The sequence below is a fragment of the Pongo pygmaeus genome, chromosome 19, assembly GCF_028885625.2.
Source record: "Pongo pygmaeus isolate AG05252 chromosome 19, NHGRI_mPonPyg2-v2.0_pri, whole genome shotgun sequence".
In the NCBI taxonomy this organism is placed as follows: Eukaryota; Metazoa; Chordata; class Mammalia; order Primates; family Hominidae; genus Pongo; species Pongo pygmaeus.
This window is the reverse complement of record NC_072392.2, coordinates 73,757,500-73,901,678: the sequence shown is the minus strand read 5'-3', so window position 1 is coordinate 73,901,678 and position 144,179 is coordinate 73,757,500. Positions and strand designations below refer to the sequence as shown.

Sequence of the window (144,179 nt, the reverse complement as noted above, 5' to 3'; positions counted from 1 at the left end):
AAATTTTGAAATAATTATAGACTCATTGGAAATTGCAAAAATAGTAGAGTCCAGTGTACTCTTGACTCACCTTCCCCACATAGAGACATCTTATATAGGCTAGGGTATAATATCTAAAATTTAAAAATTGGCATTGGTACATCACTGTCTAACTACAGAGCTTACTCAGTTTTTGTTTCTCCTAACCTGCATGTGTATTCACAAAATACAAATCTTATAAAGGACTGGCATATAGAATATAAGTATAAAAAACTATAACTTAATAACAAGAAAAAAACTACAAACCAAAAAAAAAATTGTGTGTCTATGCAATTGTACCCCATGTATAGGTACAATTTTTGTACCACCACCCAAATCAAGATACAGAACTATTCCATAACCACAAAAGAACTCCTTCATGCTACCTTTTTGTATTCACATGTGTACCTCAACACTCCCTTCCCAGTTCCTGGCCCCCGGCAACTACTAATCTCCATCTCTGTAGTTTTACCATTTAAAGAATGCTATATAAGTGTAATCACACAGTATGTAGCCTTTTGAGACTGAACATCTGTGTACACGTTTTGGTGTGAACATACATTTTCATTTCTCTGGGATATATGTCCGAGCACATAATTGCTAGGTCATATGGTAGGTGCATGTTCAGTTTTGTAAGAAACCACCAAACTGTTGTCCAGAGAAGCTGTACCATTTTGTATTGCCACCAGCAATAAATGAGAGAGCCAATTTTTCTGCATCCTCATCAGTATTTGGCATTATCAGTATTTTTCTAATAGGTATGTACTTATAGCTCACTGAAGTTTTAATTTGTATTTCCCTAATGGAAAATGATGCTGAATAGCTTTTCTTTTTATTTTCTTTTTTTTTCTCTCTCTCTTTTTTCTTGTTTTGAGACAAAGTCTTTCTCTGTCGCCCAGGCTGGAGTGCAGTGGAGCGATCTCGGCTCACCGCAACCTCTGCCTCCCAAGTTCAAGTGATTTTCCTACCTCACCCTCCTGAGTAGCTGGGATTACAGGCATGCGCCACCATGCCCAGCTAATTTTTGTATTTTTAGTAGAGATGGGGTCTCACCATGTCAGCCAGGCTGGTCTCAAACTCCTGACCTCGGGTGATCCACCCACTTCAGCCTCCCAAAGTGTTGGGATTACAGGCGTGAGCCACTGTGTCTGCCTTGAACAGCTTTTCATGTGGCTATTTGCCATCCGTATCTCCTCTTTGGTGAAACATCTGCTCATGTATTTTGACCATTATATAGCCCATTTGTATTTCGCTGTGTTCTTTTCACTTGGGATTACTTTGGCTATTCATGATCTTCATTGGTCCCATATGAATGTTAGAATAGTTTCTTCTACTTCTGTGAAAAATTACATTGGTGATTTGATAGGAATAGCATTGAACCTGTAGTTTGCTTTGGGCAGTATGGTCATTTTAACAATATTGACCCAATATCATTATTCACCCAATCCATGAGCATAGGATGTTTTTTCCATTTGTTTGTGTCATCTATTGAAAGTCACCATCAAAATAATTTTAAAAAGCCAAAGACTGGGAGAAAATAGTCACAAAATACAAATCTTATAAAGGACTGGCATATAGAATATAAATATAAAAAACTACAACTCAATAACAAGAAAAAAACCACAAACCAATTAAAAAATGGACAAAAGATTTGCACTGATACTTTATCAAAGAAGAGATACAAATGGCAAATAAGCACACAAAGAAGATGCTCAACATCATTAGACATTAGGGAAATACAAATTCTAAACATACCACTATACAACTATTAGAATGACTCAAAAAAATTTTTTTGATGGGCAATACCAAGTGCAAGTAGGGATTCTGAGCAACTGGAACCCTCATATATTGCTAGTGGGAATGCAAAATTATAGTTTGGCAGTTTCTCATCATGTTAAACATAGACTTAACATACAATCTAGCAATCTCACTCATAGACATTTATCCAACTGAAATAAAAATATCTACATAAAGACCTATGAGGAAAATTTAGAGCAGCTTTATTCGTAATCATGAAATCTGAAAATAGCCCAAATGCTCGTAAACTAGTGAATGGAAAAAAATATGGTACATCCATATATGAAATGCTACAAAAGAAACAGACCACATTACATCTTGAAATTCAAAAGCATTATGATAACTGAAAGACGCTAGACTCAGAAGGCTATATATTATAGCTCATTGATATGACATTCAAGGAAAAGTCAAACTGGAGGGCTAAAAACAGATCAGAGATTGTCAGAGGGTAAAGGGAGTGTGTTTACCACAAAGAGGCACAAGAGGATTTTTTGGAATGATGGAAGTATTCTCGTATTTATTGCAGCACTATTCACATATTCTCTATTTTGTTTATGGTGGCCATTGTACAACTGAATTTGTTTGTCAAAATTAATAGAACTATACACCAAAAAAGGGTAAATTTTACTTTATGCACATTAAACCTCAATAAACCTGACTTTAAAAAAATGAAAATTAAAAACAGCAATTCAACATTTAGCTTTTTACTTTTCTAGTGTGGTCAGTTTCTGCTGTATTTTCAGCTCCAAAAAAAATAAAGCTTGTACTCTGAGGACTAAAGAGCATGAAAATTTCTTTATAGTGAAAAAAAAAAAAAGCACAGGTAAATAGTTTCCTTATAATGGATTTTTTAATGAACAAACTTTGTGAATCATATTCTTAATCTATAGAACCAACAGGTTAATTAAAATTAAACCATAGCCTGCCTGTAATCACACATATTTATATTTGTGCAGCCTGTTATTAGAAAGAAAAGATGGAGGTGTCATAACGCACAACCTTTAAAACTCCTGCTTCTCCTGGAATGTTGTTTTGGTAGTTGGTTTGGGAATGTGAATGAGTAATGTTTGGACAACTGGGTTGCTTATGGTGGGAAGAGATAAAAGGAGTTGGTATGTAATCGCTACTTGATGCCAAGCCAAAAGAAATATAGAAACTCACAGCAATGTCTGCTCTCACTTAGGTGTATCCTCACCCTTCTATGCTCCGTGGTGGTATTCCTGTTGAGATTTTTCTCCAATCAAAAGTCCATCTTCCACTTTCTCTTTGGAAAAAGAATGCATAACAGTCTCACTAATGCCCATCACCTATTCCCTTTCACTGACATCTCCCCAAACCCAGCTATCATTTTCTGCCTTTAAAAAATAACTGGAATTGATATAAATCAATCCAATGCCTATCATAGACCTTGGTTCACAGTATGCATTAAAATATGTATTGGTTGATCATCCGTTCTGCAGTGTCAAGCACTGTGCCAGGCAACGGGGATTAGAAATAATGAATGAAACACAATCCTTGCCTTCAAAGAACTCAGAAGTAGAAATAGATGTACAACTACATAAACATGGTAGAAAGCACTACACAGAAGTAAGCCCAGGTTGCCATGGGAGCTTGACAATGCAGTAGTCCTCCCTGTACAATTGAGATGATCTCTAGCAACCTATGCCTTCCAAAATGTCTACAGGTAATCTACATACACGTTCAAATTAAACTTTCTATTATTTCACTGTTTTTTCATCTGCCCTGTCAGTAGAGCTGATTACCTTCTGCAAAAATGGGGACAAAGACTAAGATATCACATCTCGGCAGGAACACCATGCTTTACAGTATTTATTTGTGGAAACTGTGTTAAGAGGAGAAAAATGAAATAAGCACAATGGAATTTCCACTCTGTTCTAATTATGGAAAGCCATTTAAACAGTAATAAGACTCTATTGTTCATAAACACTATTTAGAATTATAATTATCTCCATATGCGGGATACTGTTTTATGTGGTAAGGACATACCAAAGTATGTCAAGAAGTAATATAGAAGAACAGTGTAACACTGTGTGTGTGCACAGATCTTTGCAATTCTCAATATACTTACACCTCTATGTAGAAATCATCTTCAGAACAACCCTGGGACATATGCAGGGTTCAGAAATATGTAATGATTTCCCCAAGGTCTCATGGATAGCAGGTGGCAGACCTAGGTCTTATATCTGGGATTTCTGATTTCAAGCCTAGAGCTCCTTCCTCTATAGCAGTGATTACTAGACATTTCTTATTACAGTAAAAACATTTGAATATGCACCCCCAAGATGTCCATATTTATTTTAAAATTATATAAAATATATGTCTGTGTATATATACTATCAGATAGCTCAATGCACAACATGTATTTAGCATAAAGACTGTAGACCCAAATCCTTATTTTAAATAATCTTTTTGAGAACTACAAATTTTATCAGCCGATTTCTGATGGAATATAATACCACCATTATGATGATTATTGTATTATATTTTACCCAATAATGTGGCTGGCAAAGAACTCTTAAAAGAAGTGGAAGTATCAGCTCTCCAATTTTTTTGTTCTTCAATCATGCTTTCATGATTCTGTTATCTTCCAGTTGCTGTTTCTTTGCTGTTTCTGGTGGGGAGGGGGGATTCGCTCCATTGAAAGCAGCAAATACAATCCTGAAATACAATGGACATAAACTGTAATGTCACAGTGCATTGCAAGCAAATGAAGATGTCACTGTCCACTTCTCTACATTGTGGGGTGAACATTTTTTTCTCAGAATATCTTTTGAGCTGATTGAGAAGAGAGATTGACATAAAGATGAAATCCAAATGCCAATGTCATTCTTATATTAAATATGAGTTTAGTTTAATTCTTACTTTCTGATACAAAAACTTAAATAGAAGTTCTTCCTATATTTTGCTAGTAGTTCTGACTTACATTCCTTTTTTATAGCAAATATTTTGATTCACCCCCTTTACTATTGAGAAATGAAATTCATAGGTAATATATCCTTCCAACACACAGTTTATCCTAGTATACGGAGGAGTAGCAGGGGTGGGTACTATAAATATCACATGTACAAAACATATACTTATCACTTCTGTGTTTCACATATATATTTTTATATAACATATAGAAACTGGCTGGGCATGGTGGCTCATGCTTGTAATCCCAGCACTTTGGGAGGCTGAGGCGGGCGGACCATGAGGTCAGGAGTTTGAGACCAGCCTGGCAAACATGGTGAAACCCCATCTCCACTAAAAATATAAAAATTAGCCAGGTGTGGTGGCACGTGCCTGTAATCCCAGCTACTCAGGAGGCTGAGGCAGGAGAATTGCTTGAACCCGGGAGGCGGAGGTTTCACTGAGCCAAGAGCACACCATTGCACTCCAGTCTGGGCAACAAGAGCAAGACTCCGTCTCAAAAAAAAAAAAAAAAAGAAAAGAAAAGAAAAAGAAAAGATAAAGAAACTATGCATGGGAAGGTTATATTATCTATGATTATAATCTATAGTGTGTAGAAAGGTTAATGATAGATGTAAAAGAAAAACGGAAGGAAAGTTACTTGTAATAAAATTATTTGCATTTCAATATGGAAATGTTCGAGTATGATTGTACCAGAAGATGTAATGAAGTAGTCAAATGATTGCATCTATATGCAAAATCAGCGTGAATGCAAAAAGGTACAAATGAAGAGAGACTGATAAAACGTGGGCACATCACTGACTTAAATACAATGAGTAGCAATGTTGTTGGTGATGGGATATTTTAAACAACGCTTGATCAAATTCCGGGCAAAATAAGCTTAAGTACAATCTTCCTTGATTTATACAGCAATTACATTCCTAAAAAATTCAGTTACAACTTTGTAAAAAAAAAAAAAATTTTGTGTTTTTACGTAACTTAGAATTCGTTTCCAGATTCAGGTAATTATAAACAGGTTTTTCACTTTCATGAATAGCTCATGGTTCAAAAGTCATGTGGAACACAGGACAATTCCTTGATGTCCAGGACTGTATCATGCATTTCATTATGTCTGGCATCCCTCCCCGACCCCCAATGCCAGCAACAACCCCTATCATTATGATGACCACGTGTGTACACATTCACACATAGACACACACACACACACACACACTTCCAAAATATGCCCTCAGCAGCAGTATCCCTTGCACAGAGATTGAGGACTAGGCTTTCATTCCTGGTGTATCAAGAGTCTCTACAGAGGCCAGATGCAGTGGCTCACGCCTATAATCCCAGCACTTTAGAAGGCCAAGGTGGGCAGATCACATGAGGCCAGGAGTTCAAGACCAGCCTGGGCAACATGGTGAAACCCCGTCTCTACTAAAAAATACAAAAATTAGCCAAGCGTGGTGGCATGTGCCTGTAACTCCAACTACTCAGGAGGATGAGGCATGAGAATCCCTTGAACCTGGGAGTGGAGGTTGCAGTGAGCTGAGATTGTGCCACTGTATTCTAGCCTGGACGACAGAGCGTAGGAAAAAATCTTGTCAGCATGTCCCTGGTAACAACTTGGGTAGTCCTTTTGTAAACTAGATTTTAATCTCAGCAAGGTTATGTCTGTCTGCCTTACTCATAGGTAGCTGTAAACCCACACCTAGCACAATTCTCAACACACAAGTTGAGGCTCAATAAATATTGGTTAAGCCAGTGACAAAATCAGTGAGTCACCTACAAGTGAGTACATGGACTACAAGACCTCCCAAGGCAAATCCAGGGATGCTGGGGTTTAAAAAAATGGAAAAAATAATTCATGCCATCCAGGCTCTCCCAAGTGCTAGGAACTTTTCTAGCTCTCCATCTTCACGACTTTCTTCATGGTAAACACCTAAACTCTGTTCAAGACTGCCCCCAATAATAGCAACTTCCCCCACAGCAGGTAATTTAGGGGCTTGAGACACTGGATCATAACCAGTGAGGACACTTCTAGGTGCAAATCTGGGTAGTGTCACTCAAATGCTTTCCAATTCACTCACTGGTGCTATTTGTTCCCCTCTTTCTCAGGAACCAAGAGAAGGACTGAAATAAACAGTTACTTATGGGAGCTTCATAAAAGCTGCAAATGCTGGTGCAAAAAAAAAAAAACCCTCCTCACGATGAACAGAGCAGAGGAATGGTGTAGCAGAAACAGCTGTGTCCGACAATGGATGAAGCTACTGAACTACGTCAAGGGCTTGGTGCACCAGCCCTTTTCAGAACAATCATCCCCAGGACCTTGCCGGGGGAGGGTAGGGATTTGGAGTCCCTGAGACTTTAATTCATTGGGTGGGATACATTCATTCAACAAACACCATTGAGGCAGACAATGTGCTAGGCCATGGAGATAATAAGTTAAGACATAGCCATTCCCTGTGATACATGCCATAGTAAATGTACATGTCGGGGGCTAAGGACCATGGACAAGGCACCATGGCATCCAAATCAGAATGGAATGTCAAGGAAGGTTTGCTAGAAGATGTGGCTCTTGAACTGAGCCTTGGTGGATAGTAGAAATTAAATATTTCAAAAAGTTGGGAAGAGCATTATAGAACAACAGGGGGCATAGTTACAAATGCTACACTGAGGTACCCAACTTCAAAACTGTGATCCATATGACATCTCTACAGAATCTTTATTTCTTTGTTGTTGTTGTTGTTGTTGTTGTTGTTTTTGAGATAAAGTCTCACTCTGTTGCCACAGCTCACTGCAGCCTCTACCTGCTGGGCTCGAGAAATCCTCCTATCTCATCTCACGAATAGCTGACACCACAGATGCATACCACCATGCCTTGCTAATTTTTTTTTTTTTTTTAAGATGATAGTCTCACTCTATCACCCAGCCTGGAGTGCAGTGGCATGATCTTGGCACACTACAACCTCCAAATCCCGGGTCCTAGTGATTTTCATACCTCAGCCTCTCTAGTAGCTACACGTGGCCACCCCCAGCTAATTTTTGTATTTTTGGTAAAGACAGGGTTTTGCCGTGTTGGCCAGGCTGGTCTCAAACTCCTGACCTCAAGTGATCCCCTCACCTCAGTCTCCCAAAGTGCTGGGATTACAGGCATGAGCCACAGCACCCAGCCCAGAATCTTTATTTCTGATCAACATCGGTAGTAGGGTATTGATGGTTGGTGACATACTCCCAGAAGACAGACAGCACAACACAGTGGAAACAACCACAGCTGCAAATGCTAGCACCATCACTCACCATTTGGAAACAATCAATTTCTTTGCCTTTTCTAGCTTCTAGAAGCCACATGCATGTCTTGGCTCATGGCCCCATCCTTCATCTTCAAAGACAGCAGCATAGCATCTTCCAATCTCCGTCTCTGCTTCCACTATCCCATTGCCTTTTCTGACTCTGGCACTCCTTCCTCCTTCTAAGGACCCTTATGATTATATTGGGTCCACCCAGATAATCCAGGATAATCTCCCCATCTTAATATCTTTAATTTAATCCATCCGTAACGTTTCTTTTGCCATGGAAGTTAATGTATTCACAGGTTCTGGGGGTTAGGACGTGGACATCTTTGGTAGAGCCATTATTTTGCCTATCTCAAGAATCACCTTTAATTCTTCTCTATTCCTGTCCTCCCCATCCTTACCACAGCTATGTATTACCAGGTGCAATAAAGACATTCTCCAAAATTATCCCAGTTCCATCCACTTCTATCTTAACTACCCTGGCTCATCTGAATTACTGCAACTGGTTTTGTAATGGTTTCCCCCGACACACTCTCACTCCCCTCCCATCCATTCTCCATCACTCATCTACTTAAACTTCTCAATGGCTTCCCTTTATGCTTGGGTTCAAATTCAAAATCCCTAACCTGGTCCAATAAATCTCTTCATGGGCAGCCCTTTGCAGTCCTCTCTCCCTGCACACTCACCACCAGCAATACTGGTTTTCTTCCAGTTCCTTGAAGGCACCATACCCTTCCCTTCTCAAGCTAAAAGAAAAAACTTTATTTTATTTATATTTTCTTCCCCTCCCAGAATGCCTCTTCGCCCACCCCCTTGCCTAGCAATCTCTTTCTCATCTTTCCGGTATCTGCTTAATGTCATTCTCCAAAAGGATTGCCTTAATCTAAATTAGGTCTCCCCAATAGCTCCATGTTTCTTCCTTCCCTAATTTTTACAGCAATTTGTAATTTTATGCTTATTTGCTTAAGGCCCAACTCCTCAATAAACAATAAGTTCCATGAGAGTTGAGAAGGCCTCTATTTTCTTCCCCTTGGTACCACCTGCCACTAACGCAATGCCTGGCACATAATAGGTGTTCATTAGATCAAAAAAAAAAAAAGTACTGGGCACTAGGCTTAGTACTTGGATGACAAAATAATCTGCACAGCAAACCCCCATGATACGAGTTTACCTGTATAACAAACCTGCACATGTATCCCTGAACCTAAAATAAACGTTTTAAAAAATAGGTGATCACTAAATATTTCTTGACTGAATAAATGAGTGAATGAATGAATGACACCTGATAGCAGAACTGTAGCCAAAAATTTTATTTTGCTATTAATTCGAAATTCTGCAAAGAATTTGTAAGAAACAAATTAAAGACATTAAAGACAGATTTTTGCATTGTTTGGTTTTCATTTCTCTACCTGACCTTAAGATAATTATGTACTGAAAGGACCACCTCACTGAGACACAAGGCGCGTTCTGGGCCTTGTCCATCCAGTTTCACACTGTGTATCCTAGAACGGTTCCTCTGTTTCCTTATCTTTAAAACAGGGAAAGGAAACCTCTCTCTTCCTAATTCCCACCTTCATTGTAAGGTTCAAATGAGATCATATACAAGAAATCCCTTTGGAAGCTGTAAAGCAGCATATCAATGTAAGGCCATCATGTCTTTGTACTTATCACACTCTGTAACTTCACAAAATTAAATGCTGAAGCTGCTTGTTTGCAGAGGTTTAATCATTTCCACCTGAGGACAGCAGGGACCCAGGCTGGAGAGGAGGTTCCGCCCCTGGCATCTGCGCGGCGAGATCCATATGTAAACGAGCCCTGCCCCCTGGTGGAAGGAGAGGGGTGAGTGTGGCCGGCAACTAGGATGGTCAGGGTCCTAATGACAGACGCTGGCTGAAAAGGAGAATCTGCTTATTTAAGCATGTACTTTTTAAAGAAATACTTTGTCATTTTTTCTTTTTGTTGTTTTCATTTGTTTTTTAAATTAACAAATTATAATTGTACATATTTATGTTGTACAACATGATGTTTTAAAATATATGTACTTTTTAAAGAAAACAAAAAAAACCCAGGGTGATGTTTTAAAATATGTATACATTTTTAAAGAAAAAAACCCCAGTTTTCTTTTGATTAAGAAAAGTTAAAAAAAAAAAAGACAAAAAGAAAATATGTGTACATTGTGGAATGGCTCAGTCAAAGTAATTAACACACACATTACCCCATATCTGTATCACTTTTTGTGGTGAAAACACTTAAATTCTACTCTCTTAGCAATTTTCAAGTATGCAATGCATTGTTATTTCATTTCTTGTTGTAAAATGGCCTTTTGGAAACATTTTACTTACTTATAAAGGATGCAGACACGTTACACCAATGACTTGTCTAATTATTATTTGGAGTTTAGTAATAAATGAGAGATTTGCAATTCTTTATACATTTCCATATTCTAATTCCTTATAGTTAAATCTCAGCAATTCAATTAGAATCATTTTACAACTTACGCATGTTAAGACTATGGATGGTGTACACTAGAAAATTTCAGCTTCTATATTTCCCTATGTGTTACATGCATTTTATTTAACTTTGTTATACTGTGTATATTGTGTATATACTGGACAAATGAGTCCTAATTTTATAATATCTAGTCTCTAGATAGTAAAGAGGTTGCCAATGTTTAAAAAAAAGACTACAAATGGCAACATATGAAGTAAGTATTTGTATGAGCATGCATCATAGAGTAATTATTTATGTCTAAATATGTTCACGGTGCCAGAATACCAAGGTCAACTTAAACATATGCCACATTTTCACCTGGCCTATCCTTCACAGCTCTGAGCAAATTGTTCAACATTTCTGGGTCTCAGTTGCCCTGAACTGCCAAATAAGGGGCTAAATTAGGTGATGTCTAAGGCTCTTTGCAACTCTAAAAATATCCTACAACTTTGTCCAGAAAATGCATCTTAGAGGCCACACGCGAGCCACCCTCAGCACCAGCTAATTAGGCTCCAGACTGCTTAGGCCAAGGCAATTCCAGGAGACTACCCCTGACTATTCTGGTGGAAAAACAATTTTATACTTGTCATCACTCCCTGAACCCAGTCAAATCCAACCAAGTGGACTCAAAACCAGTCACGTCCAACCAAGTGCCTCCTGTCCCTTGTCCCTCCTTTTTCCTGCCCTGCCAACCCTCTTCATCCCCACCCTCCACAGCCATGGCCTCAAGAAGAAGGCTTCTCCTTGCTCACTTCTCCTTCTCTTCCAGCCTGATGTCCCAGCCCTCTACACTCACACACCCAGTTAGGAACAACAACAATAGTAATAATAATGGTTGCCATTCATTGACAGTTTTCCATTTGCCAGGGACTGCGCTAAGCATGATCTCATTTAGTTTTTCAACAAGCTTATGAGGTGGAAACTCTTTTTATCCACGTTTTGACAATTACATGAACCTTTTCTGCAGACCTCTCTGCAAAACAGTTCAATTGAAATGATTCTTTAATAGCATTAACCACTTTCTGCTGAATTGTCCTAACAACTTTTTCTAACAGAAACATCCTTCATCCTCGATCTCCATTCCCATCTCTCTCCCCTTTCCTCTCATTTTCTCCCACATCTTTTCCTCTCATCTCCTCTCCATCCTCCTTCTTCACCTCCATCTCCTCCTCTGCTCCCACTTCCACATACCTAACATAAGGACTTCAAGGCAGAGTCTGTGTTCTCTAGATCCCCAATGCCACATCTAGCTTTGTGCCACTTAATTCTTATGCTAAGACCCTTCTTTTGAGGCAAATGCCATCCAGTGGCCGCTCACCACACACACTCCCCTCTGCCTCATCGTCCAAAAACCTTGACAATGGCTCACAGCCCACTTCCCTCCCATCTCCTGCCATCACGAGAAACTTCACGCCTTTATAGATGGTACATTTAATGTCACAGACAGATGGTTCCTGACCTCCTACTCTCTTGCCTTTCAGGTCCAATCCACTTCTGACTTCTTGTTCCAGTGACTGTTGGTCCACTCCCCTGACTACTCTCTGGACTTTGGTGACAACTGGAGTTGTGCCTACTTTAAAATTCTAAATTCTGGTTTCCACTATCCAACTTTAGCCTGTCATCCTTCACCTTTATCAATCTCCTCCTCACACTCTGCCTGCTCCATGACCTCATAAGGATACCCAATGACTCACCCTCTGCCCTTTTCTTCAGTCCATCTGTCCCTCTGGTTTTACTTTCTTCTTGCTATATGATCATACAGTCAATCGCCTCAACCATTTTCTCAAGAACACCAGAAACTTCTTTGCCACTGTTTCCTTCTTCTGGACCTGTCTTCGAATCCCAAAACCCACATCAGTCTGATCATCATCCTTTCTATTCCTGCACCAGGATTACTTCCAAATGTGCAGTTGAACGTCATTACAAATGAGAGCTGGACCCTCCAATTTTCTTTTACTCATTGCTAGTCAAGTATTTTTCCAGTTCAGTATACATATTCTAAACAGTCATTCTTGCTATCAGCCACCTTCATCTGGAATACTCTGGCAACCCCTCAAATCCAGTTGGTCCAAACCTAAATTCCGTGTCTTCCTCCTCCTCTATTCCCCATCTCAGTGAATATTATGAGTTCCCAGAATCTAAAATTAATTACCTAAGAGTTATCCCCAATTCTGCCTTATTCCCTACTCTCCAAATTCAATCATATTACCATATTCTCTCAAAGCCATCTTCTCTGCATCCCCACTGCCTTCATCCTTCTCACCTGGACCATTGTTCCAACCTTGTAATTGACCACTTTGTTTCATTTCAACCTGATCATGTAGCCCTCTGCTTTTTACTTAGGACTCATTACAAACTCTTTAGACCAGCACAGAAGGCTAACCATGATCCAGCCCGTCTGGACCTGACAATAGATTTCTTAAAGATTGTAATCATGCATTTTTCACTTCTGCATTTAGTTAGCACTATGTCTTTCATTTTAGCACTTAGCATAGAGCACCAGACATCATAACCATGCTATTTTAAACAAAATAATAGATCAACATTTGTGGCATTGTCCAAGATAGTAAATAGATGTTATAATCATGGTAAGAATAGAGATGTCACTAGCCTCTGTTTTCTAAATAACACATTTTTTTTCTGGTGGGATAAAATATCTGTTTCTGTAGTTAGCAGTCCTTTGTACCCCTCAGTGGTAATTGAGACCCTACTGTACCTCACAAAACTCTATCATAATCTTACTTAACTTTATAAAAAATTTGATAATACCTGGCGCCAGATAATGAGAGTATATGCCTAGGGTCTAGATGAAAGGAAAGGATTACTCACTCAAAATTAGAAGTTAAATTAATAAACTTAATATAGAACAAACCCTTATATTTAAGATAAGAAATAGCCCAAAGCAACACCTAGGGATGTTAGACATTAATTATTTTTTAAATCACCCAATTATACATAATTTTATGCTAATCTAAGTGATGCCATTTTTCTTTTGGCATATGTAACTCAAATAGGAACGCCCCAATAAAGGTATATAAAAGCCCAAAGAAATCATCAGTGCATGATATTCTGTTCTCCTGGGACGTTACAGTTTTGCATAGACAAGGTGAACATTCCTCAAAACACCATGTCTCTCCGATTTTCTAATGGATCCAGGCATGTTTGCTTAAGGTCTGGAGCTGGATCTGTCAGACCCCCCAATGGAGGTGCAGGCTTTGCAGGCAGCAGTGCATATGGCGGCTCTGTTGCTGGAAGTGAATTTTCCTGTGCCTTGGGAGGGGGCTTGGGCAGTGTTCCTGGTGGGAGCCATGCTGGTGGTGCCCTTGGAAATGCTGCTTGTATTGGCTTTGCTGGAAGCGAAGGGGGACTTCTTTCTGGAAATGAGAAGGTGACCCTGCAAAATCTTAATGACCGCTTGGCAACCTACCTGGATAACGTGCGAGCTCTGGAGGAGGTAAATGCTGAATTAGAGAGAAAAATCAAAGGTTGGTATGAAAAGTACGGACCCGGATCTTGCCGTGGACTTGATCATGACTATAGCAGATATCACCTAACAATTGAGGATCTTAAGAATAAGGTGAGAAATCACAGATTTGGAACTAACGCAAGTATTTAAAACTAAGAAATACCTAGCAAAAGACATACAATAAGAAATGCTTCTTGACTGTTATCTGTAACTTGTATTTATTTACTTAGATAAACAATTCTTCCTACTATTCAAAAATGGGCCCTTTGATTCATGAATTTTAATGTAGTTAAAATGTTATTAGTTCCATTGTTTATGTTGAAGTACATTCATAGGCATATGAATAAAAAAGTATTATAGTTCTAAAGTTAGGTGAATATATGAGAATAAGTAAAACCATGTCTTTAATTTTTAAAAGTTAAACTTGAAACATTTTGATTATTACATAAGGAGGTGAGATTTTTATGCAAAAACTTGAGTAACCTTTTTCATTTCCTGAAATAATGAATCACATAAAAGCATACTTACTTGTTGTGTTCTCTGTTTTGGTTTATTCTAGATTATCTCCTCCACTACTACTAATGCTAATGTCATTCTGCAGATTGATAATGCCAGACTGGCTGCTGATGATTTCAGGCTAAAGTAAGTGACAGAAAAAAATCCTGCTCTAGAAAAAAGTTTCTATTTATTTAATTTGTTAAATAAAATTTCAATTTCATCCCAAGTAGAATGAACTATCACCTAAAAGATAAAAGGATTTGTATTATAATGTTACAATCAACTTACACACAGTTATTATATTCCTGGGACAAAATATCAATATATTTCTCTGCCTGCCTTAGAATACTGCCAAGCACAAAGTAGATGCTCAGTAAATCATTAGTCAACCAAGGAAAAACATTAACTAAAATAAAATTCCAAAATTGTGTATTTTTATTTAACTAGATTATGCTATTGGAATTTGTGTGATGAAATAACTGCCAATTATCCTGTACAGAATTGAGTGGGGGTAATGGAGGAGGGCTTTCTTCGTATATTTTTATACTATTTAGAGTCCTAATTCAATTTCTAATTTTCAGTTTAAAGCAATTGGGATTGAATATCTCTGTTTCTTGAGGTAGTCTTACTGGCACTGAAATTCACTTAAATGCCCCCCAAGGTATGAAAATGAGCTCACCCTTCACCAAAACGTAGAGGCCGACATCAATGGATTACGGCGAGTCCTGGATGAGCTGACGCTCTGCAGGACCGACCAGGAGCTGCAATATGAGTCTCTGAGTGAGGAGATGACATATCTCAAGAAGAACCACGAAGAGGTAGGAGAAGCTTTACCTGTAGTCCAATCACAATTCTGTACATTTTAAATACTGGGCAGGGGTTGGGGGTTAAAATCACAATAGTAATTCAGGTTCATTGTTATAATTTGCCAACGGATATAGACAGATTAGTCTAATACTACTACCTACTACGAGGGGATGTTAAAAGGCTTCAGTGAATTAATATATATCACACGCTCAGAACAGTGCCTGGCATATAATAATCACTCAATAAATGACAGCAGTCATCCCTAGGATGAATGCCTATGAGGGCCAGGATTTCAGGGTTTTTTCTACTGTTCTATTCTCATCAACCTGACATTTATTCAGTAACTATATGTTGAGTAACTCTCTGGTCTTTAAATCCCTTTCTCATTTAAAAGGATAAATTACTTCTCTTGGGGTGCTATGACTGTTTTTGGTGGTGGTGGTGATTTTAATTAACAGGTCCTTAATTTTTTTGTTTGTTTGTTTTCTTTTGTTTTGAGACAGAGTTTCGCTCTGTCGCCAGGCTGGAGTGCAGTGGCGCAATCTCAGCTCACTGCAACCTCCACCTCCCAGGTTCAAGCAATTCTCCTGCCTCAGCCTCTGGAGTAGCTGGGACTACAGGCGCACACCACCACGCCTGGCCAATTTTTGTATTTTTAGTAGAGATGGGTTTTCGCCATGTTGGCCAGGCTGATCTGGAACTCTTGGCTTCAAGTGATCCGCCCGCCTCAGCCTCCCAAAGTGCTGGGATTACAGGAGTGAGTCACCGCGCCCGGCCACCAGATCACTAATTAAATAGATGATGGGCATGCATATGGACCGAATATGTCGATTAAAAAATTGTGTGCCATAAATTACACACCTGACCACAAACTTTGAGACATAAAGTAACACGTTTGAGTACTTCTCAGACTGAGTGTGAACTTGCAATGCCCCTAAAGCCACACTCTTGCTTCCCTCCAGGAGATGAAGGCTTTGCAGTGCGCGGCTGGGGGCAACGTGAACGTGGAGATGAATGCGGCCCCCGGGGTAGACCTCGCGGTTTTGTTGAACAACATGCGAGCGGAGTACGAAGCCCTTGCAGAGCAGAACCGCAAGGACGCCGAGGCCTGGTTCAATGAGAAGGTGAGGTGGGCCCCATTCCTCTGCTCACACTTCCCCGGCGTGTGGGGACTCCGTGTGACCCTTTTTCCTGGCCCTGCAGAGCGCCTCGCTGCAGCAGCAGATCTCCCACGACTCAGGCGCAGCCACTTCCGCCCGGAGCCAGCTCACCGAGATGAGGCGCACCCTGCAGACCCTGGAGATCCAGCTGCAGTCCCTGTTGGCCACGGTAGGTGACAGCGAAGGTCAGCCCGGATCCTGTGATTCTAGAAAGCCTCCGAGAAGCACTTCCCTCTGCCCTTCCATCTTTTTTCCTATTATACCTTTGCCTGCAAATACTTAGCAGAGAGAGTGGAGGAGAGCAGGAAAAAACAGATCCATAGACACTTAAAAGAGAGCTTTTTCTTTCTCCTTAACATCACTGGGAGTTCCCTTCCTGGCTGATGCTTAGTGCTCATTTCATGAAAATAGACATTTCACATAGATCCTTTCTCAGGGTAATTCAGCTCAGGTCCGCAAAACAAACAGCAGCAATATTGCTCCACCAGAAAATTAGCCACAGGTCTATGATCAGCGGTGTGGGGCTAGAGTCACACAGGGCAGGGAGCCAGCATCACACCAGCGTCTCCTGATACTGATGAATACATATTAGAAGCCACATGTGGTTTCACCAGGCAGAGGAAGAGAGGGTACAAACCTGAATGCCACATGGGCACTGTCAGGCTCTTCATCGCCACAGAGTCCAGGACGGAGGTCAAATCCCCAAGGGCACACCTGGAAGCCAGGCCTTCAGCCACTTGGGCACATACCACCAGCTCCTGCCTTACTTCAAATGTCAGCATGGAGTCAACCCAGGATTAAAAATGGCTTCCCTTCTACAGTGTGAGCTGGCAGTGCCCAAAAGGCTTGACTTTGATAATTACGGCATGCATATGGCCTAAGGACTCCCTTCCTCATAAGAGGTTTCATGCCCACTGAGGACACCAGGTTGTAACATAAAGAAGAGAGCAGCTATTACCCAAGTGAGTGCAGTGAGCCAAGAAGGAAAAGATGACTCAAAACAATGGGAGATTCTTTTGATTTAGCCGCCCTCTAAAGGTGTGTGCTTTCTCCCTATATCGGATTTAGATGGGAGACTTGTTTTTACACTGACTGGCCCCTAACTTAACCAGGATGGCCCTCTTCTCCTCTCCCTCATCACTGCTGCTAGCAGGTACCCGAGACACCCCTGCCACTGTGGGCTCCTGGAACCTTCCTTTCTTCTCCATTTCCCTTCTTCCCTGAACTAGATCCCTGAGGACTCTGTTCCGGCTGCAGGAGCTGTGTGAGTGAATCCTCCCTCTATTTCTGAGCTACGCTGATGGAAATACATTTTCGAGTCCCCAGACCAGAATTGTGAGCATTTTCACATAGAAACAAGGATGTTAAAAAGTAGTTAGAGTCTGTGCAGCCAGTGGTACTATAATTTGGGCTCATAGGATAATCCACACATAAAAAGCCTACTTAACACAGGACATAACTGAATTCTTGAATAATGGGAGCATAGTACCTAACTTACATCCCTGAGGCCCTGTTGTCTTATGATGAATTCTAAGCTTGATCTCCTAGAGTTAGAACACAAGTCATTTGTAAGTTGGGAGTTGTCTAAATACACAAATGTTCACGTTTGCTTCCTGTGATGTACAAACTTTCAAGTTCATCCTGTTCTCCTCCCTCTTTGACAAGTCAGCCTTCACAGTGGAAGACTGTGAAGTAGAGATGCTGTCCCCTCTGACTTATGAGTGTATTAGCAATCATAAAAAGGAATACCCTAGGAGGACGCATTACCAGGGAAATTAAAGTTTTGAGCTGCCGAGCACACACCTCACTGGCGTCTTGCTACCTGTTGTCTTACTCTCCTCATTGCCATCCTGATCTCCTTCCACTTACCTGCTCCTGGAGAGCCCAGCACCCTCCATGTAACACGTCTGTTTGCCTAAGTCAGTAGCTCCAAGTCAGTGTTAGGTTCTCAGCCCCATTAGACCCAATGTCTGCCTGTTATGACAAATATTGTGTAATTCCCTCTTTGCAATGCTAGAATGAAGTCACTAGGTAATAGATTTAGAAATATACAAAATTATTTTTTAAAGTATAATACCATAAATGCAATAAAAAAGCAAGTATTTTAAGATAAAATGTATTTACTAGGTAAATACTTGGGCCTAACTACCCTAGAAAATGTAATGAAAGAGGCAGAGCCTTGCATCTTCTCTTAATAAATCTTTCATTTTCAACCATGTAAGATCAGAAGTTCCTCCACACAAGAAAAGGAAAATGAAAGAGTGGAAGTTGGGGTGGACTCTTGGATAATAATTAATATCAAGAGAAGTAATAATTGCCCAGACATATTTATCTATAATAAGGGAAAGAGGAAAATTACCTTAATTAAAGGAGGCAACAGGTGCCAAGACAAATTACAGACTGTAGAAGTAGCAAAGAGGAAGTATGATATTCATAAGAGTAATGTTGAAATAATGACCCGTATTGTGTTATGAGATATAGCTCTTGCCTTGAAATCTCACATCTGTTAAGGCACTCATTCAGTCTCAGGTACCTTAATAAAAGACCTTTGATAGAGGCTAGAAAATCAAGGATGGATTAGAAAAAAAAAAAAAAAGCAGTAGCACAAAAGGCCATGGAACACTGGCAGAGTGGATCTGCGGGGACAGTAGCAGAGTAAGACGGAAACAACAGGTAACCCCGAAATAAATATATAATTTCAAAATACAAGTTTTCCCATATCGATTTTTTATTCTGCTACCCTTAAAAGGTGCTTTAATATATCAGTTGGTTTTAATAGAAATATGACCTATATATCATCAATGTCCAGTGGAACATCAAAAGTCTTGTGGGAAAAGGGCCATTTATCCCATGTCAGGATCCCACGTCCATCATGCCTGGCCCTCACTTCATAAATGCCAGCCTCCTTTCTTTCCCATTTGATTGTGACAAGCCTCACAAATTTCCATGACTGCCTAGGGAGCAATCCTGCTGGTTACTGAGAAAGACTGTTCTACTAGTCCTCAGAGTGTCTTCATCCCTTGCCATGGCTTCTTTGATGTCCTCAGAAACACTCCCTGGAGTGCTCCTTGACAGAGACCGAGAGCAACTACTGTGCGCAGCTGGCGCAGATCCAGGCTCAGATCGGGGCCCTGGAGGAGCAGCTGCACCAGGTCAGAACCGAGACCGAGGGCCAGAAGCTGGAGTATGAGCATCTTCTCGATGTCAAGGTCCACTTGGAAAAAGAAATTGAGACCTACTGCCACCTGATAGATGGAGATGGAAAGTAAGTGAAGCCATTGAAAATCCAGGTTTTACCTCTTTTAAGCTACAAATGTGGGCTGCCCATTAGCCTTCCATACTTCCAAGCCTTTTCTTTTTCATTCCCACTGCAGAAAAGCATGTCCATCTCTTGCTTTTTCAGAAGAGAGTCATCTCTTCCAAATCTTGTACATCACAGTGTTCTCCTCTGCCTTAGATGACTGGAACTGTTCCTGCAGCCATTCCCATCAGTTGTCCATGTTAATCACTGTGGGTTTCAAGATTCTCTCCACCTCCCACAAGCAGGCTTTATCCTTCTTTCAGTGCATACCTAATATCACCGCTGCCCTGAAATAAATGTACTCTGTACAAACCACCTGGATCCATATATATGTATGTATGTCCTTAAGTTTTAAATTCTTGGGTGTAAAAAAAAATCAAATGGAAACAAGATTTATTTATATTCTCTCTTTAGATAACATTTAATTACTTTCACCTCCTACACATAAAAATCTTAAGAGTTTCCTCTATAGAAAACTAAGACCTGTTTTTGGCATACAAATGTCACATGAGTTCATTGAGTCAATGAATATTTCTGAAGTGATAGTAAGCAGAAATATAAAAGAATAAACTATATTTCTTTTACAGTTCATGCTCCAAATCAAAGGGCTTTGGATCAGGAAGCCCTGGGAATTCATCTAAAGGTAATAAAATCTAGTTCTATTTCTTTTTTTTTTTTTTTTGAGACAGAGTCTCGCTCTGTTTCCCAGGCTGGAATGCAATGGTGCTATCTCGGCTCACTGCAACCTCCACCTCCTGGGTTCAAGTGATTCTCCTGCCTCAGCCTCTTGAGTAGCTGGGATTACAGGCATCCACCACCATGCCCAGCTAGTTTTTATATTTTTAATAGAGACGGAGTTTCACCATGTTGGCCAGACTGGTCTCAAACTCCTGACCTCAGGTGATCTGCCCACCTCGGCCTCCCAAAGTGCTAGGATTACAGGCGTGAACCCTCTAGTTCTATTTCTGTCACAGCAATACTTTTACATTAATGGCAGTCATACACTACAACCATAGTCAATATTTAAGTAATTTTAGCTAAACTGTTCTGAATGGGAAGTATCAAGTGGCTAAAACTATCCCAAGCTATTATTATAAATATATACTTACTCCCTCAATCAAAAATACCCATAATATATTATATTGAACTAGCAGTGGAATTGTCATGTAATCTTTTTGGTTGAATATATGTATGCCTGTGTTTTATTTCTAGATTTATCCAGAACCACACTGGTAAAGACAGTGGTTGAAGAGATAGATCAACGTGGTAAAGTTCTTTCATCGAGGATTCACTCCATTGAAGAAAAGACATCTAAAATGACCAACGGCAAGACAGAACAAAGGGTTCCTTTCTAGCTGTCATTTTAGAGAAAAGAATAATTTCGGAAAGGATCCTGTACAATTGCATTATTCTAAATATCAGAGAGAATATACACACTTTTTACTTTTAAAGATAAGTTACTTAGCAAAAATACCTGTTTTCTTAGTTTTACAGTATATTGAGTGTTTGTTTCCAATAAATAAAAAAGTTGATGTGCATTCATTTCCATTCACTGATGACTAATAAATAATTATTTGTGATTTTTTTCTATGTCTAATTCATAGAGAAACATTTGTGGAATATATTTTAATTGCCTTTCACTGTTGTTTTAAATAATAGTCAATACTGCCACATGGCATTTGAATATGAAACATTCACTAGGCGTAATCTTTAAATCACACCATGTCTATGTGGGCAAATAATCAAAAAATTCAGAAATTCTCCTGTGACTGAAAAGTCTCACCACTAGATGACACATTCCTGGTATTTTACCAAGAGCCTCTCTCAAACTCTTCTTTCCACGATACCCAGAATACCATTCCTCATCTAAACAGGATAATCTCCAGAAAAATCCACAGCAATACGGCTTGTGCTAGTGACACTTTTCCTAGAACAGGGGTCAGAAGCTTTTTTTGTGAAGACCCAGATAGTAAATATTTTAGGCATGGCAGGCCGTAAAGTCTCTATTTCAACTACAAACCTCAGCCATAGACAATAGATGAATGAATGAACATGACTGTGTTCCAATAAAACTTAATTTATTAATGCTGAAATTTGAATTGTAAATATTTTTACCTGTCATGGAATATTATTCTTCTTTTAACTTTTTTCAACTATTTAAAAATGTAAAACCATTCCTAGCTCACAGTCTGTACAAAAACATATAGCAGGCCAAATTTAACCCACCAACACCTGTTCTGGAACGTGAAGCCCCATGAGGTTGATGAACATCATGATTCTTGTGATTATGACTATTTATACGTTTCTGGATCAAAATGTATGGTAGGAATTCCCAACAAATATTAAATTGCCTAAAAGGAAGGCAGCTCCTTTATTTCTCTGGTATATGGCCTGATTCCAGTGAAAATCTCCAGCAAGAAAAGGAATTCTATCTCACAATCCTCCAGTCACATGGGATTCAGAGAAGTGGCGAAGAATGAGATATTTACAAAATCTTCAGCCAAAAGCCATCAAATGAAGCAAATACTAGAAATCCACATAGAAATAATTTCCAAATGTACAATACTCAGGGCCAGCTACATAATTTTCAGGACCTATTGCCAAATGAAAACATGGGATTCCTTGTTCAACAATCAGGAAAAATGTATCACCCAAAGGCACTAAAATATCAAGCTGTTTCCTTGCATCTGCATTTATGTTTTCAACTTGTCCTGGATTTTGTTGTTTTGATTTGGGGTTTTCTATTGTTGTTGTTTTTTTTCCTTTTTTTTTTTTTTTTTTTTTTTTTTGCTATTTAGTTTTGTTCTAAGTAAAGTGTATTAGTCCATTCTCACACTGCTATAAAGAAACTACCTGAGACTGGGTAATTTATAAAGAAGAGGTTTAATTGACTTATAGTTCCATATGGCTGGGGAGGCCTCAGTAAACTTGTACTCATGGCAGAAGGTGAAGGGAAGCAAAGACCTTCTTCACATAGCGGCGGGAAAGATAGAGTGTATGAGGGCTCAGGAAAAACTACCATTTATAAAACCATCAGATCTCGTGAGAATTCACACTATCTCAGAGAACACCAGGGGGAAACCACCCCCATAATCCAATCACTTCCCTCTCTCGACACATGGGGATTACAATTCAAGATGAGATTTGGGTGGAGGCACAGAGCCAAACCATATCATAAAGAAAAATTAAAGTTCTAAGTTATTGGCATACATGTTACCATGCGTTTTTATATTGTGCCATGCCAGTCTGAAATCCAAGCAAAAGAACATTTAATTTATATACAGAATCCCCAAAATCACACAATTCATAATTTGTAGCTCATACATGCATATGTATTTTGTTCCTACCAAAACAGTGAAAACACTGCACAAAACAAACTCAATTGTTTTTATTTCACTTCTGTGTATACCCACCTTCTACCAGCATTCTCTACCTGTGGTTTACCAATGAGTAAGAAGACTGAAAGGAAAAGGAACTATGGATTGTTTGATCTTTCTACATCATCATTTTCCACTTATGCAGTTGGCAACACAGGCAAGCAGGAAAGCAGCAGGAAAAACTATATGATAGGCCAGGCGTGGTGGCTCACTCTTATAATCCCAACACTTTGGGAGTCCAAGGCGGTTGGATCACCTGAGGTCAGGAGTTCGAGACCAGCCTGGCCAACAGGGAGAAACCCCATCTCTGCAAAAAATACAAAAATTAGCTGGGCTCGGTGGCACACGCCTGTAATCCCAGCTACTCAGGAGGCTGAGGCACGAGAATCACTTGAACCCGGGAGGTGGCGGTTGCAGTGAGCCGAGATGGCACCACTGCACTCCAGGCTGGGTGACAGAGCAAGACTCTGTTTCAAAAAATATATATATATATGATAGGGTTCCTTGGTCATTCATATTTTTTAGAAGACCAATGTCTTCTTTCTATACTCAGAGAGCAAGTTCTGGTTTGAATGGAAAGCCTGGCTTCTTGGGTTTGACAGAGATTGGGATTACTCAGTCATAAACACAATATACTTACCTTGTACTTGCTTTGGGTTTTGTTAGACCCTGCACCTTGTGGATCCACCAGAATGTTGGGCACATGGGCATATGCCCCTGAGACAGTAAGGAGCACCTGCAGGCAAACATATCTGGCATACTTCTATGCTCACTTGTATGCCCCCATGGTCCCATCAGAATTCACTAACAAGAGACAGGTTAAAAGATAAAATTCTGTTACCATCCTGAAACTAATATTTTCAAGACGGTAACGGGAGAGCATTAATCCAAATGTGGGGCCTTTCTGAACATGAGACCTTGTGCAACTGCACACACAGGCTTTATGCCTATGATGCCAGACCTGCTTATCAGGTATGCTCATGACACATTGATTTTTTTTTTAACCGTCTTCATGGTGGCCTGCTTTCCAAGGCAAGGCCCATTACAGCACAGAAAGTGCACACTACACTTGGTGGTGAGGGGACAGTTGACTTGAAAAGATAACTATAAATTCACCACTTCTTGCTGAAAAAAATAAACCAGAATTCACTGTGTATCTATTCAGCAAAGGAATGGGAGTAAAATTAAATTCTGGATAAGTTTCCTTTAAGTTCTGTTGAGTCCACAGGATGGAAGGAAACATCCTGTCCTCAGGCTTTTGGGTCTTAAATCTGTCCTTCCTTCCTTGGCGTGTAAAAACAGACTATGGCCTATGGTTCACTGATTTTCCTTTGCTGGGCGGAATTCTAGGGCTCCTGAGTTCTTTACACATTCTGCTAATGATTATGTTCTTCTCCAATCCTTGAAGCTTCACCCTGCTTTTTGCTGAAGTGGGTTTCTACACTGAAAGTACTTCCCAAAAATCAGTCTTCATCTGAAGGAAAAGGAATGCAACCACCGTACTTGAGTGGTCGTTAAAGCAAAAACTACACGCTGCTATTCCTTCTTTTAACAAAAACCCAAGATTTATGGGAGCTTTTTGCAAGGGAAATAAATTGCCACTTGTTACTGGGGGTAGCAAATGTTTTGACATTTCTATTTTTCTTTCGATTTTTGTCATCGTATAGGAATGTATAACTCATTGTCATATTTATAAAAATTTCCATCGTAGATTCTGAGTTTTACAACTGCTGGGACCCACGTTTTCTTCTAGTACTTTTAAGGTGATCATACGGTTTCTGTCATAGGACACTTTTATCTGCTGTATAGCATATTGAGTCATTGTCATTTCTGGTAAATAACTTCCTTGGGATATTTTCTGCTATTTAATATATGAATGAATTATATTTGCTAATATTTTATTTAAGATTATTTCCAGAATATGTCTTTCTTCTGGTGACTGATTTCCCCTAAATTTCTCATTTTCTGTGATTGTATCTTAGTTTAATTAGGTTTTTTTCCTTTTATTTCTAATCATTTCCTAAGGTTTGTCACCTCATTTCTAAGTTTTTTTCTAATTCTGGTTTATGGGAATTTTTTTTCTTTTATCATTTTTAGTGATTTTAAGACACTTTGAAATGGTGGGTTGTATCTTACTCAGTTTTGTAGGCATGTCTTTCCAGTATGCTTTCATTTTCTATAGGGACACTATTCAGCTCCTCATCCTTGTTATCTTGTATTAACATTTCGTGGCATTTCACTTCAATCCTTTTCTTTTGCTTGGTTTTATTGCCAATTCATGTTCCTTAACTTCTACACTGAAGTATCATTCCAGGCCGGGCGTGGTGGCTCACACCTGTAATCCCAACACTTTGGAAGGCCGAAGCAGGTGGATCATTTGAGGTCAGGAGTTCGAGACCAGCCTGGCCAACATGGTGAAATCCCTTCTCCATTAAAAATACAAAACTAGCTGGGCGTGGTGGTGCACGCCTGTAATCCCAGCTACTCAGGAGACTGAGGCAGGAGAATGGCTTGAACCTGGGAGGCAGAAGTTGCAGTGAGCCAAGATCATGCCACTGCACTCCAGCCTGGGCAATAGAGTGAGACTCTGTCTCAAAATAATAATAATAAAGTATAATTCTAAATAGCTTTACTAACTTCACAGAGCTCCCTTTTCTCTTGTTTTTATCTAGGATTCAAAAATACATTGGCTTGATTTCTGAAATTTCCTGTCTTTTTTTCCCTCCCCTACTTGTATCTAGACCTTCTGTTTCCTTCCTATGACCCTCTCCTGAATAATTTTGATTCTTCCCCTAGCAGTTTCTCCTCATTGTGGGTTGCTCTCTCAGGAGGGAACCATGGCTGCTCAGTTTTGAGAATTCACAGAATCTAGGCCGTTCCATTCCCTTCTGGATTCATGGAGGACTCTTAGTTTAGAGGTAAAGTTAGAACGATTTTCTAAGTAGTTTAACCCTGTTTTCTCCGTATCTTTATCTCTCATGCCACTTTCTTACGCAACTAAAACTGCCAAGAAATCATTTTCATCTATCCCCCTGAAGATCTCACTTTCAGAATCTCCTGTCCTCCTATGAAATATTGGCTGTTTTTTAAGCCTGCTACCCAGCTGTCATGTGGGAACACTCACTCAGTGTGCTCACATTGGAACTGCATTTCCAGGAACCTAAGTTTTCCTTTTTCATGTTTTTCTCTCTAGTGGCTTCCTGACAAAATGTGCAAAGGAGATAATTTTTTTGAGACCTTTCATGTCTGAAAAGATTTTTATTCCACCCTCACTTGTGGTTGTTAAAGTAGAGAATTTTGGTTCTCTACATAAGTCACAATTAGAATAAAACTTAGAAATGAGGTGACAAACCTTAGGAAAGGATTAGAAATAAAACGTTGGATATCATTTTGCGTTCACTTTTTTTTTTTTTTTAAGAGACAGCATGTCGCTCTGTCAACCAGGCTGGAGTAGAGTGGTGTGATCACAGCTCACTGCAACCTCCGCCTCCTGGGTTCAAGCGATTCTCCTGCCTCAGCCTCCCAAATAGCTAGGATTACAGGCACACACCACCACGGTCCAGCTAATTTATGTATTTTTAGTAGAGACGGGGTTTCACCATGTTGGCCAGGCTGGTCTCGAACTCCTGATCTCAAGTGATCCACCACCCCTCGGCCTCCCAGAGTGCTGGTATTACAGGCGTGAGCCATTGTGCCTGCCCTGGGTTCGTATTTTGAAAGCATTCTTCACTAGAATGATGGCTTTCCTAAAATTGAATATGTGTTGGTTTTGCTCCTGACATTTTAAGTGTTTGTTTGTCGCCCCCACCCCCAGCCATGGTTCTCTGAAAGATCCTGTGGATGTGCCTCACTGTGGTTGTTTTTCGTGTATCATTCATGGTTCTTGGTGGTCTCTTTGAATTTAGAAGCTCAGTTGTTTAGTTCTGAGTAGTATTTCAGAAAATACGTTTATAAAATAATTTCTTCATCATTTCTCCCTTCTCTCTTTCCAGAAGACCTACTTGATGTTGTTCTTCTTTGACCAAGTCTCTCATTTTCTTTTTTTTTTTTTTGAGATGGAGTGTTACTCTGTTGCCCAGGCTGGGGTGCAGTGGTGCGATCTCGGCTCACTGCAAGCTCCGCCTCCCGGGTTCACGCCATTCTCCTACCTCAGCCTCCCGAGTAGCTGGGACTACAGGTGCCCGCCACCACCCCCGGCTAATATTTTTGTATTTTTAGTAGAAACGGAGTTTCATCGTGTTAGCCAGGATGGTCTCGATCTCCTGACCTCGTGATCTGCCCACCTCGGCCTCCCAAAGTGCTGGGATTACAGGCATGAGCCACCGCGCCCGGCCCAAGTCTCTCATTTTCTAATGTTTTCTTTTATCTGTAAACAAAAGTTCTCTGAGAAGGAAATTCAAGGACAGAGACTTCATTCCAGCAAACAGCTAGCAAGCTGGTGAGACACAGCCTTTGGTGTAAAATGAAAGTGTGTTCCAGAGAACAAAGGGAGGGAATTTGTCTTTTAGAGAAAGTTCCCACCCAGGTTCCCACTTAGGTCTGCTTATGCAGAATGCAGGATTGAAATTTACTTAGTTCTGGTTGGGTGATGTTTGCTTAGTTAGCTCTTATTGGTCAAGGCATGCAGACTTCTGATTGATCCATGTAGGTTACAGCCTATTGTTTGGTTCAGGTGGCATAAACAGGAAGCTATGAAAGTCCCAAAGTTAAGCAGATGTGCACATTTTCTGGAACTCAGAGTAAATATGTGACCTGTAGTCAGCAAATGGTTGCTTGGTTTTAATTTGAATTTAGGCCCAGTTAGCTGCTCAGGACTCATCTTAAGAGGCTGGCTCTTTACGCCGGGCACAGTGGCTCACACCTGTAATCCCAGCACTTTGGGAGGCTGAGGCTGGCAGATCTCTTGAGGTCAGGCATTCGAGACCAATCTGGCCAACATGGTGAAACCCCATCTCTACTAAAAATACAAAAATTAGCCAGGCATGGTGGCACGTGCTTGTAATCCCAGCTACTTGGGAGGCTGAGGCAGGAGAATTACTTGAACCTGGGAGGTGGAGGTTGCAGTGAGCCAAGATCACGCCACTGCACTCGAGCCTGGGTGACAGAGCAAGACTCAGTCTCAAAAAAAAAAAAAAAAAAAAGAGAGAGAGAGAGACTGGCTCTTTCAAGGCTCACATATTTATCTTTTTATCTTTTTGTTCTAATTTTGGGGAGTTTTTTTTTTTAATTTATTTTCCAATTCATCTATTGAAGTTTTATTTTGGGAGTTAGTTTTTAATTCTAAGAGGTCTTTTATATGCTTCCTGTTCAATTTTAATGATGTTCTATCCATGTTTTAAATATACAGTATTTTTGTTATTTCTGAAAGTAATAATTACAGGTAGTTTCTTTTTTAAAGTTTTCTTCAACGTTCTTCATTATCTCTGTTTCCCCTGAGTGCTATTTTTTGTTTGTTTGAGTCTCTGTCTTTCTTGTTGGAGTGTTTTTCAATGTATCGTGATATTTTAAATTATGTTCATTTTGAGTAAGACCTTAAACATTTGAAAGCTTTGCGTGAAGTGTCTGTATTTCCTTCCAGAGTGGTTGTATGGTGAGCTCCCTTTCTGTGGAGAACACTCAAACAATTCTATCTGGAGGTATTTTCTCTAAGATTCTTCAGCTTCCTCAGAAAGACCCAAAAATTCGGGCTGGCTACATAATTTACAAGGCCCAGTGCAAAATGAAAATGTGAGGTCTCCTATTGAAAAGTCAGAAAAAAAGTTCAGTTACAAATATTAAAATAGGTTCGGCGCAGTGGCTCAAGTCTATAATCCCAACAGTTTGGGAGACCAAGGTGGGTGGTTTGAGGTCAGGAGTTTGAGACCAGCTGGCCAACATGGTGAAACCCCATCTCTACTAAAAATACAAAAATTAGCCGGGCATGGTGGCGGGCACTTGTAATCCCAGCTACTTGGGAGGCTGAGGCAGGAGAATCACTTGAACTCGGGAGGCAGAGGTTGCAGTGAGCCAAGATGGCACCACTGCACTCCAGCCTGGGCGACAGAGTGAGACTCCATCTCAAAAAAAAAAAAAAAAAGAAATACTAAAATATAAATCTTTTTCTTTTAAAAATGTCTTATTATTTATAACATGTAATGAGGTAACGGGGACACATATATAACAGCATAAACTACAAACAGCAAAGAAATAATGTTTTGGTGTCCTAATTTTATGTAAAACAATAAACCATAATACTTTAATAATGTATTAAATTGATTGACAAATCTTTCTGGCTTTTTTTCCGCAAGCTCATTTATTAAGTCATGAAAATTTATATTTTTGCCAACTTCATTTTCAATCTAGGTAATTGAAAGTGATGTCAATCATTCTTGGCAAATGCAAGATCTCAAATGATTTGTTATAATTTTTAGTCTGAAGAAGAAAACCAGGTGGAAAGAATAACATGAACAAAGGCAAAGAGATGGGAAAGAGGGAAGTAGTAAAACAGAACGGACAAGTCAGTGAGGGAAAATCTACATTAAGACAGCAAGGTGGCTCCTGCCTATAATCCCAGCACTTTGGGAGGCCAAGGTGGGAGGATCTGTCGAGCCCAGGCATTCAAGACCAGCCTGGACAACATGGCAAACCCCAACTCTACAAAAAAATACACAGATTAGCTAGGCATGGTGGCGTGTGCCTGTAGTCCCAGATATTTGGTAGGCTGAGGTGGGAGGATCACTTGAGCCTGGGAAGTTGAGGCTGCAGTGAGCTGTGATCATGTCACTGCACTCCGGCCTGGGTGACAAAACGAGACCCTGTCAAAAAAAAAAAAAAAAAAAGAGAGAGAGTCGTAAATACCAAGCACAAAACTATAAGAAATGACAAAAGTAGGGCACAGGAGCTATAAGTGGAAGAGAAAAGGGGAGCAACATGAGATGTAGAAAATTTCTCAGAAAGCAACTGTCTGAAACTTGATCAGACTCATCAGACTGAGGTTGTCAGTATTGAATGTAACCAAGAGGGTATAGGAGAATAAATAAAAGAAATGATGATTAGAGATGTGCAGTGATGTTTGGGAGGTCAATTTCAGTAAAATAGCGGGACCACAATTCAGAAATAAGTTAAGAGGTGAAAAGTACAAGAAGCAATGCAGAAAAGTGCTATGGAAATGGACAGCCAACAGAAGGAATGCAGAAATATGAGCAATCTAGAGATAGAAAGGGAATATAGAGACCACAGTCTAGACCCTTCACTTTACAGATGTGGAAACTGAGGCCCGAGGAGGTGACCAATTCCTTTACTTAACCTGGTTAGCAATGGAACTTAGACAGAAAACCTGCACAGATGAAATGGTAATTCAGGAAGGATAAGGATCAAAGGAACACTTTCTGTCTCCAAAGAAGATTCCCTTTAATGCCTCAGTTTTCCTTTAGGACCTCCCCTCCTTTTTCTGGTACCATGGACACACGGTCTTGAAATTATTTTCAACATATCTGATAGAAAACTATGACTATGATACTTCATTGCTGAAAAAAATGCAATGCTGATTTGGGCCAGGGAAAGAGAAATCTGTCTATCATACTTTTTTATTCTTATAGGTATTATGCATTCCTGAAGCCTGGAAGACAGGAAGAGTTACTCATACTAAATTTGAAATGCATCACTATAATAATCCTGATAGTACTCCACCCTGTCCAACTCCAGAGATAACAAATAACCCTACAATAACTATCCACCTACAGAAATGGACACAGTATGGTAAAGCCATTCATTAAAAAAAAATCACCCCATTATGGATAATTCACAATGAGCTGGCAAACATCATTTGGCTATGAGCAAAGCTCATCAAGAAACACCCTAATAATGTATATATAAAGGCAAACCAAGCTGTTTGAGTAGGCCGTTCACCATTAGAGCATCACTGCAGAAACAAAGGCTCCAGCCTCCGGACACCATGTCTATGCGCTTTTCTTCTACCTCCAGGAGACTTGGCTCTTGCGGGGGCACTGGCTCTGTGAGGCTGTCTAGTGGGGGAGCAGGCTTTGGGGCTGGAAACACATGCAGTGTGCCAGGCATTGGAAGTGGCTTCTCCTGTGCTTTTGGGGGCAGCTCATCTGCAGGAGGCTATGGCGGAGGTCTGGGCGGGGGAAGTGCTTCCTGTGCTGCCTTCACAGGGAATGAGCACGGCCTCCTCTCTGGCAATGAGAAGGTGACCATGCAGAACCTCAACGACCGCTTGGCCTCCTACCTGGAGAATGTTCGAGCCCTAGAGGAGGCCAACGCTGACTTGGAGCAGAAGATCAAGGGGTGGTATGAGAAATTTGGACCTGGTTCTTGCCGTGGCCTTGATCATGATTACAGCAGATATTTCCCAATTATTGATGAACTTAAGAACCAGGTAAGAAACGCCATGGCGTGAGTGTTAGCACTCCTGAGAGTGTTTAGCCACTCACAGATGCACAAATGTATAAGCTATCACAATAACAGGGCTTTGCCCTCAGCTTCTAAATTTTAGGAGTTGATTTTCAATATTAAAAATAATTTCTAATAAATTCTAATATTTGAACGTGGCACATCCATCATGTGGTATTAGGTATGTGCGTATGCTTTTGGTAATATTAAAATATCAAAAGCTGCCCAATGTCTCCAGTTATATATTTATAGACTTTCCCATAGAAAGAGCTTTTTTTAATGGTTGGGGTGGGAAATAAAAGAGACCATACCTGGCCGGGCACAGTGGTTCATGCCTGTAATCCCAGCACTTTGGGAGGCCAAGGCAGGTGGATCACTTGAGATTAGGGGTTCAAGACCAGCCTGGCCAACATGGTGAAACCCTGTTTCTACTAAAACTACAAAAATTAGCTGAGCGTGGTGGCACATGCCTGTAATCCCAGCTACTTGGGAGGCTGAGGCACGAGAATCACTTGAATCTGGGAGGTGGAGGTTGCAGTGAGCCAAGATCGTGCCACTGCACTCCAGCCTGGGCAACAAAGCCAGACTCGGTCTCAAAAAAAAAAAAAGAGAGAGAGAGACCATACTTAAATTACCCATCTTCAAAAGAATTGTCTGATTATTAGAGACAGATGCCAGAAATATTACTATAATTTCATGTGTAATTTTATTTCAAGGAACTTTGAAATGCATCTTAAATATTTCCTCAATCTTAACTAACTTTTCATTTGTCAGATAATTTCTGCAACTACCAGTAATGCCCATGTTGTCCTGCAAAATGATAATGCAAGACTAACAGCTGATGACTTCAGACTAAAGTAAGTAGAGCTGAAGATAAACAGGAAAAAAAAGTTGTCTAAGCATTTTTTCTCCTTTATTCTTCTAAGTTATTTGAGGTTGTCTCAAGTCTTTGTTCTTGTTTATTCAGGTATTTGTTTTAAACAAAATGCCTGTTAGAATGAGTAACTAGCTGAGCAACAAATTTTACTTGGGAAATTTGGGTACTAACAAAAACGAGGGTCAAAGTCATATGAGAAAGAATTTTGGCTATTCCCATTCTCTTGCTTCAGTGAAATGTATTTATTGCATGATAGATGACCTAACTGAAGTTTTTTTGTTGTTTTTTTTGTTTGTTTGTTTGTTTTTTTGAGACGGAGTCTCGCTCTGTCGCCCAGGCTGGAGTGCAGTGGCGAAATCTCGGCTCACTGCAAGCTCCGCCTCCTGGGTTCACACCATTCTCCTGCCTCAGCCTCCCGAGTAGCTGGAACTACAGGCGCCCACCACCGCGCCTGGCTAATTTTTTGTATTTTTTTTAGTAGAGACGGGGTTTCACCGTGATCTCGATCTCCTGACCTCGTGATCCGCCCGCCTCGGCCTCCCAAAGTGCTGGGATTACAGGCATGAGCCACCACGCCCGGCCTGAAATTTTAAGTATTATCTTAGTAGTTTTACCTCAAAGCTTAGTCTGAGTTGTATGATGATCTAAAAAGTGATGTGCCATGTCTAATGACTAATGATGAAACTTCCAAATACTTTTCTAAGGTTTGAAAACGAGCTAGCGCTTCACCAGAGCGTTGAGGCGGACATCAATGGTTTGCGCAGAGTCCTGGATGAGCTGACCTTGTGCAGAACGGACCTGGAGATCCAGCTGGAAACTCTCAGTGAGGAGCTCGCTTACCTCAAGAAGAATCATGAGGAGGTAGAAGCTCCACCCGGCTGGCTCTCACAATCGCCTCCCTCCCAAATTTTAAAACTAATTTCAGATGATAAATATAATATCTTAAATTAACATTCAAGAAGGAACCTGTCAGTTTCTCCATAAGGCTTAGATTGTTTGAGACGCTTCTATTCATCCTTCTCAAAAGAAACAAACCTCCCAAAAAGTTTCTAACCCTATAGATTTTGTCCATCTGACTCCTTTAAAAATATTCAGGCCGGACGCGGTGGCTCATGCCTATAATCCCAACACTGTAGGAGACTCAGAATGGAGGATCGCTTGAGGCCAGGAGTTCGAGGCTGCAGTGAGCCATAATTGCACCACTGCATTTCAGCCTAAGCATCAGAGCGAGACCCTAACTCAAAAAATGCAATAAATAAAATATTCAGATCCTAATTCCGTTAAACAAATATCTTTCAGGAAATGAAAGCTCTTCAGTGCGCGGCTGGAGGCAACGTGAACGTGGAGATGAACGCGGCCCCCGGGGTAGACCTCACGGTTCTGCTGAACAATATGCGAGCTGAATACGAAGCCCTTGCAGAGCAGAACCGCAGGGACGCGGAGGCCTGGTTCAACGAAAAGGTAAAACCACGCTTGGGTGCGCTCCCGGGACCCCGGGCGCGGACTCAGCCCCAGCGCCCTAACGCGGCCCCTGCCGTTCCAGAGCGCCTCGCTGCAGCAGCAGATCTCTGACGACGCTGGCGCCACCACCTCAGCCCGGAATGAGCTTACCGAGATGAAACGCACTCTTCAAACCCTTGAGATTGAACTTCAGTCCCTCTTAGCAACGGTAAGCGAAAAGTTACGAAACAGATTTGCTTTAGAAATTGAGAAAAAAATAATCTAAGATAATTTTCTTCCAACATAATTACATATTTTAGTTTTTAACCATTAATTACAGTGCTTGACATAAGACACATTTGCATTTTGCACATGACAATCCTCTTTGCCTACAAAGTATAGCTGGATGCCAATAATTATGAAATATTAAAAATTAGCAAATACAGTCAAGATACTGGAAAAAGAAAATCGTTTTGACTTTGAATCTTCTATCATAAGTCAAAATATCAAAAACTACTCATATGTGGAAGCTAAAAAAGTTGATCTCAGAAGTAGAGAGTGGGATAAGTGCTTACTAGAGCCTGGGAAGGGGATGGGGGGATAGGAAGAGGTTGGTTAAAGGATACAAAATTACAGCGAAATAGGAAGAATCAGTTCAAGTGTTCTATAGTACTGTAGAATGACTACAGTTAAGAATAATTTATTCTATAATTTCAAATAGTTCAAAGAGAGGATTTTGAATGTTCCCAACACACACAAAAAAGATAAATGTTTGGGACATTGGATATGCTAATTGCCCTGATTCTATCACTACACATTGTGTGTTTTGAAATATAATTATGGAACCCCATAAATAATACAATTCTTATGTGCCCATTTAAAAAAAAAGAAAAAATCCTACTGCTTAAAGAGAGCAAAAATACATTTGCACCACTCCTAGCTTCATCTAGCATTCCTTTTGGCCACTCAATTAAGAGCACTTACAAGTTCCTTTGTAAGTGGCATAGACAGAGGAAAAGTCGAGGCATGAAGGCTGACTATAAAACTAAACATGTGTAATGATAATCATAACTGCTTTCATTAAGGGTTTGCCCAGCACTTCCGCCCACATGTGAGTCCACAACAACCCTGGGGCACGGGCAGGGCAGACGTTATAACTCATGTCATTATTTCCAAAAGAGGATTCTGAGATTCGAAGAGGTTAAGCAATTCCCACAGTCCCACAGTTGGGTATGAAGGAATCCAGAAGTTCTCTCCAAATTTTCTAACTCCCAAGTCTATACTTTTCCCACTATGGCTAGTAAACCACCAGAGTTTATCCACAGATGAGGCTATGAATGTATATAAAATCAAGGCTTTATATAAAAAATACTTGCAGGTGAAAGGATAAGACACTCTCATCTTCATTCCATGTAAAATTGCAGTGAGTGTTCCCTCTGAGTATCTCTGTAAACCCATTCAGATTCACAAGCCAATGAATTGAACTACTGTATTTAAAGTCTAAGAAGGTAATTATTTTCTGTGGTTTATTCTACTCATGGAACATTTATGCAGTTCACTGCAGGATGACTTTTTAATAGAAGAGCTACAATCCTCATGAGACAAGACTGTCACATGGCTAGAAATGAGTAGCAAAGTATAGGCGGACTTCTAGTTGTGGGTAAAGTAGCAAATTGTGCCAAACTCTACAAGCACAGGCTATATTGGTGCAGGGGAGGGATCTTTCAGTCTGTGCCCTATGAAGAGACAATTTCATCTTTTTTAGCACACCTGGGCATCTGAAGGACATTCAGCACCAGCTTTGTCATTCTCAAATAGAAAAGTAGTATGACATTTAATAAAGGCAACAATTAATATTGAACAAGTGAAATCTTTTGGGTAAATATAGTTATTTGCATGATGTAAGGATAATTCTCTTAATTATCTCTTAAATGCTTTGGCTTATTCTAAAACACTGTGACCTTTTCTATTAAACCATGTCTTACCAAACTACAGAAACACTCCCTGGAGTGCTCCTTGACAGAGACCGAGAGCAACTACTGTGCACAGCTGGCGCAGATCCAGGCTCAGATCGGGGCCCTGGAGGAGCAGCTGCACCAGGTCAGAACCGAGACCGAGGGCCAGAAGCTCGAGTATGAGCAGCTCCTTGACATCAAGGTCCACCTGGAAAAAGAAATTGAGACCTACTGCCTCTTGATAGATGGAGAAGATGGGTCAGTATTGCCATCATTGAGAAAACAATTCATTTTTAAGGTTACTAAAGATGATTTGAAATCAAGTACAAAATATCTACGATCTAGATCACGCATAGATAGTACTCTTTTAGTGTTATTTCAGAATGCAGTGAATTCCCACCTTAAATCATTATTTTTCAGTTTCCTCAGTAAAACAGAATGAAATAATTAATATAAGCGCTCTATACTTTTACAGCTCCTGTTCTAAATCAAAAGGCTATGGAGGCACAGGAAATCAGACAAAAGGTAAACAAAAGCGGTGTTAGGCATTCAGTGTTTATTTGTATGTGTTTCAAATGATCTTTTATTTCCTATTTATGAATTTGATAAATTCTAAACAGTTTATATGTGGCATTTTAGATTCATCTAAAACCACCATTGTCAAAACAGTTGTTGAAGAAATAGATCCTCGTGGCAAAGTTCTCTCATCCAGAGTTCACACCGTGGAAGAGAAATCCACCAAAGTCAACAACAAGAATGAACAGAGGGTGCCTTCCTGAACTCCAGCCTCTGAGACAGAATGGCCCCCAAATTAAAATACCAAAATGAAGCTAGTTTCCTGGATAAGGGTCCCCTTATTTTTCTGCTTCCAATGAATTAAGACAAGTTATTTTTAGAATAGTACCATTTCTTTGGCTTTTTCTCTATGGTGGTGTTTCAATAAAAGTTCTTCCTGTTGCAAGTCATCTTCCCTGGTTCTGGCCAATCTTTGCATTTTAGATATACCCTCCCCAATGGGAGCTGAATTTTCTCTTTAATTTCTTCTGTTTAATTCAACGGTCTTCACAAGTTGGAAGTAAGTTTAACGTGAAAACTAGTTGGAGTCTTTTTGACTTCTCTGTAAAATTTTGTCTCCCTTGTCTCAGTACGAAAAGTACTTACTGAGAACACACTATGTGCCAGATAACGAGGATAAAACAGTTAATAAGATCCAGTCCCTGAGGTCAATATGCTCATAGACGTAGAAATAAGAAACTGAAGAATCAGAAACAAACTTAAACATAAAGGAAAGGCTATAAGTAGTGATATTTGAAGGTAGAAGGGGAAAAATTTTGAGGGCTGTGAGGACAAGGATAAGAGGAGAATTCCAGCAGGAATCTTATTCATAATCTTGATCACTCCACCATAAGGGTAGGAATTCACAGGTTCTCTCCTTCGTTTTTGCCGTCCAAGACTGCAGAGCCATGTGGCGCTCAAGTCAAAGGTAACTTTTAGTGCAATAATTTCAGCACCTACCATTAATGAATCTATTTCAAGGCTGGGAGTGGGAGGAGGTTAAACTCAGCAGAAAACCCTCCGGAGGTTTATTTGTGGGTGAGAGATTTGGCTCCCCCTCACCAATCCCGTAACAGAAACAGCCTGTTTTTCTCTGGAACCAGTGTCCTATTACTGAACTCTGTAGAATCGGCTCAGCACAGTTGAAACAGTCACTTTCAAGCTGTCTTTCCTCCTCTTTTTCCCACTCATGTAATAATACCTAAGCGAATGTAAGGCAGATACCCTCTCACTTAACTTTTTAATTAACCAGTCCTCACATCATATACCCTCATATCAAAATTAGGAAAAGGAAACATCCTACTACGTAAGAGTTGAAAAGTTACATTCACGCAAAAACCTGTGCACAGATGTTTATAGCAGCTTTATTCGTAATTGCCAAAACTTGGAAGCAACCAAGATGTCCTCTTGGTTGACGAATGAATAAATAACTGTGGTACCTCTAGACAACAGAATATTATTTAGTGCTAAAAAGCTATGAGCTATTAAGCCATGAAAAGACACAGAGGAACCTTAAATGGGTATTACTAAGTGAAAGAAGCCAATCTGAAAAGGCTACATACTGTATGACCCCAACTATATGACATTCTGTACAAGGCGAAACTATGGAGATAGTAAAAAGATAAGTGGCTGCCAGAAATTGGAGGGGAGGGATGCACAGGCAGAACACAGAGGATTTTTAAGGCTGTGAAAATACTCTGGATAATACCATAAGAATGGATACGTGTCATTATACATTTTCCAAACCCGTAGAATGTACAACACTAAGAGTAAACGGTAATACTAAAAAGTCTTTAATTTTTTTTTTTTTTTTTTTTTTTTGAGACAGTCTCGCTCTGTCGCCGAGGCTGGAGTGCAGTGGCGCCATCTTGGCTCACTGCAAGCTCCACCTCCTGGGTTCAAGCCATTCTCCTACCTCAGCCTCCCGAGTAGCTGGGACTACAGGCGCCCGCCATCACGCCCGTCTAATTTTTTTGTATTTTCAGTAGAGACAGGGTTTCACCATGTTAGCCAGGATGGTCTCGATTTCCTGACCTTGTGATCCACCTGCCTCGGCCTCCCAAAGTGCTGGGATTACAGGCGTGAGCCACCAAATACTTAGCTCAGATTTCACAGTATTTGAAACGCCTGACCACCAACTCACCATAACTCAGGAAATAAATTCTTTCTGCTAAAACCAGGCCGATATTCAAGACCTTTAAATATGACTTCCAGGAAAGAGTCAATAATAGTTGATAACCAGCACTTACTAGGTGCTAGACTCTGTTCTAAGCATCATTTATTCCTCACAACAACCCTATGAGGTAGGTACTGTTATCATCCTCGTTTTACAGATAAAGAAACTGAGGCAGAGACTGGTTGAGTAATTTGCCCAAGATCAAACAGCTAATAACATGAAGTACTGAAATACGTAAACCACACAGAATGGCTCAGAGTCTGGTGCTTCACCACGACATAATACCATGCTAGTGAGAACCTTATGACTCCACCTTCCCTATAACAAGAGAAGGGATAAAGAAACTACGTGCATGCTCACTCCAGTCGGTCTGAGATTAGCAGAGACATCAGTATCTCCTTCTTCCCAAAACAAACCAGGGAAGCCATTTTGTGAGAGGACTTAGTATACCAGAATCTGATTCTCAGAAAAAAAAAAAAAAAAAAAAACAACTAGGAATCTAGTGACAAAACAAACCTCATTCAAGCTCAAGAAAAATGGTTATCTAACAGAAATATAGAATGTGAATTTTAAACAACAGCGTACTTGAAACTAAACAATAAATGTATCGGGGGGAAATTAGCATATGATAATTAGCATAAGATAATGTAATGAAAAACTTTATCCTGAAATAAGGAGACAGCAACACTGCATAAAGCTTAATTCGATTTATTTTGAATATCTAAAATACGTATGCACATCATGTAATGTTCTACTACCTAGTAGATTATCAAGAAATGATCTATTATGTACATCCATTCTTGCCATGGATAAAAGAATCAATCCCGGGGAAGAAATGTACAGACTGAAGTGGTCCAGAGAATTTGTTAAATCTATCTCCACTTCCAGAAAGAACTACAGCATACCTAAATTTTTAAAATAAGTATTAGTTTAGAGGAAAATCTATAATTAAAATAATTTAAAAGACCTACTCACATGAGTAAATAGGCAAACACATTTCAAGAAGGAGTTAAGCATCATATATTCCAGTCCTGCTTTGATATAGAAATGCTTTGTAATCTGTGTGGCCACTTAGCTTCAGAGACAACTCATCTCCAAAATGGTCCTAATAATATGTGTTTAACTTGTTTCACAAAAGATAATTTGTAGTTATAAAGTATCTAGAGATAAATAGATTATGTTAATAATACTTTGAAATCTCATAATAACTCACCTAAGAAACTCAAGCCTTATAAGCCATTAAACTGACAATATTCTCTGTTTTTCTTGTTTTATTCCTGGGAAAAATGAGCAAAAGATTAAAAATTTGACCAGGTCACAACAAAATCAGTAAAAAGTCTCTAAACAGGAACTGTATCTAGGTTATCATGCACTGTTCTAAACATAAGCTGATGGTCCAGTTAATAGCTTTGTATTTATTATTTATTTTTAAATATTTTTGATTTAGAAAATCCATGCAGTCCACTAAATGTTCCATACGTTTTAGTGACAGTAATGTTGGATGTTTTCCAAAGGATTCACTATCCACAACATTGAAAAATATCATTCAGAAAAAAATTACTGTTTCAAAACTAAACCCATAATTAGTTAACCAATCAATTTGTATCATTATAGGTGATAGAGACCTGACCCTGTCTGACATGTCCACTTTATTATAATAATTTAAATAGTTAACATTTAAAAATGTTTGTGCCTTTCAAACTGTCTTATCATCATTCATGATTGGAACTGCTCAACATTCATTTGAGACTCTTTGATGCTATTATTTTCATTTGCCCAGTAGGGAAATGATCCAAGCCTGGATAACTTCCCAAGAGCATCAAGGCAAGAGAATAAAGAGTACTTCCCTGTGACAACTTATCTTGTCTCTAGGGTACCATAAGTACTGGTTTTCTAGGTAATGATGAAAACACCTCCCTCCTTATGTATTTTACTCCTTGCTAATCAATATGATGCTCACTTCTCAAAATAATTCCTAATGTCTTAAATACATATATTTAAACTAAAAGACAGTAAACACTATTTAGGGGTAGGGAAGTGAACAATTTGGAGACTGTTAGTTGAATTGATGTCCTGCTCCTGGACCGAACCAAGAAATCTCAATCAAATTAATTCTCCACCATCATCACATATTCATGAATTATATTGAAATTAATAATAAGCAGGACTGCAGGATTTCTATTACTTCAGTTTTCAATTCAAGAAATGGTAGATTTCTTTTAAAATCTCCCACTACCAAAAGATCAATAGATGCTGAGATTTTCTGGTTTCAGTAAGAAGGAAGACACACACCCAGACACCCAGGGCAGTGGCTCACACCTGTAATGCTGGCTGCAGGAGGCTGAGCTGGGTGCTGAGGCTGAGGATCACTGGAGCCAGGAGTTCGAGACCAGCCTGGGAAACACAGCGAGACCACATCTCTTTAAAAAAAGGAAAAAAGAAAAATAAAAGAAACAAAGGAAGGAAGAAAGGAAGCACTCAATGAAGTGGGAATACTAGAAATACTCTATGAGCATTAACAGGACAAAAGTAGGAGACATTTCTCATTGGAATTATTAATTCTTTGTTATATGTGGCAGGGGGAGAATCTAGATTCTATTAATATTCCAGTGGCCAAAAAGATGCACATTTAGTCATATTTAATTTTGGCCTTTGAGGCTATATGATTTAGTTTTACTTCACCTGGCACCATTTTTATATATAAAAAATATCCTTGGGGCACCTTTCCACCTACAGACTGGACGCTGTTAAAAATCACCCAATTGTGAAAAACAACAATTAGGATGCAAGTAAATTTTATTACAGACTGGCATAGTCAAGACTGAAATGACCCAGTGAATCCTATAAAAGGCCAAGGGAGCTAACGAGTGTGGAAGGTGAACCCTGGCTTTGCTCCTCTTTCTGGGAAGGGGTTGCCCGGCTGTGCTGCCACCATGTCTTTTCGACTTTCTGGTGGATCCAGGCGGATCTGCTCGCGAACTGGGTCTGGTAGGCTGTCCGGTGGAGGAACAGGCTTCGTGGCTGGGAATGTGTGTGTTGGATCGGGAGCAGGAAGCAGCTTTTCTTGTACTCTTGGGGGCATCTCTTCTGGAGGAAGCTTCTGCAATAGCAGTGGAGGGTTGGGAAGTGGTGCCTGTGCTGGTTTTCTTGGCAATGAGCACAGCCTCCTCTCTGGGAATGAAAAGGTGACCATGCAGAATCTCAACGACCGCCTGGCATCCTACCTGGACCATGTGCATGCTCTGGAGGAGGCCAACGCAGACCTGGAGCAGAAGATCAAGGGCTGGTACGAGAAATGTGAGCCTGGCTCTTCCCGGGGACACGATCATGACTATAGCAGATACTTCTCAGTCACAGAAGATCTTAAAAGGCAGGTAAGAAATAGGGATTTGCATACTTTTACTACAGACTTTGTGTGTGGATAATTTAAAGAAGAGAAACTATAAAATGTGCTTAACAAATTTATGTGATGTAAGATTTGTTCACTCGGTATTTCCAGTGCTAAGCACAGTACCTGGCAATAAAATCTTGTAGAATTAAATCATGAAAAAGAAATCATTTCAAAACAGATATATTCACTTCGTTTTTCATATATTTAGCTCATACCATTTGATCAAAAGTAATAAAAGTATCTATGTGGCTCTTAAGCTCTGGATGCTTATTATCTGAAGAAAATCCAGATTTCTTTAACATAGAAAAAAGATACTAAAACAGATGTTTGACAGATTAAGAAGATATAAAATCACACTGAGGTCTGGAGCCTCCTTTGACTTTTGGTGATTAACATTTTTCACAATCTTCCCTATTTAGATTATTTCTGCAACCATCTGCAATGCCAGCATTGTTCTACAAAATGACAATGCCAGACTGACCGCTGATGACTTCAGGCTGAAGTAGGTGAAAACAAACTGATTAATTATATTAATAAAAGTTAAAATATTACAATTGGATTAAGGAATATAATTTTGCTTTGAAAACCAAAATGTTTTTCTAAAGCCAGACTAGATCAATAAAGAAATTGAATTAAATAAGCCCTTATAAAAAGATCTATCATGGTTGGATGCAGTAGCTCATGCCTATAATCCCAGCACCTTGGGAGGCTGAGGCAGGCAGATCACTTGAGGTCAGGAGTTCAAGACCAGCCTGGCCAACGTGGCAAGACCCTGTCTCTACTAAAAGTACACACACAAAAAAACAGTCAGGCATGGTGGCTCACTCCTGTAATCCCAGCTACTCGGGAGGCTGAGACACGAGAATCACTTGAACCCGGAAGGTGGAGGTTGCAGTGAGCTAAGATGGGGCCACTGCACTTCAGCCTGGGTGACAGAGTGAGACTGTCTCAAAAACAAACAACAACAAAAAAAGAGCTATTACATATTTTTTAAAATCTAAAATCTAGCAATATTTTATTTAATTGTTAAGCACATTGGATGGCAAAAATCAACTCTGAAGAAATAACATCCCCAAAATACAATTCATGAATTGTTAGGTATCTCAAACCATTTTAGCAGTTTGCCATTGCAAGAAGCTTCAGAAGTATGTACAGAACATCATATCTTTCAGCATACAAAATATCTTAAAAAGTTGTGCTTTGCACCTGCCTACGATGACAACTCTCAGGTGCCTTACTAATCTTTCAGGTATGAAAATGAGCTGGCTCTGCACCACAGTGTTGAGGCCGACACCAATGGTCTTCACAGAGTGTTGGATGAGCTGACCCTTTGTACAACTGACCTGGAGATACAGTGTGAGACTCTCAGTGAGGAATTGACCTACCTCAAAAAAAGTCACGAGGAGGTAAGGAAGCCTGCAGAGTGGCTTCATACAGTGTCTAATTTCCTTCTTCAAGTCCACTGTTCATTTCGTAGCAGGGCATGAACATCAATCAAAATCCTCCACTGAGGATGAATACCGATCCCTTTTCTAGGAAATGGAAGTCTTGCAATGTACAGCTGGGGGGAACGTGAACGTGGAGATGAATGCAACCCCAGGAGTGGACCTAACTGTCCTGTTGAACAACATGAGGGCTGAGTATGAGGACTTGGCTGAGCAGAACCGCAAAGACGCTGAAGCCTGGTTCAACGAGAGGGTAGGTCTATGGCAAATTACAAAGGGCTTGCTCAGGAGACAATCAGGCCAGTCACTAACCCTTTCGACAATTACACTTCAGAGTGCAACGCTGCAACAACAGATTTCCGATCATGAGGGAGCAGCCACAGCAGCCAGAAATGAGCTGACCGAATTAAAACGCAATCTGCAAACCCTGGAAATAGAACTTCAGTCCCTCATGGCTGTGGTACGTAGGAATCGCCATTGAATTGAATATATGTGTGAATATGTATAAGTCAATACAGATATAAAAATACATATAACACCAAATACGTATAACCATTTACATATGACTAAAAGTATAAAATATATTAAATATCAAGAATTCTGTCCCTAAACTCACCAATTCCAAAACTTGAAAAATGCCTTTTTACAATAGAGGAATTTTTTTAAATCTTGCAAATGTTGATTTTCAATTGAAAATATTCAGACCTTATACAAATAATTATTTCTACCTTGAGAATATTTAAAATATGACCATGCCGGCCAAGCACAGTGGCTCACGCCTGTAATCCCAGCACTTTGAGAGGCCAAGGCAGGTGGATAACTTGAGGTCAGGAATTCAAGACCAGCCAGGTCAACATGGTGAAACCCCATCTCTACTAAAAATATAAAAATTAGCTGGGTGTGGTGGCATGCACCTGTAATCCCACATACTCAGGAGGCTGAGGCAGGAGAATCACTTGAACCTAGGAAGACAGGCTGCAGTGAGCCAAGATCATGCCACTGCACTCAACCTGACTGACAGAGCAAGACACCGTCTCAAAAAAATAAATAAAATAATATAAGATGACCATGCCGTTTCTCTTTTACACATTCAAGCTTCACTTTGCTTGTCTTTCAGAAACATTCCTATGAATGCTCCTTGGCTGAGACTGAAGGAAATTACTGCAATCAACTCCAGCAAATTCAGGATCAGATAGGGGTGATGGAGGAACAACTGCAACAGATTCGAACAGAAACAGAAGGCCAGAAGCTGGAGTATGAACAGCTTCTTGATGTAAAAATGTTTTTAGAAAAAGAAATTGAAATTTATTGCAACTTACTAGATGGAGAAGAAAGGTAAAAATTAACTTGCAAAAAAAAAAAAAACCTCACATTAACTAGGTTTTCTCACAGTATAGGTATGCCAATATTGCATCCTAGAATTTCCTACTCTGGAGATAATACATATTTTTCCTCAGGAATGTATATTATTGCAGCCAAGTGAAATTAAAACATGCAGAAATTTGAAAATCAAATTTCTAAGTATGCAAAATGTTTGTATGTATAATATATAAAGGACATTTAAATATAGAATATTTAACAATTCCAGTACTCCAATTCAAGGGGAAAATTGCTTTCTGTGATTTAGTGTGTAAGCACATTTCTTATAAATAACTCACTCTTTTTTCTTATCACTTCACTAGTTACCCCACATGTACCTTGTATTAAAGATGAGCAATGAAGATATAGGAAGAATTAATTGGAGAGGCACCATAGTTTCTTAGTCAATAGCAACAGCCCTGGAATTGCAGCCCTGGCTGTGAATCAAATACTGAGTGAATTATGAGCACATTGTTTAACCTTTTCAAATGCAGTTTCCTCATTGATGAAATTGTGATAAAGCCAAAACCATACTTATAACAAATCTCAACTATAATGTCTCACTACGTAGGTAAAGAGCTTGTGACAGTGGCATACACTGAAAAGGTATTTGGTAATCACTGCCTATTACTAAATGCTTGCCCATGGCCGCATAGTGAGGAGGTAACGTCTTGCACACTCCAAGGTCCATCAGCCCTCTGCAGCCTATTCTCACATGAACCCAACAGTGATTGCTCCCTCCTCAGAACAAAGCACTCATTACACCACTCACTTTTCACTTAATTTACAGCACTTTTCATGTTATAGGTAACTTTTTGCATGTGTATACTTTATTTCCAACTGTAAAAACTGTGTCTTGGTTCTATATTTTCTGCAGCACCTAGCCCAGCAACACCTTCTTCATGGTAGGCACTCCAAACACATTCATTGGCCAGTTGATTGAAAAGTCAGAGTGAGAAATATTGCTAGATGAAAGAGGTAATTTCTGGTCATGAGAAAATTTCTATTCATAAACATCCGTTTAATCTCTTCTTTCACTATGTTGAAGTCATGAAAAGCTTATTAATGTCCTTTAAATATATAAGGAATTTGAATCTTATTGAAACTAGAATTCCAAAACTCTTATTTCCAATTTAGAGGTATTTATAAGCTCACTAAGGAAAGAAAAAAAAATGCAATAATTTACTCTTCTCTTCACAGAAAAAGCAAATCCACATGTTACAAATCAAAAGGATACAGGCCTGTGAATTCTGGAAATCAAGCCAAAGGTATAGACAGATTTTTTTTACCTGGCGTAACTCCTTAAACTCCATCAATTGTGTTAACTAAGTTACTTATTTTTTAACTAAATAAAATTTGTTTTTAAGTTTATTTTTGGTGAATAAAGGGATGAGGGGTCATTATGATAGTTCTTAATGTTTGTATTTTATATTCCTGTAGATCAACAGATGTGGTCAAATTATGAAATTACTGAAATTAGGAATTAATCCCACAACATATTTCTTACCTGGAGTGCATTATCTTTCATAGTTTCAATACTTTGATAAAAGAGCTACTTTATCTTAAACCACAAAAATAGGGCAAGTTGGTATTTAAAAGAAGACAACATTACTTGCAGCCAGCCTTTACTGCCTGATACTTAGATTGTTTTAATCCATGTTTCATTTATGTTTTCAAACGCCCATTGCTCTAAAAGCAGTGGCAAATATAAGAGAGATAGTCCAGGCTCTTGCTAAACACTGACTTCAAACACAGTATTATATATCAATTTACTGCAAACTTGCAAAAAACATTTTTAAAAAGGAAACATTTTTTAAAAGGTGCAGTGGTTCATGCTTGTAATCCCAGCACTTTGGGAGGCCAAGGCAGGTGGATCACTTGAGGTCAGGAGTTCAGGACCAGCCTGGTCAACATGGTGAAACTCCATCTCTACTAAGAATACAAAAATTAGCCAGGCATGGTGGCAGGCACCTGTAATCCCAGCTACTCAGGAGACTGAGGCTGAAGAATCACTTGAACCCGGGAGGCAGAGGCTGCAGTGAGCCGAGATCGTGCCACTGCACTCCAGCCTGGGTGACAGAGCGAGACTCCTTCTCAAAAAAACAAACAAACAAAAAGCATACCTATTATGGCTACTTTTCAACCTGTTAAAAAATGACCACTAATGTTTTATTTATTTTATTTTAGACTCAACAGAAGAAACTATTGTCAAAACAGTGGTTGAGGAACTGGATCAAATTGGCAATGTCCTTTCACTGAGAGTCCACTCAGTTGAAGAAAAGTCCTCTAAAATAAGCAACATTACAGTAGAGCAACGAGTACCTTCTAAAGCACCATAATGAGGAAAAAGTTATTTAGAAAGAAAGAAAGAAAGAGAGAGAGAGAAAGAAAAAGGAAAGAAAGAAAGAAAGAAAGAAAGAAAGAAAGAAAGAAAGAAAGAAAGAAAGAAAGAAAGAAAGCAAGCAAGCAAGCAGGCCTTTGCAAAAATCCTACTGGTCAAATAACCTAAGGAAATTATTCATTTCTGTTCTTAAAGATAAAAGGGCTAGAATTTGTTCTCCTTCTCTTCCTTTTCTCATGTTCTATGCATGTAATCCTTTTCCAGAGTAGAAAAATCCTGCTCTGTCCTTAATTTTAGTTCTTATTTTGGGGGCCTTTTTTGACATTTCATTAAAAATTCTTCTGTTGCAAGTTTTTTTTAATATCTGATTCTTTTTAATTTCTAAAGTTGATCACAATGTGGCAATACTAAGGACCTGCTAATAAAATAATGTGTTTCATTTCATAGTCACAGTTACCTCAATTAATAACAGAATAAGGTGGAAAGAGCACTAGCCCTAATGTCTGGTCCCAAATCTGTCCCTGATTGACTATGTAAATAAGTTGATCTTCTTGTGTTTGAACGTCTATGGACATAAAAGAAGAAGATAATACCCACTGATCACTAGGATTTGTTTACCCTTACAATGCCTAGCCTGGGTGATCAGCAAATGTTTGCTGTAAAATCTGAACCTGGAAAGCTGTTTTTCCATTTTCCAGCACATGCATCTATCTCTCTGCCCCTACCATGGTAATGACTAAGCAAATTTAGAACTCAAGCCTAGGGGTGGTTCTAAATCTTGCTCATATTCTCCTGCACACAAAATTCTGCCTGACATCCTTACTAAATTATTTTGGAAAGTGCAACTGGGATTGGAAAGCAGCAAAGTTCTAGGCTAAAGAGGTTTTTTTCATTTGGAGCAGAATGAGGCAGTGACCTCTATAATCACTTGGATTTCCAACTTGCATGGCAAGAACAACATTGAAAGGTTTTAATCAACTGGCATATAGACAATGTGGGATTCAAAATGGCTCATGAAGACTGAACTGCACCATTTCAGGGTGCTAAACCCTCTGAGGTTGCATTTTACAAGTCTCATATATAGGCTTGGTCACCGTTATTTCCTGCTTCCACATAAGGTAGTTGACCTTAGCCTGATGACACTTTCTGGAGATGTAGATACAGCTGAAAGTTCCTTTTGTCAGGGTCTTCCTGTGATGAATGGTCCCAACCATGATGACAAAGGCCATATTTCAATGGTATGGAGTTAGATTAAGTCTGGTTAGAAGCACTTTCAATTGCAGAACTATAGTGACAATATCTTACATTTACCGAGTGTGTTTTAACTCACTTTACATGCATTATCCAATTTAATTTTCATAAATGCTTATGAGGTAGGTGTTTTATCATCTTTATTTTATATATGAGGAAAACAGATACTCAGAGATTAAGAAATTTCTCCAGGGCTACAAAGCTGACATGTAGCCGGGCTTAGATGCAAATCCAGATCTCCTCTGCCATGGTGATTTGAGTTCCATTGAACAGAACAAAAATAAGCATAGGAATTCACTGTTTTCACACTAAGTTTCCATTACCACCCAAGAGGGACCACAATCAGACAGACTTTTATGTGCTTGACTATCAATGATACAATGAAAGCCAGGAGTATGGCTTTCAGTGCAGTGGCCTGCTTGTAACATAAAACAAGCATGCTTGTAGCATGACTACAAATCCCTCAAGTATGTACACCTACGGTATGCCTACTGCATTCTACAGTGTATAGCACGCCTACAGTATGCCTACAGTATGCTGAAAAATGCCTACAGTATGCCTACAGTATATCTACATTATGCCTACAGATACCTACAGCATCCCTACAGAAAGCCTACAGCATGCCTGCAGTATGCGTACAGCCTTTTCCTATCTGCTAGTTACCTACCTCCAGCTCCTCTCCCAGCACCTCCTTTCTCTGCCCCCATATTTATTAAGTCCTGGTTACTGGATGCCCCCTCCCTTCTGCTATAGTTTCCATCACTATGCTTCATTACTCTCTCATTCTGACAGGTAGGGTCCCTCAGAGGCTCTATCCCCCAGGAATTAACAGAGTAAAACCACATTATCAGCTCTCTGAAGACACTTGCTTAACTCACCATCTTACAAACACAATGTTGACCCTCTTTCTCTTGTGCCGCCAGTACTATTCACTCTTTCTTATTCCCAACAGAGGTCCTATTCTTTCCAAGAACAATCAGGCCAACTTCCATTTTTCTATATCCACTTTTTCTACTTAAATAAATAGATTTCCCTATCTAGATAAGACTGATTTGCACTTAATACAAGCATAACCCATGACTCCAAAATACATGCTGTTGATGAATCAACCATACTTCTTGAAATGAAGGCTGGAAAGTTTACGTACTCAGCTTTGTTTCCAAAAAGTTAGTATTCGCAGAAAATGAAAAAAGGGAAAGACTGTCACCAACACATGACAAATCCCAAAAACTTTTATTGGGCATCCTTAATTGTGAGCTACCAATTGTGAAACTAAAGACAAGATAAAAAGAAATCCACATGTAGAAAAATCATAGTAAAACCACAAAATAACAAACAAAAGATCTTAAAAATCAGCCATATGGGAAAATAATGATTACTTTCAAATGAGTGACAGTGAGATGGACAGTGACTTCTCAACAGCAACAATGGAAGGCAGGAGACAATAGAATGACATCTTCAATATGCTGACGGAAATTCCAAATTGTCATTAAATTTCTAAAAAGTGCTCAACCCCATAGTAACCAGAAAAATACAAATTAAAACCACATGAAATACTATCACACACCAACCAGACTGGCAGCACTTTTAAAATATTTGCCACAATGTTATGCATTCTATTCTGGAATGGTTTCCAATTTGAAACTATTATGAATACTACTACTATAAATATTCCTTACATGTTACCTAGTACATGACTGTATGAGTTTCTCTAGGACACAACCTAACAATATGCTATCTACAAGAAATTCACTTCAAACATAGTGACACAGGTAGGTTGAAAGTAAAAGGATAGAAAAAGCTATATCATGCAAGCATGAATTAAAAAAATCAGGAGTGGCTGAATTAATACCAAAGTAAACTTTGAAGCAAAGAATGTTACTAGAGACAAAGAGTAATATTATATAATAATAAAAAGGTCCCTAAGAAGATACAGCAACTCTAAATACACTAAACCACTAAGCTTTCAAATATATGAGGCAAAAACTAATGGAGTAGAAAGGAGAAAGAGGCAAATCCAAAATTACAGTTGAAAAATTCAATGCCCAATTCTCAGCAATTGATAGAACTACTAGACAGAAAATTAGTGATGTTGAATAGAATAACTGAATACCATAAAACCACAGAATTTAATCGACATTTATAGAGCACTGCACTCAATAAGAGCAGAAAACACATTCTTCTCATGCTCCAATGGAACATAGACCATATCTTAGGTCATGTAATAAACCTTGTAAAATTTATAAGAATTGAAATTATACTGAATATGTTCTCTGATCATAATGGAATCAAACCAGAAATTAATAATACAAAGTCAAAAGAAAAATCTCTCAACACACGGAAATTAAATGACATACTTCTAAATGATCCATGGATCTACATATTTAAAAGATTCATAAAACAGAAATGACATTAGCAAGATGGTGGAATAGGAGATCCCCCACTCATATCCCCCAAAGGAACAATAATTTCATAATAGTCATCAACAGGCAAAAGTGCCTTTATAGGAGCCTTGGGATTCAGGTAGGAGTTTATAAAGCTCTGGTAGAGCCCAAGACCTAGGAGTACCATTTTTACAGGACAGACCCACACCCAGTTGGCACTTACTGATCATGGTCCCATCCCCAGACCTAGAAACTGCCCCATATCCTTGCAAGCTTGGCTACAACCCCATTTTTTCTTGGTCCTGCTACCAAAAACATTTGTCAGAGAGGAATCATGCACACTAGTACATCAGAAGACAGGCCCACCAACCTCTGTCTCAGCTACGCATCCTAAAAATATCCTCTAACTCATCCCCTGCCCCTGTCAGCTACAGCATGAGATTAGTCCTGCTTCCATAGGGACCCAGAGGGAGACATGTCCATCTGAGTCTGCAGGGCAGGCTTGCCAATCTTGGTCCCACAACAGTTCCCTAAATAGCTCTAAATCTCAACCCCAGCCCCTCTCAGCTGCAGACTAAGCACTTCTGCCTCATCAGGGACCTGCTGGGAGACACACCATTCTGTGTCCCCAGGGCAGGCTTGCCAATCTCAATTTTACAGCATCCCTAAAACAAGCCTGAATCTGGGCCCTAGCCCTTCTCAGCTGTGGTCAGAAAGAAGTTCTACCTGCCCAGGAATCCAGAGGGAGGCACTCTCATCTGAGCTCCACAGACAGCCCAGCTGACCTGGGTCCCACAGAAGATCCTGAAATGGCCCTGAAAAGCAGTCCCAGCCCCTTTCATCTGAGGCTTGAGAGCAGTGCTGCCCACACAAGACCTGGAGATAGACATGCTCATCAATGCTCCTATAGCCTGACCCACTGACCTTGGTCCTGCTGTGGATCTTGAAATGGCCCTGTAATTCAGCACCAGCCTCTATCAACTGTGGTCTGAGAGTAAGCCTGCCTGCCCAGGGACCCACCAGAAAACATACCCATCTGTGACCCCAAAGACAGGTCTGAAGAGCTCAGTCTCAGTTACAGGCTCTAAAGCAGCCCCAAAACTCAGTTCTAACTTGTCTCAGCCATGGACTTGAGCAGCACTACATACCCAGGGTCTCACTTAGTGATCCACTGGGAGACTTTCCAGAGACACAGAAGAAGCCACACCCACTCACACACCTGGTAACAGGCCCATCATCTACAGATCTTGAAATGGACTCTCATCCCAGTGCCAGCTCTATGGACCAAGTTTCTACAGACAGTCCAGTCAACCCAGAGACTACACAGAATCCACAGCGACTAGAGCCCCTGGTAACAGACCTATCAACTATAGACCCCACTGTGGACTCAGCAATAGCCATGTGATCCAGCTCCAACCCCATTTGACCACAATCCCATCACCACAGGAACCTAATAGAAGACGGCCTTAAACTGCCAAAAGCAGTCTATAAAGATTTAAAGAGAGCCAGGTGTGGTGGCTTTCACCTGTAATCCCAGCACTTTGGGAGGCTGAGGCGGGTGGATGGCTTGAGCTCAGGAGTTCAAGACCAGCCTGGGCAATATGGCAAAACCCCATCTCCACAAAACATATAAAAATTAGCTGGGTATGTTGGCACACGCCTGTCATTCCAGTTACTCAGGAGGCTGAGGTGGAAGGATCACTTGAGCCTGGGAGCCAGAGATTGCAGTGAGCTGAGATCACGCCACTGCACTCCAGCCTGGGTGACAGAGTAAGATCCTGTCTCAAAAAAAAATGAAGGAGGTATTTGTGCCTTCAAATGCACAGATACCAATGCAAGACTACATAAATAATGAAGAATAAGGCAAGCATGACACCACCAAAGGAAACTAATAAGCCTCCAATAACTGACTCCAAAGAAAGGGAGATCTACAAATTGCCTGAAAGAAAATTCAGAATAATCATCTTAAAGAAGCTCAATAAGATGCAAAAAGACATAGATAAATAACTAAATGAAATTAGGAAAACAATGCATAAACAAGATGAGAAGCTTAATTTTAAAAATAGAAACCATAAAAATAAAACCAGAAATCCTGGACCTGAGGAATACAATGACAAAACTGAAAAATTCAATAGAAAGCTTCAACAGCAGACTTTATCACGCAGAAGAAAGAATTAGCAAACTCAAAGAAAGGGCATTTTAAATTACCCAATTAGAGGAACAAAAATGTTTAAATAATAAAAAAGAGTAAAGAAGGCATACAGGATCTATTCTATCCCACCATACAAATATATACATTATGAGGGTTTCAGAAGGAGGAAAGAGTGAGAGAAAAGGAAAGAAAGCTTATGTAAAGAAATACATCCCAAATCTTGAGAGGGATATGGACATATAGATTCACGAAATTCAAAGGATCCCAAGCAAGATCAACCCAAAGACAAACACTCTGAGGCACATTAATGCATGCAGGGCTTAAAACCTAGATGGCAGGTTGATAGGTGCAGCCAACCACCATGGCACATGTATACCTATGTAACAAACCTGCACATTCTGCACATGTATCCCAGAACTTAAAGTAAAATTTTTTACAAATTGCCAAAAGACAGAGAGAATCTTGAAAGCAGCAAGAGATAAGAGACTCATTACATACAAGAGAATCCCCATGAGGCTATCAACAGACTTCTCAACAGAAACCTTGCAAGTCGGGAGAGTAGGATAATATATTCAAAGTACTGAAAGAAAAAAACATGCCAACCAAGAATATCATACCCAGAAAAGTCTGTGCTTCACAAATTAAGGAGATATTCCCAAACAAAAGCTGAGGGAGTTCATTGCCTCCCTTACAAGAAATGATAAAGATAGGTCAATTAGTTGAAGCAAAGGAACTCTAATTAACAACATGAAAACATATGAAAGTTAAAAAAAACTCACTGTTAAAGGTAAATATACAAATTCAGAATATACTACTGTAATGGTGGTGTACTAATCACTTATATCTGGTATAAAGGTTAAAAGACCAAACTATTAAAACTAACTATAGGTACAATAATTTGTTAAGGAATACACAATATAAAAAGATATAAATTGTGACATCAAAAAAATAGATGGAGGGGTAGTAAAATTGTAAAGTTTTTGAATGCAATTGAAGTTATCAGCCTAAAATAACCTGTTCTAACATGTTCAGTGTAAGTTTCATGATAACCACAAAGCAAAATTCTATAGTAGATACACAAAAGAGAAAGAGAAAGGAATCAAAGCATACCACTACAGAAAGTTGTCAAATCACAAAGGCAGACAGCAGGAAAGGAAAAAAGAAACAAAGGATCTATGAAACAACTGGAAAACAACAAAATGGCAGTAGTAAGTCCTTACCTATCAATAATTACCTTGAATATAAATGGATTACATTCGCCAATCAAATGACACAGAATAGCTAAGGGTACTAAAAAGGCAAACACACACACACACATACACAAAATCTATATGCTGTCTACAAGAGACTCACTTCAGCTTTAAGGACACACATAGACTAAAAGTGAAGGGATGGAAAAAGATATTCCATGCAAATAGAAACAAAAAAGAGCAAAGGTAGCTATATTTAAGAGAAAAATAGACTTTAAGTCAAAAACTATGAAAAGAAAGTCATTATGTAATGATAAAAAAGACAATTCATCAAGAGGATATAACAATTGTAAATATATATGCACCCAACATCAGAGCACCTAAATATATAAAGCAAGCATTAACAGATATGAAAGGAGCAATAGACAACAATGAAACAATAGTAGGGGACTTCAGTACTACAGTTTCAACAATGGATCAGTCATCCAGACAGAAAATTAGTAAGGAAAGATTAGACTTAAACCACACTTTAGACCAAGTGGACCTAACAGACGTATATAGAACATTATATAAACGAGAGCAGAATACACATTCTTCTCAAGCACACACAGAACAGTCTCCATGACAGATTATATGTTAGGTCACAAACAAGTCTTAACAAACTTCAGATTAAAATTATATCAAGTATTTTTTCTCCACAATAGTATGAAATTAGAAATCAATAACAGGAGGAAATTTGGAAAGTTCACAAATATGTGAAAATTAAACAACATGTTCCTGAACAACCAATGAGGCAAAGAAGACATCAAAAGGGAAATCAAAAAATATCTAGAGACAAGTGAAGATGGAAACATATGACAAAATTTATGGGATGTAGCAGAAGCAGTTTTAAGAGGGAATTTTATAACAGTAAATGCCTACATTAAAAAAAAAGAAATAACCTACCATTACACGTGAAAGAACTAGAAAAAAAAGAAGAAAAACCTAAGCCCAAAGTTGGTAGAAGGAGAAAATACCAAGGATCAGAAGAGAAATAAGTGAAACTATAAAACATTGATGAAATAAATTGATGAAGACAAAAATAAATGGAAAGATATGCCATGTTCATGGACTGGAAGAATTAATATTGTTAAAATGTTTATATTACCCAAAGTGATATACAGATTCAATGTGATTCCTATCAAAATTCCAATGACATTTTCACAAAGAGAAAAAAACATGAATTCTAAAATTCATATAGAACCACAAAAGATCCTGAATAGACAAAGCAATCTTGAGCAAAAAGAACAGTTGGAAGCATCACACTATCTGATCTCAAAATCCACTACAAATCTATAGTAATCAAAACATCACAACACTGGCACAAAAAGTGACATATAGACCAATGACACAGAATAAAGAGCCCAGAAATAAATCTATGCATTTACAGCCAAATGATTTTCAAACAAAGGTGCCAAGAACACAAAATGGGGAAAGAACAGTCTTTTTAGTAAATGGTGTTGGGGAAACTATATTTCAGAAAAATGAAATTGGACCTTTATCTCACCCTATATGAAAGAATCCACTCAAAATGTATTAAACAGGTAAGCATAATACGTGAAACTGTAAAACTACTAGAAGAAAACATAGGGAAAAACTTCTTGACATTAGTCTGGGCAAAGATTTTTTTATATGACCCCATACACACAGGCAACAAAAGAAAAAATACATAAATGGGATTACACTAAACTAAAAAGCTTCTACATAGCAAATAAAATAATTAACAGAATGAAGAGATAACTCACAGATTGGGAGAAAATATTGTGAAGCACACATGTGACACAGGACTAATACCCAAAATATATGAGACTCAAGCAACTCAACAACAATAACAAAAACAAATAACCCATTTTAAAAGATATTTCTTAAAAGAAGACATACTAATGGTCAACAGGTATATGGGAAAAAATGCTCAACACTACTAATCATGAATGAAATGCAAATGAAAAACACAATGAGATATCACCTCACACCTGCTAGAATGGCTATTATGAAAATGACAAGAAATAACAAATGTTAGTAAGAAAGTGGAGAAAGAAAATCCTTGTACACTGTTAGTGGAAATGTAAATTAATACAGCCATTATGGAAAGCAGTATAGTGATTCCTCAAAAAATTAAAAGTAGAACTACCATGTGACCCAACAATCCCACTACTGAGTATTGAAAGGAAACGAAATCAGTATGTCAAGGAGATATCTGCATTCCGTGTGCCTTGTAGCATGATTCACAATAGCCAAGATAGGGATTCAACCTAAGCATCCATCAACAAATGAAGCAATAAAGAAAATATAGTATATATACCCGATGGAATACTATTCGGCCTTTAAAAAGGGAAATTCTGTCATTTGTGACAACATGGATGAACCTGTTGGATGAAATGCTGTGAACCATACATCTGATCAAGGCTTAATATCCAAAATATATAAGTAATTCAAACAACTCAATAACAAGAAAAGAATGTGATGAAAAAGACATTTGTCAGCCGGGCACAGTGGCTCACGCCTGTAATCCTAGCACTTTGGGAGGCCGAGGTGGGCGGATCACGAGGTCAGGAGATCGAGACCATCCTGGCTAACACAGTGAAACCCCGTCTCTACTAAAAATACAAAAAGAAATTAGCTAGGTGTGGTGGCGGGCGCCTGTAGTCCCAGCTACTCAGGAGGCTGAGGCAGGAGAATGGCTTGAACCCAGGAGGCAGAGCTTGCAGTGAGCCCAGATCGCACCACTGCACTCCAGCCTTGGCGACAGAGTGAGACTCCGTCTCAAACAAAAAAAAAAGACATTTCTCAAAAGACATACAAATAGCCAATAGGTTTATGACAAGGTGCTCAACATCACTAATCATCAGCGAAGTGCACTAGGGAAATTTTGGTCAAAGAATACAAAATTTCATTTAGGTGGGAGGAATAAGTTCAGGATAACCATTGTACAATATGGTGACTATAGTTAATAACAATAAGAAAGTAGATTTTAAATGTTCTTACCACAAAATAGGTATGTGAGGTAATAGATATGTTAATTAGCTTGATTTGGTCATTACACAATATATTCATATATCAAAAAATCATGTTGTGCACCATAAATATATACAATGTTTATTTGTCAATTTTTTTTTTGAGACAGAGTCTCATTCTGTCACTCCAGCTGGAGTGCAGTAACACAATCTTAGCTCACTGTAACCTCTGCCTCCCAGGTTCAATTGATTCTCTTGCCTCAGCCTCCCGAGTAGCTGGGATTACAGGCACCTCGCCATGATGCCTGGCTAACTTTTGTATTATTAGTAGAGACGGGGTTTCACCATGTTGGTGAGGCTGGTCTCAAATGCCTGACCTCAAGTGATCCGCCTGCCTCAGCCTCCCAAAGTGCTAGGATTACAAGCGTAAGCCACCGTGCCTGGCCTTATTTGTCAAGTTTTTATATTTCCATAATAAGTAGAGTTTTCAGTAAATATATGTGAATTCCCACCCACTAAATACCTTATGATGACTTTCATCTGAGCTAAACCACAATAAATTAAGACAGAAGAAATAATTCCTACCAGGTTTGCTTCAGATTTTGCAGGGTCAGGAAATAAGTTAATGTCTTTCCAAACTCCCACAAAACATAACACCAATTAGGGGTGTGCTCCTAATTACCAAAATGGATAAGGTAAGACAACTCTCCTCAGTCATAAGTGTCAACAAAATATGATGCTCATGTCAGCCAGAATGGAAGTTAACTTCCCATGGGAAACAGTGGCAAGAGGAATTTAAAAATAAAAACAAAAACCTATTGGTTGAAGAACCAGGTTGGGGAAATAATGATTACAGTTCTATTCTCTACTTATGTGGAAAAACTTGTGAAAATAAAAGCAGAAAAAGCCTCAGAAACATCACAACCTGCCTTGGCATAATAGCCCAAAACCATGATGCTAAATTTCTATTCTGTAATGAGCCGATGAGGTTTATCTTCTAAGGATGGAAGTGAAGAATGACTCACTCAACATTTAAAAATGTAATAATGAACCTGACATTGCTCCACCCAGACCCATTTCTCAGATAACCACCAACCTGAGGGCAACTGCCCTCCTACAGCAATGAGCCCAGCAAAGTGAGTTACTAATTAGAAAAAATCACCCAATTATGCCAACTTGCTGAGACTGGCAAGCCATGTTTTACTCTATGTAGGCAGAATTTCATTCAGAACACACTTGGGACTTGCCTATAAAAAGGCAAACAAAACCATTTAGACGAGAAGGCACTCCATTCTGGCTTTCACGAATACAGCTCTGCAACGCGTTTGCCCTGATACCATGTCTCTTCGACTTTCCAGTGCATCCAGGAGGTCCTGTCCTCGTCCCACCACAGGATCACTCAGACTCTCTGGTGGGGGAACCAGCTTTGGGGCTGGAAATTCTTGTGGCATTTCAGGGATTGGAAGTGGCTTCTCTTGTGCCTTCGGAGGCAGCTCATCGGGAGGAAACACAGGGGGAGGTAATCCCTGTGCTGGCTTCACTGTGAATGAAGGGGGGCTCCTTTCTGGCAATGAGAAGGTGACCATGCAGAACCTCAATGACCGCCTGGCATCCTACCTGGACAACGTGCGTGCTCTGGAGGAGGCCAACGCTGACCTGGAGCAGAAGATCAAGGGCTGGTATGAGAAATTTGGGCCTGGCTCTTGCCGTGGTCTTGATCATGATTATAGCAGATATTTCCCAATAATTGATGACCTTAAAAATCAGGTAAGAAATCATACTTCACAATCATTTTCATGTACCTTTATTTCTAAATTTTGTTTTCCTTTCTTTATTACATTCTAAAAACATTTATCTTTCCTACTTGTGATTTTTTTTTTTTTTTTTTTTTTTGAGAGGAGTTTTGCTCTTGTTGCCCAGGCTGGAGTGCAATGGCGGGATCTCGGCTCACTGCAACGTCCACCTCCTGGGTTCAAGAGATTCTCCTGCCTCAGCCTCCCGAGTAGCTGGGATTACAGGTGCCTGCCACCATGCCCACCTACTTGTGATTTCTTAAAGAGAATTCCAATTTAGCATTAGAAATAAGCATTAAGTAGATTCAGTTGGTTTACTTCATGATAAAAGTCAAATTCCCATTTCTAGATCATCGCATCCACCACCAGCAATGCTAATGCTGTTCTGCAGATCGATAATGCCAGGCTTACAGCTGATGATTTCAGACTCAAGTAAGTAGACTGCCAGAGTGAAATGAATTCATGGCAATTCATGCAAAGCATTACATCAAATTTAGCAACTCTTATTCCAAAATTATAAAACACTTGAATTTCACATAAACAGGATGTTATTACTTTTTTATGCTTTGACTATTAAATACAAAGCGTGAACTGCTATTAAAACTAGTGCCCAATACCCTAGTTCTTTTTCTGTCAAATACTGCAAAGTAGAAACAATAATTATTATACAACAAGCTTTGAAAATGCCTCTTGTGGCCAAATCTTCAAAATTCCAGAATGCTAGCATTTGTCATTGATCAGTGACTAGTGACCATGTCTCCAACCATGTGACAAATTAGGAAATCATTAACACTCTTTAAGGTATGAAAATGAGCTGGCTCTTCACCAGAGTGTAGAGGCTGATGTCAATGGGTTACGAAGAGTTTTGGATGAAATAACCCTGTGCAGAACAGATCTGGAGATTCAGTACGAAACCCTGAGTGAGGAGATGACTTACCTCAAAAAGAACCATAAAGAGGTAAGAGCTGGTCGTCTACATTTTGCGATCCCTCCGCAGACACTGTGCACCTGACAGGAGATAATGTACATAACCTCTCATATAAAAAGTTGGTGCTGAAGACACATTGTCAGACAGACATGAGGGCTGAGCTGTCCTTTTTTTTTTTTTTCGAGACGGAGTCTCGCTCTGCCATCCAGGCTGGAGTGCAATGGTGCGATCTCAGCTCACTGCAAGCTCCACCTCCCGGGTTCACGCCATTCTCCTGCCTCAGCCTCCCGAGTAGCTGGGACTACAGGTGCCCGGCTAATTTTTTGTATTTTTAATAGAGACGGGGTTTCACCGTGTAAGCCAGGATGGTCTCGATCTCCTGACTTCGTGATCCACCTGCCTCGGCCTCCCAAAGTGCTGGGATTACAGGCGTAAGCCACCGCGCCTGGCCTGAGCTGTCTTTTTAAGTGTCAGATTCTTTGTACAGATTCACCCTTGCTCTGTTTCCTATGGGAGAGTTTCCTATGGGAAAAAAAAAAAAGGAATCATGTTTTCCAGACCAATCAGGGTTATAAGAGCAGTGTTTGGTTGTGTAATTATAACTAAGTTAAAATGATCCACTTAGGAGATTACGTCGAATTAGATAAAATAAATATAAAATAAATATACTTTAAGGCAATCCTTAAACTAGAAAACTAGATCTCAATTTCTATATGACAGTGGCAGATTTAAAACACTAAAACATTTACTTCATACACACATTAAGTATACATACTTCACTCTAGTACATATTCTTAATAGGTCTGGCTGTAAAAATAATGAGAATGAAGTTAAACTATTATACCAGAATTTACACTTAATCATAAACTTCCAAAGTGGTCACTGTTGGAAGCTAAGTTCCAAATTTTATATTGCAGCAATTACATCTTTAGGATTGCTTTCAGAGGCACCGTTTTCCAAAAGGGAAAAACCTTTATCCTTTGAAAATAAATTTGATATTTTAAATAGCCAAAAGACTTCTATGGTCAAGCCAAATGCTTAAAACGGAAGATCAAGCTAAGAATCCTACTTGATTAGTCATGAGGCTGTCTTACAAATATAACTACTTGAATAACATTGATTTGACTACTTGGATTCAAATATAGTTACAGCCCATGGTGTTTAATCAATTTTGGTGAATTAAAAGCAATTGATTTTTGTAATGCCTCACTTACAGGCAAACCTAGATATAGATATAGTTATAGATATAGATATAGATATATCTTTTTTTATCTTTTTCTTTTTATGCTTGAACCAGGAAGTTTTCACTAAATCCTCAGAAGTAAAAGCCACATCTGTAGATCAGGAAGACTTAGGGTCAACTAAGAGGAAAGAAGGCTGGAATAGCTGAGGGGCTCACTGCAGAGAGGAATGAAAGCCTTAGTTACCATCATTAAGACCAATTCATGAACGGGGAGGAGAGTTTCTGCAGCAGACATGAGCTGATGGGTGGTATTCCAATATACACAGTCTTCGCAGCGATGCCTGCCATTCACAATCTTAGAACTGACTCACACATTCTAACAGTTTGCAGTTCAAACAAGGTAACATGCAGACTTTGACTGCAAAATAAATTCCAGCTTCCATGATGATAATAATCATAATAACCAGCATTCATTTAGCATTTATGTGCAAGGCAGTATCATGGAGTCTTATTATTATTAGTTCTTTGACTTCTTTTAACAACTCAGAGAAGGGTTTTTAATTATCCTCAATTTTCAGATAAGCAAATAGAAACGTAAAGATGTTAAGCAACTTTCCCAAACTCACCAGCCACTATAGAGCAGAACCAAAATTCACAGAGAGATTTGTGTGACTCCAAATCCAACATGATACTCTAATGTCTCTGTATAGACCTAAGAGACAGCTGGGATTCTTTAGAGGATGATGTTCTTCCCTGAGGGGTACACACATACACACACACACACACACACACACACACATTTATTTATTTATTTATCATCTTTTCAGTTGTTCAGAATTATTCAAACTCAGCCCTTCAACCATGTTCATGGCTGTGCTCAGGGTGTAGCTGAGTTAAGACTGCATCAAAGCTGGCCTCTAGTGGAATGAAAACCAGTCCACAAAGGCGGAAAATAGAATAAGCGATGGAGGACCATTCATTTTAAATGTTTAAAACTTTCATTTGGAAAAGGAATTAAGACTCATTCTGAGTAGTAGAACTGAAACTGACGAGTTTAAGTTATAAGAGCAGGAGTTTGGCTCACTATAATGTAGAACTCTGGAACAATTAAAACTCTTCCAGAATGAAACAGGCTACTTCATAAGGTAGTGAGTTCACCATCTTTGAGAATTAGGTCAAAGGGACAGGAAGTATCAAATGTGGTGGGAGGGGGTCAATGCACAGCCTGGGAGGGGAAAACCAGATGAACTCTAAGTGCCCTTCCAAAGCTAAGCTTCTAGACTTTCCATGAGATTCCTGCAGAGCTGAGCTGAACACTTTTCTGCCTCTAGGAAATGCAAGTTCTGCAGTGCGCAGCTGGAGGCAACGTGAACGTGGAGATGAACGCAGCACCCGGGGTGGACCTCACAGTTCTGCTGAACAACATGCGAGCTGAGTACGAAGCCCTTGCAGAGCAGAACCGCAGGGACGCGGAGGCCTGGTTCAACGAGAAGGTGACTCTCCTCCGGAAGGCAGTCCCTTTGCATGTTACTGATATTCACAAAACTAAGATTTGCTCCTTCACTTATGTCATTTCAGAGCGCCTCCCTGCAGCAGCAGATCTCTGAGGATGTCGGAGCCACAACCTCAGCCCGGAATGAGCTGACTGAAATGAAGCGCACTCTTCAAACCCTGGAAATTGAACTTCAGTCTCTCTTAGCCACGGTATGAAAAGAACAATTTTTTACCATCTCCCAGGTCATCATGTTAGATACTTACCAGCTGGTTTTAAAAACCTTAACAATATTGAAATATATTTTTTATAGTTGTCTCAAAACATAAGGAAAGAATAGGATTGTATAGCTGACAGCTAAAACTACACGAATGTCTTTAGGTTTATTCTACTAAAAAAGAAGGATTTGCTCATTTTCAAGCAGTATCACAGAGTCTTAACTATGTGTCCATGTGAAATCTGAAACAATTATATGTAAAGTTAATAACAGGAGAAAATCATGTATCAAAGAAATCCCTGCATATCTGCATATCCATCTCAGGTTCTCTTTATTGCTTCCTGACAGAAACACTCCCTGGAGTGCTCCTTGACAGAGACCGAGAGCAACTACTGTGCGCAGCTAGCGCAGATCCAGGCTCAGATCGGGGCCCTGGAGGAGCAGCTGCACCAGGTCAGAACCGAGACCGAGGGCCAGAAGCTGGAGTATGAGCAGCTCCTGGACATCAAGCTCCACCTGGAAAAAGAAATTGAGACCTACTGTCTCCTTATAGGAGGAGATGATGGGTAGGTAAAATAATTTGCATGGATGGCGTAATATACTGAAATCTGCTTGCAACTTAGGTCCCACTTTCCACTGGAAAGTGGACATAATTTGGCTGCATGCATTTACTATCATGAATACTAAATATTAAATATAATACACACTCAACTGCCAAAACACAAATGAATATCTTAACAAACCAATATGCAGCAGGCACCGAGTTTAAGATATGAACACTGAAAATATCACTTCTAGAGTGAAAAGAACAAACAGGAGGCTAAATGGAGTTTCAATATGTGGACCAGGATTCTGACTCTGGAAATGGTTTCTGGAGCTCAGCACTCACAGAATCCTGTCTTCATAGCACTGATAAAGTCCCATGGGCACAAGTCTAGAAGTCTAGAGCTCAGGGTTGTTAGGAGCAGGAAGCTTCCTGAATTCACAATGAAGAGCATTTTCATCACCCCAGAAAGTTCTTCTGTGCCCCACTTCCCTTGGCAGTTACTATTTGATCCATTCTTGATGTTAATATAAAAGAATCATACAGAAAAAAAATCACTTCTTAATGCTGAAGCAGAACAAAAACATTACAGTCTCAGAGAAAACCCCACTTAGAAAAAATATCTTGTAATTGCCTAACTGCTGAAGCGATCTACACCGCTCTTCCCCACCTATCATCAAACCCTCCCTCATTGACTAGAGTGATGCTTCCAAATGTAAATCCTTACACAGCTATATACATTTGTCACAATTCATAAACCTGCAAAACTTAAAAGGGTGAATTTCAACCTAAGTTGTATAAATACACCCAGTGGCATGCTAGAACTGCTGTTACCATCTCATGACAGCCTCTTCTGCCTATCTCTTCCTAACCCCTCACTTAGTGATGTCACTTGGTGACTTGATATCAGCAATGGAGAAGGTATTCATACCTCTACAGAAATCAGCAAACACTATAAATCAAATACTGGGTTACACAGTTGAAACTACCAAAGAGCTAAAGAAAACCATATGGTGAACCTAGAATTGATGGGGTTCTCTCTAAATCACCCTCTTTTGTGATGTTTTCACAGAGCCTGTAAGTCTGGGGGTTACAAGTCTAAAGATTATGGATCTGGAAATGTGGGAAGTCAAGTCAAAGGTAATTAAAATGAAATCTGTTGTGCTATGCTACTTTTTTTATTTTTTAACTTTTAATTTAGGTTTGGGGGTACATTGGAAGGTTTGTTACATAGGTAAACACATGTCACGGAGGTTTGTTGTGCATATTATTTGATCATCCAGGAATTAAGCCTGGTACCCAATAGTTATCTTCTCTGCTCTTCTTCCTCCTCCCACCCTTCTCCCTCAAGTAGAACCCAGTATCTGTTGTTTCCTTCTTTGTGTTCATAAGTCCTCACCATTTAGTTCCCACTTATAAGTGAGAACATGCGGTGTTTCGTTTTCTGTTCCTGCGTTAGTTTGCTAAGGATGATAGCCTCCAGCTCCATCCATGTTCCTGCAAAAGACATGATCTTGGTTTTTTTCATGGCTGCATAATATTCCATGGTGTTTATGGCTTTATCCAGTCTGTCACTGTTGGGCATTCAGGTTGATTCCTTGTTCTTGCTACTGTGAATAATGCTGCAATGAACATTCACATGCATGTGTCTTTATGGTAGAATGCTTTCTAATCCTCTGGGTATATATATACCCAACTACTTCATTTTTAATGCATAGCTTGATTGTTCTTATATTACCATGGCTTGGTAAGAATACATACAATAAAGATTTGTAGTGGATATCCATATGTGCTAGATGTCTAATGTTAGTGATGTGTGCTAATTTTAAACAGAGTAACATGTCACCATGTTTTTTCTAACCAAATAATCAAAATTATTCACCAAAAATGAGTCTAAGTATTTGTGCTTAGTGCAAAGTTCATTCTGTATGCAAATCCTATTATTCCTTTAAATGATATAATTTTTATTCATTTTTTTAACTACATAAAATCTCCTTTTAATTTTTAATTTTCAGACTCAGCCAAAGCCATAGTGGTTAAGAAAGTTCTTGAGGAGGTAGACCAACGCAGCAAAATACTTACCACCAGGCTCCACTCCCTGGAAGAGAAATCTCAAAGCAATTAATTTGAGATGCAACAGAGAATGTATGCCACATACCCCCTGCGAAGAAAAGGCATTATGTATCTGTCCAGAAAAATGTGCATGTCTAAGAAAAATGTCTATCCTGTTGTCTTTCTGTTACTTTCTTTCTGGGCAATCAATGACAGCATCTCCCCATTCATCTGGAAGAATGCCACACACAAATATGATGACTCATTTGATTATCCTACAGAAATCTGTTGTCAATTCTTTGTATTCAATAAACCTCTTCTTTAGCAAGTTATCATTGGTGATACTGTCTTTAGAATGTTTATGTGTGCAATATAAATATGTGAACATCTAACAGCTTTTATTTGTATAAAAACTCATTCAAAATAATAGATTTCCTCATAGGTTTTCATAAGGCTTACCCTATAATTCAAACTGAAACAAATTCAGAAAGAATAAAAGTACTTTTATTTAAATCCCCAATCTGCCATATTTTGACATACTAAGAAGCCTATTCCCTTTAGTAATAACTAAAGTGTATACATTTCAGGTTCTTCGTCTGTAAATGGGGATAATAAAAGTAGTTCTTTCAAATGGTTATTGTAAAGATTAAAGAAATAACTTATTGCAAAGTGCACTTATGGGATAAGCATTCGACAGATGCTAATACTTATTTTTAATACTCAATATTTATAATGATTAATTCTCAACCTCATTTTCCTTTTGGATATATATGTTAAACAATATTCCAAATGTAATAGAGGTTATAGCAAAAGTTTTAGTTTAGAATCCAAGTTATAGGAATAGAGCCATCCACTTCTACTACAAAGTTGTAGCTGATGTTTATAACTCTCTTGACCAACAGATTTATCTCTACTAAAGGGAAATAAATTAGATTAATTAAAAACATAATTTCCTCAGATCAGATATTACCTCTAGATATTTAGTTGACCCTCTATCCTGTATGGATGCATTATCCATATTATAATCTATTCAAAAAAATGGTTTCAGCTTCTATGTGAAAATATAAAGCAGAAAAAGAGTCTTTTAAGTGTATTGTAATTATCCCTGAATTGTTTTTATTGCCTGCTTCTGATACAATCTTAGCCACAGGCCTAATTATGTTCCCCATTAGATTATGTGAAACAAAAATATTACAATCTCAGAGAAAATTCCATTTAGAAAAGAAAATCTTGTAATTGTCTAAGTGCTGAAGCAATTTTCACCACTATTCCCCACCTATCATCAAATCCTCCCTCATTGATATGGTTTGGCTCTGTGTCGCCACCCAAATCTCATTTTGAATTGTACTCCCATAATTCCCACATGTTGTGGGAGGGACCCAGTGGGAGATCATTGGAATCATGGGGGCAGTTTCCCCCATACTGCTGTCATGGTAGTGAATAAGTCTCACAAGATCTGATGGTTTTATCAGGGATTTCCGCTTTTGCATATTCCTCATTTTCTCTTGCCATGTAAGAAGTGCCTTTCACCTCCCACCTGATTTGAGGCCTCCCAGTTATGTGGAACTGTAAGTCCAGTTAAACCTCTTTTTCTTCCCAGTCTTCATCAGCAGCGTGAAAATGGACTAATACACTTACTGACTAGAGCGATGATTCCAAATGTAAATCCTTACACAGCTATATATGCCACGATTCATACACATGAACAACTTAAAAAGGTGAATTTTAATAAAAGTTTGTAATACACCCGGTCGTGTGCTAGAACTGTTACATCTCATGACAGCCTCTTCTGCACATCTCTTCCTGACCCCTCACTTAGTGATATCACTTGGTAGCTTGATGTCAGCAATGGAGAAGGTATTTACACTTTTGCAGAAATAAGTAAACCCCACAAATCAGAAATTCTTCCTCCTCTGAAACCTGGTTATTACACATTTACCAGCACATCACTGATTGTACTCCAACAAAGATGACTTTAAACACACACACACACACACACACACACACACACACACACACAATGGTTAATCTCTTAATATACACAGACAGAGAGAAAGATGAATACATCACTACCTTTCTTAAAATCCTCCAGTGGGATTGCTTGAGCCCAGGAGGTTGAAGCTGCAGATATCAATGATTGCACCTTAGCCTGGGTGACAGAGTGAGACCATGTTTCAAAAAAAAAAAAAAAAATCGTCCAGTGGATTCCTGATGTACCTAGGACTAAATTTAAATATTTTTCTATGGCCTCCAGAGCCCAATGTGACCTCGTTCTGCTTATCTCTCTATTCATATCTTATGCCCTCACCTCCCCCAAAGCCCTAACAATATTGCCCTCCTCTTATTCCTTGGATACAGCAAGCTCATTCCTGCCTCAGAGCCTCTGTGCCAGCTGTGCCCCCTGCCTGAAATGCTCTTCCCCAGATCTTCCCATGGCTAGTTCCTTTTGATCCTTCTCATCAGAAGAGCTGTCCCTGACCACTCTAGCAGAAGTCATTAGTACATCACACTGCCTTACTTCCTTCAGAACCTTCATTAGCACCTGAATTTATCTTGTTTATTTATTTTATTTCTTATTTGTTGTTCCTTCCCCCGCACCAGAATGTAAGCTTTCTAAGGCAGGGATATGGCCCATTTTGTTCAACATCATATCCCCAGTAACCAGTGTCTGGCATATGGTAGGTACACATTAAATATTTGTTCAATAAATGAATAAATATACACATCTAAAACCAGAAGAAGTATTTTGTATTGGAAACATGTAAGACTAAAGTTGGTAATTAAAACTATAAAAGGTCACGGCTGTGATGAGTCAGGTGTCTCCCTCTCCCTAACTAGTCTGTAAGCTTTTAAAAGAAGGAGAGCTTACGCTACACATCCTTGACCAGCTTCTCATCATACAGCAAAGCCTGTGGCTTGCACCAGCTTGGTCCCCAGTGATTGTTCCAATTATGAGTTTTTGAAGAGTGAAAGTCTTGGCCTGAATGAAGAGACTCTAGGCCCCTGAGTGACCTTTTGTATTTCTCCGACAGCAGAGGAGAAAAGTAGAGAGACATGGACAGGTCCCTGAAGAGACAAAGGGAACATAACAGGCTCGCCGGGAAGGCTAAAGCCCTGTGTTCCTGTGTCCTCCAAGGTGAGGGGCCTGGGATGTCTCGCCACAAGCCAGTCTTCATATGGGATGAATTACCAGGTAGAGAGGTGGTAAGCTTTACTGAAGGAAAAATTATATTAAAGAGAACGAATGTGATAAATGTACATATGTAAAATTAAAAAGAAGTGGGATCATGTTCTAAAATGGGAATATCAACATTTAAGCAATAGGTAGAGGAATGAAAATCTATGAAGAACAATCAACAGAAAAGTCACAGGGGTAAAAAGGAGAATCAAGAGATGATACAGGAGACTTGGTTTCAACTGGTTCTCCTACTGGAAGCAACTAAAAATGCTGGATAAAATCCTTTTAAAATCTTTTTAAAGCATTAATTGGCCAGGCACAGTGGCTCACACCTGTAATTCCAACGCTTTGGGAGGCTAAGATGGGTGGATCACCTGAGGTCAGGAGTTCGAGACCAGCCTGGCCAACATGGCAAAACCCCATCTCTACTAAAAATACAAAAATTAGCTGGGCATGGTGGTGCATGCCTGTAATCCTAGCTACTCAGGAGGCTGAGGCAGGAGAATTGCTTGAACCTAAGAGACTGTCTCAAATTTTTAAAAAAGCATTAATTGTTACGAGGGAGCAACGATGGGGCCAGTGGCACAGGGGTAAAAGAATTTACCAAGAAAGTAGTAGATAAAGAAAGGCAGACTTGGCTGGGCACGGTGACTCAGGCCCTTAGTCTCTCCCCTGGGACCTGAGGCAGATGAATTACTTGAGGTCAGGAGTTCGAGACCACCCTGACCTACATGGCAAAACCCCGTCTCTACTAAAAATACAAAAATTAGCCAGGCATGGTGGCATGTGCCTGTAGTTCCTGCTACTCAGGAGGCTGAGGCAGAAGAATCACTTGAACCCAGAGGTAGAAGTTTCAGTGAGCCAAGATCACACCATTACACTCCACCACGGACAACGGAGCAAGACTTTGTCTCAAAAAAAGTCTCAAAAAAAAAAAGAGGCAGATTTATTAGAAAAAGTAGGAAAATACATTGCGAGGAGGCAACAAGCAGGATCAGAAGAAGAGAAGCTGACTGCAAAGAGAAAGGCTTGCTTGAGATTTTATAGGATGGTGTTTATGCTGTCTATTGAAGAGGGCTTTGTTTAGTATTAATAATGCAAAGCTTGTAGTGAGCTAACTTGCAGGTGTCTGGTGATAGTTGGGTGCAGGAAGATTGTGAATTATTTGCGCAGGAGGACTGTGTGTCCTGGACCATGAAGAAAGGCAGACTTGTAGCTTATTTGCTTTATCTTTTTGCTTTTTCCTGCCTCCACCAGCCTGACTCCCTTTCCCTAATTAGGACTTCAAACTAATGAGCTGTAATAATGAGGAAAACCCTGACCAAACACTGTGTGAAGGAAGGAACCCAGAGAGAAAAGGAGAAATCTGAAGATGGCTTGCACTTTGAGGCATTTGCTGAAGCTGTGAACTTGGACTTCAGTGTTTATGACCCCACAGAGTATGAAGGACAGGAGATAAAATGTAGCACCTGCCTAAAATGGGGAGTATAAACAGAGACCCTTCCTTATAAGTGTTAGCCCCAAAAAGCCATACATGCAGTACAAGCATGACCTAGAAATAAACTCACCTCCCTGCCAGAGAACTGCAAAGAAAGTTCCCTGTCTCAACCACTGGCATAAAGGGAAGAGGGAAAATTAACTCTGAGAATACATGGTTACAAGCTAAACTTCGGATAGGGTTATGGCCAAAATCCACACTATCTTGCTGCATGAAAATAACTTTAAGCTGGGAATTTACTTTAAGAGGGTTCCCAACCACTGGTACCTCCCTGGGGGCCTAACAGAAGCAAATGCAAATTCTCTTTAGATAGACCCACTACTATCCCAGGCCTCAAACGATTCTTGTAAATAAAATTTTAAGGAAAATTAGCTGTTGATAATCAGAAATTGCTAAACAAGCTACCATGAGCAAGAGCCAATAGAAACAATTTTAAAATATAGAGCATAAAAAATGATCAATATACTTTTGAAATGAAAACTTTGAAAATATAAGCAGAATCCAAAACACTATAAAGAATGACTAAGGATATAAACTTCTAGATATAACATAGGTAAGAAATAACATTTAAAATATCAATGTTTAGATCCAATAGTAGATTAGACACAGTGGGAGAGAGAATTAGTAAACTGAAAAGTAGAATGAGGGAATTATCCAGACTTCAGCACAGAGAGAAAAAATTAGGTAGGTAAGTAGTTAAGTAGATAGATGGATAGACACATAGATAAGATTAAGAGAAGCATAAAAGAGGACAAAGGATAAAAAGAGACAGCCCTATTAAAAATGGCATAAAAATTTGAACAAGCTCCTCACTGAAGAGGAAATCCATACATTCAATAAACATGAAATATACTCAACCTTATTAGTAACCAGAGAAATGCACATTAAAAATCACAGTTAGCTTCCATTTCACACTTCCCAACTTGTCAAGTATCAAAAAGTCTTCCTGTATCAAATATATATGAGTATGTGGAGCAACAGAAACTCATACTCTTGTGAGGCTGTAACTCTGAACTTCGAAAATTCAGTTTCACCTAATCAACTTGGATATATGCATATTCTATGCAGTGGGTTGAATATTTACAATCTTCCAAAATTCCTATGTAGAAGCCTAGGTGATGATATGAGGAGGTGGGGTCTTTGGGAAGTGATTAGGTCATAAGGGTGGAGCCCTCATGATTGAGAATGGTGCCCTTAATAAAGAGACCCAGAGAACTCCCTTGCCCTCCCACCTTGTGAGGACACAGTGTTACATGGCACAGAAGGTGACATCTATGAACCAGGAAGTAGACTCTGATCAGACATCAAAGTGGCCAGCACTTTGATCTTGAACTTCCCAGCCCCCAGAACTGTGGGAAATAAATCTCTGTTGTTTATAAGCCACCTAGTATATGGTATTTTGTTACAGCAGACCAAACAGATTAAGGAGGTCTAAAACTTGGAAAGACCCTTACACAGGTGCACCAGGAGACATGTCCAAGAATGCTCATGCAACATTGTTGCAAACTAGGAACAACCCAAATACTAGCCATCAATGGTAGGACGGATAAATAAAGTGAAGTCTATAACAAAAAATGCTATCCAACAGTGGAAAATAATGGACTATAAACCCTGTGGTGATGCTGTGATCCCACTGGCTACCCAGATCCAGCAGGCTTCCAATAGAGAGATTTTCATCCCAGCTGCATAGGTATTGGCAGCAGGCAGTCCTCAGCCATCAGCCCCTCAGGGGTTGCTTCAGCTGCAGTGTCACCTCACCTGAGTTCACACCCTACATCCAATGAATAATTGATACAGGAGTATAAAGGCTTGGCCATCTTGGCCCCACTCAGGACAATACTGAGCTCCAGAGCTCCTCATGGAAGCTCACTTTCTACCTGTGCCCAATCCTGCTTCCTTCTCCCCTTCTACAGGTATTGATCCCAGGGCAATCTTTAATAAGCACCCTGCACACTGAACTCTGCTTCCCAGAGAATCAACCTACAACTGCCACACACATCAACAATGATGAGTTACAGAAACATAAAGCCAAATGAAGGAAGCAAGTCCCAGCACAATGCATAAGGCGGATTCCACTTGTATAAAGTTCCAAATAGAAAAACTAAACAAGACATTGTTTAGAGGTGCATATGTAGATAGCAAAACTTTTTTTAAAGGCAGGTGAAAGGTTTTCTTCCCTTCTGACACCAACTCAGTGTCCTACAATTCAATTCAATTCTAACACTAACACCCTGGAGTTAGTGTCAGACTCCACGTGTCTAAAGGCTCAGTCCCACAAAACTGTCCTCACATCAGATATCAGCCACAAGTATCAGGCCCGCAGGTTACCCACACTTCTGTCTGACATGGCTACAAATTCAGGGTTCTCACAACCTCCCCTTCCGCAAAGTTTAATAATTCTCTAGAATGACTCACAGAACTCAGGTAAGTGCTTTACTTACTATTGTGGGTTTACTATAAAGGATACAACTCAGCAACAGCTGAATGCAAGAGATGCCCGGGGCAAGGTCGGGGGCGAGGAACATGGAGCTTCCGTGCCCTCTCTGGGTGGGCCACCTCCCAGCACCTTGATGTGTTCACCAATCCAGAAACTCTCTGAACCCCCTCATTTAGAAGCTTTTATTGAGGTTTCATCATGTAAGCATGATCGATTATTAACTCAGTCTCCAGTCACTGTCCCCTCTCTGGAGGGTGGGGAAGGGTTAGGGCTGAAATGTCTGGGCCTCTCATCAAGGTTTGGTCTTTCTGGCAGCCAGCCTCCATCCTAAAGCTACTTAGGGGCCCACCAAGAGTCACCTCATTAGAACCAAAGATGCTCCTATCACACAGGAAATTTCAAAGGATTTAGGAGCTCTGTGTCAGGACAAGAAAAGATGCTTCCATCACTTAGGAAATTACAAGGATTTTAAAAGCTCTGTGCCAGGAAATAGAGACAAAGACCAACTATATATTTCTCATTATGTCACAGCAAGTAATAAAGAAAACTCAGGATAGTGATGACATCTGAGAAGTAATAGGGGAGATATCACTGGGGAGAAACAGCAGGATCTCTAAGATACAGGTATGTTTTACTATTATTTATTATTTAAACTACACAATTTCTAAATTTTTTGTAAGCAGGAAATTATACAATGAAAAATTTTTAAGCAGATGACAAAAATAATACCAATATTTTAAGTAAAGAAAATGACTGAATGACTAGAAAATAATGACGATATTGAGAGATGTAGCAAACTGAAAAGGGATGTCAGTGGAATGAAAAGCTGGTGAGTTTAGCTTAGAACACAAGCACGAAGGTAAGAACAATCAATTAATTTTCTAAGAGAAAGAATTGGAGCAGGAGGGGAGGTTTTGGATTGCATAGGAGAGAGGTAACCACTGATACCTTGAAAGTCAATCAGAATGAAGAACTCTGCAGACGATGAAGACCCGAGGTCAGGAACACACTGAGCAGTGGATGAGGATGCAGACAGACATGAATTAGGAAATAGGGTTAGGATGGAAGCGGTGGCTTACACCTGTAATCCCAGCACTTTGAGAGGCTTAGGGGGGAGGATGTCTTGAACTAAGGAGTTCTAGACGAGCATGAGCCACATAGCAAGACCTTATCTCTACTTTAAAAAAAAAAAAATTAGCCGGGCATTGTGTGGAGTGCCTATAGTCCCAGCTACTCGGGAGGGTGGGGTGGGACGGCCACTTGAGCCCCAGAGATGGAGGCTGCAGTGAGCTATGATCACACCACTGCACTCCAGCTTGGGTGGTAGAGCGAGACCCTGTCTCAAAAAAAAATTTTTAAAAAGAGGGTCAGATGTACCCAGGAGGGAGTAGAGTTAAGGTAAGTCAGGAGACTTTGTTTGCATTGTTTGTCCTGAGTTCCCAGAACAAACAATGCAGCCCCAACAAATGTGTACATAAAAGACATTCCCCGCCAAATAGAAAACACTTTGTTGGTTTTATGCCCCTTGGGTTCTGTGCCACTGTTCCCATCCATTTAATAACAATAATCAAGAATGTTCTCAAAAATAAGACTCTTATTCAGTAATAGAACTACTTCATTTGGAAAGTGATTTTTGAAATAGAATAATTACTATGTTGCAGAAAGAAAACAACTTTCTGGAGATGTTTCCAGAGCTTCCACTAACACAGTATAGCCAGTGTGTCTTCAGGGCTCCCTAGTAATGCTGTTTCTCTTCCATCTGCCACTGTGGCTGCTGTCATTGCTAATTCCTGGTTCACAGCAATTATGAGATTTTCAGGTATTTACATTAACGTCTTACCAGATAAAGTCTTACTTCCTAGGGAAACCAAATCTTATAATATTGCATCTGTCCTTACTTAAGCTTAAAGTTATATCCGCATAGACCTGCACAGGTAATAAAACTGCCCAAATGGTTGACGTATACTCAGTTAGGGATAATCTAAGAGAAGGTGGAGGATAGCATTGAAATTGATATTTCATAGTCTTCACCTTTATCTCTGCAAACATTTCTAATTTGTTCTTTTAAAACACCTATCACTCTGCCCCTTGGAGAATGCTTACAAATATTAACTAAAAACTGTGTATTCATAGTTTTTGTGTGGAATAATTCCAACTCGGTTCCATTTCTCCTTTAATCTTTGTAGAAAAATGTGGATACGTCAGTTTGAGCAAAGGATGACTGATGTCTGTTATCCATTAGTTTGGTCAACAGATATCAATACAGTGCCCACTTCAGTCCTAGGGGAGTGTGAATCTAGGGGAATCCAGACAAACTGGCCCCTGCTTTCATGGAGCTTGTGTATTAAGATGACACCTGGGATTTAATTTAGAGGCACAACTGAGTGACAACACAGAGGGGCCGGTGCCACTAAAGATTTATATTACTTATGTTTCCCAGAGAAGGGAGCGTGTCATTCTGTGCAAGACCATGTGGGCAGCGCCGATGTGGGCCAGGAGGCAGAAAGGAATGAGGAGAAAGAGCCTAGGCCAGAGCCTTTATTGGGGTTTCCACAGGAGAGCCAAGGCAGGGTAGGGTAGGCAGCTTAAGATGGACTGGTTTGAATTAATTCCAGTGTGCTTTGGTCTATAAGGTGCCTGGTACCTGGCCCTGGGGTGATGTAGGGCAGGGGAAATATGGCTTGGTGTGTGAATTAGGTAAGGAGGTGGTTGGAGCTCTAGATTCAGGATTGGCTGGTTTGTGGAAGAAAGATGTGCTCCTGGCTGAGCCCTTTGCTACCTCTAAAAATTGGCTAGCACAGGGAGGGGCATTCTCTCCCCAGCCAGCAAGTTTTTGAGGTATTGAAATATCATAAAATGTAGAAAATTTAAAACATGACCAATACAGGAGTGGAGTGGCTTCTTTGAAAAGGGTGGTCAATGAAGACTTCTCAGAGGGGTGACGTTTGAGTTGAGGCCCAAATGATGTGAAGGAATCAATCACAAGAAGCTCTGCAGGCAGCTTGCACACAGATCCCAGCATAGCAGGAAAAAGGCTGGCAGGTCCCACAAATAGAAGCCGGAGTGGCTGGAGCCAGAAGCTCTGGCCAGAGTGGCTGGAACAGAGCGAGCAAAGAAGAGGGAGGATCAGATGAGGCCGTGGAGGAATCTGGACTTCATTCAAAGTTCAACAGGAAGCCATGGGTATGTTCAGACCCTAGAATGCCGTGATTATGGAAAAATCACTCCACTTGCAGTGCGGAGAATGCAGGAAAGCTGGAGTGGATGCAGGGGACTCTTACAGTAACCTACACCTGATATGGTGGAAGCATGAGCTGTTTGTGAAGGTTTCTACTCATTCTCCCGTGGGGTTCCTCCCAGAACACCCATCCTATAGCACCTATGGACCCTATCTTCACTCTGTGTTGGAATTGCCTGTTTACCCATTCATCTCATGATTTGGCCCAGTGTAAGCTCTTGCCAACAGGGGCTGTTTCAATCATCTTCAAATCCTTACCACCTAGCACAGTACTAGACTCAGAGCTGAATGAATGAATGATATGACTCAAGTTGTACCAAAACTAATTCGAAGCAGCACCTAAGGCCTAAAAGGAATTTAATTTTTGTTTTGTCTTTTCTTAAAACCTTTTATTTTGAAATAATTTTAGATTTACATAATAGTTGCAAAGACAGTAGAGAGTTACTACACATTCTTTACCCAATATCTTCTAATATTAATATCTTATGTAACTATAGTACATTTGTCAAAACTAAGAATTAACACTAGCACAGTACTATCAACTAAACTACAGACTTTATTCAGATTCACCCTAAAAGGAATTTAAATAATTAATTATTGAAGTTCTTCAGTACCAAAATAAACTAGGATTACTCTACCCTGTACCATACTTAGCTTCATAAATATCCAAAGGCATCTATTAAAGACAATCAGATAATCAATCAGGGAAAAGGGGCAGATTATACAGTAGTTTTCCTGAGATAATGTAGGCAAAAATTTTGGCCATAATCTGTATCATAACTAGAAACCATTCTGTAGTAACGTGGCCAAACTGCAAAGAATGACCATTGCTGATCATGTTATAAAGCAGCTCAGCTGAATGTACAGCCCTTTGGGGTAAATGTGGAAACAGCATCCCAGCCCTACTAGAAGTTCTGATACACACTTCCCTTTCCACTCTCAACTGAGAATATTTATTACAAAGGTCTCCTATGAGGTTTGTCAGGTTACTCCCTGCACTAAGGTGCCCAGCCCACACTCCATGCTCCAAGCTGAGGGCCCAGGAAAGGAGGCATATTCTTCTCATTTGTACAAAGTTACAGCAAGGGCCACAAAGGTGCCAGCACAAGTCATTAAAATGCCAAAATTGGCCGGTCACAGTGGCTCACGCCTGTGATCCTAGCACTTTGGAAGACCAAGGCAGGCATATTGCTTGAGCTCAAGATTTTGAGATCAACCTGGGTAATATGGCAAAACCCCGTATCTACAAAAAATACAGAAAATAAGCCAGGACTGGTGGTGTGCTCCTGTCGTCCCAGCTACTTGAGGGGCTGAGGCAGGAGGATTGCTTGAACCTGTGAGGTCGAGGTTGCAGTGAGCACAGCACTCCAGCCTGGGCGACACATTGAGTCCCTGTCTCTAAATAAATAAATAATATAATAAAATACCAAAATAGCTCATAGGGCTGATAAGTAGCCCTTGCCCAGAGGCCCCTGAATGGCCTCAACGATGGCCGCAGGGCTTGCCCATGACCCCCTGCACACCATCAGTAACCAAACATGCTAGGCACAGCAGGGGGGTCCAGGACCCCAATCCAGACTTACCAGCTGCCAGTATTCATTCTGACTCATCCTGCCCGTGCCATATAATTGTTAACTATTTTGGATATCACACCTGGTTTTATTCATTTTCCTTTGTTTTTTTCTTATTCACATCTTAGAAAATCTTTCAGAAACCATTTGTAGCCTCAGGAATGGCCTAGTGGTTGTACATACAACTATTTCCACAATTCCAGGTGATCAATTTCCAGGGCATGAGAACATGATCAGGAGCGGTAGTCCTATGAGGATTCAGACTACAGCTGAGTGGTTCCAGCCTTGGTGAGCAGGTCAGAGCACCATGGCTTGGACCTTTTCCTCTAATTCATTTTATTAATGAATCAAAGGAACATATCAAGCTAAAGAAAACGTAGTCCCTTGCTTGTCAGAGAAGGCAACGCTGAAGAGTGGTTAAGGGAACAAGCCTCGAATTTTCTGGATTTAAAACTATTTCTACCCGTTTCTAGCTGTGTTTTCTTGGGGAAGTTATCTAATTACCTTGTCTCTCAATTTCCTCACCTGTAAAATGGTGATAATAATATTAACACCTATTCAGAGAGTTGGTGTGATGATTAAATATCTAATCTCTGCACTTTGGAGAGTGTCTGGTTCATATGAAACCCTCAATCAATGTAGCTACTACGGTGAAAAAAAATAAAAATTTAAAAATTAATTGTATGTTATCAGAGAACTTTAAAGATATAAGAGAGCTTAGAGACTAGTCCGTGTCATTTCCACTTGAGGAAACAAATGCCCCATGAGAAGTGGTTGATTCAGAGGCATTTCTGGTACGAAGAATGAGAGATTTCATCTTATCAATTCTCTTATTTATTTATTTTTGTAGAGATGGGGTCTCCCTATGTTGCCTTGTCTAGTCTCAAATCTCCCGGCTCAAGCAATCCTCCCTCCTTAACCTCCCAAAGTGCTGGGACAGGCATGAGCCACCACGCCCAGCCTTATCAATCCTCTTAAAGGTGAATGACAATTCTCCCTACTTTACCGTAAGACTCAGACAAAGTGTTGAATAAATTAGCCAATTAAAACAAAAATATATTCAGGAGAAAATGACCTAGTTCCAATGACTGTGTTGCCAAAATGGCAAGTCTACAAAGAACATACAGAGAGCACTCTTCCTAATCCTGTCCTCTGTGATACTTATACCTGCAGGAACACGGCGCTCACTGCAGCCTAAACCTTCCTGCTCAGATGGGAGATTCTATGTGGCAAGGTGGTTAACATGCCTGAACTAGTGTCAAAGGCAGGAAGTAATTGAAAGCTTTCCAAAAAGGGAAGAAAAATGTAACCACGTTGGTTCTTGAGGGCATTCTGCTTAATATGGAAAGAGGTACATTTATATACCTAAGAGAGCGTGGCTATAATTTGTAAATTACCTAGAGGATTTAGTAACTGAAACATAACCAGAAGTCCTCACTCCCCACCAGTTTACAGGTATCCATGAAGTCTTCTTAACATTGATGCACTAATTTAATTTTTCTAGTTATTTAGTTGCCACCTATAAAAAACTACGTACAAAACCTCTGGCTACCAGCCTTTTCCACTATAATTTATTGCTCTGCACTAGGCCACTGATACTCTCAAGTCTCATGATATGTTACAATTTCTTGGAAGTTTCTATCCAAAAAGGGAGAAAAGAAACACCCTTCTACCTTTTCTCTGAGCTCCATTCTATAGGGGTATGTTGGGGCCCCCAAGACCATCCTCAATTTCAATGATTCACTAGAAGGACTCACAGATCTCAGAAAAATGTTATACTCATGGTTATGTTTTATTACAGTAAAAGGATACACATTAAAATCAGCAAAGTCAAAAGGCACATAGGGCCATGTCCAGGAGAGACGAGGCATAAGCTTCCAATTGTTCTTTCACATGGAGTCACAAAAAACAGCACTTAATTCTCCCAGAAATGATGTGTGACAACGCATACGTAGTAATGTCAACCAGAGAAGCTCGCCCAAACCTTGGTGTCCAGAGTTTTTATTGGGGGTCAGTCACTTAGGTATGGGACGCCCACATAATTCACCTCAGTTACTCAGTCTGCAGCCCCTCCAGAAGTCAAACTGATACAGTGTAGCCCAAGAACCCCACTATAAGTCACACTGTTAGCATAAACTCTCTGCCTTGGCCTAAAGCCCCAGGTATACAAAGACACTCCTATCAGGCAGAATATTCCAAAGCTGAGAGCTTTTTCCCCAAGAGCTGGGTAAGGGCTACGCCTTTCTTTGGTATGTGCAAGATCTGAACACCCCAAGCCTGCTAAGTTAACCCTTTCCTGCAGAAGAGGTCTCCTGTGCAGAGCCCCAAGATAGTACGGAGTTTCACTTCAGCACATTCATCCCCTACAAGTCCTACCCCCAACTGCCAGCATGCATGAGCACCCCACACTCAAGCCCTCCACACCTTTGGACATCTAGGCTCTGTCGTCACATACAGCTCATGATGGAGTCCATCTTTCCTTAAAATGAGTTCTCTCGGGCTGGGCACGGTGGCTCATGCCTGTAATCCCAGCACTTTGGGAGGCCGAGGCAGGCAGATTACCTGAAGTCAGGAGTTTGAGACAAGCCTGGAAAACACAGTGAAAACCCCTCTCCGCTAAAAATACAAAAATTACTTGGCGCAGTGGCAGGCCCCTGTAATCCCAGCTACTCAGGAGGCTGAGGCAGGAGAAACGCCTGAACCCAAGAGACAGAGGTTGCAGTGAGCCGAGATCATGCGACTGCACTCCAGCCTGGGTAACAGAGCAGGACCCAGTCAAAAAAAAAAAAAAAAAAAGCCGGACACAGTGGTTCATGCCTGTAATCCCAGAACTTTGGGAGACCAAGGAGGGCAGATCACGAGGTCAGGAGTTCAAGACCAGCCTGGCCAACACAGTGAAACCCCGTCTCTACTAAAAATACAAAAATTAGCTGGGCCTTGTGGTGGGCACCTATAATCCCAGCTACTGGGGAGGCTGAGGCAGGGGAATCACTTGAACCCAGGAGGCGAAGGCTGCAGTGAGCCAAGATCGTGCCACTGTATTCCAGCCTGGGAGACAGAGCAAGACTCCATCTCAAAAAAAAAAGAGTTCTCTGTTAGAGACCTTCTTTAATGTTTAGCATCTGCTGGGTTCCTGCCAATCTTCGGCACATGCATGCATGCAAAGCCCAATTGCAGAAAAGACTTGAGATCTTTCCACAGAAGTCACCTCAGCAGAAAATAAAGACAATTACCCCTGAGAGTACCTAAATCTCCACTCAGGCTCAGAGGGATCTAACAGTGTTCGGAAGCTTTGACTATAGAAGAGGGATGAAGTTTCTGTGTGAGAAATAATTGAATCAGGGCAAGCTTAAGAAAAACTTACATTCTCTGAAACCATTTTCCAGGTGATTAAAGCAAAAGTGGGAAATTCAAGCAACACAAATAGGCATGTTTCAAACATATCAGAAGGTAATATTTTCAGTCTGTTGCCACAATTAAGTTTCTAGACCCAGAAATGCAAGACGAAGTTACAAATGGGTACTGCCTTAAATCTAACATAAAAATTTATCTTCCAAGACATAAAACCCACTCTTCCCCTTCCTCTTCACCTACAATATAGATTTTTCTTCAAGTCTAAAGACAGAACTTAAGAAAACAAACACTGGCAATTAATTTAATAGTGATTATACTTTACGTTTATGTATTAGTTTAGGATTTTAATATACAGACAAAGAGTAAAAGTTGATCTTCACAAAACCCTTATAAGAAGTATGATGATCATTTATAGATCAAGATCCAGATTAGAGATGTTACCTGTTTTGTCCTGGGTCACAAGCAATTTAGTGAAAGTACAGAATTTGAACCCAGGTCTACAAACTACTAGTCCAATGTTCTTCCCACTCAACACACTACCCCAGGAATTTGGCAAGGATTTCAAAAAACTCAGCCCCTTGAAAGTTATTCCACAAAAAGCAATTTTAAAGAAAATGATTTCAAAACATATGGGCAGGCATAGTAACAAACTATCAGATGTCACGTCTTTTCTTCAACACAAACCCAAAATGTTTAATTTTATGCCACTGGTTAATGCCAATGAAGACAAAATAAAATATATTCACTTCACTAAGGAGAATTCACCAAGACAAAGACAGAATGCCTCTCAGTTATTGAAACAAGTGTGATTCTCAGAATCATAGGAAAATTGGTAGATTTCATGGGAAGTTTTGTTTAATTATAATGTTCACCAAACTTGTCTCACAAGGAAGATCTGAAAGCAAAGTTGGTGAAATTAGAGTAAAAGGTAAGAAAATATTACTCATTAAAAAGGATTAAAATTTTAATGTTATAAAACTTCATTACTATATCTGCCTGTGTCACAGTTAAAACACAAACATACACAAAGAGGTTCTTTCTTTCCCCCCAAAAATAAAATATTATGAAACATAAAATATGTGGTGATAATTTTTAAATCACTACAAAGGGACAGAACTTATGGGGGAACACTGAATTTCATGTGTAAGGAATCATAAAAACTGGGAGAACCATGTTTTTTACCCATGAACTTCATCTCTGCAGGCGTGTACACCTTTCAGCCTAGCATCTCCTCAAGGTTAATGGGTGGTCGGTGACACACCCTCAGAGACTATCAGTGAAGGTGGCAACCATAAGCCCTGTATCTCAGGAGACTTTAGGTAGGCAAATGAGTGTTGGGTGGGAATCAAGAGACTCAGATTCTAATCCTGATTCTTGCAGTAACAGATTGTATTGCATAGAGGAAAACATAAATTTTGAACCTCAGTTTGCTTCTCTGTAAAATGCCCTCATTGCCTCTCACAGCTCTAATAAGTATTCAGTTACAATGACCCATACAAATGTAGTTGAAAACTGCAAAAGTGATGTAGAAATGCAAAAGCATTGATAGCAGAAGAGATTAGACAAGAAAATGATGTCTTATTTAAAGGAGCCAAATGTGTTTAATGTGATAAATCATTAGGACATATTTTTGAAAAGTGGCACTTGAGACAGATTAAGGATAGTGGTGTAGGTGGTGTAGGTTTCCATGATGATGAACAGACCTGCAGTTTAGGTAGTGTCGAGATGTAAAGGCCAACTTCTACAACAGTGGGCTTTTCCCACATGAAGAATAGATGGTCTGGGAAACCCTCAGTTACCTGGGTACAGTATTAAACAAGCTGCTCACTCAACAAAGTCAGCAGGGATTTGGTCCAGCCAAAAATTACAACAAGTATTATCCACTAATTGAAGAATTGATGAGTCAAGCAAAAACACCTACACTCTTCAACCTCTTTATTAGATGTCATTTTGGAGGGGCTTTTAAAATAAAAAAAAAATAATGTATTGCAACATAATCTTGCTTACTTTTGAAGTTAACAGCTGCTAGTGATTAAAATCTTATAGATAGCCACAATGGTTATTGATTACATCCATTTGTCATTAAAAACAAAAGCAGTTCTCAATCCAAAAGAAGGTTGTATTCCAAGAGTTGTTAATAAATGTTTTTATTTAATAATATATTTCACACATCCTGTATGCTAGGAATTACTCCTGGTCCTTTACAAACATAACTTATTTAATCCTTGTGATAATTTTATGAAGCAGGAGCTATTGTCTTCAATTTACAGATGAGAAAATGAAGGCACAGAGATGTTATGTCACGTGCTGAAGGTCACACAGCTAGTAAATAGCCAAATAATCAGTGGAGAGCTGGAAGCACAAAAATGTGGCTCCAGGATTTTTTAGCTGCCATGCCATGCTGACCTTTTAGAACTTGATATACTTCTCCACAGAAGCAATGGTATAAATAGTTATAAAATTCCACAATACCCTATTTAAACCACATGCAGCTGAAATTCTATTGATCCATCAAAGTGCTATCCCTGGCTCCCAGCTCAGTACTTATCACAGAGGAAGTGCTCAATAGCGTTGTTGAATTTAAGATGGAATAGGTGCCCCACTTATGATGTTAACACTCTAGAACACTGGAGCAGTCAATGGCAGAAACATAGATGTGCTCCTCTACAGCGTCTCCTACACTGGTCTCGACGGTTTGGTGGTGGAAAGGAATTTGGGTGATTGGGCCTTATGGAGATGGCACAACTTTTTAGCAGCAGATGACAGATGGGGTTTTGGTTTTAGCGGCAAAGCAGCAGCACAAAACTTCAGCAGCAAACCGGGGAGAGAATCTGGGTTCTACTGGGCAGCAGGATATGGTTGCAAGTCTGTGGCAGAAGGTGGAGTAGAAGTAGGTAGTGGGATGGCAAAGTGAGCTTCTGGTACCAAGACACATGGAAACTGGGTCTGTAACTAGGGCACCTATTTGTCAACAAGAGAAGATGATAAATCAGCCATCTGCAGCCCAGAGTCTGCTTCTAGGTCAACACTTGGACAATTAATAATATCTCCCTACTGTTTCTCAGCAGGCGAAAAAAAAACGCAAATTATTTTTTGGACACTTACTGAACATGGTGAAGAATATGTAAGAGAAGACTTGCTGTGATTATATAAAATACAACAAAAATTATACATGAAGGGTTTCTCCCCACCAGCCCCCCCGCCCGCCTCTGTCTCCCAGGATAGAATGTAGTGGCACAATCATATCTCACCGTAACCTCAAACTCCTGGACCCAAGTGATCCTCCCACCTCAGCCTCCTGAGTAGCCAGGACTACAGGTATGCACCACTATGCCCAGCTAACTTTTTAATTTCTTTTTGTAGAGACAAGGTCTCGATATATTGACCAGGCTTATATATGAAATTCTTTAAGAGCAGGGACTATTACTTGTTAGTTTTATTTCCAAGGGTTAGCAGAATGTTTTTGCAAGATGCTCAATAAATATTAAATAACTGATAAAAGTTGACTTACTACTCATATGTAAAATAGAAGATAAATAACCAGCCTGGGCAACATGATGAAACCCCGTCTCTACAAAAAACACAAAAATTAGCCAGGTGTGGTGGTGCATGCAGCTACTAAGGAGGACAAGGGGAGGATCTCTTGAGCCCAGGAGGCAGAGGTTGCAGTAAACCAAGATCGCTCCACAACACTTTAGCCTGGGTAGCAGAGCCAGACCCTCTCTCAAATATATATATATATATATATATATATATATATAAAATATATGAGATATATATATATAAATATATGAGATATATATATTATATATAAGATATATAATATATAACAATAATAAAATAACTAAACAGAATAATTGATAAATGAATAGAATAACAAATTGAATAATAAAGAATAATAAATAAGCAGAATAATGGAGTGATAGACAAATTGTAAATGAATGAAGCAATAGCACCAACTTTTAACTGCTATGTTCATCATAAACAGCACAGTGAGTTTGAAATATTAATATTACCTTGTTATACAGTATACAATATGAGCAACAGGGGCATTACATGTATCCTTGTCCAAAATAAATTATTCTGAAGCTATCAACATTTCCGTCTTTAATCTTTAAAATCTGTATGTTATAGCAGGAAGATGTGGTAGATATTTTAATACAACTTCCTCTTTGGATACAACACCAAAATCTACAAAGCCACGTAAGGAAGAATAATCTTCATCTTGTCAGTAAACAAATGAAAGTGCAGGTGTCTTGGATCTTTGTTCAAGCACTATCACTAACTCATCTGAGATCTTAAAGAAACCACTACTCTGAGTTAAGACTTTTTAAAATTAAGATTTTTGAATTTTAAAAGGAAGGAGGCCGGGCGCGGTGGCTCACGCCTGTAATCTCAGCACTTTAGGAGGCCAAGGCGGGTGGATCACGAGGTCAGGAGATCGAGACCATCCTGGCTAACACGGTGAAACCCCGTCTCTACTAAACAAAATACAAAAAATTAGCCAGGCGTGGGGGCGGGCGCCTGTAGTCCCAGCTGCTCGGGAGGCTGAGGCAGGAGAATGGCGTGAACCCGGGAGGCGGACCTTGCAGTGAGCTGAGATGGGCGACAGAGCGAGACTCCGTCTCAAAAAAAAAAAAAAAGGAAGGAATTCATCTGACTTCCTTTAAGTTCTTCATCCCTTTCTAGATGGTACAGAATTTCACTAAATTTGCCTGAAGTTACTGGACTCGATATCAGGGGGAAAAAAATACACGTAATTTAATAGAAAATATTTGGGAAAATATTTTTATTTGAAACAATTTTAACCACTTTTCCAAAACACCAGCATCAAAACAGGGTTTATCTAAAGTGCAAAATGGAGGTCAACGACACAGGCAATGCCCTGAAAACTTTCACAACTGCTGGCCTGGAAATGAATGTGAAACCAAACTGAAGAAAGTGACTCACCACAGAAGGGACTCATGCCTCAATGCTTTTCCACCTCTCCTCCAAAACAATCATTTTCTTCAGGGTTTGTTTTAGAAAAAAAAAAAAAATCAGAGAAAATAGAAGTATAGATTTTTTCTGTTTTAATGTAATCTTTTCTGTTCCTTTTGATTAGGCAATGAGATTGAGGAATAGTCTAGTAGTCATATAATTACTGTAAGGAATGCTGCCCCAGCTGCTGACCAGTCTTAACATTTGAATGTTGATAAACGTAACACAACATTTTTGTCGAGCAAAACTATTAAGAAGCTAAAGAACAATTCAATTAATAGAGTAGCTAGTCAAATATATATGTGTAAATAAAATAGGGGTATATTTCAGAGCTCTGTTTTGCCAAGATGTTATAGCTCAGAGTAAGTCATGGCCAGCTCAGTTCTCCACTGAAGCAGCAAGATATGAGATCATGAAACTGAAAAACGCATTCTTCACACCCATGACACTGAACTACAATCCCTAATAGCTAAGGTATGTGAGAGCAGCTGATTACAACCTCAAACTTAAATCAGAAAGAATCCATAGATAGGGTCTATGTCTTCTTTTGTAAATAATTATATATAAAAATTTCAAAGATAAACCCCTTAGAAAAGACATCAAATGGAACACCAAATGTACATAGAAAAATGGTGAGGACTATGACGGACTTTTCAATAGATGAAGTTAGGCTGACCTCCTGGTTTAGAAACATATGGTCTTAGGGAATAAGCAATACAGTACAAATGCAAGAAAACAACAATAAAAATGACCAAACCTTATGCTTGAATATGGAATTACAATTTACAGAGCGCTCTGCGCTCTCACATTTGATGTGATAATCCTATGCCATATGTAGGGCAGAAACTATTATCCTTAATTTTACAGGTGAAAAAACTATAGCTCCAGAAATCGAAGTTTCTAGATTAAGTTAAGGCTTCTTGGTAATTAGTAGAGTTCTACCACTAGAGGACTCTACTAGTTCTGACCCTAAATCCAGGCAGACTTCTGCAAATAATATGAGTGCATAGACCTGAGTTGGAATCTCGGTTCCAACACTTCCCAGATATCTGGCCCTGGGAAAGTCACTTCATTTCTTTGAGTTTTGTTGCAGGTTGGCTCTCAGTGAGTAGATGCTGAGACTGAGTTTGAGGATCAAAAGGTATCCTAAGAAGTAATACTTATGAAAGGAAAAGGGAGAAAGCAAGACCAGGCAGGCTTTTAGTCTTTTGGGGATAGTCAGCAGACTGATGCAGACCAAAGTCTCTGTCAGCCCCGTGAGAGTTCTGGAACAAAGATTGCCCATTAGCCCCTAGCATGCCCCAAAAATAAGTCATCACCATCACATAGGCCCATTTTATTTTTTTATAATTTCAAGTGACTTTTACAAATAATATACGGAAGATTTAAAAGATAGCACAAAACAAATTTATTTAAAATGTTAATATAAACTAAAACATAGAAAACCCAAATTTTTATTCTATAATTTTGTGGTTTTGGAAGTATATATACCTAAAATGGGCAACATCGTTTGAATGCATGTCATGCATGCCCCTGGAACATACCCGTACTGTATTTATGGATTCCAGATTTCAAATGCATCTGTAATAGGTTCTAGCTCATCATTACTTTCAACTCTTGCACTTGCAGCAACAAAATGCAATAAGTCTGGGAACTTTAATAGCTCACAAGATTTTTTAAGAGAGGAGCAACCCTCTTTGCTCCATAATTGCAAAATGTTTTCATTTATATATATATATATATTTATAAATATCAATTGTATAATCAATCTAATTTTTTTATGTCTACATTACCTATTTCCTCCCAATCAACCTTTGTATACACACCTGCCTTTAACACTTGTGCACTTGCAAACCATATCTCATAAATTTTGGTAACAAACATCATAAAAGCTGAAAGAATACTGTCTACCTTCTTTCAGCAAAATGGAATGACCCAGGAACTTGTGGCAAAACATTGTATGATGAAATTCTTTCTGTTGAGTGAGTATAGATGATGTATTAGTCTGTTCTCAAGCTAATAAAGACATACCAGAGACTGGGTAATTTATTTTACAAAAGAGGTGTAATGGACTCGCAGTTCCACATGGCTGGGGAAGCTTCACAATCATGGTGGAAGGTGAAGGAGGAGCAAAGGCACATCTGACATGGCGGCAGGCAAGGGAGAGTGTGCAGGAGAACTGCACTTTATAAAACCCTCAGATCTCATGAGATTTATTCACTATCACAAGAACAGCAAGGGAAAAAACTGCCCCCATGATTCAATTACCTCCCACCAGGTCCGTCCCATGACATGTGGGGATTATGAAAGCCACAATTCAAGATGAGATTTGGGTGGGGACACAGCCAAACAATAAATAAATTACTCTTTAAATATTGATATACAGAAAATTATTCTAGAATATCATCATCTGGACATTCATAGTCCAAGATCTGCTTAAGCAATCAACTTTACCATTCTCTTTAGAGTCTAAAGTGCTGCTATCTCTCCTTTGCATTATTTTCTGATTTTTCTAATAATTGTCAAACATATTCCTCAATTTTCTTCTCTTTGCCATTATGGGCCGAAAAATCTAAAACTAAATTTTCAATATTGTTCAATTACAATTTTTTTTTAAAAAAAAGAAAGGCTCAAAGCTGGTATCACCATACTTCCCTTATACCTTCTTGAAAAGCAATATAATACTTTGGGCAATGCATTGAGAAAACTGACGATGGAATAATGATGATTTATTTCATTGTTGTATCATCCTTCCAGGTGATTCCATCATTCTTTCATTTTCTTATTTTAGCCATTTTTAGCATAGTTAGGAATAACTGATGACTGAAGATGAAATAACTTTTAAGATAATGAAATAGGAAAATGTTTCAAGATATAGAAAAAAATAAAACAATTAAGACCTCATAAATGTGTCTTAGATTTATGACAGGATCTAGTGAATCCTTATAGTAATTATAAGACAAAATAAACTTTATTCTATTTTTTTAAAAATAAGTAAATTTTCTCTTTGTTCTTTGGAAGACTAATAAGAATATTAAGTCACAAAATATCAGTCCTTACAAATAGTTAGAACTGCTTTAAAAAGACAGTCAAAAATTAAATTGGGTCCAGTGGCCCCTGATGATATGTCAAGTGTTAGTGAAGCCTTGTGTTGGACAAATGGCCAGGCCCTGTTCAAACCCCTTAGTCAGACACTGGCTGGTGCCCACCCCAAGAAGAGGATGCCCTTGGCTACCACTGTCTTGCTGAGTCATTGGCCAGTGTAGTGGTCCACTCTCATCCTGCTAATAAAGACATACCTGAGACTGGGTAATTTATAAAGGAAAGAGATTTAATTGACTCACAGTTCAGCATGGCTGGGAAAACCTCAGGAAACTTACAATCTTGGTGGAATGGGAAGCAAACATGTCCTTCTTCACATGGCAGCAGCAAGAAGTGCTGAGCAAAAGGGTGAAAAGCCTCATATAAAACCGTCAGATCTCATGAGAACTCACTCACCGTCACAAGAACAGCATGAGGATAACGGCCCCCATGATTAAATCACCTCCCACTGAGTCCCTCCCATGACACGTGGGGATTATGGGAACTACAATTCAAGATGAGATTTGGGTGGGGACACAGCCAAACCATATCAGCCAGGGTTAGTTGCAAGAATAGGGACCGGGGAACCCTGCAGGAATGAATAACCCTTGCAGCTGGCACAGAGTCCTTTCTTGAAAGGAGATCTGAGCATCTCTATGTCTGTCATCTGTGTGTCTGTCACAGATTCTACTTAATTATTCATTAATTCACTTACTCAAAAAAATATATGTTGAGCACCTACTACATGCAAGTCACTTTTCTTGGTACTGGGGATTCTTGGGTAAACAAAACAGAACCCCAAAAAGTGCTTAGAGCTTACATTCTAGTGTAGGCTGGGGAAGACAACGGACAAGATAAATAAATGAAACATATAGTGGGTTACTGATAAATGTCAAAGAGGAAAAGTATGAAAGGAGAATGTTAAATATCAGGGAGATGTGAACTAGCAGAAGACTGGGGGCAGAATTTTAGATCCGTTCTCTTGGAAAGCCCTTACTGTTCCAAAGTGGACTTGAGTAAAGACCTGAAGGAAATCAGGGAGCTAAACCCTGTGGGTATCTGAGGGAAGAGCTTTCCAGGCAAAGCAAACACAAAGACCTTGAGACCTGGTGTGCTTGAGGAACTAGTGTTGAGTGAGTGAGGGCGAGAGAGGTAGGAGCTGATATCGGGAGCCACTGGAGGCCAGACAACACATGTCGTTTAGGGAGAACTTGGGCTTTTATTCTGCATGAGATGGGAAGCCTCTAGTAAGCTTTACAGAGTTGCATGGCTTTCAGGCGGGCTCACTCTGCTGTGTTGAAAGGAGCTTGGGGGGTAAACTCAAGAGCAGACAGGTCAGTCAGAAGGCTACTATAGCCGGGCAAGGTGGCTCGTGCCTGTAATCCCAGCACTTTGGGAGGCCAAGGCGGGCAGATAACCCAAGGCCAGGAGTTCAAGACCAGCCTGGTCAACATGGTGAAACCTCATCTCTACCAAAAATGCAAAAATTAGCTGGGGGATGGTGGCACATGCCTGTAATCCCAGCTACTCGGGAGGCTGAGGCAGGAGAATCTCTTGAACCCAGGAGGCAGAGATTGCAGTCAGCCAAGATCACGCCACGTACTCCAGCCTGGGTGACAGAGCCAGACTCCATCTAAAAAAAAAAAAGAAGAAGAAGAAGAAGGCTACTACAGTACTCCTGACCAGAGAGGATGGCAACACAGTTTTTGGCCTAAGCAGCTAGAAGATAGAGCTGTCATTAACCCAGATGGGGAAGGCTGCAGGAGCTATTGAGTTGAAGAGGAGGGGACAAAATTTTAGGAGCTCAATATCGGACACGTTGAGTTTCAGATGCTGATTTAGCACACCAGTGTCAATGTCAAGTAGGTAGCTGCATTTGCCAATCTGGATTTCCAGGAGAAATCTGGACTGGTGATATACATGTGGGAGTTGTCAGCATGTGGATGATATTAAACCCTACACATTGGAAAAGACCATCTAAAAACTGAAAATAGATTTAAAAAGAGAGAGAAGATGTGCCTACCACACAGGGTTGTTGGGTCCCTCCATCAGTAATTTGCAGGAAAGCCCAAGACACACGTAGTGTAGGCACTTGTTATCCACCTCAATAAATTCAATTTTCTATAGTATTCTATTTAAAACATTGAAATCACCTTTTCACCTATGTAGCTGACAGAGGTAAATATTATAGGCTTACCTCTTCAGAGTAAAATAAAATATTGTAGACATCCATAATTAATGAGGAAAGTGGGCTCTTATCTTTGAATTTTTTTAATGAAAACTATGGCTACAAGATCTGAATAATGTTTTTAAAATCCTTAGGGGTAGGCCAAAACTAATGGATTTAAGTAAGAGGAACAATTCCTTTGGCTGTTGAATCAGGAGGCTAAAAAGAAACATTATTATTGCTCAAAAGTCTTGCATAGAAGAATCCAATGACACTTTATTAACAACCCCACCCTTATCAACGAAGTGTGCTCTCCAAGCTAATCCTCATAAATTAGCAAAGACAGGCTTTCTTTCTGCAAGAGTAATTACAATGCTCAATTTGTTCCCAAAAATTGTTAAGGGAATATGAAGCTACTCATCGTTATTACTGGGTTAAAAAAGAAAGAAATATTTCCTGACAAATCACTTCTGAGTATTTGAATTGTGACTAACACTGGAATCTGGTTTAATAATCTTCCCAGAATCACAAAGAAAAAATGCATGAGTTTAATGGACCTAGAGAAATGTACGATTTGCCAACTACAGAGGTCTAGGAAGGTGAAAAAATGATTGCCAGGAAATAATGGATTGTACAGCACTAATGAATTCTAATGAAATAATAACAAATCTAATCTTACTCCATGTTTACCCAATTTTTCAAATATTATTTGGCCCAACAGGGAGAGGTTAACTCAAAATAAATTGACCCAGGATAGGTTGGAAACGTGAAACAAGGACAGAGCCAAATGAAATGAATGCCCTAAAAACCTGTGTACATAAAGACCAAGGAGTTCAAATCGGTGCGCTTTTCACTTCCATCTCTCACACCTAGATAAGCTCAACGTTTGCAGGAGCATCGTGTCTTGCTCTTCTCGTGTCTCCTCCTCCAGGGCTGGAGGCAGCAGCTTGGCCAGGCTGTCTGCTGGTGGAAGCAGCTTCAGCAGTGGAGGCAGATGTGGTCTGGGGGGCTGCTCTGCCCGGGGCTTCGAAAGAGGAGCCGACAGCTATGGCCTGAGTGGGGAGGTCTAGTAGTGGCTTTGGAGGTAGCTTTAGTGGGGGCTTTGATAACTGCTCTGTAGGAGGTGGTTCTAGCTTCAGCAGGATCTCTGGATTCTGTGGAAGTTCTAGATTAGGAGGTGGTGTTAGTGGAGGCTTCTGCAGTATGGTGGTTGTATGGGAGGTGGTAGTGGCAACGGGGGGCTTTTCTCTGGAGGGGAAAAGTAAGCCATGCAGAACCTCAATGATGGCCTAGCCAATTACCTAGACAAGGTCAGAGCCCTGGAGGAGGCCAACACAAAATCAAGGAGTGGTGTGACAAATTTGGGCCTGGGTCTGGAGACGGTGGATCTAGAAGAGATTGCAGCAAATACTATCCAATAATTGAAGATCACACGGACCAGGTGAGAAACTCAGTGATGGTACGTACCTCTTTTGTACTTACTTATTAAATTTTAGGACAATATGAAATTGTTCTTTTATTTTTTGGTCAATTTTTCCATGCAGAATATTTCAGATATATATTTGGTAAAAAGAGAGAGAGAGAGAAAAGAAACAAAAAACTTTCCATGATGTCACTCTAGATTTATTTAGAATGTAATTCACACTGGACATTAGTTACTAAAAAATTTTTCTGCAACTATATCTTGACAGTCAAAGGTAAATCAGTAATGACAAGTTACTCATTAAAATGTTCACGAGTTTTATTGTGTCTCCTAGATCATTGCAGCCACGATTAATAATGCCAGCATGACTTCCCCAATTGACAATGCTGGACTTGCAGCAGATAACTTCAAAATGAAGTGAGTTTGTTTCAAAATATCAATTGTTACCATGACAAAAAATAAGACTTAGGTTTTTACTTTTAACATAAAATGTATATAAAGGCAATTAGATCCAAGTATCAGATAGATGTAATATAGTAGTATAAAATATCTACACTGAAGGAAAAAGGCCAATTTTAATGTATATTTAATGGCAAGAGATTCCAAAATTGGAATCTTTAAAAATGATTTCAGGCCGGGCATGGTGGCTCATGCCTGTAATCCCAGCAATTTGGGAGGCCAAGGAGGGTGGATCACCTGAGGTCAGGAGGTCACCTGAGACCAGCCTGGCCAACATGGCGAAACCTCATCTCTACTAAAAATACAAAAAATTAGCCAGGTGTGGTGGCAGGCACCTGTAATCCCAGCTACTTGGGAGGCTGAGGCAGGAGAATCACTTGAACTCAGGAGGTGGAGGTTGCAGTGAGCCAAGATCATACCATTGCACTCCAGCCTGGGGGACAGAGCAAGACTCCTTCTCAAAATTAATTAATTAAGAAATAAAAATTATTTCATAGTCTTTGTTTAAATATTTCAAAAGAATTTCAACTTGAGCTGGATGTCAGTGGGCAAGTCCTTTTTAAAACAAAGTTTCTCAAAGTAGTTAATCTAATTCATATATCATATTCCAAAGATCTCCTAAGGTATGAAAATGAGCTCTATCTATGCCAGTCAGTTGAAGCCTATGTAAACGGCCCGCAAAAAGTACTCAGTGAGCTGAATGTGACCACATGGGACCTTAAAATACAGTCCGAAAGCCTAGCAGAAGACCTGGCTTATCTCAAGAACAACCCCAAGGAGGTAGGAGAAATAAACCCATCAAGGGACTTCCCATCACCATCACCATTCAGCAATGTCCCCAACCTCAAAGGATTTTTGCTACTGTGACTTTTGCGTTTCTTCTCCGCCAAGAAATGAGCACTTTGCAGAGACAGTCCAGTGGGGACGTGACTGTAGAAATGAACTCGGCCCCAGGGGCAGATCTAACCAAGCGGCTGAACTGCATGAGGCAAAACAGTAAGAGGAACTGGCTGAGCAAAACCTTAGGGAGGCCGAGGAGTAGTTCAACAAGCAGGTAGCTCAACCCTAATCCTAACCCGAACCCTAACCTGGCAAAGTGAGAGAAGATAGAAAGTCAGGCGGAGTGCTTGGCGCTTCTTTGATTTCACTGTACTTTGTTGATTTCATGCTTGCAGAGTGCATCCCTGCAGACACAGATCTCCACGAATGCTGAAGCCGTTAGCTCGGCCAAGAGTGACATTAATGGAACTGAAACCAGTCCTCCAGTCCCTCCAGCATGAACTACAGTCTGTCTTGGCCATGGTAGGTGGGAAAGGGGCACTCACTCAATTTTCTTCTATAGTTTTTTTTTGGGGTTTTTTTGTTTGTTTTTTGAGACGGAGTCTCGCTCTGTCGCCCAGGCTGGAGTGCAGTGGCGCGATCTCAGCTCACTGCAAGCTCCGCCTCCCGGGCTCACGCCATTCTCCTTCTTCAGCCTCTCCAAGTAGCTGGGACTACAGGTGCCCGCCACCATGCCCGGCTAATTTTTTGTATTTTTAGTAGAGATGGGTTTTCACCGTGGTCTCGATCTCCTGACCTCGTGATCCGCCCGCCTCGGCCTCCCAAAGTGCTGGGATTACAAGCATGAGCCACCGCGCCCGGCCTATAGTTTTAAAAAGTTGTTTTGCAGACATTGTTTGAAGCAAGCTGGCAAAATGTTGGCTTTTGTAAGTAGGAATAATAGTACCTATCTCATAAGGTTGTTATGAGAATTACATGAGTCAATATTTATAAAATACTTGGACAGTGCCTAATAGTGAGTAGGAATTGCTATATGGTTACAGTAGCACTCTCTGATTAATATTTGCTATCATTACTATTATTGGGTATTAATTATCAAGGTAAATCTCTATTAAGTGGTTCGTTTGGAGACACCATCACCATACAAAATGTATGTTTCAGGATTCATATGTTGAATACTGAGCAGTTATTCTGACAATGCTTCAATTTTCATGGGCATTTGTAGCAAAGCTCCCTAGAAGGAACCCTGGCTGACACAGAAGCTGGCTACGTGGCTCAGCTGTCAGAAATTAAGATGCATATCAGCATCCTGGAGGAGCAGATCTGCCAGATCTGGGGCGAGACTGAATACCAGAACACAGAGTATGCACAACTGCTGGACATCAAGACACGCCTGGAGGTGGAGATCGAGACCTACCACCGCCTGCTCAGTGGAGAGGGAGGGTGAGTCACCGTACCATGATTTTGTTGTTAAAATCACTTTCTTAAAAATGAAGAAATTGTTTTTTATTCAGAGACTGAGATTTACAGTTTTCGCAAGTTTCAAATCAAGTACAATCTGAAAAGCTAGTAGAAAATAGAAAAGAAAAAAAAACACAACTTTCCATGGTGTCACTCTAGATTTATTTAGAATGTAATTGACACTGGGCGTTAGTTCCTTTAAAATTTTTCTGCAGCTGTATCTTGATAACTGAGTGTAAATAAGAAATTACATGTTATTCCTTAAACTGTTCATTAGTTTTTTTTGTATCTCCTAGATAATTGCAGTCATTTCTGAGACAGGGTCTCACTCTGTCGCCCAGGCTAGAGTGCAGTGGTGTGTTTACAGCTCACTGCAGCTTTGACCTCCCAGGCTCAAATGATCCTCCCACGTCAGCCTCCTGAGTAGCTGGGACTACAGACATGAGCCACCATGCCTGGGTTTTTTGTTTGTTTGTTTGTTTTGTTTTTGAGACGGAATCTCACTCTGTCACCAGGCTGGAGTGCAGTGGCACAATCTCGGCTCACTGCAACCTCTGCCTCCCGGGTTCAAGTGATTCTCCTGCCTTAGCCTCCTGAGTAGCTGGGACTACAGGCACCATACCAGGCTAACTTTTGTATTTTCAGTAGAGACGAGGTTTCACCATGTTGGCCAGGATGGTCTCGATCTCTTGACCTCGTGATCCACCCACCTTGGCCTCCCAAAGTGCTGGGATTATAGGCATGAGCCACCGTGTCTGGCGTAATTTTTTTTACTTTTGGTAGAGACAGAGTCTCACTACGTTGCCCAGGCTATTCTCAAACTCCTGGTCTCAAGCAATCCTACCGCCTCAGCCTCCCAAAGTGTTTGGATTGCAGGCATGAGCCATTCGCCCAGCATGCTATTAATAATGCCCAGCTGGCACCAGCATTTCACATACAACTTTTGTGTGGGCATATGTTTTCATTTCTACTGGGTATATACCTTAGAGTGGAATGGTTGGGTCATGTGTTAGCCTTGTGTTTAACCTTTGAGGAACTGCCTGGCTATTTTCCATAGTGGCTCCACTATTTTACATTCCTACCAGTAGTGTAGGAGGGCTCCAATTTCTTCACATCCTCGCCAAAACTCATTCCATTCAGAAAGAAAATATGTCTGCTTCTTCACAGTTTTTGGCCAAAGAGAAGTAACTGACAACAATCATTTCTTTTATTTGTCAATAGTTCTGAGGCCAGAGAAGCTGAATCTAAAGGATCATTGTCTGTGGACTCCAAAGGAAGAATCAGCACAGCTCAGTCAAGGGGAAGAGTCGCTTTTTGAAGTAATACTTTCTGCTTACTTAATGAGCATCCATCATGAATAAAGTGTGCTTTCCTTACCCCCAAAAATCTGGGCTACAGTCATTCACTTTAAAGCATGACTTGTGAACCATCCTTCACATTTCCAGTAAAATTCTCCCTATTTCTCTTTTAGATTCACATAAAAGCAGAGGAACCAGGCTGGTGATGGATAATGACCAACTAATTTCATCTCAAGTCAACAATGTTTCTGATGTAAAATTCAAGAGTAAGATGCGGGCAGCTGAGTCCTGTCCCCAGGATGTAAATGATGACACCTAACAAAGGCGTGCTGAAGCACTGGCAACAAACCTGCGGCCACAGAGCTGCAGCTACTCCTGTAATCATTTCTCAGATTCTTTTGTCTTATTGGGTCTGGTTTTGTCTTTAAATTGCAAAATGTGTTTTCCTTCTTAATCACTCTGTGTCAATAAACTTTCTGCCTGTTGCAAATCAACTCCATCAATCTTTGTCCTTTTGTTTCACTGACTTGTTTTATAACAGCTTTATTGAGATATAATTCCTATACCATACAATCCACACTTTTTTTTTTTTTTTTTGAGATGGAGTCTCACTGTGTCAACCAGACTAGAGTGCAATGGCGCGATCTCGGCTCACTGCAACCTCCACCTCCTGGGTTCAAGCAGTTCTCCTGTCTCAGCCTCCTAAGTAGCTGGTATTACAGAAGCATGCCACCATGCCTGGCTAATGTTTTTTTGTATTGCTAGAACAGATGGGGTTTTGCCATGTTGGCCAGGCTGGTCTCGAACTCCTGACCTCAAGTGATCCACCTGCCTTGGCCTCCCAAAGTGCTGGGATTACAGGCGTGAGCTACCACACCCGGCCCAACTCACACATTTAAAGTGCACAATTCAATGGTTTGCAGCGTATTCACAGAGTGGTACAATTATCACCTCAGTCAACCTTAGAGCATTTTTATCACCTCAAAAAGAAATCACATATCCATGAACAGTCAGTCCTCATTTTGCCCCAACAAACCCCCACCCCCGGCCTTAGGCAACCAGTAATGCATCTTCTGTCCTATATATTTGCCCATTCTAGACTTTTCACATAAATGGAATCATATGATATGATATGTGGTCCTTGTGTTTGGCTTCTTTCACTTAGCAAGATGTCTTCAACATTCACCCATATTGTAGCATGTATCAGTACTTCATTCTTTTTTATTACTGAATAATATTCCAGTGTATGGATACAACATATTTTATTTATCCATTCATTGGATGATGAGCATTTAAGTTATTTATGATATTTGGCTATTATGAATAATGCTGCCATGAACATTCACACACAAATTTTTGTGAAGACATATGTTTTCATTTCTATTGGGAATGTACCTTAGAGTGGAGTGGTTGGGTCATATGTTAGCCCTGTATTTAACATTTGAGGAACTGCCCAACTATTTTCCATAGTGGCTGCACTATTTAACATTTCTACCAGCTGTGTAGGAGGGTTCTCATTTCTTCACATCCTCACCAACACTAGTTAATGATTTTTTAAATTATAGCAATCTTAGTGGATATTAAGTGGTATCTCACTGTAGTTTCACACTGACTCTTGAAATCTATTATTTCATATAGTCCAAAACCATTCCAAAAAAAATAAGAAATATCTGATAGGGCTGCAGTTTTCCAACTTTCTTGTGTCAAAAATACATACATATTAAGATGGCGCCCAGCCTTAAAAACCTACACTCTACCTGTAAAGACAGTGCTAATACAAATGAAAATGAAGACTTCAAGTGTTTTTAAAAAGAGGAATCAGGGCCGGGTGCGGTGGCTCACACCTGAAATCTCAACACTTTGAAAGGCCAAGGTGGGAAGATCGTTTGAGCCCAGAAGTTTGAGACCCACCTGGGCAAATTAGCCAGGCACTGGGCATAGTGGTGCATGCCTGTGATTCCAGCTACTTGGGAAGCTGAGGTGGGAAGATTGCTTGAGCCTGGGAGGTCGAGGCTGCAGTGAGCTGAGATGGCACCACAGCACTCCAGCCTGGGCAATGGAGTGAGACCCTGTCTCAAAAAAAAAAAAAATACAAGAGAGATGTTGAGGAATGACTTGAGCTTCCGGACAGCAAAACATTCATGTAGTGAGGATACTCCCCAGGGCAGATGCATCCAGCTCCAGCTGCTGGCATATGGGCTGCTAACAGCCACCCTCACAGGGTTCTGCCTTGCCCAGGATTATGCCCCTTCAGGAGAGTGCCCATGGGCCAGTAACTGGCTTATAGGGGACACAAAGTTCCGGGCCCCCTGTCTCGAATTAGGACAATTCTGAAGGGCCAGACTCGTCCAGAGCTCCCCAAAGGATCAGCGGAAGCCTTCATTAAAACAGCATTGCATCGGCCTCTCCCTATGCCCATTGCAGTCTTACCCATCTGCTGACAGGTTTATCTCACAAAAGAACTCCCTGATAAACTGTACACATCTCTCCATCTCAGAGTCTTTTTCCAGGAAACACAAGTTTAAAAAAAAAAAGTATTATTTACAGCAATTAGAACAACATGCCACCGACACACGCATGAACACCCCAGAAAAAGGCCCATCTGTACATAAGAATGACATTTTCAAATCAGTTGTGGACAAGTAGATTATTCAATAAAGGCCGCTGAAATAACTAGTTAACTAAGGAGTGGGAGCTGGGATGCGGATGAGGCTAAGGAGGGTGTTGAATAGTTATATCACACACACCAAAATAAATTCTACAGACATTGCAGAAATAAAAGAAAATAAACGTTTACAGACTTTACATTTTTTTTAATTAGGTATTTGGGGAATGATGATGACTTGTTTCATCAAAAACAAAAACATCATGAAGGAAAAGGACAGATTTATATCAAGAAAATAACGTGAAATAAGAAGCAAAAGAAAAAATAAATTTAGTGAAGTATGGTGAAAACCTGCTCCAACACCAAGGGAAGTCTGTGCAGCCAGACCACAGACTCCAGACGTGGACCTCACGATTTAAATCACGATGCCCTAGCTGCAGTTTGGCACCACCTGCTGTCTGCTGCCTTATCTGTCTAAAATCAAGAGGATTTGGGGTTTGCAAATTTCCAAGAAAGCAGCAGTTCCAGGAATGGGCAGCCTGTTTAGTTGCCGTGACTCATCCTCAGCCTCCCCATTCCCCATATTCTCCCTAGCCACGCCATCCACCTGTCCACCTGCCATATATCCCCCCAACACTCCAGAGGATAAGAACTTTAGCCTACCTACCCTCTTGGGGGCTGCATGTAGAATGGAAGCCAACAGCCAATCACTTTAAGTCTAGATTTTCAGCAATGCCACATGGTACCCGGGATTTTCACTGCACTTGTCATATACAGCCTTCCAAGAGCTGATGTCCCCATATAAAAACTCAGGAACAGAGATAACCATATCAATAAGAAACGGATACATGATACACACAAGAAATTCGTAAAATATGAATCGCCAACAAACATTAAAAAGTGATGATGTCCAATATCTCTTGTAATCAAAGAAAGGCAAATTAAAATAATGAGATGCCATGTTCAGCATCAAAACAGGTCCAATTTGTTTAATAATAATAATAAATACCTATTTTAGCAAGAGTGTAGGGAAAAGGCACTAATACCTTGCTGGATGGAGTGTAAACTAGCAAAACCTTTAAGAAAACAATTCAGCAACAGGTATCAAAAGCCTTTTTAAGAAAAGAGCATATCCTTAGAGCCAGCAGTTTCATTTCTAGGAATTTATTCTTACATAATCAATTATTTATATATATATACTCCTCTCAGCTGTTCATCATAGTGAAACATTAGCTATAATAAAATATTCAACAATGAAGAATCAATAGGCTAAGTTATGAAACACCCATCAAAGTCCATCAAAGGACTGTCACACAGCCATTAAGAATGTTCAGGTTCATGTATTGACCTAAAAAGATGTCAATCATCTATTGAGAAATAAAAGGCAGAGTTTTGAGACAATATGTATAGTATGATCTGCTTTTATAAGAACATAATTACATGTATATTAACACTGTATGTGTTAGTCTGTTCTCACACTGCTATAAAGAAATATCTGAGATTGGCTAATTTATAAAGAAAAGAAGTTTAATCGGCTTACGGTTCTGCAGGCTGTGCAGGAAGCATCGCGGCTTCTGCTTCTGGAGAATCCTCAGAAAACTTACAATCATGGCAGAAGGTGAAGGGGAAGCCAGTATGTCTCACATAACCAGAATGGGAGGGAGAAGGGGCAGGGAGGTGCCACACACCTTTAAACAACTACATTTCACAAGAACTCACTATCACAATAACAGCACCTGGAGGAGGGATGGTGTTAAACTGTGAGAAACCACCCCCTACACAATGATCCTATCACCTCCTACCAGGCCCCACCTGCAGCATCAGGGATTACATTTCACCATGAGATTTGGGTAGGGACACAGGCCCAAACCATATCACTGTACTTACTTGTTTTTTTTTTTTTTTTTAAAAAGCAAAACCAATATACATCCAAATGTTAACAGTGACTATTTTGGGATAGTGAAATTATGAGTGATCTTTATTTCCTGCTCCAGGTTTACATGTATTTTCTCATTTTTCTGAAATAAACATGTAGAACTTGTAAAATATATAAATCTTTAAAGAAAAACCATCGGTATGTTTAAATTTTTTTAAATGAATAGTCTTTGTTCTGTTTTGTTTTGTTTTGTTTTGCCTTGTCTTGTTTGAGACGGTGTCTCGCTGTCACCCAGGCCTGAGTGCAGAGGCGAAATCTCAGCTGACTGCAACCTCCACCTCCCCAGTTCAAGCGATTCTCCTGCCTCAGCCTCCCGAGTAGCTGGGACTACAGGCACGTGACACCACACCAGTCTAATTTTTTGTATTTTTAGTAGAGATGGGGTTTCACCGTGTTAGCCAGGATGATCTCGATCTCCTGACCTCGTTGATCCACCCACTCGGCCTCCCAAAGTGCTGGGATTACAGGCATGAGCCACCGCACCCGACCTCTCCTTTTTTATTGTCAAAGAAAAATACAAGAAGGACCAAGTGATAAGTAATGTGGTAGAAACCATAAGAATAATAAGAAAGAAAAATTATGTGGGGAGAAGGAGAAGCTGGTAAATTAAGGGTTGGAGTGTTCCAGAAGAGATAACCCTTGAAAAGTGGTAAAATTTGGATACATAGAAAGAACAGAATAAGGTGTGATTTGAGGCCTTGCTCCAAGATCAGTCACATCAAAAATACTTCTAGAAACACCCAGTCACCTCCAATGAATGGGTCACAAGTTAGTACCTAAAGATCATCCATTAGTCCTCTTTAGAAATATGTGCTTGTGTCCACTCTACACACAGAAAGATAATGGTAGGTCCTGGACTTGCTGTTGAATGCCACTGTGGGAAGGACAGGGCTTACCTAGCACCCTTCAACCAAGGTTTCCTGGGCACCTGGTTTCTCTGTCTCCCTCCAGGGTACAGGCACCAAAAGACAAGCACAATTGCTTGCTGGGACCTTCTCCTCACTCCATCTAGTCAGCCTCCACATCACAACAGAGTCCTGTTCCTTCCTTCCTTTTTGGAAGGATCTGGTGTCATAGCCAGTATTCCTACTGGCTCTTCTCCACGTTCTGGTAACAATATGGATGGCCCCTGTGTCCAAATCCCACAGCCTCTTATGCCCAGCTCAAATCTGCAGACTCTGATCAGCTCTGCCCCCCCAAGGTCACAGCTTTGCCATGGCTTCTCCAGGGCCCTCTCCTCCTAGGGTAAGCCCTGTGCCTCTTTCTCTCCCAGCATGCCCCAGGGCCACTGCGGGTAGGCTGAGTGCCCCAGCCTGTCCCTGTCACTCTCCCTGGGGTGAGTCTTGCCAGGACTGGTCTGATGAGCACAGAGATCACCCACTTGGTAATAATAATTTGGCTAACTACCAGAAAGGTCTCCAAGAGTGCTGCCATTGCCTTATAATTATTTTAATCTTTTAATTATTTTAATCTGTTCTATACTCAGTTATGTCTCTTTCCCACTTCCAACCTTGTGTGTTGGACCTTTCTCTCTTTTCCTAATCAGGCTCATGAAGAAGTTGTCTATTTAATTGATCTCTAAAAGGATCAGCTTTTCAACATATTTATGGTTTTTTTCTTTTCTGTTTGAATAATTTCAGCCTTTATTTTTACTAATTTATTTTTATATTTTTTAGTTTATCTTGCTGTTCTTTAAAAGAAATTTTTATACTAAATTTCTTCATCTTTGGTCTTTCTTTTTTTTAACAATGCAGCCATTAGAGGCTATAAATTTTCTTTATTGTTCAAAGTTAGCTACATCCCAAAAGTCCAGATATGAAGTGCTTTTCTTTTTACTTTTTTTTTTTTTTTTTAGAGACGGGGTCTTGCTCTGTCACCTAGAGTGGAGTGCAGTGGCACAATCGTAGCTCACTGCAAGCCTCAAATTCGTAGGCTCAAGCTATCCTCCTGCCTTGGCCTCCCAAAGGACTGGGATTATAGGCATAAGCCACCATGCCTGGACTTTTTCACTACTTTCTGGTTTGTCATATTTGATCCAACAGTTATGAAAGGCTTCTTTTTTTCGTATGATACCCAAGTGGGTATCCTAACATTCAACTCAATTCTGACACTAACTATCTGGAATTAGTGTTAGACTCTGCAAGTTGAAAGGCTCCATCTCATAAGACTGCCCTCACCGCAGATGCTAGTCACAAGTATCACTAGCAGATGCTAGTCCCCAGGTGATGTGGTTTGGATCTGTGTCCCCACCAAATCTCATGTTGAAATGTAATCCCCAATGTTGTAAGTGGGGCCTGGTGGGAAGTGATTGAAACATGGGGGCCACTTCTCGTGGTTTAACACCATCCCTGCCTTGGTACTGTCGTTGTGATAGTGAGTGAGTTCTTGTGAGATCTGGTTGTTTAAAAGTGTGTGGAACCTCCTTCTTCTCTCTCTTGCTCCTGCTCCAGCCATGTAAGACATGTCTGCTTCTCCTCTGCCTTCTGCCATCATTGTAAGTTTCCTGAGGCCTCCCCAGAAGCAAAGCAGATGCCAGCATCATGCTTCCTCACACCCTGCAGAACTGTGAGCCAATTTCTTTATAAAGTACCCAGTTTCAGGTATTTATTTATTTATAGCAGCGCAAGAACAGACTTGTACACCAGGTTACCCACACTTCTAATTTGCTACAAAGTTTGGGGTTTCCACAATCTTCCCCACTTAAGTTTTGATAATTTCTGGAATGACTCACGGGACTCAGGAAAACACTTCGCCTACTATTACCAGTTTATTATAAAGGATCAACTCAAGAACAGTTAAACGGAAAGGATAAATAGGGCAGGATATGGGGGAACAGGCACAGAACTTCCATGCCCTCTCTGGACATACCATACTCCCAGCACCTCCACATGTTCATCAACCCAGAAGCTTTCTGAGCCCCATTATTTAAGGCAGCAGTCCCCAACCTTTTTGGCACCAGGCTCTGGTTTTGTGGAAAACAATTTTTCCATAGACCAGGTGGGTGGAATGGTTTCGGGACAATTCAAGCACATTACGTTTATTGTGTACTTTATTTCTACTATTATTACATTGTAGTATATAATGAAATAGTTATACAACTCACCATAATATAGAATCAGTGGGAGCCCTGAACTTGTTTTCCTGAAACTAGACAGTCCCATGTGGGGGTGATGGGAGACAGTGACAGATCATCAGGCATTAGATTCTCATAAGGAGCCCACAACCCAGATCCCTTGCATGTGCGGTTCACAATAGGGTTCATGCTCCTATGAGAATCTAATGCCACTGCTGATCTGACAGGAGGTGGAGCTCAGGCGGTAATGCTTGTGCAGCCTCCACTCATCTCAGGCTGTGTGGCCCAGTACCTTCATACAATTCCCAGGGATTGGGGACCCCTGACTTAAGGGTTAGGTAGGTTTCATGACATAGACATGAGTCTGGCCATTTGTGATTAACTCAATACCCAGCCCCTCTTCCCTCCCCAAAGGTTAGGAGATGTGGCTGAAAGTTCTAAGCTTCTAATCAAGGCTTGGTCCTCTGGAGACCAGTCCTCATCCTGAAGCTATTGAGAGGCCCCTAGCCGCAAGCCATCTCATCAGTATTCAAAAGACACTCTCATCATTAATATATATTTCCCTTTGTACCACAGTTATCTGAGAGAATGTATCAACTCACAAAGATTTTTCTGGTTGTCTTTTTTATTGTTTAGTTCTAATTGTAACTCTGATCAAGAACATTGTCTTGAAAGAATCTCTAGGCAAGTATTCTTTTCCTCAGTTGGGTGCCTTTATAAGAACTTTCCTTGGAGTAGACACGTAGAGGCCAGTTAAGGGGACCTCTAAGCACAATTTCCACTCTACCCAGTTCTCAAGCACAAGGAGTGAACTTTTGCAGCTAATGCGCTAGTAAAGAAAATCCCTCCTGGCTGGGTGCAGTGTCTCACGCCTGTAATCCTAGCACTTTGGGAGGCCGAGGCAGGTGGATCACCTGAAGTCAGCAGTTCAAGACCAGCCTGACCAACATGGAGAAACCCCATCTCTACTAAAAATACAAAATTAGCTGGGCATGGTGGTGCATGCCTGTAATCCCAGCTACTCAGGAGGCTGAGACAGGAGAATGGCTTGAACCCAGGGGGCGGACGTTGCGGTGAGCCGAGATCACGCCATTGCACTCCAGCCTGGGCAACAAGAGTGAAACTCTGTCTCAAAAAAAAAAAGAAAAAAAGAAAAGAAAAAAAGAAAATCTCTCCTAATTGTAATATAAAACACTTTCTAAATCTGAGAAGTAATACATTTAATTACCAGATTGCTAAAAATTAGAGGTGGAAGGGAACCTGAGAAGTAGATAGACCAATATAATAATTTTACAGATGAGGACATGGTGGCTTGGTCAAGAGACATCGACTGTACTCAAATGTTGTGTTATAGTTCTGGTGGACAGAGGACAAGAGACATGAGACTGATGAAGCTCTCTTCTGAGCCTATCATATAAAATACCATCATATAAAATATGATCTTGTATAAAATACCATGCCATTCCTTTGCTATGAAGCTACTATTTAAGCCCTGGATTCTTTGACCAAAGATTTGCAGCTTTTCTGACATCAGAGGGGAGCAGGAGGTTGAGGGGTCAAGCTGGAAGAGACAGAGCAGGAAGGCCCAATGTATGGACTTAGCACTGGCAAGAGGCACAGGGACTGGGCCCTACTGCTCAAGTTATGATCTGGGTTGTTCATGCTTTTGGATTCTCTGAAGAGAAGACTACTGTCTGTCTGGTATGAAGAAAGGCACAAAAGGACTTTTTAAGCAGAGCTAATCCTTGAAAACTGTGCTTACTTCAAACTGTCTTGACTGTGGAGCCTGGAGGACAAAGCATCCCAACCCCCGCAAAGTCACTCACCCATTCTCTTAATTATCCATAAACTCACAGAATGATCTTCAGAAAACGTAGAGAATTGAGTTATTTAAAGAGATTTGAAAGCACTCACATACAAGAACAAAGCCAGGTGATTTTTTCTTCCCAGAACAAAATTTGGCAAAATGGCATGACCAAGCGGATGCTTCCTGGTGGAGAAGAGGAAGCCTTCAAATAGACACACTTAAGTGAAACCAGGAAGAGGAAGAATGGACGAGAGTGACGGGGAAGGAGAGAAAGTGGCGAAGGAAGAGAAACGGCCACAGAATTGGTGGATTTCTGGGGTGTGACATCGACGGGTGGTGCCAGATCTACTGGAGTGGGCTCTTAGTCATGTTATTATTGCAAAACCTATTTTCTCTTCCAAGCAGTTGAGCCTGGCAGGGCCTAGAGCAGCCACCAGCAGGAAGCTGGCCCAAACAATGATTCCCTACAGGAAGGTCCCCGGTTGACTCTTGCCTGACCTTTCTGCCCTCTTCCCAAACAACATTTCCTCTTACTGCCAAGCCCCGCTCTCCACTACCACACACTGAGAATCACTACCCAGAAGTGGAGCATAAAGATTCAGAAAACAAAACTCTACACATAGTAAAGAACAAAAGTAATCAGTGATCCAAGCTGTTCATGAAGAAAATCAGGCCATGTTAGTTTTTATTAATTCAAGGAATATTTATTGTCTATCCACTATCTGTCATTGCAAAGGCATTGCAAAGAGACTGTTCACACATCAAATCTATACTTTCCAATGTGTCCAAAAGAAAGAAAATTGGTGTATTAAAGAGATATCTGCACTCCCATGTTTATTACAGCACTATTGACAAGATTTAGAAGCAACCTAAGCATCCATCAACAGTAGAATGGATAAAGAAAAAGTGGCACAGGTCAGGCGCGGTGGCTCACGCCTGTAATCCCAGCACTTTGGGAGGCCGAGGAGGGCAGATCACGAGGTCAGGAGTTCAAAATCAGCCTGGCCAACATGGTGAAACCCCGTCTCTACTAAAAATATAAAAATTAGCTGGGCATGGTGATGGGTGCCTGTAATCCCAGCTACTCGGGAGGCTGAGGCAGGAGAATCGCTTGAACACAGGAGGTGGAGGTTGCAGCGAGCCGAGATCGCGCCATTGCACTCAAGTCTGGGTGACAAGAGTGAAACCTGTCTTAAAAAAAAAAAAAAGTGGCACATATACACAATGGAGTACTATTCAGGCATGAAAAGAATGAGATCTTGTCATTTGCAACAACATGGATAAAACTGGAGGTCATTATGTTAAGTGAAATAAGCCAAGCACAGAAAGACAAACTTTGTGTATTCTCACTTACTTGTGGGAGGTAAAAATTCAAACAATTGAACTCATGAAGATAGAGAGTAGAATGATGGTTATCAGAGGCTGGGAAGGGAAATGGGGGAGTAGGGGAAAAGTGAGGACGCTTGATGGGTACCAAAAATAGTTAGAAAAAATGAATAAGACCTAGTGTTTCATAGTATAACAGAGTGACTATAGTCAATAATAATTTACTTGTATAATTTATAATAACTAAAAAATAGTATAATTGGAATGTTAGTAACACAAAGGATAAGTGCTCGAGGTGATGGGTACCCCATTTACCCTGATGGGGTATGTACACCTATATCAAAATATCTCATGTACCCCATAAATCTATATACCTACTATGCACCCACAAAAGTTAAAAGTTAAAATTTTTTTAAATGTATATTTTCCCTTCTTTTTTACTGTCTGCCACAGGAAGTTTTGTCGACATTCAACAAATACTCTAAACCCAGAAACTTCCCTTAACTACTCTGATCTGATGCTTCTATTTGAAAAACACACAACAGAATATTTTCTCGAATGAACAGAAGATAGACTCCCCAAATTCTATTCTCAATTCTGTAAAGATTCATCAGGAGCCATATGCCATGCATTTCAGTATTTGGTTTTCCTACTAGTCTAAAAACCTGCAATATATTAATCTGAAAAATATTTAAGTACTAGTAATCTATCCCACACACACACACACAAAAATATTAATGGTTACTATCTGCAAATCATTCTGCACTTATTATTAAAATCATATTCTATAAGGAAATATAGCTTTTATATGATTCTTTACAGGTAGAAATAAACTTCTAATCACAAACTATTCAAAATTTGAACTGGGAGCCCAGACACCTAAGATTCAGTCTGTCTCTCTCTGTCTCTTTTTTGTTTTTTTTTTTTTTTTTTTGAGATGGAGTCTCGCACTGTCGCCCAGGCTGGAGTGCAGTGGCACAATCTCTGCTCACTGCAAGCTCCACCCACCGGGTTCAAGCAATTTTCCTGCCTCAGCCTCCCAAGGAGCTGGGATTTAAATGTGCTTTCAGCCAAATGCAAGTCTTTATGAAAATTGAAAGATTACATTTCATAGTTTTAAAAGGGAGAAACACTCTGTGACTGTTCCTCCCATTGCCAGCATTTGCATACCATTTAATCATTAGGGTTTAGTTTTCTTTGGTTTCATAGCTTTAGGGATGGGCGAGGCAGGATGACCAACACATTATGTGTGGTGCATTTTTTAGCTACTTTAGAAGGGTGTTATAAAAATTACTCCCAGCTTAACAATTTAAAATTTTGTACACCATGTACCCCTTGGAAACATGTCACCCTAAATATGAAGAAGAGTAACATCATACTCCTGTGAAAACAGTACAGGGAGAGCATAAAAGCCACATAAGAGCTGCATAGTAAAGGGAATGATTACCTAGTTAATCATGTGTCCCAATCAAATGCAATTTAAGGAAAAATTAAAAGCAGAACATTGTTTAACAAATGATTGAATATAAAGATTAAGGTATGCACATAGTTTAACAAAGGCTGGCAAAAGAAGGAAGAAATTCTTAAATAAAAAATCAGCTACTTAAGTTTAAAGCTAAGGAGGATACAAACTATTTCTGGAAGCACATGTTTTTTAATACTTCTTAAAAATTGCGGTAAAATACATATAAAATAAACTTATCATCTTAATCATTTATAAGTTTACAGTTCAGTAGTCTTAAGTGCACTGACGTTGTGCAACCAATCTCCCAAACTCTTTTTTTTTTTAGACGAGTCTCGCTCTGTCTCTGAGGCTGGAGTCCAGTGACACAATCTTGGCTCACTGCAACCTCTGCCTCTAGGTTCAAGCAATTCTCTGCCTCAGCCTCCCAAGTAGCTGGGATTACAGGCGCCTGCCACCACGCCCGGCTAATTTTTTGTATTTTTAGTAGAGACGGGATTCACCATCTTGGCCAGGCTGGTCTCGAACTCCAGACCTCAGGTGATCCACCCTCCTCGGCCTCCCAAAGAGCTGGGATTACAGGCATGAGCCACCACGCCTGGCCCCAAACTCTTTTCATATTGCAAAACTAAAATTCTATGCCCAGTAAGCAACAACTGTCTACCCCCAACCCTTCAGCCACTGGCAACTACCATTCTACTTTCTGTCTCTATGAATTTGACTACTCTAGGCACCTCATAGTACTAGAATTATACTGTATCTGTCTTTCAAAAAGACACTATTAAACCGGTGAAGTGACTAGAAGACATGAATGGAAACAGTCTAAAATACAAAGGGACAAAAAACCATGAAGCACAAAGGGAACTCAGGAGGGTTCGGAATCTATAAAATAACTCCAATTGTAACACTAGTTATCAGAAGTAGATACAAATCCTCTTTTATCTTTCAAACGAAGGCAGGAGATATCTGCATCATCTCTTCATTTCTTGAAATTTGACTCAAAATGGAAGTTGCTCTCTTTATATCAGACTAGAATTCAACCAGAAAGAAAAGCATATTAAAACGATCTGCCTAAAAGCTTTTCAATCTTTCTTAGACATTAGCTACTTGAATAAACATGTTGCTGGGATCTAATAATACTTACCTAGAAAACTATTATTTATGTTTTTCTTATGAACTATAAAAACATAATTTTTACAAATTATATGCTTTTTTGTATGTTATACAAAATACAAAAAAAAGAAAGCAATAACTTAAAATCACAAACTTCAACAACCTTAAAAAACATGCTGATTGAAATAATCAAAGAGGTGGATGCTTAATCAAATCTGAAATTATTGCTGATGTGAAAGCTAATTTCAACTTTTGAGAACAATATGAATAAAAAAGTTACATGATTGATGGAAAATTTTTATTCTCATCATATTAAGTATTTTAATTACATTTGTTAACCTGGAGATATTCTCTGCAAATGTGAAACCATGAAGCAAATTTAATAGAACTACACTTCCAGAGAAAAGTTACCAGTCATCAAAACCTCTGAAAGATTAAAACTGTAATTCTGAAAATTTTTTGTTTTGCTCCACCTTATTATTTTTTTTATTGATATAGTAAATGCCCCAGGGCTCTGACCTAGCTTCAGAGAAGTGTTCAAGAAAAAGAAATTATCCAATTACGGATTACCAAAACTGTAACAGGGATTAAGAAGTGACAGAGAAAAGGAACACCCTCAAAGTGTGTATATAAAGGCCAAAAAGACAGCCTTGAATACACACTTCGTCATCACCTCTCCTATTCGCCTGGACAAGCTCACGTTTGCAGGAGCACCATGTCTTGCTCGTCTCGCATCTCCTCCTCAAGAGCTGGAGGCAGCAGCTCAGCCAGGGTGTCTGCTGGTGGAAGCAGCTTCAGCAGTGGAAGCAGATGTGGTCTGGGGGGCAGCTCGGCCCAGGGCTTCCCAGGAGGAGCCAGGGGGTCTAGCGGTGCTTTTGGGGGCAGCTTGGGAGGGGGCTTTGGTAGCTGCTCAGTAGGGGGTGGTTTTGGGGGAGCTTCAGGCTCTGGGGCAGGATTTGGTGGGGGTTCTAGCTTTGGCGGGGTCTCTGGATTTGGCAGGGGTTCTGGATTCTGTGGGAGTTCTGGATTCAGCAGTGGTGCTAGTGGAGGCTTCTACAGCTATGGTGGTGGTATGGGAGGTGGTGTTGGCGATGGGGGGCTTTTCTCTGGAGGGGAAAAGCAAACCATGCAGAACCTCAATGACCGCTTGGCCAATTACCTAGACAAGGTCAGAGCCCTGGAGGAGGCTAATACTGATCTGGAGAACAAAATCAAGGAGTGGTATGACAAATATGGGCCTGGGTCTGGAGACGGTGGATCGGGAAGAGATTATAGCAAATACTATTCAATAATTGAAGATCTCAGAAACCAGGTGAGACTGTCTGTGCCTGAGTTTCTATTATTTGTGGATCTTTCACTTCTTTTCAGATCATGTACTATAATGAAAATTTTAAGAAATTATTTGAAAACATATTTGCTTGTTACACATGCAAAGTGGGACCTGATGTGTCTTAATTATTATAGTACCTTATGTGACGTCCAATCACATTAATTTTCTGTTTCCATCTCAGTTTCAGTATTTCTACATAAGAGTAAAACTTATACAATACCAGGCAGCTGGTTATCATTTATATATAAGAATGATGGCAGTGAGTCAACATTAGTTTAATCTAATTATTTATGATTAATTCTGACAGACTGACACATTTTATTGTCTTACAAGATTTAAATATTCTGTAGGATTATTTTTCTTCCTAGAAAATCTGGTGCAAACATTACATAAGAATGTAGTAGAATCTAAAATGTTTAGCCACTTTTGTATGGGAAATATATTTTGAAAGACTTTTTTGGAAGTGAAATACAATTTTTACACTATTTTCTGAAAAAGCTCATGAGATAATGATCTAACAAAGTAGCAGAAATATGCAGAGGGCTATGTCCTGTAAAACAGATTCCTGTGCCTAGTCCAATAAATGTGCAAACTGTTATCTTTTTGCAGAAAGATGTAGTCCTAAATATACCAGCCCCAGATATACAGGTGTCATTACGAAGTAAGTTTGCAAAGCAAGTCACCTTTAAAAGCTAATAGCACAGGCCGGGCACGGTGGCTCACACCTGTAATCCCAGCACTTTGGGAGGCTGAGGCGGGCAAATCACTTGAGGTCAGGAATTTGAGATTAGCCTGGCCAACATGATGAAACCTTGTGTCTACTAAAAACACACACACAAAAAAAATTAGCAGGGCATAGTGGCACTCGCCTGTAATCCCAGCTACTCAGGAGGCTGAGGCGTAAGAATCGCTTGAACCTGGGAGGCGGAGGAGGTTGCAGTGAGCTGAGATCTCGCCACTACACTCCAGCCTCGCTGACAGAGGAAGACTCTGTCTCTAAACACACACACAAAAAAGAACTAATAACACTGGCAACATCTACCCTTACAGGTAGGCATGCAGACACAAGGTAAAAATCATTCGTGATGCACTCACTATTAACATCTTTTTTAGATCATTGCTGCCACTGTTGAAAATGCTGGGATCATTTTGCAGATTGACAATGCCAGATTGGCTGCTGATGACTTCAGACTGAAGTAAGAAACATAAAGACTTGAAAACAAGTGTTATGGGAAAAAAATAAATTTTATTCCATTTTATAAATATATATATATACACACTAGAGGATCATGACCTAAATTTACAAACATCTCAAGGGTAAACTTTAGACCATTAGACAAATCTCCACTGATGCTGGGGCAGGTAGATCCTCTCTGCTGAGCACCTAAGCCAGTAGCCACACACAAGCTGCTTCTGCTCCTTTCATCAGCCTACAACAGCTGCAAAAGAAAAAAGAAAGAGGCAAATTTAGAATGAGAATTTTATTATTAAAAATGTTAGACATGATTAGAACTAACATTACACTGGTATTTTTCTTTACAAGGAAAAATTTCCCAAGAGAAAACTTAATAACCTTTATTTATTAAAATGCCCACAGATGAGAACTTTTTCAATACGTAAGAATGGAAGGTACCCTTTGAAACACGGCCAGGTGAGCTCACAGTGTTTTTTGCCTTACTGCTGCACTTCCAGGTATGAGAACGAGCTGTGTCTCCGGCAGAGCGTGGAGGCTGACATCAATGGCCTGAGGAAAGTCCTGGATGACCTGACTATGACCCGCTCTGACCTGGAGATGCAGATCGAGAGTTTCACCGAGGAGCTAGCCTACCTGAAGGAGAACCACGAGGAGGTAGGAACACGTTCTACATAAATGAATAACTCTAGCTAACGTATTTCTCCCCACATGCATTCTATACAAATAAAATTGGTTGGGCGCAGTGGCTCATGCCTGTAGTCTCAGCTACTCCAGAGGCCGAGGCAGGGGGACACCCTGAGCCCAGGAGTTGGAGGCCACAGTGAGCTATGATCATGCCACTAGATTCCAGCCTGAGCAACAGAGAGATACTGTGTCTCTAAAAAAGTAAAATAGGCCAGGCACGGTGGCTGATGCCTGTAATCTCAGCACTTTGGGAGGCCAAGGCAGGCAGATCACGAGGTCAGGATTTCGAGACCAGCCTGACCAACATGGTGAAACCCCCTCTCTACTAAAAATACGAAAATTAACGGGGCGTGATGGCGCATGCCTGTTGCGCCTGTAATCCCAGCTACTCAGGAGGCTGAGGCAGGAGAATCGCTTGAACTGAGGAGGCGGTGGTTGCAGTGAGCCGAGATCAAGCCACTGCACTCCAGCCTGGGCGGCAGAGTGAGACTCCATCTCAAAAAATAAAAATAAAAAAAAGGTAAAATAAACTCAATTTTATCTAAGTGAATTTCCCACATACTATGACCAGGAAACAAAAATAATCATGAGTAAATTATACCTAGATTTGATTTTTTTTTTTTCCTTTCAGTGTCCTACTTTCAAATTGTTGTTGTCTAGGCACATTTTCGGAAGTCATCACTTTTCTGTTTGCATCACTATAGTCTTTTTTCCTTCATGCTAGGAAATGAACAATATGCAAGGAATCTCTGGAGGGGAGGTGACTGTAGAAATGAATGCTGCCCCAGGGACTGACCTGACCAAATTACTGAATGATATGAGGGCGCAGTACGAGGAGCTGGCTGAGCAAAACCGCCGAGAGGCTGAGGAGCAGTTCAACAAGCAGGTAGATCCTCTCTGCTGAGCACCTAAGCCAGTAGCCACACACAAGCCGCTTCTGCTCCTTTCATCAGCCTACAACAGCTGCATTATGTTTGTATTTAGAGCGCATCACTACAAGCACAAATCTCCACTGACGCTGGGGCAGCCAGTTCTGCCAAGAATGAGATAACAGAACTGAAACGTACCCTGCAAGCCCTGGAAATTGAGCTTCAGTCCCAACTGGCCATGGTATGTGCAAATAGCTTTTCACATTTTCCAACAGGGAGTTAAGCAAATGCAGTTTTCTTTCTTTGCCAAGAGGTTCACTAGGCACATAAAAAAGGCAGTGTTAAGGAGAACTGCATTATGATTATAGAAAGCATTAAAAGTTAAAGATAATGTACTCTATTTTGCATAAAATATTTAGTTTAAAAAGAAGTGCCAACCAAAATTAAAGAAGCAATGATATAACAATATAGGTTATATGGCGAAGGTGCACTTCTAGTGCCACATAAAACTGCATTTTAAAAAAATCATCCAATGATTTATTTTCATCATGAATTTTTTATTTGCTTTTTCTCTTAGAAAAGCTCCCTGGAGGGAACCCTGGCTGACACAGAAGCTGGCTACATGGCTCAGCTGTCAGAAATTCAAACGCAGATCAGTGCCCTGGAGGAGGAGATCTGCCAGATCCGGGGTGAGACTAAATGCCAGAACACAGAGTACGAGCAATTGCTGGACATCAAGACACGTCTGGAGGTGGAGATCGAGACCTATCGCCGCCTGCTCGATGGAGAGGGAGGGTAAACCAAAGTCATGAACAAACTAAAATGCATACCTTAGTGAATTTATTTTATAAAACCAAAATGGGACTCAGGGGTTAGACTTGTATACATAGAGAGTAATAAAGTAACAGACACAGGCTGGGTGCAGTGGCTCAGGCCTGTAATCCAAGCACTTTGGGAGGCTGAGGTGGGAGAATCACGTGAGCCCAGGAGTTCAAGACCAGCTTGGGCAACATAGCAAAACCCCTTCCTCTTCAAAAAATAATTTTTAAAAAATTAGCTGGAGGCTGGGCACAGTGGCTCATGCCTGTAATCCCAGCACTTTGGGAGGCCAAGACAGGCAGATCACGTGAGGTCAGGAGTTCGAGACCAGCCTGGCCAACATGGTGAAATCCTGTCTCTACTAAAAATACAAAAATTAGCCAGGCGTGGTGGCACACACATGTAGTCCCAGCTACTCAGGGGACTGAGGCGGGAGGATCACTTGAGCCCAGGAGGTTGAGGCTGCAGTGAGCTGTAATCATGCCACTGTACTCCAGCCTGGGTGACAGAGTGAGACCTTGTCTCAAAAAAAAAAAAAAAAAAATTAGCTGGGCATGGTGGCGCACACCTATAATCCCAGATACCGGGGAGGCTGAGACAGGAGGATCACTTGAGCCCAGCAGTGCAAGGCTGAACGAAAAAGCAACAGACACAATCCAATTAAAACATAAACACATCCAAAGCTTCATCATGAAGAATCCCCGGGGCGGAGGGTTTCTCTTGCCTTTGCAAACTGCAAAGGTAAACATAATTCTTTGTTTTCTCCAGTGGTTCTAGTTTTGCAGAATTTGGTGGTAGAAACTCAGGATCCACAAACATGGGATCCAGAGATCTGGTATCTGGTGACTCAAGATCTGGAAGCTGTTCTGGTCAAGGACGAGGTAGACTTTTTTTAATGTTGATAATAGTTCTGTAATTTAAAAGTAAAGGCATACTTTGCTTGTCATACTAAAAGGGTCTGCTATTGTTTACATAATCTTACCCAGAGAGAACACGTTGAATGCATATAATTGAATTTCTCTTGCTCTGTGTTTCTGTGATAGTTTCCAGACTGACATTGCAATCCCATGATTTTCAGATTCAAGCAAGACTAGAGTGACTAAGACCATCATAGAGGAGTTGGTGGATGGCAAGGTTGTCTCGTCTCAAGTCAGCAGTATTTCTGAGGTGAAAGTTAAATAAGGAACTTCCAGATCAACAAGAGTGTCTTTCAAAGAAAAAAAAATCAAGAAGGACACAAGCGAAGAAATGGCATCAATCTAAGCATCTTTCTGGATAATTTCAGGAAAAGCTTCAGTCCAGAAATGGATGACTAGCCAATTTTTCTGCAACTTATTTCTTCATTAGAATGCTCCTGAAATAGCTGAATTAACAACTTCGCTCTAATTGTTTCTATGCTTCAATAAATTTACTTTTGCAAGTTAATTATTACTTATTTTTTAAAAAGTATTTTATCTAGGAAGGAAGCTATCAATTATGATCTAGCTGCATGACTATATTACTAACGTCAGTTCATTGTTTATATCTTACCGTTGTAACCGAGCGGTTAGCGAAACGCCACACTCTGAGACTAATTCAGGAGTCCTTTTATTGCCGGCGAATGAGACGGCTAGAGCTCAAAATTCTCTCGGCCCCGAAGAAGGGGCTAGATTTCTTTTTATACCATGGTCTAAATAGGGGACAGGGAGTTTAGCTGAAGCAATTTTTACAGAAGCAGAACAGGCAAACCAATTAAGAAAGATTAATTGGTTACAGAAACAGTTACAGAAAAGTAAACAGTTCCAGGTGCAGGGGCTCAAACTATCACAAAGAGATAATGCAGGGGCTTTGGGTGCCATCCCCCAAGCGCGTCCCCAGGAACTGCTGATTTAGCTTGCCTCGATATCTTATCAGTAAGTGCATTCCTGGATGTGCTCGGAGTCAGCTTGCACTACTTATGCCTTTAAGGGAGGGGAGCTGCAAGTGAAGAAACAAAAATGGAGTCTGTCTGGCTCTCTCAGCTAAGAGAGACAATCAGGTTAAAACAAGGCAGGGTATCACATTACCTTCTTTATACAATTCAGATTATAGTCATTTTTTTAATGTGGGCATTTTTAATGGCATCGCACAAGAACTCAGTGGCACAATAGCTGAAATTAGACTACAGTGTCAACAGCTTAGCCCACAAAGAAGGATGTGATTATTTTAATAATCAACTTATAATTAATGTCTAGTTTATATATGTCCATCACTGAACTCGATATTTTATAAGATGAAAAAGGAACTCAAAATCTCCCTCCTACTTCAAAAAGCTCACATTTCAGCAGAGAAGAAAAGCTAAAACACAAAGAAGACAGCAAGCAATAAAAAGCTGTTAGTAGTAAAGACTTGATTTCACAATATGCATCAGAAGTGACATAGGAATCAGACATGTGTGTTTACAGGATATTTAGGACAGGGGCCAAATAAAGAGTCTTGGGAAATAAGACTGGCTATGTGATATGGCATCTGATTTCCTGAAACCTTGAAAGCCCCAAAGAGAAGAGATCCTCAGGCACTTGTTCCCCTGCCAAATCTAGCCACATCTTTAGCCAAAACTTGCCACTTTGCCAAGCTGGTGTTTCTTTTCGCCAGTCTCCACTGCTAAGATCTTTCACCCCGTTGGTGGTCATAGCCCTATTCTTTCATTTCTACAGTATCCCTGAGGCCACATGGCTTTGTCTTGTCTTGTTTGGGATGATGAAACCTGTTAAGATTGGGTAGGAGATGGTACAGGCCCCAGGAAGAACCAGGCATAGCACCAACCCAGGCTGGCTAAGGGCTTTCTCAATCAAGGAATTTAATATGCCCATATCACAAATTAGAGAATAAACTCTACAAGCCAGTCCTCAAGGAAAGAACATGGGACGTGGCATAAAAAGCCAAATGTAAAGTTATAAAAGGACAAATCTGAACATGTATCTTCCAATATAAAACCAATTAAGAATTGAGTGAGCATATCAAACCTATCATCAAAACATGTAGTTTTTCATCTTCCGGGCACATTGAATAAAACTTAAAATGAACCTCTGGGTACATTATGACTTCTGCTTAAATAGCTAACTACAGAATAAGGTTAATAGCTAACCACAGAATAAACATTAAACCACTACTCAAAGAAAAAGAGCAATGTTAAGTTGCTTAAGTCAAAGCTGTTTTCCACCATCAAATCATTACAATAAATAAAACCCTGAATGCTTCTTCTCTGCTGAAATACTAAAAGTATGAACCAGCTTATCCAACCTGGATTCATAGCTCAAGAGCAGAAATGGAAATCTGCCGTAAGCAGCCTGCAGAACCTAAGCCATCCCGGCCACATCAGCGAAGCCTCTCTCTGTGGGTCTTCTCAAGTCTAACCTTCTAGCTGTGGATTTTGGCCACCTGAGACCTACGTTCATGGCTAGTACTATTTTCATGTCAAGGCAAAAGTGTAAGGCTACTCTGAAAGTCATTTCGAGGTGAAAACCCTCATCTGTTCTTCCTTGTCATGCGTTAAGATGCTGCATTCGTACTGAATGACTGTTTACAAATATAGAAAAGGCCCAATCATAGACACCAGAACACTGAGACACAACAGAATGTGTTGTTAAGGGCATGTTCAATTTTGAAAACTGAAACTATGGAACCATTTTGGATCATAAAATGTATTCACAGTGCTGAATAAAAAGTTAAGGACACGGTGTTCATACATTATTACTTGCCTTAAAATTATTTTAAAACTCTACAATAGGAATATGTTTATTGTGAGACCCAAAAGTTCAGCTCTCCAGGCAATTTTTTTGTTTTGTTTTGTTTTGTTACAGGGTCTCGCTCTGTTGCCCAGGCTGGAGTGTAGTGGTGCCATCTCGATTCACCTGCAGCCTCAACTTCCTGGGCTCAAGCAATCCTCCCACCTCAGCCTCCTGAGTAGCTGCAGGCAACCATGCCCAGTTAATTTTGTTTATTTTTTGTAGAGATGGAGTTTCACTATGTTGCCCAGGCTGGTCTCAAACTCCTGGCTCAAGCGATCCTCCCACCTCGGCCTTCCAAAATGCTGAGGTTATAGGCATGAGTGACTGCATTCAGCCTCAACTTTTGAATGAGAGGAACACGTTTCTTTTTTCTGAGAGTGGATTTACTGTAAGAAGGGAGAGCTCATGCCCACATGCACATGGGCTTTCTTTTTTTTTTTTTTTTTTTTTTGAGACAGAGTCTCTCTCTTGTCACCCAGGCTGGAGTGCAGCAGGGCGATCTCGCCTCCACCTCCCAGGTTCAAGCGATTCTCCTGCCTCAGACTCCTGAGTAGCTGGGATTACAGGCACGCGCCACTACGCCCAGCTAATTTTTGTATTTTTAGTAGAGACGGGGTTTCACCATGTTGGCCAGGCTGGTCTCAATCTCCTGACCTGGTGATCCGCCCTCAGCCTCCCGAAGTGCTGAGATTACGGGCGTGAGCCACCGCGCTTGGCCTCGCACATGGGTTTTCACCAGTTGACTTTTGATCCAGAGATTCACAGGGTGGTTTTTCTTTCCGACCTCAGGAAGGTATACACAAGAATGATGAGAATGGTCGAAGTGGCATCCATCCTCACAGAGATTAGAAACAAGAAACAAGGTTCACAGCAGGCAGCTCAGAGGAAACGGCTAAAGTATTTGAGGCTCTAAGGAAAGTGGCCTAAACTGGCTTGACGACTTCATGGAATTAGACAGTGTTCACCCAAGAAGAGACAAACTGGTGAATATAAATCACCCAAAACGAAGCTCAAGTAATATTATCCACACAACCTCCTCAAAGAACAAAATACTACAAGTAATAAACCACTTTAAAAACTTTTCAGTGGCTGAGATATGACACTTGGGTAACAGAAAATATTGATCAAGCCCTTCTGAAAACAAGGTACTCATTTGTAATATCAATGTCAATATGAAATGATAAGGCAGGAAAGAAGCAAATGTTAATAGTTCAACCACTTTTTTAAAAGTTAGCACTTAAATAGCAGGTAAAGGACAAGCCCAGAGGTACCCTGTATACAAAGCTTGGACTTCCAGAGAGGGGACATGATGAAGCTAGTTTGCTGACAGAACCACAAGGAACATGAAGCTTATAACATGTGCTTTGTTATAAGCACATGCGAGCTTATAACAAAATTGCGATAGGATGTGCCTTGCATGCCTCAGTCACACAGGCTGGAGCGCAGTGGCGCAATCACGGCTCACTGCTGCCTAGACCTCCTGAGCTCAAGCGATCCTCCCACCTCAGCCCACTGAGTAGCTGGGACTACAGGTGTGCTCCACCGTGCCCAGCTAATTTTTGTATTTTTTGTAGAGACGGGGTTTTGCTGGGATTACAGGAGTGGCTCACACCTGTAATCTCAGCACTTTGGGAGGCTGAGGTGGATGGATCACTTGAGCCCAGGAGTTTGAGACCAGCCTGAGCAACATAGTAGGATCCCATCTCTATAAAAAAATACAAAAATTAGCTGGGACTGGTGGCATGTGCCTGTAGTCCCAGCTACTCAGGAGGCTAAGGCAGGAGAATCGCTTGAGCCCAGGAGGTCGAGGCTGCTGTGAGCTGTGATGGTATCACTGCACTCCAGCCTGGGGAACAGAGTGAGACCCGGTCTCAAAAAGAAAAATAAAATAATTAGAGAAAGTGTAGCTATATGCGGTTCCACTTGTGATGTAAAAGCATTACAAATTAATGTCTATAATTAACCTATATAGGTGTTTTTATAATAAGTGATGTCCAGCATCACTTTTTGAGCAATCCAAAGGAGAAAAAATAGGAGGGCAAAAGGAATTTATATTTCATAAGCACGTGTTATGTATATAAGTACTTTGTATCTATGTTTACATTTTATTTCACTTAATCCACAAACTCTCTGATGTAGGTATTACTGTTCCCATTTTATAGATGAAGAAAATGAAGCTGAGAGAGGTCATTTATTTCAAGGCACATGGCAAGCAAGTGGAAGAATTACAAGTTAAAGCTCCATCTCCTAATTCCATGAGCTAGAATTCTACTCTACCAAATTAAGTGAAGCTCTGTAGTTTCATATCCTAGACTCGCCAAGTGGCCTATTTCTGTGAGAGGTATCCCCCAAAAGTACTTTTTTTTTTTTCATTTTTCCAAAACCGCTTCTCCCTCGCCTAAAGTAAACAGGGAGGCTTCAAAATTTCCAAAACAGTTTTCTATCTATGTAGACAGGAGAAATCTGTTGACATTGGAGACCAGAGGAACTAAAAAAGATACCCATTGGTCTGAGTTCAGATAGAAAGCAGGCTATCACATGCCTCTTTGGCCACTAAAACTGAAGCTGGATTTCAAGTTAAGGGCAAAACCAGGGGAAGACCAGCTTTCTAAGCAGGACAGGAGCATCTTGAAATGAGCTTCATAATCTCACAGTGGTAGCAACTGGAGGAAACTATTTCATTGAAAACCAATTTTTTAAAAATAAAAATAGAAACAGGGTCTCAATATGTTGCCCAGGCTGGTCTCCAACTCCTGGCCTGAAGTGATCCTCCTGCCTCAGCCTCCCAAAGTGCTGACATTACAGGCATGAGCCACCACGCCTGGCCAAAAACCAACTTTTTATGTGCAGAAAGTACATATGATATGTAATTCTAAGCAAGAGCCATTCTAAAATTTTTATAACAATAAGGTGGTGAGGTGATCCTCTGCAAATAATTTTATTTAAAAATTAACATATATTTTGAGAAATGTAATCACATTTCCAAGCATCTGCTCTCATCCTTGAAAACTCTCTACTTGTGCAATTCATAACTGAAATGATTAATGCCCAGAATTTAGTGACCTGTGGAAAGAGCTTTTTCATAACTATCACAACTTTTGTTAATTCTAACACTTTCATCTTTAGACACACTCTGCTTTTAGCTTGCAGGTGTCTGTAAATAAATTGCTTCGTATGATCTTTATTAATTTTAAATAAATTGCTTCATGTGATTTTTTATTAGTTTGCCTAAGACCAAGACGCTAGACTTTTAAATCTCCATGATGGTCTTTATGCAAATGAGGGCTTTGTTACACCGATTCAAGAAGAGGTAACTTTGCTTGCCCCACTGGCTGTTCCACATCCAAATTTTCTATGAAGATTCAATATCATTGCTTTGTGATTTCTATTACAATCATAGCAACATAAAATTCCCAGAATTTTAAAGAGTTGGGTGGACTTTTATTCCAACCTCCCACCCAGAACAGAAATTCTCCCTGAAAGATTATTCTAGGTCTTCAGTCTCTGGCTGAAGGTGCCTGGAGCTTAGAAAGATCATGACTTTGTAAGGCAGTCCATTTCATTTAAGAACAGGTGTAATGTTAGAAATGTCTTCGTTTCCAAATCTGTCTCCCTGTGTAACTTCCAGCTCTTTGATTCTGGTTTAGCCCTTTAGAGCTATTTTCAAATGGCCATTATGTCTCCTCTTTTCTAGACAAAAATCCTAATTTCTTTAGCCGTGCCTCATCTGGCATTGTTTCCATGCTCTTCATCACATGGGCCAGGTGTTTTGGATGTAGTTAACATATTTGCTATTAAATATTCTCTCTAGAATATGACATGCAAAACTAAACAGAAGGGCCAAGAGCTGGGGGAAGATGACCTCTGGGCTTTGTAAATTTTTTAGTATTGTCTAACAGCAGCAGCCACATCACATTCACAGCTCTGTTGAGCTGGAACTTTGGCAGAGAAACTTTATTCTTCATCTGATTCTTTTTTGTGTTAATTCACAGAACTGCATTTTTTTAATTCTACTTATTTTACCAAAGCTTTTTTATCTTACTTATTTGCAGTCATTATGTCAGCCTGAAAGATCTTTAAATATATTTCCTAGTCTCTCATTTAACATATTAAATATATTTTGTGTCATTAAAAAAAAGCAAAAGCAACAGAACTAAAATACAAGTAGCATCCACCAATAGCCCCACACTTGCCAATAACAATATCAGCTTGATATACAAGTTTTCTAAATTTGTCATTGGAATATTTTTTCTAAGAATGAGTGTTAAGTTGTTTCAATTTTAACAAAAGTGTTAAAAAATATATTTATTTAGTGACTAGGATGTTCGAAGCCATAGGGATAAACTCAGACTCTCCATTAAAGTAAAATGAAGCAAAAGACATTCAGAGAAAGAACATCAACTCACACCACGTTTGTTTTTGCCAAAAAATATTGTCTAACAGCTTTCATTAAAGATGGATTGATTGATGAATGATAGATAGAAACATCGTCCATCAACCTCTGGGTTTATCTCACTGCACTGACAACAAACATGAAGAAAAATGCATTTGGTAATGGGGGGCTGGGTGCAGTGGCTCACTCCTATAACCCAGCACTTTGGGAGGCCAAGGTGGGCAGATCACCTGAGGTCAGGAGTTCGAGACCAGTCCGGCCAACATGCTGAAACTCCATCTCTACTAAAAATACAAAAATTACCTGGGCATGGTGGCGGGTGCCTGCAGTCCCAGCTACTAGGGAGTCTGAGGCAGAAGAACTCCGGAGGCAGAGGTTGCAGTGAGCCAAGATCACACCGTTGTACTCCAGCCTGGACAACAGCATGAGATTCTGTCTCAAAGAAAAGAAAAGAAAAGAAAAGAAATCATGTTTTTTTTTTTTTTCCTATGATTGCAAAAGCAACTGCAAAAGGACCAAGACACAGCCACTGCAGAGGTTTACAAGAACCTGGAGAAACTTACAAGTTTGCTATTTAACATTAAATCCACCCACAAAACTCTGTTATGTCAGTTCCTCCATTCTTCTTTAACTCTCTTGGGCAGGGGAGAGGTCATACACTTTCATAAGATAAGGGGAAAAAGTTAGATATCATTAGCTATTTCAAAATTCCAAGACAGGCTTTAATAAATTTAAATTTTTGTTTTCTTAGAATCAATCAAATTCAAGAAAAAAATAGAAGAATGTCATTTATTTTCATATTATTTTCCTAAATTTTATTCTTAAATACTTCAAATATTTAATATATAGGATACAGAAATTAAGGATCTGCCCCTTTCTATTACTTCTCCAGAAATCCCTAAAATTAGTTTCAAATAACTTCATCTGAAAATAAGTAATATTTATCATATCATTCCAAAGGACTTTGTGTTATAAGCATTGTGCCTATAAAAAGGTATTTTCCTTTGTGCAGAAATTCCATAAGGGAAAACACAAATTTAACTGGGCTGATATCATGTAAATATTATCTGCTTTGTCCCTCCAATATGAAATAAATACCTAAAGGCATTTTCTGCACCCTTTAATAAAAAGATAGTCTATTGAGTTTAACAAATAATTATTGCGGCACTATTCACAATAGCAAAGACTTGGAACCAACCCAAATGTCCAACAATGATAGCTTGGATTAAGAAAATGTGGCACATATACACCATGGAATACTATGCAGCCATAAAAAATGATGAGTCCATGTCCTTTGTAGGGACATGGATGAAGCTGGAAACCATCATTCTCAGCAAACTATCGCAAGGACAAAAAACCAAACACTGCATATTCTCACTCATAGGTGGGAACTGAACAATGAGAACACATGGACACTGGAAGGGGAACATCACACACCGGGGACTGTTGTGGAGTTGGGGGAGGTGGGAGGGATAGCGTTAGGAGATATACCTAATGCTAAATGACAAGTTAATGGGTGCAGCACACCAACATGGCACATGTATACATATGTAACAAACCTGCACGTTGTGCACATGTACCCTAAAACTTAAAGTATAAAAAATAATAATAATTAACAAAATAACACTATTATATATTTCATTAAAAATATTTAAAACAATTATATCAGAGATGAAACAGCCACATTATCAACCATAAGAGGAATTACTAATTGATGATTCCCTTACCACTCTCTCTGTTGGGCTTCGTAGAGTTAAGCTCTTCCATCAAGTCACACGCTGCCCCAAAATCTACTCTATGGCAATTAGATACTGATCATTGGAAAGAAAGAATTATAGGCAGAAATGTGACCCAGGTGGAGATTTTCTACCAACTTGGGAGGAGGTGGGTAGGTTCTTCTCTGGTAAGAAGAAGGATACAGTGTAAAATCTAGATGACCATGTTGCAGTTTACCTGGACGAGGTCTCAACTCTGGTGCAGACAAAGAGTACACTTGAATATAAAATCAAAGAATGGAATAAGAAATTTGAGCCTGGGCTAATGATCAAAGAGAAAAACAAGACAACAAGAAGTATTATCAGATAATTACAGAACTTAAAAACAAGGTAAGACATTTTGTTAGACAAAGAACCACACTAAAAATGACAAAATTTGAAAAGATTGGCAACATCTTCCACGTACACCTGTACTTTTCTCAATTGGCAGATTAAGGAAGAAATTTAACAAGCAACAGAATATACTTCTTAGCTATGTTTATTTTCCTAATTTGTTTACTTTTGTATAGTTCATTTTACAGAAAGAATTCTAGAAATGTTTCCAAAATACTTGAGAAAAAGTAAACTAAATTTCTTACAGTTCTTTTATTCTCAAAAGCAGAGGTATATGGTATTTTCCATTAAAGAACCGTATACATATAAAATTTATTTGAAAGACCTGAAATTGACATGCCTCAACACCAGCGTACAGAGGTTCAGAATGCGAGTGTATCAAACACAACTTTTTGTGTCCTGTGTTTCCAGATTTCAGATGCAAACACTGACAATGCAACTTCATGCTACAGACCATCAGCGTAAAACTAGCAGCTGTGGACTTCAGACAAAAGTGTGCTATAGTTACCCTTAGCAGCATGATGAAAAGCATAAGCTATGGAGATAAGCACTAGGTAAGGCCGGGCGTGGTGGTTCACACCTATAATCCCAACACTTTGGGAGGCCAAGGCAGGTGGATCACCTGAGGTCAGGAGCTCAAGACCAGACTGACCAATATGATGAAACCCTGTCTCTACTAAAAATACAAAAATTAGCCAGGCGTGGTGGCATACACCTGTAATCCCAGCTACTCGGGAGGCTGAGACAGGAGAATCACTTGAATCCAGGAGGCAGAGGTTGCAGTGAGCTGAGGCCGCACCATCGCACTCCAGCCTGGGCAACAAGAGCGAAAATCCGTCTGAAAAAAAAAAAAAAACAAAAAAACACTATGTGAAGCCATGCTTCTTTTTACACTGGAATCACAGTTATAAAAGAATATTTTTCTTCTTAGAAACAGTTAGAATCTTAAACAATGGAAAAATATTTTAGTTAAAAATCTCAAGGAAGCACATTATTCACAAGAATGCCGTGCTGATTCTATGTCCGAAGGAACCACCACTTAATTTTCTTCGTAAGTAAGAATTTCTAGTTAGGTATATTTCAAGCAAGGTTTCTGAAAAGAACCAGCCTGTGTTTCTGAGGATTCTTGAATTTAACTCCCTACTTTATGTGTGTGTAGAAGACCCCAACACACAAGAGGCCAACAAGGTATGGTCACTGTGTTCTAAGAAACAAAAATGCTGAAAAGGTTCTTCCCCGAAGCTTGCAGCATTTTATATGGAGTGCCATCATACTGCCAAAAATGGGGAAAGTTAATAGCAAATTATATTAACAACAAATAAGGAACAGAAGGTTGGCATTTCTATAATATTCGAATAAAATATTTAAAATGCAGCATGATATTAATAATACAAACCTAATGACCACTGAAAGCATTAGAAACTTTTTCCAGGTTTGAGATTGAACTGACCCTGCGCTGGAGCATCAAGCTGACATCAAGAGTCTGCACCAAGTCTGGACTGACATGACTTTGTCCAAGATGATCTAGAAATGCAGATTGAAACCCGGCAGAGGATTTCACTCATCTCAAAAAGAACCAGGAAGAGGTATGTGCCCATACGCCACGTCGTAACTTTCCTCTTTCTTACATAATTCCTGCCTTCAATTTGAGTCTGATGAGGTGAAGGAAAATTCTAATAAATGAAGTTATTCTCTTACCATAATGGCTGAATTCCTTGAGTGAGGGTTGTTTCCAATTCAGGAAATTAAAGGCCAGCCAGCTGTTGCAGGCTCTGGGTTGCAGGTGGAATGGGTCAGCCCACCTGGAGCTGATCTAACACAGCTCCTCATGACATGAGAATGCACTATGAAGCCATGGCCAATCACCAAGATGCTGAAATTAGATTCAACAATAAAGTAAACAAAAAACACAGCCAAGGTCAGGAAATCTAGGGCAACTTCGCTTCACTGATAAATGACTCTGTTTTTATTTTGGTATTTCAGAAAAGAGTGCTTCAACAGCAGGTTGCCGCTGCTGCATCCAATTCTACTAAGACTGAGACGAATGTACAGGAGCCAGCATTGTAGGCCCTGGAGATTGAACTACAGTCTACAGTAGACTTAGTACATAAAAATCTCTCCCTGGGTGGGTCCCAGCGCGGTGGCTCCTGCCTGTAATCCCAGCACTTTGGGAGGCCGAGGCGGGCAGATCACCTGAGGTTGGGAGCTCGAGACCAGCCTGACCAACATGGAGAAACTCCATCTCTATTGAAAAAACACAAAATTAGCCGGGCGTGGTGGTGCATGCCTGTAATCCCAGCTACTCAGGAGGCTGAGGCAGGAGAATTGCTTGAACCCGGGAGGCAGAGGCTGCAGTGAGCCAAGATCACGCCGCTGCACTCCAGCCTGGCCAAAAAGAGCGAAACTCCATCTCAAAAAAAAAAAAAAAAAAAAAAAAAAAATCTTTCCCTGGGTGAAAACACCATAAACCAACTGCCCACACAGACAATTGCACGATTTCACATAAATTCTCAGCAATATGTTTCCAAAACATGATATTCCCTTTAAAAAGGGTTTTTTTAGGGTTCTTAAGAAAAAGCCAAAATCTTGGGCTTTTCCAATTGGTTACTTGGACAGGAAAATTTCCATTTAATGTATGAAAAACACCTGGAAACAAAATTATTAACTGCACATGTCAGGCCCTGTTTTGCAAACACGACAGCCACTGAATTAACTGAGATACCACAAATGTCAGCATGAACTTGCTGTTAGGGAAATGGCCCACGTTCAGAATGAGATCACTGTTTCTCTCTCCAGATAGGTGATTAGGCAGGGCTCCTGGCTGAAAGCTTAAAAGAATTAATCTAGATAAAATTCCTGCATGTAGGTCAGCCAGGATTTCATTAAATATCAAGAAGTATATACGCTCCTTTTTAAGAAGATTTAATACATTTAAACTTGAATAACAGGCTGGGCGCTGTGGCTCTCTTCTATAATCCCAGCACTTTGGGAGGCCGAGGCAGGCAGATCACCTGAGGTCAGGAGTTCAAGAACAGCCTGGCCACCATGGCAAAACCCTGTCTCTACTAAAAATACAAAAATTACCCAGGCATGGTGGTGATGCCTGTAATCCCAGCTACTTGGGAGGCTGAGGCAGGAAAATCACCTGAACCCAGGAGATGGAGGTTGCAGTGAACTGAGATCGCGCCAATGCACTGCAGCCTGGGCAACAGAACAAGACTCTGTCTCAAAGAATAAATAAATAAATAAACAAACTTGAACAGCTATGTGTCACTTTTAAAATAAAGTTTTCACTTATACTTAAAAATAAGAGCATTCATTATAAGAATTTATTAAGTGTCCAATGTTTCAGGAGCAGGGAAATAGGAACGAGGATAGCAGCAGCATCTTTATCTTCTGGGAATTACACTTTAGCCATAGGGAAACTTTGATTAAACTAATCATACATAAGGAAGTTGCTGTATTTTTCATTGACTTGGTAGCCTGAGTCTCAGTCTCAGGTTGTCTCAAAGCTCACCGTGTAACCTTAGATAAGTCACTCCTCTAAAAGTATCTATCTCTAGGCCCCATTTTTTTCTGCAAAGCAAGGGAGTTGGTGATTACTAAGGTACCTATCGTCTAGCTCTAAAATCTATGACTCTGCAAATAGAAACTGTTTGAATTTAAAAAAGAAAATCAAAGTGGCAGAATTAATGTTACAGGGAATTAAAATTAGATCAGATTCACCCTAATTCAAGCAGTTTCCTGAAACTTTTGAAATGCATAACATCCAAATGTCAGGTTTTAAGGCAGAGTGTCTCAACCTTGGCACTCTAGACATTTTTGGTTGGATAATTCTTAGGGAGCTGTCCTGTGGGTTTATGGAAGTTTATGGCCTCTACCTAGTAGGCACCAGTAGTACGCCCCCCACCCCTTACTATGTCAGCCAAAAATGTCTCCAAATATTGCCAAATGAGGGTAGAAGGGAGGCACAAAATCGCCTGAAAATCACTGCTCTACCTTAAGAAAGCAGGATTTTCCTTCACCATAGGGATGCACTAGGTACAGAAGACAGGTAGCCTGAGATACTCTCCTTCCGGTTAAATCAAAACCTCACCCTCTTAAAACACAGCATCTGCGTAGAAGATTATCTCTGCTTTACTTGAAAGAGAAGAGGTTAGAAGATGAGACAGTAGCATCCATCCAGTGTATATTCCCTTCCTGCAGAGTGAATAGGAAAACTTTCTGATGCTAATCTACCCAAATGACTCTTTATTTCATCTCTTCTCTTAGGCAAACTTCACTCCACTCTCAGAAAACAGCCCTCAAAGACAAGCTGACAGAATCAAAGGCCAAGCGCCAGCCTCAGGTAGAGGTTAGTGCCTGGAGACCCAGCTCCTTCAAGGGTGTCACAAGACCAAGGACCAGAGCCAGGCTAAACGCAGCTGCTGAAGGTCAAGGCGTGCCTGGTGAATGAAGCTGGGACCAACCACTGCCTGCTCATAGGGCTGAGCTGGTCTGCAAGAAGCTGTGGGTATGGTAAAGAAGGAGAGTGGTTAGGACTGGGGCACGTATAGGTCTCAATGACTCCTATTTACATTTTTAGCTAACCGCAACAAGGACATACAACCAGGGCTGAACAACCTCCACAGGGTTCATTCAGTAAAGATAATTTTTTTTTAACTTTTTGAGACAGAGTCTCACTCTGTCACCCAGGCTGGAGTGCAGTGGTGTGATCTCCGCTCACTGCAACCTCCGCCTCCTGGGTTCAAGTGATTCTTGTGCCTCAGCCTCCCGAGTAGCTGGGACCGAAGGTGCGCACTACCACACCCAGCTAATTTTTTGTATTTTTAGTAGAGGTGGGGTTCCACCATTTTGGCAGGCTGGTCTCGAACTCCTGACGTCAAGTGATCCACCCACCTCGGCCTCCTGAAGTGCTGGGATTGCAGGAGTGAGCCACCAGTAAGGACAATTTTCAATGCCCCATTCCAGCTCTAGGAAAGCAATGACCACGGCCTCGATTTATGAACCCAGCCCCTAGTCCATGCATTACCACCGGCTACAAGGTGCTCCACAAATGTTTGCCCACCTGAATTGAAATTTAGGCAGCACTGTTGTTCTGCCAGACCGTCTGTGGAAACAAGTGTATTATATCCAACATATTAGATGATAAATAGTCATTTAGGGTGGTGTAATTCAAAAACAGAATGAATGAAACATAGAAAAACTAAAATTCAATGACTTCAACATAGAGCTTTTAAAAAAAACCATCTCAGATATTACAATTTTTATGATACCTACAACAATCAAAACCAGAGTATAAGACTGTCGTATTTTTCTTTTCAGTCGTAAGTTTGAAACCGGATCAAAAAGAGGAAATAAAATCAAGGATTAGTTCTAAATACAAGTTTTCTATTATTCTACTTCATTTTCTTCAGAGGAACAGCCTATTCCAAAGTCTAAAAGTGTTGTTTTTATATGAATCCAATGTATTAAGCAGTTAGAGTCATATAAAATCAAGACTCTGGTTGTAGAATACTTTTACTGAGACATTTGTCAAAATAGCATTGTAATTTTTTTCTTTCAACTTACACCTAAATAAATAATAATAAATGTCTTAGAAGCTATTGCTGTATCACATTTAAATGGTTTCCCTTCAACATCATTCACCTCAAAATCAAAAGGTGGAGAGGCATTTTAATCCATATTTTCTTTGAAAGGTCAAAGGAGGTGAAGAAGGAAAGGAGATAGACTGAAGAAAGATGCATAATTGAAGACAAAAAGTGAATTAAACAAGAAGGTTTCTACTTGTAGGTTAGTTTAAGGCAGTGTTTTTCAAGCTGCAGGCTGCAATTCATTTATTTATGTATATGTGTATGTATGTATGTATGCATGTATTTATTTTTGAGGCAGGGTCTCACTCTGTCACCCAGGCTGGAGTGCAGTGGTGCAATCTCTGCTCACTGCAACCTCTGCCTCCGAGGTTCAAGCCATTCTCCTGCCTCAGTCTCCCAAGCAGCTGGGATTACAGGTGTACTGGGGCCATGATGTAAAATGATGCCTTTGTTCTTGTGGCTTGCAGTGGGAAAAGTTATGGCCTTCGCTATAGAGTTTTCTTTATTCTTTCTTTCAGTTTTTACTTGAACTTAATTGTATGAAATGGATTGTGGGCCAAGCGTGGTGGCTCATGCCTGTAATCCCAGCACTTTGGGAGGCCAAGGCAGGTGGATCACCTGAGGTCAGGAGTTTGAGACCAGCCTGGCCAACATAGTGAAACCCCGTCTCTATTAAAAATACAAAAATTAGCTGGGTGTGGTGGCACATGCCTGTAATCCCAGCTACTCAGGAGACTGAGGCAGGAGAATCACTTGAACCCTGGAGGCGGAGGTTGCAGTGAGCCAAGATCACACCACCACACTCCAGCCTGAGTGACAGAGTGAGACTCCATTGAAAGAAAGAAAGAAAGAAAGAAGAAAGAAAGAAAGAAAGAAAGAAAGAAAGAAAGAAAGAAAGAAAGAAGGAAGGAAGGAAAGAAGGAAAGAAAGAGAGAAAGAAAGAAAGAAAAGAAAGAAAGAAAGAAGGAAAGAAGGAAAGAAAGAGAAAGAAAGAAAGAAAGAAAGGAAGGAAGGAAGAAAGAAAGGAAGAGAGAGAGAGAAAGGGATTGTGAATCTGTTTGCTATTGTTCTTGATGTCACTTCCTTCTCTATGACTGAGAAATCATTGGCATTCCTAGAAGAATTCAAACCCTTCATCGTTTGCTGAGCTAATTTCACTATGATTTCACCATATGCCACTTTCTTGCCTATATCACTGCAATGCCTCTCTATGTAGGACTTGCTGTATTGTAACAATGATAACAAAGGCAACTGCCATTTTTGGAGCACCCACTATGTAAACATAATTCCCACAGCAATTCTGTAGATGGGGCATGATCCCCATTGCATAGATGAGGAAACTGAAGTTCAGTGAGGTTAAATAGCTCACCCATGATCACGAAGCTCATTTGGGACAGAATGAGCCAGGATCAAACCCTTTGAGGTTCCAAAATTCCAAGTGATAATCTCATTCCCATTTCTCGTCCTCTCAACACTTTATGAAGTGAGTACTATTATTATTCCCAGTTTACAGATAAGGACACTTTAATTTTCCCAAGTTATACAGTAACTTGGGAAGAGTTAGGATTCAAACCCTGAATCATGCAGTATGTTCTTTTCGTGTCTGGCTTCTTTCCCTCAACAAGCTGTGTGCGCAATTCATCCGTGCTACTGATTTGGTTGTAGATCATGTTATGCCTTTAATAAACACCTGCGTTAGGTGTTGGAGATACAAAGATGTGGTCCCTCTCTTGGAGAATTTACAGTCTAGAAGGAAAAATATACGCAAACATGTAGTTAACATAAAGCATTAACTACAATTCTGACTGAATTTTATCAAAATCACTCCAAATTTGTGAAGCTTTAGAAAAGCAAAGATTAAAATCAATGAGATTTATATGCTTATCTTTCTCATTATTGAAAGTAGGTAGAAGAGTTAATAAGTACCCAATAAGACAGCTGTCTTACTTTTGATTAAAGAGAAATGCTTTATCAATTTACTTCATTTCCATCAATATGTAATTGACCTATCACTTTCTTTTCGCAGAACCAACGAAATGTTTTGGCACAACACAATTGTTAAAGAACTGATTGATGGCATTGTTGTTTTATCACAAATAAGAGGTGTTCACCAAAGACCAGTTTAAGGAGCACCACACAAGCTAGCCACAAAAACTAAGACAAATAAAGCACCGAGAACCATTTAACCTTGGTCATGTATATTGGATAACTGATGCAATGTATGGAGTGAAACTGCAAAAGTCATGAAGACAAGGGAATGTATTTCAACAACACTCATCTTTTTACACTAGGAAAAATAAAAGCCAGCAGGATATTTAGGGAATGTTTTTGCTTATCTTCAATAAAGTCATGTGAATGCACCCATCTACATTTTGGAATTTTTTAATCTTTGTGGACTTAACAAAAATGAGTACACTTCTAATTCAGAAGGTCTACCTTGCAGTTTTTAGCTCTGGTCTGAAGCAATCAATTTGGGCCCAGTGCTTGGCTAAGCACTCCAGACAGTAAACAATAAGAGACAAATATTCCCTTCTAGAAGGTACAGCCCATCTGGAGATGTGGGAGATACTCTTGAAATAATTCAATGGCATCAGAATATCACATAGAACTAAAAGTAGTAAGTAGCACAGATAATAAATGCCTGGGAATTCACAGATAATAATTCAATATGGGCCAAAGAGGCCAGTAAAAAACTCATGAGGCTGTGAATTAAAGCTCCAATATTACAGCATTTTACACCCACCAGCAAGTGGAAATTAAAAAGACTATACCAAGTATTAACATGAACAGGAAGCAGCTGGGGCTGGGCGCAGTGGCTCATGCCTGTAATGCCAACACTTTGGGAGGCCGAGGCAGGAGGCTTGCTTGAGGTCAGGAGTTTGAGACCAACCTGGGCAACGTAGTGAGATCTCCTGGAGATCTCCTGGAGACTCTTAAGAGCTTCTCTGAGGAGTACAGACTCGTCTTAAGGATCAAGGGAACTCTTGAAATCTTAGGCTTTGTAGTAATCTATCAAGGGTTGCAAAAGAAAATATACAAGGGTTGCCTAAGAAAATTAATATGCATCTGTATGCCAGATGAATTGGAGTGATAGGGATGGAAACTAGAGATGAAGTCAGAAGGTTACTTTAGCAATTTAACAATAAATTGAAATTTTTCTGGACTGAAATAATCCCAGGAGAAGTGAAAAATCTGGGAGACAAGATTTGGCTTATTAGACTTTAAAGAGCTAAGACAGTTTAAGCAAAATTGCTAAAATTTCAAGGTGGAAAAAAGTTGGAAAGTTGGCAGGAAGAGCAGAATTAGAAGGAAAGATGATATGGCAAGCTATAGGTATACTGAGTTTGATATAACAATGGAACACCCAACTAGAAATATACAATACAAAAAAAATCAGGCCAGGTATGGTGGTTCACGCCTGTAATCCCAGCACTTTGGGAGGCCGAGGTGGGTGGATTACTTGAGGTCAGGAGTTTGAGACCAGCCTGGCCAACATGTCAAAACCCTATCTCTACTGAAAATACAAAAATTAGCCCAGCGTGGTGGGGCATGCCTGTAATCTCAGCTACTTGGGAGGCTGAGGCAGGAGAATCACTTGAACCTGAGAGGCAGAGGTTGCAGTGAGCTGAGATCACACCACTCCCCTCCAGACTGGGTGGCAGAGTGAGACTCCATATCAAAAAAACAAACAAACCGAAAAAACAACAAATGGGCAATTACACTAAAAAAAAAAAAATATATATATATATATATATATAGCATGAAAAACACGTCTTTATTTTAATGAAAATGTATTATTCATAGCAAAATTTCTATCCATGTGACAAACATTTAGAATCAGAGTGCATTTCTAAAATCACTTTACAACTAATAAAGCTCTAGAAATTCAGAACTATATATGATATTTTGAGGTGTTAATTATCTCAACTGAAGAACCACAACAGGGAAGTCCTTTCCATAAGTGAGTCACACAAAAAAAAATACATACATGACATATTTAGACACAAATTATGCAGTTAAGTGTGTCTTGTAGATACCCTACTCAATTTAAAAAACATGTATTGATCATTTACAACATGCAAGTACAGTAATAAGGTAACATAGCTAAATTATCAGAGGTATCAAAGAAAAAGCACACAGTTGAAAAAGTGGTGAATTCTGGTTGTTGTTTGTTTGTTTCCTCAAGCTCTAAGATTGACGCTTAGGATTTCTCAAAGAGAACTGAAAATGTTTTCCTAATTCTGAAAGAGTACTGACTTCAATGACCATCTCTTTTGAGGTATGAGGCACAGGAGGGAGGGGAACGTGGTTGAAAAACTAACTGTTGAATACTATGCTCAGTACCTGGGTGATGGAATTACTTGTATCCCAACCCTCAGCATCACACAATATACCCTGGTAATAAACCTGCGCATGGACTCCCCGGAATCTAAAATAAAAGTTGGAAAAAAATTAAAAAGGTATGCGTCACTCGTTTTGTGGCTGCTTGCAGACGTTTCAAAGATAATGATTTTCAAAGGCAACCAAGCTTGTGACACCGGTATGTCAGCATATCATCACGTTTTCATTTCTGAAGTCAGCAGTGAGAGATGGCGCCAAGCCACCAGTGAGAAGAGACATTTGAGAAAAACAATTAAGAAGGAACTGAAGCTTGATGGATTAGCATAATGAATTTTTCTGAAGGCAACGGTGTGAAAAATATTTGTAAAAGGTGTGGCAGAATGTGAAATCACGAATCATCTATTCTCACCCTGACAACAGTTTTGTTTTTCATATAGGCTGGACTAAATTTCACGAAGTTCATTAATTTTCAAATGTAATTGTTTGCAATTTAAGCCAAAAGATGTCTTAAAATCTATTAAATTTTTTAATGTGGGACAGTGATATAAGAAGCCAAAAAGAAACAAAAGTCAAACTGGGGGGCCAAAAAAAATACTTACCAGGAAATAAGAAGTGTTCACAAATTTCAGAACACTTTGTCTCACCAAAGAGCATAGTATTACAAAACTACAGTCTTCAAGAAATCAGTAACTATGTTAAGTACTGAAGCAGAAAATAAGTTATGCACACTTTTATCTTACTACCAGATTATTTTTCATAGATAGCACAAAACTTATTGATTGCTAACTATCCAAATGTATGGTAATAAAGTAGTATAGCTTAACTATCAAAGGTATCATATAGAACCATACAGTTGAAAAAAGGATAGATTCTGTCTTAGTCGTTAACACTGAGAATTTATCAGAGAGAACTGGAAATTAATTCTTTCTTTCTTTCTTTCAAAATTGGGTCCTGCTCTGTCACCCAGGCTAGAGTGCAGTGGTGAGACCATAGCTCACTGTAACCTCAAACTCCTGGGAGCTAGGACTATAGGCATGTGCCACCATGCCTGGCTAATTTTTTTTTTTTTTTTGGAGAGACAAGGTCTTGCCATGTAGCCTAGGCTGGTCTCGATCTCCTGGCCTCAAGCAATCCTCCCACCTCAGCCTACCAGAGTTCTGGGGTTACAGGTGTGAGCCACTGTGCTTATCCTGGAAATGTTTTTCCAATTCTCAAACAGTGTTGATATCAGTGACTACCTTTTTCAAGGCATGAGTTGCTAGTCTTATGGCTATTTAAGGAGGTTTCAAAGATAATGATTTTGGGGAATAAAAACTAGTGTTTTCTCCAAGCATTCGGAATTATTTATGGAAATAGATGTATTATATTCATGTAAAGTGATATGGTCTATAGATGTAAGTTAGTTGCCTTAAACTGTGTAATTGCTGGTATACCATATTAGTGTCTTTAATCTGAACACAACCTCACATCCAAGAGGAAAAGCTTATCATTCACCACAGTAATTCCTGAGTGAGCTACTCGTCTCTAATTATACAATTAGAAAGTCAAAACAAACTTGAGCCTTGCAATGTATATTCCCAGAACTCAAAACATATTTTTAAGAGAATTTTAACAGTAATCAATTCCTTTTCAAGACAAGATACAAAGTCAATAAAAGATTGCCTACTTTAATATTCATTTGTTTGTTTAAAAACATTAAGCACTAAGTCTGAGGGGCTGGTGGGACGACGAAAATGGGGCAAATTTTAAAGAAATATAAGACAGGCACTCTTTGCCCTTAAGGACAATCTGGTTAAGAAGAAAACAATTACCAAGTATATTTAACCCCACTTAAAGGTGTGAGCAAATAAAACTTTGTTAATCCATATATTTTAAATACTGTGCATTTAATAGCCAAGGTCAGGTGCTATCTCTTCTGTGGAGCCAATGGGAAAATATAATTTAAAAAAAATTTGTACAGCCACAATTTTGTTTGTAAAATTTCTCTTTGTCAAAAACTCAACTGTACACTTCTGGAACGCCAGTTTCTACGCACCCAGCAGGCTCAGAAAGGAGTCCCCGTGGATATACACGTGTGCCGCGGCTGTGCAACATGGCCCCCGGCATGATACAACAGTGAAGCAGCTGGAAGGTGCTCAAATACTCAGACTGGCTGGGAAATTGAAAGCAAGGGTAGAAGAGAGGGATAGGGAGAGAACAGCAGCTGTCAGGGAGCAGAGCACAGCCTAGAGAAAGCTGGGGTGCTTTGCACTGGCAGCTGAAAACTAAGGAGGCAGTGGGGGCATGAAGTAAGGAGGATACAGAAAGGGAGACGGGATGTGGAGAGCTTGCTGCTGGAGGAGGCACATTTATCTGGCCAGTTGCAGCAGTGCAGAGGGAATATTTAAGCCTAAAAATAGAGTTCAATCATTCAAGCCGTTGGGTAAAGGCAAATAATTAGCAAAAATAATACAAAAAGATACGTGAACTTTATTTAAAAACTAGAACTACGTGGTCCCTTTGATCATGATCTGCACAGGTGTCCTCAAGCTGTCCACGCAGTCTTTCTAGGGAGGCTACCAGAGTGGGTGAAAATGGAAAACTGAAGCGGGGTCTTGCATTCAAGGCATTTCAAACACGTAAAGTTAAACTAAATGTTTGATTCTGAGGCCTAGACTGTTACTATTACAAGAGTTGTGCAGAGCATATATCCAAGACTCGACAGGGACCAGTCCCTGTTGTCAGGGAAGCTTCACACTGAGACACAACCTTGCTCAGGTAGGGTTGGCGTTGAAAGCCAGGCGGAGGGATTTCTGTAAACTCTTGCTTCCTCTGTCATCGGCCGCCCCTTAAGTTTTCTATTTCCTGCCTCTTCCACTTTACTAATTCTGTTTCCCAGAAAACACTCCACACCATCCCCCATAAGGGTTCAAAGTCTACCATATAAACGTCTTCCCAAATGTGCTAAAATGTACCCTCCAAAAAACAGTTGTTTTTTTTTTTTTTTTTACCTATTCTGGATATTTCATATAAGTAGAAGTATATAAGACGTGACCTTTGGGGTCTGGCTTGCATTTAGTGTAATGTTTTCTAGGTTTATCCACCTTTTAAGATGCATCAGTACTTTACTCTCTATTATGGTTTAATAACATTACATTGTATGTACCTAGCACATATTTGCTTGTCCATTTACCCATTGATGGAAACTTGGGTTGCTTCCCCCTTTTGGCTACGATGAATAATGCTGCTATCCACAGAGAGCAAATTGGTGGTTTGAAGGGGCTGGGGGAATGGGAGGATAGGAAATGATTGCTTCATGGGTTGGGTTTTCTTTAGGGGTGATGAAAATAGCTTGAAGCTACACAGAGGTGTTAGTTAGACAACATGTTGAGTGTACTAAATGCCAATGAACTGTACATTTTTTAATGGTTAATTTCATGTTGCGTGAATTTCACTTGGATTTTAAAATTAATTTCCAGGCAGACCCCCTGCCACCTGTCTAAAACAGGGTCCCATGTGTGGGTTAAACTACAAATGAGAAATGTTAAATATCTTAAAATAAATTGCCTGTAACATATGTATGCAGCATCCTTCATAGCCAAGGTCAGACGCTACCTCCTCCATGAAATCTGCTATGGAAATACAATTAAAAACAAAATCTCCAGTCTGGCCAACATGGTGAAACTCCGTCTCTACTAAAAATACAAAAATTAGGCGTGGTGGCGGGCGCCTGTAGTCCCAGCTGCTCGGGAGGCTGAGGCGGGAGAATGGCGTGAACCCAGGAGGCGGAGCTTGCAGTGAGCCGAGTTTGCACCACTGCACTCCAGCCTGGGCGACAGAGAGAGATTCCGTCTCAAAAAAAAAAAAGAAAAGAAAAGAAAAGAAAAGTAAATTAGCCGGGTGTGGTGGTGGGCCCCTGTAGTCCCAGCTACTCAGGAGGCTGAGGCAGGAGAATCGCTTGGACCCAAGAGGCGGAGGTTGCAGTGAGCCAAGATCGCACCACTGCACTCCAGCCTGAGCGACAGAGCAAGACTCCGTCTCAAAAAAAATAAAAAATAATAAAAAATCTCCTAACCTAGAAATCCTCTCCACCAACTTAAACGAGAAAGAAAATCGTTTTACTATTGAATAAGCATTAAACCAGAATGTGATGCCCGTCACAAGCAATCCACTAAGAGACTGCAAAGACAGAAAGATCGCTCTTCCTTTATACAGCCAAGCAGACACAGCCCATTACATGGATGTTCTCAGGATGAACAACAGCTACTCTTCACATAAGAGGACTTCACAGCACCATGTGTCACACACGGTTTATCCTAACTTTACCCATAATTTGGGTGACCATCTATGTTAGTTAATAGGCTTTATATACAGGGAAAGTAAACTTCTCACATCTTTATAATAGGAGGTAGCTTTGGAGCAAGGTGCCTGCCGAAATTAGGCTCCTGCCCTCCCACAGAACCTGGGACACAAGGGTGTTTGTTTCCTTGGATGGTTACGCTCAAAAGGCTTGATTCCCAGTCTTGAGAAAGGCATTCCTTGGTTGTAAAGTTGGCAAAAGATTTATTTTGCTTTTTAAAAGATTTACTCACATTCCAAAGAGACAGCGAAAGAATTTACAAGTTTTCTTTTTTTTTTTCTTTTTATTATTATTATTATACTTTAAGTTTTAGGGTACATGTGCACAATGTGCAGGTTAGTTACATATGTATACATGTGCCATGCTGGTGTGCTGCACCCATTAACTCGTCATTTAGCATTAGGTATATCTCCTAATGCTATCCCTCCCCCCTCCCCCCACCGCACAACAGTCCCCAGAGTGTGTTGTTCCCCTTCCTGTGTCCGTGTGTTCTCACTGTTCAATTCCCATCTATGAGTGAGAACATGTGGTGTTTGCTTTATTGTCCTTGTGATAGTTTACTGAGAATGATGATTTCCAGTTTCATCCATGTCCCTACAAAGGACATGAACTCATCATTTTTATGGCTGCATAGTATTCCATGGTGTATATGTGCCACATTTTCTTAATCCAGTCTATCATTGTTGGACATTTGGGTTGGTTCCAAGTCTTTGCTATTGTGAATAGTGCCGCAGTAAACATACGTGTGCACGTGTCTTTATAGCAGCATGATTTATAGTCCTTTGGGTATATACCCAGTAATGGGATGGCTGGGTCAAATGGTATTTCTAGTTCTAGATCCCTGAGGAATCACCACACTGACTTCCACAATGGTTGAACTAGTTTACAGACACGACAAGTTTTCTAAAGTAAATGCTCGAAGAAAGGGGAGTACAGGGGTGTCTCTTCCCTTATTTTTAACAGGAAGAATAAGTCTCTTATTTTTAATTTATGTTTGCCTTTATTTGCCTTCTCTGATCCCCTCAGGGAAAAAAAAAAAAAAAGTCAATGACTTCCTCTTCAGAGACGCCTTACTTGTGGCACTTCCCACTTCTACCCTGAATTGGAGCAGTGCCGCAGGGTCAGGGTCTGGTTCCTTCTGTGTCCTTCATGGTGCGAGGGACCATGAGCCGGAGCCAACGTTGAGAGAAGGCCCTTCCTTGAGCTCACTGTTGCAATGGAAATGTTCTGTATCTTGACTGCATCGGTGTGAATACCCTGGTTGTGATACGGTCCTCTAGTTTTACAAGCTGTTGCTATCGGGGAAATTCAGTAAACGGTAGTGGAATCGCTCTGTACTGTTTCTTACAACTGAATCTACAGTTACCTCAAAAGTTTAGCTAAAAATGAAAAAGGCTTTTGAATGACTAAAAACGTGTGTTTATAAACCACTGAATAATGGCTATGGAACATTATAAAGTCCAGAACACTGTACAGTCTGGACTGAGGAGAAGAAAGCTCACAGCTGCATTCCTGGGAAGATCTGGGCAATGTTAAGGGGTGAGGGTCCAGGGAATACTGTCAGGGTGCTAAAAATTGATATGCAGGGCAGAAAGCCTGTGAGAATGACTTAAGTAGAAATTTTTTTAAACAAAATAAAAATTTTCAAGAAGAGAAAAGACAACAGAGGGAAAATTCAAGAGGCCAGGTGCAGTGGCTCACACCTGTAATCCCAGCACTTTGGGAGACCAAGGTGGCAGATCACCTGATGTCAGGAGTTTGAGATCAGCCTGGCCAACATGGCAAAACCTCATCTCTACTAAAAATACAAAAATTACCTGGGCATGGTGGCAGGCACCTGTAATCCTAACTACTCGGGAGGCTGAGGCAGGAGAATCACTTGAATCCAGGAGGCAGAGGTTGCAGTGAACCAAGATCACACCACTGCACTACAGCCTGGGCAACAGAGCAAGACTCCATCTATGGGAAAAAAAGAAAGAAAAAAAAAAGCAAGAAAGGATAAATGCAAGTGCAAGGAAATAAATTGTCTAGAATAAACTAAGATGCAGAGAAATGACTAAGACTAGAGTATCAGGACACAGAATAGAAGACAGCAGGGCCAATGTCATAAGTTATAGAAAGCAGGTTTAGAAAAATCAATATTTCAAAGACAGGAATAGCTAAGGGAACACCTGTCAAATTGGTGAAGGCAATGTACTTAGAACCCAGCAAAGACCTCTGTTCTAGAGATTTGAAAGGAGACGTAAATATTGTAGCTCAAGTGAGTAGATGGGAGCACAGTTTCAACCTACAACTATGACTTCAAAGGTTGGGACTTAACGCACCTCCAGATAAAAAAGGAATGGAGAAAATTCTGAATAGCTTTGGAAGGTGCCTGTAGTCTGCTAAGCTAGAAAAAAAATCATGAATTGTATTTGTAATACACCAAAATTGTATAAACTGGGTGTTTTAAAATGAGCTCACCCTCTATCTAGTAAAGCTCATTTTGACCATCTGTGGGTATTGGGCCTCAATAAACAAGGTAAGAAGGAGAAGCACCTGGAAGTCTCTGGAAGATGCCAGAGAAAATAGGACCCAATGGCAAAGTCCTTGATTGGCAAAACTGCCCTGCTTTTTGCGCTTGAGTTACAGCAGCAAAGAATGTAGTGAGTATCTGCCAGGACTAAGATTGCATGTATAATGTACCCTGCTTAATCAGTTCATATGAAATGCATGTTCAGGGTGTATAGAAAGGCATGTAAGCATCTCTCACATACTCTGAAAACGTGCTAAAAAATGCTGGCAAACATATTCCCACACAAAACTCTTTATCGTCTAATTATAGTCTTAACTTATATATAAAACACAAGATTAAATGATATCACATAGAGGCCTGGTCTTATGAGTAGAAAAATCAATAATATAACAAAAAGGATATAAGCCAGTAAAGCCCTGTCATTTATAGCAATTTTTTAGTTTTTAAAAAAAGCCTTTATTTGCTGACTAATTATGCCTTTATAATCCTATGAAAATGCATGCTTGATTAAAAAGAGGGAGTCACAAAATCCTAAGCTGCTAAAGAAATTATGCTTCATAAATAAAATAATACCCAAGCTCTTTGGGATTATAAAAGATCAATTGGAGTGTTCTGTCTAGCTGAAGAGAACAGATTCATATTTACAACTTCCTGGAAGGAAAAAAACCACTTAATATAAACTCGCATTGCCATCATTCTATCTTTTATACTTTTTAGAATAAAAACAGATCACAACGCTTATGTGCAGGACAGGAAAAACATTAAATGGCTTGAGTTTGACATCCTTGTGTACAAGATTGATTTAAAGGGTGAAATGTATGTGCCCAAATGCATTACATCAAAATAATCCATTATTTTCTTTTTTAACATTTTTTCCTCTTCAAAGCAAAACTCAAATTCTTGAGTGGGCCACATTTGTTATGGACAAACAGGTTAGAAAAGATGTTATTTTTCCCAGGGTTTAATTCCAAACTCCCAGGAAATCACTCCATAAAAATTCACCAAGATGAATGATGGGTGCCTGTCTGATTTGCTTATGTTTATAAACACCACAAATTTGGGGAATATCGTGTTTTTAAGCCACTTACCATCCTTCTGGTAATTCATTTCCTTCACCTTCTTCAGGCAAATAAATTAATCTGTGCTCATTGTCTCAGGGGAGGATGAAACAAAAGCAATGTGTTCCTCCAGTCTAGTCTTAGAATGAAGAGGACTCAGGGCCCACACAAAATGTCCAAAAGAAATGTTATTCATCTGACACTCGTTTATTACCTGCCTTCTCTGTGCTAGGCACAGAGCTAGAAAGTGGTGATCCAGCAGTGAGCAAGACAGGTCTTGGAGCTTAGGCTCCAGTAGTAAAAGCAGGATTTTCCATCCCACCCTCAAGAATAGAACTTATCTTGGACTGAAAGGAGACGGAAGAAAAAAAGGATTGCTGAGGAAGGGCAAAGCGGGGTCCCTGAGAGGGGAGCCTCAGGTCCTGCTTCTGAGTCAGAGCCCCTACAAAGCAGCAAAATGGGAGGTAAGTTGGGGGAACTATTTAGGAGAACTGTGCCCTACTTCCTGGATTGTAACCTCGGGAAAAGGACAAGAGCCAAATAGGTTATGGCTACGCAGTGTGTCCGGGCAGATGGAGCCACAATCTATCTGATATTTCCATGCCACAGGCACACAGAAGCATCAGAATGACTCTTAAGCCCTTAAGCGTGGAAAGAAATATGGGAGAGAGCAGCTGGACACTGCTGGGATGAAGCAAATTTAAAGTAAGAGGCTTGATTCTCCCTGTTGGAAACAAGGGAAGAGATTTTTCTCCCTTCCTAAATTTTCTTTGAGTATTTACTTCATCTTTTATAAAAAATAAATTTTATTGTGTATATTTAAGGTTTACAACACAAATGTTATGGGATACATATACATAGTAAAATGGCTACTCTGGTGAAGCAAATTAACATATCTATCATCTCACAGTTACCTTATTGTGTGTGATGAGAGCAGCTAAAGTCTACTTACATTAAAAAAAAAAAAAACCCAAGTTAGCATACAATTTTATTAGCTCTAGTCCTGGTTGATAGGTTAGATCTCTAGACTTGTTCATCCTACATATCTCCTCCTTTGTATATATTGACTTCCATCTCCCCATTCCCTAACCCATCCCCACCCCCACTCCTGGTAACCACTGTTTTATTCTCTGAATATTTGACTTTTTTTCTTCGATTCCACATATAAATGAGTGCATGTAATATTTATCTTTCTGTGTCTGTCTTACTTCACTTAGCATAATGTCCTCCAGGTCCATTTATGTTGTGACAAATGGCAAGATTTCCTTTTTTAGGATGGAATAATAGTCTATTGTGCATATATATATATATATATATATATATATATATATATATTCACACACACACACACACCAGTTTATTTATCCATTCATTCATTGACACTTAGGTAGTTTCCATATCTTGGCTATTGTGAATAACGCTACAATGAACATAAAAATGAAGATATCTTTACGAGGTACTGTTCGCATCTCCTCTGGGTGGATACCCAGAAGGGGAATTGCTGGGTCATAGGGAAGTTCTTTTTCTTTTCTTCTTTTTTTTTTTTTTTTTTTGAGATGGAGTCTCACTCTGTTGCCCAAGCTAGAGTGCAGTGGCGTGACCTCAGCTCACTGCAACCCCGGCCTCCCGAGTTCAAGTGATTCTCCTGCCTCAGCCTCCCAAGTAGCTGGGACTACAGGTGCCCACCACCACCCCTGGCTAATTTT

General features: G+C 40.0%; 5 protein-coding genes and 1 pseudogene across 5 annotated transcripts; all 6 read left to right on the top strand.

The window, feature by feature from the left end:
• The first annotated feature begins 13,575 nt into the window (after positions 1–13,575).
• KRT28 (keratin 28) lies at positions 13,576–21,332 on the top strand. Its single transcript, XM_054457479.1, has 8 exons — positions 13,576–14,091; positions 14,540–14,622; positions 15,140–15,296; positions 16,248–16,409; positions 16,489–16,614; positions 19,493–19,710; positions 20,334–20,389; positions 20,959–21,332. Exons 1-8 carry the CDS (start codon positions 13,576–13,578, stop codon positions 21,099–21,101), a joined length of 1,461 nt encoding a protein of 486 aa, XP_054313454.1. The 3' UTR covers positions 21,102–21,332.
• A 9,667-nt stretch (positions 21,333–30,999) lies between these two features.
• On the top strand, positions 31,000–36,751 carry KRT27 (keratin 27). Its single transcript, XM_054457441.1, has 8 exons — positions 31,000–31,500; positions 32,289–32,371; positions 33,096–33,252; positions 33,691–33,852; positions 33,935–34,060; positions 35,827–36,044; positions 36,262–36,311; positions 36,426–36,751. Exons 1-8 carry the CDS (start codon positions 31,057–31,059, stop codon positions 36,563–36,565), a joined length of 1,380 nt encoding a protein of 459 aa, XP_054313416.1. The 5' UTR covers positions 31,000–31,056; the 3' UTR covers positions 36,566–36,751.
• Positions 36,752–41,406: 4,655 nt separating this feature from the next.
• On the top strand, positions 41,407–47,403 carry KRT26 (keratin 26). Its single transcript, XM_054457823.2, has 8 exons — positions 41,407–41,891; positions 42,328–42,410; positions 43,158–43,314; positions 43,445–43,606; positions 43,688–43,813; positions 44,471–44,688; positions 45,913–45,980; positions 46,900–47,403. Exons 1-8 carry the CDS (start codon positions 41,451–41,453, stop codon positions 47,049–47,051), a joined length of 1,407 nt encoding a protein of 468 aa, XP_054313798.2. The 5' UTR covers positions 41,407–41,450; the 3' UTR covers positions 47,052–47,403.
• Positions 47,404–58,301: 10,898 nt separating this feature from the next.
• On the top strand, positions 58,302–65,564 carry KRT25 (keratin 25). The gene is made up of 8 exons (XM_054457472.1): positions 58,302–58,790; positions 59,166–59,248; positions 59,618–59,774; positions 62,259–62,420; positions 62,506–62,631; positions 62,985–63,202; positions 64,253–64,320; positions 65,196–65,564. The coding sequence occupies exons 1-8, from the start codon at positions 58,362–58,364 to the stop codon at positions 65,303–65,305; spliced, it is 1,353 nt and encodes a 450-aa protein (XP_054313447.1). The 5' UTR covers positions 58,302–58,361; the 3' UTR covers positions 65,306–65,564.
• A 4,151-nt stretch (positions 65,565–69,715) lies between these two features.
• LOC129017593 (keratin, type I cytoskeletal 24-like) lies at positions 69,716–96,476 on the top strand (annotated as a pseudogene).
• A 13,659-nt stretch (positions 96,477–110,135) lies between these two features.
• Positions 110,136–115,801, top strand: LOC129016737 (keratin, type I cytoskeletal 24). Its single transcript, XM_054456382.1, has 8 exons — positions 110,136–110,791; positions 111,923–112,005; positions 112,502–112,658; positions 113,413–113,574; positions 113,673–113,798; positions 114,135–114,352; positions 115,145–115,257; positions 115,455–115,801. Exons 1-8 carry the CDS (start codon positions 110,195–110,197, stop codon positions 115,556–115,558), a joined length of 1,560 nt encoding a protein of 519 aa, XP_054312357.1. The 5' UTR covers positions 110,136–110,194; the 3' UTR covers positions 115,559–115,801.
• The last annotated feature ends 28,378 nt before the right edge of the window (positions 115,802–144,179 follow it).

Bases quoted from the DNA above. Each gene is read 5' to 3' on its own strand.
- KRT28 (XM_054457479.1), top strand. From the start codon at position 13,576: ATGATATTCTGTTCTCCTGGGACGTTACAGTTTTGCATAGACAAGGTG. The intron at 14,092-14,539 runs GTGAGAAATCAC...GGTTTATTCTAG, and splicing joins TTGAGGATCTTAAGAATAAG to ATTATCTCCTCCACTACTAC. The intron at 20,390-20,958 runs GTAATAAAATCT...TTTTATTTCTAG, and splicing joins CCCTGGGAATTCATCTAAAG to ATTTATCCAGAACCACACTG.
- KRT27 (XM_054457441.1), top strand. From the start codon at position 31,057: ATGTCTATGCGCTTTTCTTCTACCTCCAGGAGACTTGGCTCTTGCGGG. The intron at 33,253-33,690 runs GTAGAAGCTCCA...AATATCTTTCAG, and splicing joins TCAAGAAGAATCATGAGGAG to GAAATGAAAGCTCTTCAGTG. The intron at 33,853-33,934 runs GTAAAACCACGC...CTGCCGTTCCAG, and splicing joins AGGCCTGGTTCAACGAAAAG to AGCGCCTCGCTGCAGCAGCA.
- KRT26 (XM_054457823.2), top strand. From the start codon at position 41,451: ATGTCTTTTCGACTTTCTGGTGGATCCAGGCGGATCTGCTCGCGAACT. The intron at 42,411-43,157 runs GTAGGTGAAAAC...CTAATCTTTCAG, and splicing joins GCTGATGACTTCAGGCTGAA to GTATGAAAATGAGCTGGCTC. The intron at 45,981-46,899 runs GTATAGACAGAT...ATTTTATTTTAG, and splicing joins TTCTGGAAATCAAGCCAAAG to ACTCAACAGAAGAAACTATT.
- KRT25 (XM_054457472.1), top strand. From the start codon at position 58,362: ATGTCTCTTCGACTTTCCAGTGCATCCAGGAGGTCCTGTCCTCGTCCC. The intron at 59,249-59,617 runs GTAAGTAGACTG...ACACTCTTTAAG, and splicing joins GCTGATGATTTCAGACTCAA to GTATGAAAATGAGCTGGCTC. The intron at 63,203-64,252 runs GTAGGTAAAATA...ATGTTTTCACAG, and splicing joins CTTATAGGAGGAGATGATGG to AGCCTGTAAGTCTGGGGGTT.
- LOC129016737 (XM_054456382.1), top strand. From the start codon at position 110,195: ATGTCTTGCTCGTCTCGCATCTCCTCCTCAAGAGCTGGAGGCAGCAGC. The intron at 110,792-111,922 runs GTGAGACTGTCT...CATCTTTTTTAG, and splicing joins TTGAAGATCTCAGAAACCAG to ATCATTGCTGCCACTGTTGA. The intron at 112,659-113,412 runs GTAGGAACACGT...CCTTCATGCTAG, and splicing joins TGAAGGAGAACCACGAGGAG to GAAATGAACAATATGCAAGG.